The sequence below is a fragment of the Seriola lalandi genome, unplaced genomic scaffold (assembly GCF_002814215.2).
Source record: "Seriola lalandi dorsalis isolate HSWRI2012SDOR001 ecotype SW California unplaced genomic scaffold, Sedor1 jcf7180002054446, whole genome shotgun sequence".
Taxonomy (NCBI): Eukaryota; Metazoa; Chordata; class Actinopteri; order Carangiformes; family Carangidae; genus Seriola; species Seriola lalandi.
Window position 1 is genome coordinate 1 of NW_019524999.1, and position 141,360 is coordinate 141,360.

General features: G+C 40.5%; 6 protein-coding genes across 13 annotated transcripts; 2 read left to right on the forward strand and 4 right to left on the reverse strand.

Moving 5' to 3' along the window:
* Positions 1-4,891: 4,891 nt before the first annotated feature.
* Positions 4,892-8,445, reverse strand: LOC111658505 (deoxyribonuclease-2-alpha-like). 2 transcript variants are annotated; one of them, XM_023411053.2, is made up of 7 exons: positions 7,051-8,445; positions 6,671-6,768; positions 6,418-6,580; positions 6,251-6,332; positions 5,991-6,149; positions 5,695-5,886; positions 4,892-5,390 (listed from the first exon to the last, which is right to left on the reverse strand). In XM_023411053.2, the coding sequence occupies exons 1-7, from the start codon at positions 7,060-7,062 to the stop codon at positions 5,062-5,064; spliced, it is 1,035 nt and encodes a 344-aa protein (XP_023266821.1). In that variant the 5' UTR covers positions 7,063-8,445; the 3' UTR covers positions 4,892-5,061. The 2 variants fall into 2 exon arrangements, with proteins under 2 accessions (XP_023266821.1, XP_023266820.1); XM_023411052.2 differs by having other exon boundaries at positions 4,892-5,414.
* A 136-nt stretch (positions 8,446-8,581) lies between these two features.
* LOC111658493 (deoxyribonuclease-2-beta) lies at positions 8,582-13,626 on the reverse strand. The gene is made up of 6 exons (XM_023411033.2): positions 12,851-13,626; positions 12,422-12,596; positions 11,834-11,912; positions 11,007-11,168; positions 9,935-10,132; positions 8,582-9,314 (listed from the first exon to the last, which is right to left on the reverse strand). The coding sequence occupies exons 1-6, from the start codon at positions 13,105-13,107 to the stop codon at positions 8,980-8,982; spliced, it is 1,206 nt and encodes a 401-aa protein (XP_023266801.2). The 5' UTR covers positions 13,108-13,626; the 3' UTR covers positions 8,582-8,979.
* Positions 13,627-13,747: 121 nt separating this feature from the next.
* On the forward strand, positions 13,748-18,323 carry uox (urate oxidase). The gene is made up of 8 exons (XM_023411047.2): positions 13,748-13,906; positions 14,587-14,799; positions 16,015-16,131; positions 16,446-16,524; positions 17,122-17,308; positions 17,470-17,593; positions 17,837-17,920; positions 18,004-18,323. Exons 1-8 carry the CDS (start codon positions 13,886-13,888, stop codon positions 18,076-18,078), a joined length of 900 nt encoding a protein of 299 aa, XP_023266815.1. The 5' UTR covers positions 13,748-13,885; the 3' UTR covers positions 18,079-18,323.
* Positions 18,324-18,325: 2 nt separating this feature from the next.
* On the reverse strand, positions 18,326-21,074 carry samd13 (sterile alpha motif domain containing 13). 3 transcript variants are annotated; one of them, XM_023411049.2, is made up of 5 exons: positions 20,868-21,074; positions 20,366-20,487; positions 19,600-19,639; positions 19,370-19,481; positions 18,326-19,282 (listed from the first exon to the last, which is right to left on the reverse strand). In XM_023411049.2, exons 2-5 carry the CDS (start codon positions 20,391-20,393, stop codon positions 19,139-19,141), a joined length of 324 nt encoding a protein of 107 aa, XP_023266817.1. In that variant the 5' UTR covers positions 20,394-20,487; positions 20,868-21,074; the 3' UTR covers positions 18,326-19,138. The 3 variants fall into 3 exon arrangements, with proteins under 3 accessions (XP_023266817.1, XP_023266816.1, XP_023266818.1); XM_023411048.2 differs by having other exon boundaries at positions 19,600-19,642; positions 20,868-21,073; XM_023411050.2 differs by lacking the exon at positions 20,366-20,487 and having other exon boundaries at positions 19,600-19,642.
* Positions 21,075-21,202: 128 nt separating this feature from the next.
* prkacba (protein kinase, cAMP-dependent, catalytic, beta a) lies at positions 21,203-34,126 on the reverse strand. 2 transcript variants are annotated; one of them, XM_023411046.2, is made up of 10 exons: positions 33,804-34,126; positions 30,172-30,233; positions 29,695-29,823; positions 28,363-28,461; positions 27,939-28,021; positions 27,561-27,687; positions 27,118-27,213; positions 25,106-25,228; positions 24,705-24,869; positions 21,203-24,621 (listed from the first exon to the last, which is right to left on the reverse strand). In XM_023411046.2, the coding sequence occupies exons 1-10, from the start codon at positions 33,847-33,849 to the stop codon at positions 24,496-24,498; spliced, it is 1,056 nt and encodes a 351-aa protein (XP_023266814.1). In that variant the 5' UTR covers positions 33,850-34,126; the 3' UTR covers positions 21,203-24,495. The 2 variants fall into 2 exon arrangements, with proteins under 2 accessions (XP_023266814.1, XP_023266812.1); XM_023411044.2 differs by lacking the exon at positions 33,804-34,126 and adding an exon at positions 31,942-32,144.
* Positions 34,127-36,133: 2,007 nt separating this feature from the next.
* On the forward strand, positions 36,134-104,196 carry ttll7 (tubulin tyrosine ligase-like family, member 7). 4 transcript variants are annotated; one of them, XM_023411040.2, is made up of 23 exons: positions 36,134-36,336; positions 42,728-43,124; positions 43,584-43,715; positions 45,726-45,847; positions 48,898-48,965; positions 49,281-49,439; positions 53,509-53,725; positions 54,941-55,105; positions 58,229-58,387; positions 68,774-68,868; positions 70,781-70,928; positions 72,040-72,113; positions 75,066-75,201; positions 80,613-80,699; positions 83,192-83,420; positions 85,422-85,717; positions 87,033-87,167; positions 90,867-90,947; positions 93,051-93,211; positions 95,772-95,945; positions 97,437-97,543; positions 101,302-101,406; positions 102,291-102,380. In XM_023411040.2, the coding sequence occupies exons 2-22, from the start codon at positions 43,100-43,102 to the stop codon at positions 101,382-101,384; spliced, it is 2,853 nt and encodes a 950-aa protein (XP_023266808.1). In that variant the 5' UTR covers positions 36,134-36,336; positions 42,728-43,099; the 3' UTR covers positions 101,385-101,406; positions 102,291-102,380. The 4 variants fall into 4 exon arrangements, with proteins under 4 accessions (XP_023266808.1, XP_023266810.1, XP_023266809.1 ...); XM_087175310.1 differs by lacking the exon at positions 36,134-36,336 and adding an exon at positions 38,224-38,292; XM_023411042.2 differs by lacking the exon at positions 97,437-97,543.
* The last annotated feature ends 37,164 nt before the right edge of the window (positions 104,197-141,360 follow it).

Consider the following 141,360-nt stretch of genomic DNA (forward strand, 5'->3'; position numbering starts at 1 on the left):
TTTATGCCTTACTATACTATGATGTTTTTATGACTTTTTATGCCTTACTATACTATGACTTTTTATGCCTTACTATACTATGATGTTTTTATGACTTTTTATGACTTACTATACTATGCCGTTTTTATGACTTTTTATGCCTTACTATACTATGCCATTTTTATGACTTTTTATGCCTTACTATACTATGTCGTTTTTATGACTTTTTATGCCCTACTATACTATTACATTTTTCTGACTTTTTATGCCTTACTATAATATGCCGTTTTTATGACTTTTTATGCCTAACTATACTATGACTTTTTCATGACTTTTTATGCCTTACTATACTATGACTTTTTATGCCTTACTATACTATGTCTTTTTATGACTTTTCATGCCTTGCTATACTATGACTTTTTATGCCTTACTATACTATGTCGTTCTTATGACTTTCTATGTCTTACTATACTATGACTTTGTATACCTTACTTTACTATGTCATTTTTATGACTTTTTATGCCTTATTATACTATGACTTTTTATGCCTAACTATACTATGACTTTTTATGCCTTACTATACTATGTCGTTTTTAATTACTTTTTATGCCTTATTATACTATTACATTTTTATGACTTTTCATGCCTTACTATACAATGTCGTTCTTATGACTTTTTATGTCTTACTATACTATGACTTTTCATGCCTTACTATACAATGTCGTTTTTATGACTTTTTATGCCTTATTATACTATGACTTTTTATGCCTTACTATACTATGACTTTGTATGCCTTACTATACGATGTCGTTCTCATGACTTTTTATGTCTTACTATACTATGACTTTTCATGCCTTACTAGACAATGTCGTTCTTATGACTTTTTATATCTTACTATACTATGACTGTGTATGCCTTACTATACTATGTCGTTTTTATGACTTTTTATGCCTTATTATACAATGACTTTTTATGCCTTACTATACTATGACTTTTTATTACCTTTAATGCCTTCCTATACTCTATCATTTTTTGACTTTTTTTGCCTTACTATTCTATGTCATTTATTGACTTTTTTTGCCTTGCTATACTATTTCATTTTTTTTACTTTAATTGGCCTTACTATGTCGTTTTTTAAAACTTTTTTTTTCTTTAAAATACTATGCCTTTTTTATGACTTTTTATGCCTTAGTATAATATGACTTTTTATGCCTTACTATACTATGTCATTGTTATAACTTTTTATGCCTTACTATACTATGACTTTTAATGCCTTACTATACAATGTCGTTTTTAAGACTTTTTATGCCTTAGTATACTATGTTGTTTTTAGAACTTTTATTTGCCTCACTATACGATGCAGTTTTTATGACTTTTTACACCTCACCATACTGTGACATACTGTTTATATGCTTTATTATACTACTCATTTTTTTTTTATTTTTATGCCTTTGTTTTCATGACCTTTCATGCCTTTGACGTTTTTATGACTTTTTATGCATTACTATGCTATTATATTGTATGACTTTCTATGCCTTACTATATTTGCCTTTTTTTCTTCACTATATTCATTTTTAGGATTTTTATGCCTTAATATACTATGACATTTTTATGCATTGCAATGCTATGAAGTTTTTATACTTCTTCATGCCTCACTATACTCTGACAATTTTGTGCCTTAATATATTTTGAAGTGTTCATGCCTTACTTTACCATGTCGTTTTCATGACTTTTTATGCTTTACTATACTGTGACGTGTTTATGCCTTACTCTACTGTGTTGTTTTTATTACATTTTGTGTCCTACGGTTCAGTGTCATTTTCATGACCTGTTTACTCCTTACTATACTATGTCGTTTTTAAGACTTTTTATGCTTTAATATAATATGAAGTTTTTTTGCATTACTATACTATGTAACTTTTTTTGATTTTTTATGCCTTTCTATAATGTGTTGTTTTCATGACTTTTCATGCCTTAATAAACTATGATGATTTTATGCCTTCCTTTATTTTGTTGTTTGTATGACTTTCCATGCCTTACTATACCATGTCGTATTTATGACTCTTTATGCCTCAATATACTATGACGTTGTTATGCCTTTCTATACTATAGCTTTTTTAAGACTTTTTATGCCTTACTATACTACGTTGTTTGTAATCCTTTTCATGCCATCCTATACCATGTCATTTTTATGACTTTTTATGCCTTACTATAATGTGTTGTTTTCATGACTTTTCATGCCTTAATAAACTATGATGATTTTATGCCTTCCTTTATGTCTTTATGCCTTACTATACTATGATGTTTTTATGCCTTGCAATAGTAAGGCATAAAAACATCATTGTATAGATGTGTATAGATGATACTATTGTAAGGCATAAAAACATCATAGAATAGTAAGGCATAAAGACATAAAGATGTCATAAGGCATAAAAACGTTATAGCATAGTAAGATATAAAATGTCATAGTATATTAAGTCATGAAAAGTTATAGTTATAGTTAAGTTATAGTGAGGTATAAAACACAGAGAGGACCGCAGAACCTTCTCACTGTGAGGCAATAGGTCTAACCACTGCACCACCACTTTGACCCATAAATAAACCATCCTTTAGTAAAAATGTTTTAGTATAGTAAGGCATAGAAATGTCATAATATGGTTGGGCATAAAAAAAGTCACAGTATAATAAAGCCTAAAAAGTCATTGTACAGTAAAGCATAAAAATGTCATTGCATAATAAGGCACAAAAATGTCAAAGTATAGTAAGTCATAAAAATGTTATACTATAATAAGGTATAAAACATCAAAAACCTTCATAGTATAATAAGGCATAAAAACGTCAAAAAACATTGTAATATATTAAGACATAAAAAGTCACAGTATAATAAGGCATAAAAATGTCATAGCAGTCATGGTGACATTTTCCTTGGATTTTCCTACAGAAATTAAACTCATACAAATCAAACTGACATACCCACCATTTTATGTTTACTCCTGCTAGTAACCTGACTACTAGCCTACAGAAGACAGAAGCCAAGGTTAGTTTGCTAATTAACACTAGCTAAAATCACTAAATAACATCAGTTGACATTTTTCTATTCACTTTATGTGATATTCTCACATGACATGAGCCTTTCAGTCAATCAAATGCTAGCATGCCTAAATTGGTTGTCTTGAAGACGTAGCCTCTTGGAGGGCACATTGGAATGATTTAATATGACTTCACACATAATACGAATGATTTCACTCAAATGTTGGTAGGGACAATTCTGTCCTCCCAAAATATAGGTAGGGACATGTCCATATGTGAACCTACGCCCTTGCTTTTCAACCCTGGGGCCCTCTTGCAGATTACCAACCATGTAGGAACATACTTTTCAGCTTCCTGTGATTTCTCTGCAAATGAAACTTGAAATGTAGAGTTTCTACTTGTAATACTTTATTTTTACTTTTCCTTTAAGCAAAAGCTTGAGCACTTCCCCACTACAGTTACCAAAGCTACATCTATAGTGATTTGAATTTCCTAAATTTAATAATTACAAATTAGGAATTAGATATCTAGTTAGCATACTATGGTGTAAATTTGGCTAGATCTTGCCTGTACATTGCAGTTTTTAATGGTTTAAGTTGATTCATCATCGTGATATCTGATTCAAAATACTTTGTTAGTTGGACAAACGCTACTAAAAGAGTCTAAGATAGATTTATCAGAATGGGTATATTCATTTTTCAGGAAGAAAAACAGACCAAACATTAAAAGGAAACATTAATTATATTTATTTGCATTCACAGAATGAGCATGACATGCAGAAGATAATAAAAAAAAAGAAAAAAGGAAAAAAAGAGAAGCAGGTTTGGGACCAAAAGGTCTCTGGTTCAAATCTGGAGTGGTATGAAGAAATGTGGTCAGTGCACTTTCCACTCCCTCAACATCTGTGGGCCCCTTTTTTTGTGCACCAGGAAGTCAGCCACACTGCAAACGGTGTGGCTGTTTTTTTAGGAAAATTTCTTTTGCGCTTACCAGCTGCTCAGATCTTGACCTGGCATTTGCTCTTCCCTGTGTTGAGCACCTTGGGATTATCTAGACGCCCAAGTTCACATTGATTAGGCCATTTGATCATGGTTCTGAAAGCCTCTGCAATTCCAGGGTTTTCAATACATATGGCTCCTCCACCTCTCTTTATCTGACTCTGTTCCCTGTTCATATCAGCGATGCAGGTCCAGTCACCATAAGGTGTCACACACCACTTGGAGTGATCTACAGTGTCACTGAAGGACTGCATGTTTGGGAGCTGCACTTCCTGCTGCAGTTAAAAGGCAGAGGGCAACGCATCCTTCCCCAGCTCTTGACACACAGAGCCCTCCCCAGTTTATCTGCAATAAGGCCAGAATAAAGATCTACAAAAAAATGAGGGAGTGAACCAGAACATAAAACTATTAACCATGACAAAAGAGTTCCCCTCTGAAAATATACACAGTAGAGACAACATTTCCTAAATACATATTAACAAAATACAATCCAACACCACAAATTACTGCCTCAATCCTGTGGGTGGAATGGTAGTAGTCTATCGTAGCCTATCTGCCTCTCAAATATATGTTTGAAACTTCAAACACTCACCGTCCCCAAAACGTGTGTATTTTGCAAAGCTGTGGAACCGATGTCCTCTCAACCAGTCCACCTCCCTGTTTTTTGTCATTTTTGCAAGTCACTTTTGAGTCACACCCATGACAAAGGATCCCAATGCCCAAGAGCAGTGCTATCATTGTCATCTGAAATAATCACACATAATCAGAAAAGAATAATGATGAACCAGCAGTTCATTTTACCCAGGGGCTCCCTAAACAGTTTAATCTGTCCATGGCTGAAAAAGGATTAATCACTTGAAACAGAAAAAACACCTGGAGCAACATGGAATTTGTAATTTAATATTGATATAATCATTCAGCTGTGTTTATTTATTTTAATGCTTAAAACATGATTTAAAAAATAAAAACAATGCAGTGTTTAATTAATAAAACTACAACATGCACCAAAATATGTGTGAAAGCATGACAACACATTTCAATGAGGGTTGTGCCTTTAAAGCTCCTGTGTATGTGCCTTTTTACATGGTTCAGGCTGTGTGATCAATGTATAGAAAGCATTCCCAACTGCAACATCTTTGGTGCATATGGCTCCTCCACCTCTGCCCATCTGGCTCACTTCCCTGTTCATATCAGCAATGCAGGTCCAGCCACCATCGGGTGTCACACACCACTTGGAGTGATCTACAGTGTCATTGAAAGGCTTCATTTTGGGGAGCTGCACTTCCTTCACATTGTACACATAATGAGGGATGCTGCAGTTAGAGGGCATGGGGCGTTTCATCTTTCCCCAGCTCTTTACATACAGAGTCTTCCCCAGTTTATCTGCAATAAGGCCAGAATAAAGATCTACAATAGTGTGGAAAACAAAGCAGAACATAATACTATTAACCATGGAAATTAAGAGTAGCCCATGTACACACAGACAGTGGGGATACAATTTTAGAAATACATTTTATGCATAAATAAATAAAAAACACCTCAAATAAAACAAAAAGGCACTGATGCACATGATGTCATTTTCAATAGACAGCAGGTCAGACAGCCTTTTATAAATGTGTTTCTAATTTTGCTTTGTTTATGATCAACGTAGTACGAAATTTTAACTCCCACAACTTCAAACACTCACCGTCCCCAAAACGTTTGTATTTTGCAAAGCTGTGGAACTGATGTCCTCTCACTGAGGTCAGTGACGTCTCTCTAAACCAGGGTCCCTTCTTTGGGTAGCAGTTTCGCTGTGCAACACATCTCAGCTCATTTGGAAAGGTTTTTGGTATGTCAGAGTCATATGGATAAGTATGGATGTACATGAGCTGCAATCCTGAGAATTTAGATACAAGTTTTTTTAATTCCATTATCATTCTTTCAGGTAAATGAGAAAAACTTCAGTCAAAACAAGATGGCAATATCACTGGCATTATCTACCTATTTCCTTGAAGTCATCATAGGAATAAGTCATGCACATAAATGTTTGAGCATTAGCGTTTCCACTTTTTGGCCAGAAGTCTTTACTGCGATATGTTGGAAATTTTGGTGTACTGTGTGAGAGCCAAACTCCAGTTTGTCTGTCCAACATCACAACTCCTGTAGGAAGTAAAACAGTAGAAAGGAATAGAAACAGAGCTTTGTTACATTGTGAAGTATTTTTCTTTGAAAACAATAAAGTGTAATGTTTCTGTTCGCACCTTTACTGTGGCCAAATGATGCAGATGGAGCGTTTTGATTTGGAGGTTGATCACTATAGAGCATGTATCCAAAGCCTTCAATCTACAAAAAAACTGTGAAACTCTGATTTAGTGTGTCTACTGAAGACTGTCATGTCAGAGAGACATGTATCCTTTTATAAATTTACCTTTCTGTCATAGAAGTCAAAAAGAGGTTTCAGGGTGTTCGCCAGAGTGCCAGTTTTACTGCCGATGTTCTCTTTGCTGAGTTTCCATCCATTAGTGCTCTCATCCATGTACAGATACGACAAACCACGGCCTTTCACATTGGGCAACTTGTATAAAATATACCTAATGGGATAGAGATAAATATATTCTAGTACATATCCAACTGAGAATCTGTGAAAATATAAACTGCCACAATTCAAAATTTGCACCTACCAGTCAACCTCGTCTCCATTGTCATTCCTGCATTTCACATCTGAATCACACCCTTGAAAAAGGATCCCAACACTGAAGATGAATTGCATCACTGCTCTCTGAAACAATCAAACATGACAGAATCAAGCATATATATAAAATAAATATTAAAATAAAATATTTGTGAATAGATTAATGAATAGATGCTTCAAGAACATTATTTGACTTAAGGATCAATGTGGTGCAAACAGGATGGCAGGTTATCAGAGGGTTCTGCTTTTCTATTAAGCTACTTCCTGGACACATATCATACACAAAGCATACACAACTTCAACCAACACCCTAGTCAACTACTATTATTTGCAGCATAATTTTTAATATATGAATATTAAAATACTTACGTATGTAGCCATCTTTGTTCCTCTTCAGAGCAAACTGTATACCTGCTTTGTAAAGTTGCTCTCATCATATCTCTCTGTTAAATGAAACTGAAACCCACACACACTTTTATCTGCTTCCTGGTTTGTCACTCAAAAGGTTTACTTCACTGCAAATTATTCAATGATTTCTTGTCTGATGACATGGCTGTTTTAAGCAGTGGACAACAGAGGGGTTTATCTGCCTTTGGGCACAGTAGGAAGCAGTTTGACTCATTGTTTTAATAAATGCTGATGTGATATTGACAAGTGAGTTACTCTTCAAACAGAAAGCTTTTATTGTAACTTAATCATAAAGAAATGCTGCACCACAAAGAACTAAAACTATTCCTATACTGTTTTATTCTATTAAAGCATTTTCATTATTATTACTAAGAAAGAATAGTCATTATTAAAGTGAAATGTGGTTTGACAGGTTGCTTGACATTGTCAAAGTTCATACACTCAACCGGCATTTCCAGGGAATTACTACAGATAAAATCATGCCAGCCCACTACTGAAAGCAGCCAACTGGACGAATCGTAACTACAAGTATAACAATGAAAAGTCGTTGGCCTGCAAAACCTGTTTGTCGTCTTTGTCTCTGCTGGTAAACCAGTTCTGTAACACATTGTACTAAAAGATTGTATATGACACAAATTTTTTAACAATAACAATCGCTGTTTCCTAGTTTTCAACAGCATGAACCCTTTGAGGTACTCAGTTATCTACTTGTCTTGCTGTAATTTGATTATCTCAATCTGAAAGGGTGGGGCCTGGAGCTGTCTGTCTGTATGTTCTTCTTCCGTCAGCATGACACTGAAGTTGACAAATTAAAATCTCAATTTTGAGTCAAACAGTAAGTTATAAAAGCGGTTCTGACAGAGGAAGTTTAATCTCGCATCAGGATGTGCAGAATAAAAATTAAAAGCTGAGGGGTGGTTGGATATTAATGTGATTCCAGTTGCTACCATTGCAGTTTCTCTTGTTTGAGGAAATTTCTAGAATAGAAACTAGTGTCTTTAAACAAGACAGAATAAGACTGATGTCTTTAAAACTATCAAGAATACGAATCTAAAGAAATAGATTCTGAAATGATTTTAACCCAGAAGCAGATTTTTTGTTTTGTTTAAGGAAAACAAGAATTTATGCTACAACAGTCAGTAGTGTACTGAGCAGTGTAGGTACAGTATGTACTCTTTGTAATAATCCACAGAGAAAATGCCACACTTAACAATACTATACCAGTCTGTCCACTAGGTGACACCGTTTACCCAAAACACCAATTACTTCAGGTTTAAGCCCATTGCATCCTCCTCCAAAAGTAAAAACTGCCCGAACATAATGATGGCGAATGCAGAGACAGTCTCCAACCACATAAGATATAAGAAAACATTTGATAGTCACAGAGGGTGAAGAAATAAACTTTCCTATACTCAAACACAGGTAGGTTAAGTGTTGTGACGCAAGTGGATGAAGGCTTTCAGTAAATCTGAGTCAGTGATGACTGAAACACTTGTATCTTGCATCTTTATTATTTACATTAAATTATTTTAATCAATAGATTCTAAAGCTTTGACATTTGCAAATCAAAATCATACTTTGTTTTCTCCTCTGATATAGCAAAGTTTTTTGTGCAATTGTTGTGTGTCAAGATGCACATATTACAGATCTCCAGCTGAAGCATAAATAGAAGGAGAATTCACTGGGATATAAGTTTGACTCTCAACTAGGATCCAATTAGCTAAGCAGCTATTAAAGCCCTGTTTTTTTGTTTTTTTAATTGACGTCTAATTTGATTGCCTGAGGCCTCTAACAGGATCAACCTCCACATTTAGTCGCACAACTTTAAAACAGATTTAAATCTGAGTCGGAGACTGATACAGTCCTAGCCATCCTGTCCTCCTGTGTAGTTCAACAGTCAATATACCAGTCCACCACCTGTCTGAAAGTCTTGTAAATCAAGGGGTTTAAGGAGCAGATCAGCCCCCCACCACGCCACAGTTGGGCCCTCTCCCTGTTCAGGTCGCCCAGACAGGTCACCTGGTTCTCATAAGCCTGCGACACACACCATTTGGAGTGGTCGTGGTAGGACAGGAACAGGACTGATCCAGAAAGCCGAATCCTCTTGATGTTCATGGTGTGTTTGGGCAGGGAGCAGTTGGAGGGCAGCACGTGACCTTGTCTCTGCCATGTCTCCACCAGCAGGTCGGCATCAAGGACCTGAGCCACCCATCCTGTGTAGATATCTGAATGAACACCAGTGAGAGGGTCAAAAAAGATGGTTATAAATAAAATTTTAAAAACATATTTTTTATTTGGGAAAGTAAACTTGGTTATTAAAATGTGTTACAAAAGGTTTAATGTTTTATATAATGTGTTTTATATTGTCTCAAATTCTCAAAAACTAAAGAGAATTAAGACATGATAAGCTCATGAAATCATTTGCATGTGCAGTCTTTTTCAGATGTAAATATTAAATGCAAGTGCAAACTTTTTGGATGATTGAACATTTAAATATCAGGTGCTCAGAGCTGCGATGTGTGGACACAACTGTCCATATGATAAGAAGTACAAGTAGACATTGCCTCACTGTAGGGGGCCACAACAGTGAGTACTTTTGAAAAGTTTGGGTGGGGTGTGTTCATGCACATCACTGTTCTGATATGATAGTGTGTCTACACCTGATAATGAGTGACTGTGGCAGACAAGTTAAATGTGCAAACAAGACTGTAGATAGATGCTTTTGCAAAGTTGTGCAGAGTTTACAGCTGTGGTTTCTTCTGTGGCATAAATGTTGAAGTGACAATGGTGGTCGTGTAACTTATAACTAATATAAATGACTGACAGTACATGAGGCATACTTTACCATCCACAAAGCGTTCAGATTTGGCAAAACTGACAAACTTCTCCCCGTGGACTGAGAAAAGCTGCTCCACCCCCTTATCAGAGCCCAGTGGTGGTTTGGAGCCCTCACATAACTGGGCAAGCTGTGGCAGGTCGGCCGAGAACGCAGCAGGTACAGAGCAGTTATAGAAACGAGGGTAAAGGTAAACCATCTGCTTTGCTGGAAAAGAATGGGAATGCATCAAAAAGAGGAGGAGGAATAAGACATACTCTATGTTGGAAAAAATGTTTTGTTATTTATTTAAAGGGTTAAATGCAAAAAAAAAATTGAGACCGACTGATATTCTCCTTTTGCTGTGCGTTTGACGGCTGTTACTCGGATTTCTCCAAATGTGAATATATGTCTTTAGAGAGCTTCAAGCTATTAAAATATTTCTTTAGTTGGTAAAACTCAAAAGCCTTTCGATAATGTCAAAAACACAGGCTATCACAGTACAATACAAAACAAATGGCGTCAGCTGTCAAAACTCTAAATGAGTAAAATCTTGTTACCAGTGCAAAATCACTGTTGACAACATTATTCAACAGCTTTGCTCATAGTGTTTCTGTGTGTCTTGTTATCTGACAGTGTCCTCTGGAAACATGGGAAAAATACTTTAAAGAACCCCACCAGACATGTTTTATGACAAATGAAAACACTCTACTTTGAATAATAATTTGTGTCTTTTTCCACAAAAACATTACTTTTTTTTTTTAAATCCTAAAATTACATTTACTCCTTCTCCCTTATTCAAAAAATCAGCCATTTATAAATATGCAAATATTTTTCATTTCAAATGTAATTGTCTTAAAATCTCCTACTTCACTTTTATGTAACGTTAAAACATCATCGGACAAATCCTTTTCAGGTGTGTGTACATTATGAGTCATGAATGTCTGTATGTATATAAACTACTTATGAACTTACATAAACTCAAGTCACAATGTTAATGTTTTCTTGTTTTCAGCAAACAGAGAATTTTGTAAGTTGAAGTCTGGGATGTGTACAGAGCAGGAATGGGTCAGGCCCTGTTGCGTCATGAGCGTTTACTCACCAATATGGAGAAATTGTTCGTACTGGTAGGTCACACACAGAGCAGTCTGGCCATTGACTTTACCAGAGGAGGGGTAAAGGTAGCCTCTCTCAGGGAACGACGGGAAGTGGGGAATGGTGTGCGATAGCCAGAAACCTTGAGAGCGGTCAAAGAGCAGCACCCCTGCAGGATGCACACAAACAACTCTACACACAAAAGCACGTACAACAAACCCACACTTGCATGAAACCCATCAAAGTTGTGTCCAGAGTCAACAGCTGTTATCAAACAGATGCTCTTTGCCCATTACCTCCCCCTGAAAAAATGTATTGATCTGTTCTTTTTTGCAAAATCATAGGACTAAAAAGCCTGAAAATTACCCAGGAGATACATCTGAAAGTAATTAACACAGACACAAAAATATAGATAGGTCCCTGAATGCACCACACTGAAAAAAATATTTTCACAATGATACCTTCAGGCGCCCTCTCTTCAAAAAGAGATATCAGAGGTGGACAATTTAAAATAGATTTGGAGGAAATTGCATAATTTTGAAATTTGTTCACATTTTTCTCCAAATACTTAAAGTTTTCATACACACTAACACATATGATGTAAAATAACAGCTATGTAAAAGATATAGGACTTCATACAGTGTACTGTATATTCTGTTGTGTTTTACCGTAGGCTACATGTTGTGATATTTTCCAGTTATGAAGTTTAGGATCTTCAGGCTTTACCAGTGTTACCAGCCTTTTCATCCAGCCACAATCTGAATTCATCTTAATAAGATCAAAGCAAGATCCTCAAAATTTGTGAGCTGATCATTTTTTCAAAATCCACTGTACCTTTAGTGTGTCCGTATTCTTCCCTGTAATCCAGGATCGGTGGAGCATCATTGTAGAGTGCGTAGACTGAGCTGTTAGACTGAGGGAAAAACTTGTTTTATAGCCCACATATATTATATGTACATTTTTTGCAATGTGATTTTTCTTTAAAATTTCTGTTACTGTAATTTCTTAAAGGGATAGTTTGACATTTTGGGAAAAATTAATTTGCTTTATGCTGCTGAGTGCTAAATGACAGGATCAAAGTCTCTGTTCATCCAGAAGCTGGTTAGCTTAGCTTAACACAAAGACTGGACACAGGAGGAAACAACTAGCCTGGCTCTGTCTGAACGTAGGAAAATCCTGGCAGCAGTCTTAGCTGTTAAAAAACAACTTGTCATTTTTAGAGAAGAAGGATTGTGTTATTATATTGTTGGGGATGCTTGTGTGCAACTTCAGTTCACTTCCCCATAGAAAACAAAGGAGTGTCCACTCAGCAAACTGGCACCAACATACAGCAGAGCTGTGTTAAATCTGATTAATGCCGCAAGGGTCTCTGTCATCCTCTATAGAGATCAGTGTATGAAATCCATAGGGACATAACCTCACCTTGTAGGCCTTTCCCATGTAAAGCTGGTTCAGTGTGTTCCCTATGGCTCCTTGACTGATGTTAACTGTGAATTTACTCATCTGCCAGTTCTCTACTGAAGGGTCCAGGTACATGTAGTCCACCCCACTGCCGACCTCACCGATCTTATACTTGGGCAGCTTGTAAATGATAAACCTGCAGAGAATGGAGAGAGAATTTTTTTTTCTTCATATATACAAAAGAGGACATCTTGGGAATATTCAAAAAATTGTTTAACATAGTTTGTGTCAGTTTCATGCCTCAATGCATCAAAACATAGCCAGTACCAACAATATAGTTAGCTGCTGAAAGACACAAGACATTTCATCCACTGTAACTAAAAACGCAGTGGTATAACTAGCTTAAGCTTCATTGTCATCAGTGTATTTTCATGTATAAAATCAACTCACCAATCAACAGGCTCACCAGCTTCATTTCTACAGGAAATGCCAGTGCTACATGCTGTGCAACACAGAAACATGACAACAATCTGGAGGCATAAACTGAGGTGTGCGGCCATGCTGAAGGACCCCCGTAGCTGAGGTGAACACAGCATGGAACAAAGAAAGTGAATCTGAAATCTGTTGTCAGGTCGTGTGCCTTGCGATTCAGTAACTTTGAAAGTGGATACAGTACATCTGCCTGCACATGCAAAAGAGGAAGTCATAAGATGTAGTCACATGACAGGGGAATATTGAAGGGACTGTGAGGGTTTATAGGGGATATATTGAATTAAATGTTTTGATGACTGTTTGCGTAAGAACCTTGAGTCTTTATGTTGTACCTTTACTTATCTTGTGACAGTTTTTCATCTTCAAAGTGTTGTACCTGTTCACACCTGGGAGCTTCTCAGTACGCCACAGTCATCTTTTATTAGTGATGGAACTGCTGATTACTGAACTGAAAACCATCTGGTCGAAAAAATTATCTCACCATGTAACTATAAGAAAACTATTAAATGAAAGACTTTGATCTGACTTAGCATTTTATTTTTACACTGTCAATGGCAACAACTGAGGTGACGAATTTAATGAAAAGGATATTTTCGAAGCTAGTCACTGAAACTTGAGTTGTGCAGTTACCTTTTTAATCTGTAACCTATGTAATCTGTGTTTTCAAGTTACTTCAAGATTGGGAACCAGTAAGGTGAAGAAGGTATAGACCAGAATAAAACACAACAAAATGATCTGTATTGAGAAATGTAGGTTGGTTTTTCTCTGTGATCCTCAATGTGCATGTAATAGAGCATGATTTCCATGTCTGAAAGTAAAACACACAGGACAGGTAAAACAGGTTAAACTTCACCTAAAACTTCAAATAGCCTGAGTGCAAGGTAGCACCACCCTCTCTACAAAATCCTCCTCCATCAGTAGAGACACCCTTTTGCTGGAAACGGCACAGGGGCTGAGTTCAGTCAGACAGCGGGTGTATGAACAGAAGACACTATGGCAACTGCTTCAGAAAAGGTAACAGTCACTATCTTTTCTTTCCTTTTTACAGAACATAATCAACTTCGGGCCTCCTTAAATAATGATCCAACACTAGAGTTGGATAATTTTTGGGTTCAACGGCCATGCGGCGAACACCCTGACCCTGCAAATATTAGAATTGTAAACTACAAACGTCCAAATATTTCTGTCAATACAGATTTAATTTCATATTTCTTACTCTCTCATGCAGTGGATATTATATTTCTAATTAATTGCTACAACTGATTGTCTTGGAGAAATCAAATAATATACATTATTTTCATTTATCCTACACAAAAGCACATTGATAAATTAAAATGTGTTTTTTTCACTGTCTTAAGACCTGTTTTAGTCATGACTTACAGGGATGAATGTAGTGTGTTGACAGAAATCATGCCCAAGCAATTGGAGGAAAAGGTTTCCTCGTTAAATGAAATACTTGTAACAAACTCGAAAAAGCACACAGTTAACACAACACCCAAGACCAAACTTTAAAGGAAAGAAGAAGAAAATCCAACAACATATATACTGCAAATAAAGTAAATCTACAGTTAATATCAGAAAAATGTGTACTTATGCACAAAAGGGCCTGTTTACATCAGTGGTAAGTCCTGAACTGCAATAACAACAACAACAAAAACAACAACAACAATAATCTGTCCCTTGTGTGTGTGCAGAATGTGGAGTTTGTGCGAACAGGCTACGGCAAGAACACGGTGAAAGTGCTGGTCATCAGGAGACAGGGAAGCCACCACTCCATCATCGAGCTCAAAGCCGATGTGGAGCTTACACTCAAATCACGCAAGGATTATCTAACCGGAGACAACTCAGACATCATCCCCACCGACACCATCAAGAACACAGTCCATGCCTTGGCCAAGCTCAGGGGGGTAGGTCACCCACCTCTACTGACAGACACAACATGGAACATGGCAGTGCACCGCATCTTGTAACCTCAAGCAGGGATGTAGCTACAAACCACACACCCTATAAGGTGTGAATAAGGGGCAACCCGTCAAATTCCTTCTCATCACAATAGTTGAATTGTTCCATAGACAACAATTTCCGTCTGTAGGAAATTTTTCAAGAGAGATGAAAACTCAGGATTCATGGCAAGGTGCAAGGGTAACACTCGACTCTGCAAGTTGCTTCCAAAATCACAAATTTCTCAATCTGAGAGGATAAAAAAAGATTTTAGCAGGATTATGTTCATAACGTATGGAAATAAGGTCATGTAATATTTAATGTTACGAGGAGCCAAAGCACAGCGAAAGTAGAGAGGCCCCAACTGGTGTGATATGGTCATATTTTCAGTAAAACAGGTGTTTTTGAACAAACAGTACAGTAGTGAAATTCAGAATCCGTCCAGGCTAAGTCTTAATTCTTGCTACAGTCCATTACAGAGGTGGAAATAGGCACACTTGGTTAGTACTGTTTGTTGAAAGGTGTCATTATTATAGACACAACTTAAACTTGTGCAATTGAGGAGTTATTTAAATTTACTAAAAATCATTGAGTGATTTGTTTGTTTCACAAGACCTAAGAGAAGAAGGTTCTCTGTTGTCCAGCTTTAAATAACCAGGAGCAGCTACACACACGTCTGAGGTGAAGAGAGATTCAACAGCATTGATGGCAACATACAGTACTTACACATCTACTTATTGAGATTTTATTAAAGGTTCATTTTCTACAAACTGAATAAATTATATTTTTAAATTTCAAAAGGATCCTGATTTGTTTAAAGGAAAGTTAAAGTACAGATATATTACATTTAATGTCATAATCCCAGAACAGTTAATACAGCTTTAGTTTAGGGAAATAGAAAACAGCTTTTTCAGTCACTTAACAGGTCATGGAAATTGCCATTCTTTTTCCTCAAGTGACTGCTGTTTACTCACGGCTCAAACACACGCCGATCAGATAACATCAATGGTTAACATTTCCTGCTAAAGTGTTGTCCAGTCATGACCGTTGTTAAAGTCTGCAGCGCCTTTATGTTCCCATTAATATCTGACAACACTGCTTCTCATATTACAGAGTGTTCTTTAGGTTGCTTTATCTACAGCCTGTCACTCTTCTTTTTTATCCGATGCACATCTGTTCAGGTAAAGACCATCGAGCAGTTTTCCCTGGATATCTGTAGTCACTTCCTGACCTCTTTCAACCATGTGCTGAGGGCCAAGGTTTACATGGAGGAGGCTCCGTGGAAAAGGCTGGAGAAGGTAAAATACAAGATTCAGCGATCGGTCCTGAACAAAAGTGGATAGATTTTACTCGTCATAGCTGTGTAGAGTATCCCCTATTCTAACAAACAATCTGAAGAGTAACTTAAGCATCCTTTAAAATTGTGGATCAAATTCTCAACTTGGTGACATCACTGTTGGGTGTGGTTACAGGCGCGTCAGGGCACACTTATGACCACACTCATCAGCGAAGCACATCAAAAATTTTTATATCCGTCATCAAACGTTTTACCATTTGCCGTAAATGAGTGTGATTGTGTAATGGACTGAGATAAAGATTTGTTCTCTCTCAGAATGGGGTAGAACACGCTCATGCATTCATCTTCAACCCAGAGGCTTGTCGCTTCTGCGATGTTGAACAGAATCTCCATGGTAAGCACAATCACACACTCACACACATGCACACACACACGGTATTTTGGATTGAATATAAGGTATTGAAAATTTATTTTTTGCATTTACTTTCTCTGAGACAACTTAAAAATCTACTATAACCCTACTGGAGAGGAGTTCAAAACATTTACTTCCAAACTCCCTCTATGTAAACAAAACTCTTGGCTCAGCTGATTCCTTAGAAAATGTTGTTGTAATCAAGGCAGGTGTGGCTCAGGCAACAGCAGCAACAGGGCACACACCCAGCATCAAGGTATTCAGTAGCTCAGCAGATAGTAAACGTATGAATGCTGATGTGCGGATGCTGTGGTTTGATCTACATGTATGTCCAGTCTGAAGCCTTGATGCTTGTTGATTAAATCCTGTGGTGTGGTGCAAACAAGGGGAGACAAAGTTAAGGTTACACGCTTTGTCAGTGATGCTATGGATTCTAGTCTTGTGATGAGCTCCATTTCGTATTTTAGTGAGTCCAGTGTGTCCTGCTGTGACATATCTCTTCTGTGCTACATTGCAAACTGTCAAAATGCTTCATAATGTTTCCGATTGCTCCATACTCACTCACTGTTCCCCACACAGGCATCCCGGTGGTTCATACTGGGGTGAAGAACATGACGGTGCTGAAGACCACCCAGTCTGGTTTTGAGGGTTTCCTCCGAGACCGCTTCACTACTCTGCAAGAGACCAAGGACAGGTGTTTCTGCACCTCCGTCTATGCTAGGTGGCGCTACAACAAGGTTCAGGATGTCAACTTTGACGCTGCATGGTAATTTATGAAGGAGAACGCTGCACTCACTAAACATCTTAGTTTAGTATGCATGACAAAACAGAAGAAAAATCTCTCCTATTTCAAATGAGACTTATATCAAAAATGCTAAAAGTGAATTCTTTCTACATCCAATTCCCATCACATCACTGTCTCTGCAGGAAGTGCGTGAAGGAGACAATTATTGAGAAGTTTGCTGGTCCCTACGGTCGTGGAGAGTTCTCACCTTCTGTGCAGAAGACCCTTTATGACACACAACTTCTGGTCCTGGACAGAGTTCCTGAGGTATACCCACATTTACATCATGAGATCAATACACTCGCTATCACCTCACAAGCATTTGTGGTTACATAAACTATTACTAAATAACATTGACATATCAAAAGAATCTGTTCTTTTCTCTACATTCGTACTTGAGCGCATACAAACACATTATAAAAAATATTTCAAGTTCAATACTCTGCAAAACACAGTATATAACAGGCTTATTCAGAAAACTCAGGGTGTAACGTGAGTATTGTCTTTCAGGTGGATGAAATAGAGATCGTCATGCCCAACCAGCATTACTTCACCATAGACATGACAAAAATGGGCCTCACCAACAAAGATGAAGTGAGTTTGGATTACAATGAATCTTTCAAGTTGTTTAGACAAGGAAATATAGGATATTATTGTATTTTTCTTTTTCCTCACAGGTGCTCCTTCCCCTGGATAACCCCTCAGGGAACATCACAGGGACAGTACGCAGGAAACAGCAAGCGAAGCTGTGAAGGCACAGAGACGAATCCAGAAAACGCGGCTGCCGTGATCAACATATCAACATTAATAAGCTTGACAAGTCAATGTCACATCACATTGACTAACCATGAAAAAAAAATTACCTTTTAAATTGTTTTGTAAAGATCATAACTAATGATTTCCTAATCATGATTAAAGTGTTTGAGCTTGTAAGGCAAATATGTAAGTAAATAAAACTAAATAAACGCAAACCACTATCAATAAACTTATAAACTAATATTGTTCTTTGGTGAGAAAAGAGCACCATTTATTGAAAATCTTTGATTCAGATATTCAAACTCCAGTGTTATGTTGCACATATACATTGGTCATACACACTTCAAAACAGTTGTCTGTGCGACAATGCTGAAAGCACCACAGGTAGGAACATAATAAGAATATATACACATTAATATTTTCATATTTAGAGCCTCAATAATGTAGGTGTGCAGAAACAAAGAGGCTTATCAGTTGGCTGGGAAAACAAAATGCTTCATTGTTACATGCTAGGGACGACTCATGGACTCAGCTGCGCATTTTAGGGCATAAAAAATGATTTCAGGGGAAAATGAGATGCATCGGAATAATTTTCTGCACGTATCAAAGTGTTCAGGTACGACAGAACACACAGTTTTCAGCTATATATCATCTTATATACAAATACTTTTTTTTTTTAAACCAACATGGGTTAATTCACTTTGCAAACACGCATAAACACATGTTCACACACACACACACGCGCGCACAGACACACAAAATCATACCTGCAGAGTACCCCCCCCCCCAAAATTTTCATCCTTTTAAATAAAACACACAAAAAATAAAATAAAATACATATCTCAAGCAGCAGAAATAAGAATGGCTGAAAGGGTAAACAGCTGAGTGGACTCCATGTGCAACCCATTTAGGGGTCCATGCTTATAAAAACATACAGCATTCAAATCCGGTTAAGGTGCCAGTGTGGCCAGAGGAGTCTTTGTGAAGTGGCAGCTAACCTGGGGTCTCCTGACACAATGATTGTCACTGAGGTGGGTGTTCGGACGGCCTGTGGTGCTACGAGGCGTTGCTCTTCAGGTGTTGAGTCTGCAGCGGTTTCACATGATACTCGTAGATTTTCAGTGCAGGGCCGAGCTTTATCGACAGCCCTGTCAGGACGTCGTTACGTGTCATCAGGAGCAGGGACTTGCCATCGATTTCCTGTCAGGTGGAGAGAGAAATATTTGATTGACATCCTAGTTTGTTTTCATCATGTGATAGGAATGTTGAGCAGAGGAGCACGCCAACCTGATCCTGAAAAGCCGTGGCCTGCTCCTCAAACCCTGTTGCTTTGAAGTAATTGACGACATCGGTGACCCCCCAGTTGGCAGGGTCCGGCATCTGACCATTCTCTACTGGGCTGTGGGGTCAAAAGTGTATGGATTCAATTTGATGTGCATGCACACTGGACTGTAAAATCAGTTTAACACATTCCTTTAAATCTTTCAATAATCAGTGTTAATCAATGCAAACAATACCTTTTGGTGTCGACAGAACCATTTGCCTTGTCTTCCATGCCTGCTGTAACAAAAAAAAAAAATTAGCTGACCTGAATTATATTGCGTTTATATAGCGTTTCATCAGTTAGAAAATTCTGTCATTTAAAATCTATTGAAGATTATTTTCATAAGTGAATAATCTACTTATTGATTTTTCCTTCATCTATTAATCATTTAGTCTATAAAATGATTAAATGTGAAAAATGTCCAAGGTAACGTCTTCAAATTACTTTTAGTCTGTCCAGGAATCCAAACTTTTTCAGTTTACTATTAAATAAGACTCAGAGAACCTGCAAATACTTACATTTGAGAGGCTGGAACCATTTCAATTTTGGCATTTGTACTTTAAAAATAAAATCCAATGATTAATCGACGTGAATGTTGATTAATTCTCTGTCTACCGACCAACTGTTTCATCAACGATTTTTTTTTACACACAACCCTGTCATTTCGCCTCACATATTTTGTGTCTTTAAAAAAACGCCTGCATTTTTTACATTACATAGATTTTCGCCAAACAGTGTTTGGCCATAAAACAGACTCATGGAGCTACCAAAGGCATGAGAGGTTAGAGAGGCGAACAAAAACTTGTTTGTTTAAAAGCGGTTTCAGAGTAGGATATGTGGTTCATTTCAAAACGAAACCATAATTGGACAACTAGTGAGTACGAGGCCAGTGTTTTCACACATGCGGTTTCAAGTTAAGGCTCTAATTTAGCCTTTAATTAAAAATTTGTGACTCTTACAATCTGTAATGTTGCAGTAATTTTTCATCAGATGTCTTCTCCCGGGGAACTTAGTGTGTTGGTAGATCAAACACCATCATTGTTTCTCTCTTGAAGTCTCTTACACACACTGGTTGTCTTCACTGGAATAACAGTAACATAGAATTATTATTATTATTTTTTTTTTTTAAAGAGAGAGACCAAAACAGGGCAAAACAAAACTGCTGCTCTATCCGTCTCAGTAACAGACAGCGGGGAGAGCTGCAGCGTGTGGAGATGACGACCTAAAACTCGCGTTAGCTAGATTTATTTAATAATAAAAAAAACAAGAGTAACGCGAAATACAACATGAAATTACCTCAAATGCCACATACATAAATAAAATGTAAAGGAACACTTCAATACAGCACAATATGGAAATAACGTTACGCTAAATGAAGACAGCTAATATTTGATCGCTGCTTCTTCGTATTAAGCTAACAGGGGTAGATAGCTCGGTTTGCTAATACAAAATTTAAGTTACCTTATTTTAGATGATTCCTGCTTGACAGCAACAGTTCGTCCGAGCTGTACACGTGGCTTAGATAACAAAATGTTTTCTAATTACCGAGATATTTTACAAAGTAATAAACGGCGATATTCAATTGATAAAATCAAGATTTAATCAAGTAATGCCAACTAGCTCCTCTTCATCGGTTTAGCTTCCTTCGCCCACATGACGGCAGAGAATCATGGGAAAGGTAGTTCTTTACCGTTTAAACACCAGTGTTTGTAGTTCAGTGAGATTGACCATCCACTGAAGCCCATCGCTGAAATTTCTTCACATACAGCAGTGTTTATTACATTGAATACAAACAATTATCGTTTTTAATAAAAAGAATTTATTATAGTGACATGTCCTTTGTTACATAAAATCTGCTACAGCAAAGTCTATTCCCCTTGCAAACACAAGTAAATATGGGTGGGAAAAACGTGTCAGCCTTCTAAATGATGTGCAAAATATCCCACAAACTAAATACAGACACATTTCAGATTATTGATCCCATACTGGCATGTGTGACTAGCTACGGAGAACTCAAACTGATTTCCTTCAATAAGGACTGTGAAGTGGCTCAGGGAAAAGTGCCATCATTTACATCAAATATGACAAACATTATTACACACATGGGGGGGATAAATGACACATAAGAAGAGCTATGGATTTCCTACACACTTTCTGGGAAGATTTACACACAGGCAGTTTGGACTGAAACATGCTGAATTCCCAGGTGTAGCTTTCAAACTTTGTCCAAATACAAATTGGCCATTGATTCTGCAATTACATTCTGTTCAACCTTTAAAATAGGAAATTAAAGTTGGATCCTCTTTAAAGTTGATTTTCTAAATGAAGAAATAACAAAAAACGAAAAAGAAAAAAAAGAAAAGTAAGAAAAAAATAAGTTAAAATAAAAGGATATAATTATAAATAGGCTTGAGAGGCATCAGTGCGTATTAACTGTGGTAAATATGTTTTTCTATAAATCTTTTATTCTTATAAGGGTAAATGAAAAAAAAGTACAAATAAATTATCCAATATATTCACTGTTTATAACACTTTTGTGATTAAAACATTTGGAGTCTCCTTATATACTGAGAACTATGCACGTTTAAACATTTAAAATGTTATTTCATTAGACATGTCTAAATATAAATAAAAATAGCATAAGAAACAGTTGTGCCTTTTGAAATGAAATAAGGGCTAAATAAAATGTCACATCATGTGATCAATCTATGAAAAAAAATTTAAATTCAGGCCATAAATAGAACATATGTACCTCAAAAAAAATTTTTTTTAAAAAGTGTTAATTCCCCTTTTCACATTTGGTTGTCTTAAGATTGTTGAACTTGATTAAATTGCATTTTTCCTCATCAACAAGGACTTGAGCACCATGTTAAATAATGATCAAAACGTCCGAAGACCTAAGAGACTTTCAATTGAAAGACTGTCAATAACGCATTATTGTTTCAAACAAAGTGTAAAATGTAAAACTTTGAATTCCCCACAACCCTGTGTCCAACCTGCAGAAATGAACTCAATCTCTGACCCCTCTGTGGACGGCAGAGTCAAACCTCCTTCTTAAAGAATCAAAGGATCACAAACAGAGCTTTTCTAACATCTGGAAGTTCAACAAGTGGACACCTTGGTCTTGTAGGTACCTTTGATAAACAGATTTTTTTTTTTAAATACGACAATCTGTCACACTGGTGAGGAGTTTGCAGAGGCAGGGAGTACATTTCAGCAGCATGGACAGTCAATGTGTCAGAATTAATGGGAAATGAATGGTGCCCAGTATAGAAAAAACCCAGAAAAAAAGGAGACAAATTACATGTTGATTATATGTAGACAATAACTTAACAGGAGTGACTTACAGTGGAAAAAAAGTACTTCAAAAGTCAGACTCTTGATCTTATTCCCTTTTAAAATCTGAGACAAGACTACAGCATTTTTGTCCATTAACGTTCTCTAACTGACCTGACTCAGCCTGAGCAATTTTGCGAGGAAGAATGAGCAAATATTGCTCCATCACAGTGTGCAAATTTTTTTGAAAATGATGCTAAGAGACTACGAGTTATAACTGCAGTAGGCAGATGTTTCAACCAAGTAGGTGACCAAGATCAATGAATACTGCAAGGTTATGATATTTCCGTTTTTTGTTATTATTTTATAGTTAAAGTGTATTTCATGGTTTAGTTTTGTTTTAATTGGATTATGTAGAGGAATATGTCACCCAGATAAAAAGTACATATCTAATGTCCCAAGCTATCAAACTATTTAAATGTAACAACAACAAAAAAAAACAAAGAACAAAAAAGATGGGAACACTTTTAGGTCACTATTAGCTTGTTGTGACACTGCTGTACAAACATAACAAACATGCAAAAGTAAATATGAAAATAAAGCAAATATGGCAGTTACACAATGTCTTCCAAGTGCTCTGCTAAAGCACGATTAGCTGTTAAAAGCAAAATCGAAAAGCAACCCCAAATGGACAAAATATGTCCATGCGACCAACACTGCTTCGTTGCCACGATGACGTACCCACATGAAAATCTAACAACTGACCTTTCAACTATTGAAAAATGCCATGTCAATGTACTTCATATCTTTTTGGGCATACCAAAGACAGATGACCATACTCAAACTTCATCAGTTTCCATTCTTTTGAAACAGAGTTGTACCTGAAAAATATATCATTTCATTCCATTCATTTAATACCACACCTAGTCTGAGGTAAAAGGAAATGTCCTGTGACTGGATATGGATAAAACAATGCTACAACTGATCAACTAATACAGCACTGACAAGTTTCTGTTTCACAATAACACTTGTCACTGTTAATCAGTCTCTTCAAGAATCGAATGCCCGAGTGCTAAAACCTCAGAAACTTCAAGAAGTCATCAGTGTTTCTTTTCCTTCGCTGAACCACTTTCTTTGACTGAATTTTGGTCATGCTTTAACAAAACAGTGTTCAAATCGTATGTATCATATATGTATATTTCTATATGCACAAATACACGGTTGTAGGTCTTAAGGACACCAGAATGATGAGTAATGGTTAATGTTAAAGTGTTCATGATTAATGAGTAATAAACTGAACCCCAAAACACACTCAGGCATGTAACAGATGACAGACAACTGGTAAAACTATGTGTTAAAAATTTGAACCAAGAATCTCTTCTATTTTCCCAAAGCTTATATCACAAAATGTGCAATACCAGCTAATACAATCAATCACTCTTTGTGCCACTTGAAAATTGGAGTAATATTGGTTTTCACGTTGTTTTTCAAATAATTATTTGAATTGAAATAAGGAGGAGGGACGATACTCAAAAAGTGGCAAACGTAGAAAACAAACGACAAAAGACAAAAGATGAGGAAGTGGTCTAGTATTTCTGTGTTGCAGCACAAGGGGTGTCTGCATAATGTGCCTGTGTATAGGTTAGTGCTAACTGCACGCAGGATCATGGCAAGAAGGACCTCATTCAGCCGTGTGGAATGAAGGAATGAGACGTTTGTTTTGAACATGTGACGGCCTCAGTTCCACCTTAACCCCCAGGAGAGTGCAAATATCCCAAAACACTTGAGCCCTGATGGGACTCTTGCCCACTCACTAGAACTCAGCAAACTCCTTTGCACACTTTTCTGTTTGTGAGACACGAATGTCCTCCTCTTCATAGTCGTCAAAGTTGCTTGTATCTCCTGGTCCTCTGCACTTCGGTAAGAAAGGGGCTTCAACCTAAAGATGCAGTATGCAAAATAATTTTTTTGTGTCAGACAAAGGGGCTGCTTATTGTATACAACAACAAAATCGAGACCTACCTTTCTCTCGTAGACGGCAATCCAGTCTGTTGTGGAGAACCACTTGTGATTTTTTATGTCATTCACACCATTCTTCAGGTTTCCAAATCTCTTTGTCAGGTCTACCTGAAGCAGGTTTCTCAGCAAGTCCTTCAGGTCGGAGCTAAAGTGAGAGGGGAATCGTACCTACAAGATTGAAAAAAGAAACTCTAAATTATCAAAGAACAAATTGCTGAAAAATACTTGTGCTGCTTCACCTGATTTCTTTAATATGCTGGACTACAGTAAGTAAAGAGAAGTAAAGAACCACTGGAGATCCAGTGTTGAGTTGGTCCTTATGGCTGGAATTAAAGCTGAGAAATGGCCAAGCATTAACCTGGGAAAAATATTAACATTCCTTGCCCAAAGCTAACCCAGCGTACCTTGCCAGACACAATCTTTTCGTAGATCTGGATAGGCTGATCAGCAAAAAAGGGAGGATAACCAGCAGCCATCTCATAGATGAGAACTCCGAGTGCCCACCAGTCCACAGCTTTGTTGTAGCCCTGGAAGACAGGAATTATTTTAATTCTTTTTCTAAGGCTGTCTTCTCTTAAGCAGGAAAAACCTGGGTGACAATCGGCAATGACAGTCTGAAAGTCCTGGGACATACAGTCCAGACCATAAATATTTGGACAGTTACACATTCTCTATTTTTCACACTCCAATTTAAGACCTGAATCCAATTTAAAATAAAATAATGGATACTACATCAAAGTGCAAGATTCAGCTTTAATTTGAGTAGGTTTATTTCAACATAGAAAGAACTGTGTGGGAGATATAACTCTTTTAACACATAGTGCCCAAAGTTTAGGGGATCAAATTGATTTGGACATCATGTTTAATATTTTGTGCAAAATCTTTTGCAGTCACGGACTGTCAGAAGTATTCGACCCATAGACATCAGCAGAAGTATGCATCTTCCCTGGTGATGCTTTTCCAGGTCTTCACTGCAGCCACTTTCAGCCCTTGATTATTGTGGTGTCTCTCAGCTTTTAGCCTGGCCTGCATCAAGTGGAATGCAGCTCAGTCAGATTGAGATCAGGTGACTGACAGTCGAGGATATTCCACCACCACTCTGAAAAGCTTGTTTAGGAACATTGTCCTGCTGAATGATGAAATATCGTCCAATGAGTTTTGACGCATTAGGCTGAATCTGAGCACAGAATGCTCCTGTATACCTCTGTATTCATCCTGTTGCTTCCATCAGCTGTGAAATCATCAATAAATGCCAGTGTATCAGTTCTACTGGCAGTACTGGCAGCTACACATGCCCAGCCCATAAAAGAACCGCTACTGTTTTTGACAGATGAGGTGGGAGCTTTGAGTCATCAGATCATCTTTTTCTGTCCACACTTCCTCCTTTTCATCGTTTTCATAGTGGTTGATTTTTGTTTCATCAGTCTATAGAACTTTGTTCTTGCACTCTACCAGTTTCTCTTTATAGCGTTTGTGTTTCTGTTTTTGAGGCTTATCAGATGTCAGGTTGTGAAGTCCTCTCTTGATTGTTGTCAAGGAAACATATACGCCTACATCCTGGGGGACAGTTTTGACTTGCTGTGCTGTGGTTTCCCAGACTTGTGCTCCTTGGTCTACCAGGTTGTTTATCTATTTCTCTTTATTTCCTGTGCGTAATTGCTTTTGAAAAAAGTACCCAAAAGTACACAATCCAACTACCTTTGATGTCTCTCTGAAAGATGTTTGCTTTTTTTTTTTCATTATCTTCTTTACCTTTCTTTAGGTCATCTCTTTACTCCTCATACTGACAAGCAACTCTACCTCAACTCTCAATCAACTCTTGTCTAGTCTTCTCTTCATCAAACCTCCACATACTCAGTTAGACTGAAGACAGGTGACTGACAGCCAGTCAAAGACAATCCACAGTAGGGTGTCCAGTGGCGTACTGGTTGAGGCGCATAGCACAAAACCACAACGTCCACAGTTTGACTCCTGGCTCGGGGGACCTTTGTTTCATGTCATATCTCTTTCTCTCTGCCATTGTTTCCCTCTCTCTAGAATGTCAATTGTCAAATAAAGGTAAAATGCCAAGAAAATATTTTCCACAGTCTGAGAACATAAACGTATAACTTGTCTTGTCAACTCATTGTTTGATTTGTCTGTATGTTTAGTATCATTGTCCTGCAGTGCTGTAATAAAACTGGGGTTACTCTGCATTTAAAGGGCTACGATTCTTATCACTTTTCTCCAAATGTGAATGCGAGGACACTTAAATCTGAAAGTCAGCAGTTACACCTCATTGTCCTTGCTTCATTTGAAATCCAGTGAGTTGGACTACAAAGCCAAAACAATGAAAAACAAGTTTCTGTTCTAACACACTGGAACTGGACTGCAGCAAGATGGCTTGTATCAGCTATGTTCAGTATAAAGGGCTCACCTTGCTGAGGATGATCTCTGGAGCCAGGTACTCAGGAGTTCCACACAATGTCCAGGTCCTGCCTTTTACTCTTTTGGCAAAGCCAAAGTCTGTGACCTGAAGAAAGAACAATAGGAGATGTAAGTATGCAAGGAAAAAGTTAACATGTACTTCTTAACCATAGCTATTAAAAGCCTACATTTGGTTGGGTGTTTTTTTTTTTTTTTTTACCTTTACTCTTTATTAGCAGGCTAAATGAGTCTGTTTACTTGTGCGTTTTTTCCAGAACTTCCCCTCTATATATTAAAATCAAGTAGGTCCTCACATTCACCCCTGTCTTCTCATAGCATCTGATGAGTGCTTCCTTCTTACTAAAGGAGTACAATGAATAGTTTATACAGAATTTGAAAGATACCTTTCAGTCTATTTACTTTTCTGTTATAAACTTTATATAGATAGTGTACCTGGATATACCCATGTTGATCTATGAGCAGGTTTTCAGGCTTCAGGTCTCTGTAGATGAGGTCTAAGGAGTGAAGGTACTCAAAGGTGAGTACTATCTGAGCTGCATAAAATCTTGCATGGTGTTCACTGAAAGAGGGAAACGTAGATAGGCATACATTGATGAAATACATTGATGAAATACATGAACAAAAGCCCAAAAGCCTCCTTTCAGTGAAGGAGCAACCAACTTCCAACTTAAAATGATGTCGGTCTCAAGCTATTTCACCCATGGCGTTACCAGACCACCATAGTGAAAACTGATAATTCTTTGTCCAGCTATTTGTGGCTGACACAGCACTCCAGATAAACAATGAAATAGACTCCTATGTACCCCTTACCTGAACCTTCCAATACGTCTGAGGTGTGAGAACATCTCTCCGCCGGGCACATATTCCATCACCATGTAGAGGTTCGAGTTGTCCTGTTTAACAAAGCCAGACACCTTTCAGCAGGGTCATACCAACAGAATAAATGTGAACTAAAAAGTGCTCTTCAGGTTGAGAAATAAAACCCCCCGAATCAGACTGAAAGATGGTACATTATGGGTGTGTCAACTCTGTAGAGTTTATATTTGTACATATATCTTTTATAAACCCTGGATGGCTGGTTATTTTGAGATGTGCTGAAGCAACTGTAGCACTGTTACAGGTGAATAATAACAGTGTGAGGTTAATGAGGTTGGTGTTTTCTTGGTGAAACATAAACACACTGGTAATGTGGTAACCATGTAGCTGGTTGTTAGAGGTGGGTGCCAGTGTTTACCTTGAAAGCGTACTCCAATCTGACGAGGAAGGGGAAGGAGACGGCCTGTAGTATTCTCTTTTCATTTAGTGTGTGTTCTATTTGCTTCAATTTCACCACCTGAAAGAAAAGGGCAGAAGTAAAGTACTAAGTGTATGTTAAGCATATTATGTCCTTGTGTGTGTGTGTGTGTGTGTGTGTGTGTGTGTGTGTGTGTGTTTGTTATAATTTCCAAAATACAACATAAAGCAAAGCCACAAGTACCCATAAGGTTTTCCTGATTCGGCATGCCCAACTGTTAATGCACAGAGAGAGTTTTTCCATGGTTTAGTCCATAGACAGATTTTTAATAGCATCATTTTCTACATATTGAAATTGTGTTTCTCCTGCTCTTTAGTCAGTTACTAGCTTCCATTCATTTTAGTAAGGTGTGAAAATCAGCCTGCAGAGACTTAAAACTTGCTCAAGATAGATAATCCAGAGTGAACATCATGTTTTGTTAGAACTGTTACTGGATGAAAGTACAACTAATCTGAAATGTCTGCCTGTCAGGTGCATTCATGAGATGGTGGAAAGCTCAAGACATACAAGATGTGAGGGTCATCTGAACAGCATCAGCAGAGCAAAGTGAGAGGACTAACACTGAGCAACCACAGAGAGGAAAGTAATCACACAGTCACTCAATTAACGACTTCATAGCAACACAATGATATAACACCTGGCCATTATATTCACAGTGATGACCTACCTACTTTATGTCAAGCAACTTTCAAGTCTCTGCAAGTTAATTTACATGTTTTAGTGAAATGACTACATGGAGAACAATGACTACCTAGAAAGCAGTAAAAATGTAAAATACTTGAGGAGGGAAATGATCTAAAACTTGCAAAAACAGTGTGTAATCCTTGAAGAGCTCAGCATGGAAAGTGGTAAGAAACAAAAAGAGGCTGTGTGAGCAGCAATACACTGTAAGAAGGAAAGTCTTTCAGCAGTGCAGCTGAAACAGAAAGACAGGTCGGATATTTCTTAAACCATCTGTGTGAATTTCAAGGGAAAAGACTACTGCTACATGATTGAAACACTGAGGACACATTAACCTCCTCCTACGTCTTTCACATCAGTATTTAAAGATCGAAACTCATCATGACGCGTCTCCGAGGTTTTCAGTGATAACATGCTGGCAGCGTGTGAGAGGAAGCGTTCCATTTCCTTTTATGAGATACACAGCATTTACTTTATGAAGTTACAGCATTTGTCAAGCATGCAAGAGTTTGCATTACACAGACTACCTTAATTTATAACACTGGTTCTTATGAAATGGGTAAACTGTTTTCTTTGAAAGTATACACTTACTTTTTGTTTGTCCAAGATCTTCATGGCGTAGAACTGGTTTGTTCCTTTATGTTTGACAAGCATAACTCGCCCGAATGAGCCAGTGCCCAAAGTCTTAAACCTATCAAAGTCATCCAGGCCAGTTGTGCTCTAAGGAAACACATTATCAGTGGAAGTGAGACAACAAACTGATGACTGAAATGCTTCAACTCTGTCTGTAATTTAGGTGTACATGGAGCTTTTATATATGCCACTAGTGTAACATTTTGTCTTCCTGTAGTTCAGAGTTAAAACACAGAGCAGAGTAAATACCTCTTACAAACAATTATGCAATCTTCTAGCATTAAAGTCAACAAGATTTGAGCTAAAGGAAGTGGCTAGACGCTGCGCTATCATACAATTCATCTAATCATTTTTCAACATAAGAACAGTTGAGCCCTGAGTATTAAGAGAAATAAAAAGTTTTTATTCTATAAAGCACTAAAGAGAACAACGTACCTGTGGTGGACACTCCCATTTTCTTAAAAAATCTTCTTTGGCTTTAGCTAAGAACTCTTTCACTGCAAGAACAAGAGAGAAGTGTAATAAGAACAATTAGCATTTGGCAATTAGCATCAAACAAGGTCAGGTTACATATTCAGGGAAGTAACAAACTAGGGCTGTTAACGCGTTCAGGAAACTAAACAAAGGCAGTTCAAAGGTTCAGGGGAACAAATGCACTACAAGGTCAGGCAAATGTCACGCACTGTGACAGCAGGACTAAACTTGATAAAACGGCAAAAAATGCCTCCTAAACAAAACTCAAAACCACACACCTAAGCAGGAAGTTTTAATTAATAAAGTGATGCAAAGAGCTCTTGTGAACTTTACAGAACTGGCCAATTCAAGCTCAAGCTATTCTGCATCTCTTTCAGAGTAGGTGGGAGTAAAGGGGAGGCAGTAATAATAGGCAGAGAGAAAAGACAAAATGCAAAACATAACTTGGACTACAGTGCAGGCATTAGAAAGACAGTGCATTATGAAAGTCACAGCAGACATGAGATGTCCAAAGTCACAGAGTCATTGCAGGTGTCTAATGTCTAGTTGGTAGTACATTTTGGTATAATGTTACTGATTTAAATGCATACCTAGCATTGATGGACTGCTGTATATGTGAAATTTGTATGTTAACTGGCTAGGTTGTTTAACCTTGTAATATTTAGATACAATAGTACAAGCCTGGTAGGCCTGAGCTGCAGAATAAACATTCTCTCTGTGATTTAGGACGGCTCATGGAAAAATGAGCATACCAAAAGTCTCTACAGTTCACCAAGGGTTTGCAGGAACATTCACCCACATGGATGGAAATGATGGAGAAGAGAAAGAGAGGAAAAAACATTTATGAAGAGCTAAAAACAAGAACATTTGAGATTCAAGTGGATTAAACGCAACACACAACAAAATGACACTGAAGAAAACAACATAAGACACCCTACCTATACTGCTATACTTATACCCTTATAGGATTATTTTGGTTTGAAGACTTTATTTAAAACCAATAATCAAGGGTATTTATAAACTGTTGTTCATCAAAACATATTTTTGTTTCTTCTTTACAATTATGCAACAAATGGATAATTCTCTTCATAGGGGTTTGGTTCTGTACAGTAGCTAATGTTCACTATAGAGACTTAACGCTCTCTTTTTCTTACCAGTACTGGAGAAGGCTTTTCCTATCCTACTCTGAATACAGTATTGTCAAACTACAATCATCTGTCACAAAGAAGATAAAACAACAGTGATTGGAAAAGACATTGTAAAAAGCACATATAAAAACACATTTCATACTTGCAAAACAGTAGACAAAAATGACAGGACAGCGATATTAAAATGATGTAAGCAACTGAAGCGCCACAAATGGCCTGCACTAAAAAGTGCTATGCCTAAGCTGCTTTTACTTATGTCTAATAGCTGTGTGAAAATACAGCAATTGTGAACCTGATGAGGAAGGTAAAGAGAAACACTAAAAATAAAGGTCATGAAACTCGGCTGCTGCTTGCGGTTTTAAAACCTGACATGAAAAAAATACATCAAATTTAAAAATATATCACCCACAATAAAAGACCCGCACAATTTAGAATAATAGGCATCTTGGTTTGTTTTTTAAATTCTCCAAGTAAATTAGTTTTCCTGCAAATAAGAACTACAAATACAAGCCAAGACTCATCCCGCTCAGAGCTACAAATGGTGGCAGACACATTTCAAGTGTAAAAGCAACACTGCACTTACTCAATTTATCCCACATGATGGTGAACTCAGAGATATGAGGTATGTCACTCTCTTGTCCTCTCTGCTCTGGGCTACTCTTGCGACATTTTTGAAATAAACGGCTGGCGAAGGATTGCTCCTTTCCCTGAGCCATTTTGAGACAAATTTCTTGATGTGTGTGTGAAAAGGCTCCAAGACAAAGCAACCGTTTTCAGACTGAAGTGAAATGAGTGACACCAGCTTCCTGTATGCAGCCAAGTGCACTGCAATGCTTGGCTAACCACATACAAGTTAAGCTTCCTGTTGAAGTACTCTGCTTCAGTATCAGTGGCCAACTGTATGTCTACTTGTTATGAGCAGTCTCAATTGAAAGCAGTTATTGCTCTCCTATGCAAATAGTGATGTTGTTTTGAAAAAGGTATACAAAGTTGGCAAAGCACAGAAAAGGGCCAGCCTCTTAAAAGTTATGTCAAAAACACTGCACAGCTGTGCTGCATTCAGAGTGCAGACAAGGGAACTGCAGGCCTGTAACACCCACTGACTAACTGAGAGAGAAGTTATCTCCAGGTTATCGTGCTCTCTGGTGGTAAAGTTTAACAATGCAGTTCTTCAAAGAGCTTTCCCCTATGCTTAAAGTCACCCTCACAAAACTGACTCTTATGCTGCACACTACTGTTTTTTAAATGCTAGTGTACTATTAATTTGGATTTGTTTTGGAGTTGCACTTGGTATGGGCCACTGTGGCTAACAACATTAAATACCTAAAATGCAAACAAAAATCTAAATGACATCAACATTGTGTTAACAAGTCTCTGTAGCGTGTTGTTTGCATCATAGTGTTGTTGTACACAACCTCCCTGTAGACACTACAGGTGGCTCGTGTCACAGGTCTAAGAGACTGTATGGACTACTGCCAATCAGAAAGCAGGTCAAGATCAGTGCTCTTCAGACAGACCAATAGCCATGGTACAGTTTAGTGGATTAGCTTGGTCTATACTGTCAAAGGCACACTAAACACAACAGAGTGCCCTCTGGCTACTGCTTTCAAGTGATTAAGCACTTGAGATTGCAAAATTTGGTTAACAGGTGCAACATTACTAAGAGAGGAGCTACCTTTCCTTAATGTTATAGCATCAACACTAGAGGTTAAAGCCGCTGTAAGAAAGCAGTGATCAAGGCACAACATGTTGATTTACAGTAAACTTGTTGACAGCTGACTTGACACATCAGTGTTAACCTGGTCTGATAGAAACTGTTGCTAGCCAATTTGCAGGCCTTGTTTGGAAAACAACCAGTGGTTTATTACAACCACTAGCCTTGTTCAGCCACATCAAGCATCCTTTTTGTGAACTTATCTTAAACGTTATCAAGTACCTGTTGTTAACAATACTCAGGCCTTGTACTGCAGCTTTAGTAGAAACTAATGTTTGTTGCTGTTATCTGGCTCCAGGCAGCTGATATTAGCTTTTTAAAAATTAAACATAAAGCCTTGATAACTTCAGCTCAACGTTACAGCGTGAGACTACCATTAAGAGAGTCAAGGTTCTTTCTTTGAATTCACTGCTGTGGTAAACAGGATGGTGAGGACCACACTGCCATTTTGCTCATGTCATTTTCAATGATTAGCTGGCTGCATCATCTGAGGCATTGTTTCCAAGTGAGATAAGCAAACATAAATCATTACGAAGGAGCTAACACACCTTGTAAACTGCCCTATCAAAGATGGTTCTTCTCTGCAGCGCATATTACTGTACTGTCTGCTAGCACTGGACAACAACTGCTAAAGGCTGCTCTCCACTGACTTTATAATAAGCAATCGCACGCTGTACAACGGCTAACGATAGATGGCTGACGGGCTAGCTGGATGGTTTTCAGGTGCTTACCGCTTTCTTGCTCATTGCCTTTCTTGGCAGTTGCTGTGTTTCCCATCGTAGGAAGACAGGGCGATGCACAGCTGGCTAGGAGCGATGATGGTGGCGGTAGGCTAACAGGGTCCAACGTTAGCTAGCTAACAAATTTCAGCTTGTGCTAGCTGGTTGGCTAACAACAACATTAATGTCTTCTCTTTGAGGACAGAAACTCGACGTGCTCTGCTAACCGCCTTGTTGGTCTTTATTTACAATGTCCTTTGTCGTTCAAGTATGCCTCCGCTGGAATGAAAACATGATCCAGACTTTTCACCTCTGCCTGCTGTCGTTTTGTGCTGCGTTCACGTCATATGAGAATACCCGTAGAAACGACGTGTGAAATGCTGCGTTCATGTACTGGTCGGACCTTTTTATGTACAGTCTATGAATGGGATATGTTATATATTTACACATTATATATATTAGGTTACCTTTGTTAAATTGTTAGAAGTTTCACACTGTGACTCTTATTATTATTATTATTATTATTATTGTAATTATTATTGTTGTTTGTTATTGTTATTATTATTTTTTTTTAATTTTGTTTATCCACTAACAACTAACAAAGTGGTGTGGAGCTTTGAAGCATCATCACGTAGGCTCTTTTATATACAGTCTATGCTTAGGCCTATGAAAATTTTTCTTCTTTAATATAACAGATCAAACACTGCATTGTCAACCACAATGGACATGTCTAGTCATAAGAACTCTGATCCAAGAATGAGGTGCTGAAAATCCCATTTGTATGTTAGCGTGAATCGTGTTTTTCAAGCAGAGGGTCTCTATAGCCTATTTCCCAAGAGATATAAATGCAGCCTTTTGGCAGAATGCTTAAAAAAAAAAATCTTTGCGGACTGTGATGCTATCCTTTAAAGTCAAATAGGCTGGAAGACAGTGTAGGCCTACACACTTTTGTAGGCTGATTTGAAGTGATAAAAATAAGTGAGAGGTGAGGTGTGTTGAGAGCCATTAACAATCAATTCATAGGGAACTTTTCATTACTGTAGTTTCAGTTGGAGAAAAATGTACGGGGTATGTTCTCATTTCAATCGAGTGACCAAAGGTCCGCAGCAAGTCACTAACTTAAAATGCAACCAAACAACAAAAGATCTAATTCTTAATATTGTCTTTTTGAGAATTAATTGTGGTTTAAGTATTAAACATCTGTAAGCCTGTAGGGTGATATTGGCTCACAGTATAAAATGTCAAAAGTAAGTCAAGTCTTAAAATTCCTATGACAAAAAAAAAAAAAAAAAAACTTAGCGAAATCAATTTGTTTACTAATGTGTTAGAGGATACATTGTTCAGCGCATCCATGGAGCCAGCCCACCATCTATGCCTACTATTTGTGGTAGCCTTTGGGTATTACTTTTTTCTTCCAATGAACTGCTTTCCTGTGAAACAAGTTGCATTTGTTGGTACGAAATGGGCTTAAAGCTTAAGTCGTAGTTTTATCTTATAGTTTTACCTCAGCCAACCAACCTAGCTTCAAAAGCTTATGTTAGGTGGTCGTAGGTCGTGATGCCGAGTCACTTCAAACTTATCTTTGCGGTGAATAAATGACTTAGAAGAGTGGAAACAAATCTGGAAGACAATTAACTGATATCTGTATGGGTAACAAAAAAATTACAATTATTATTTCATCTTGTATTCAAGTGAAGATAACTGAAGTAAAAAAATGTCAAGAAACAAATTTAAACCAAGGCTTTGAACTGGTTTAAAGCCTTGGTTTCAGTTACTTAAGAGCCTGACAGAAAACTTTAGACTTATTGAAAACTTTACGCGTCACATAGATGGGCATAAACTGATATTTGGGTCAATATAATAGGTGTAGGAAAGCAAGCGTATTTGACACATTTTGAGGAAGATATCCAGGTTATTGCAGTGATTACTACTGTAGGAACTGATAATTGAACGTTAATGACCTCTGAGCGGGTCGCACCCATTAACAGCAGGGTTGTTTTTTTAGCACCATGGCCAGCGACACACAGTTGCTAGGTAGCTTCCTTGTGAATGTATCAACGAGTAGTGGAAGAAGAGCCGCACCGAAACCTACGTTAAACAATGAGTTAAAGGTGTAGGAAAGATAACTCGCAGCGGCGATAACACTTTTGTTTTGTCCTCACAGTTAGTTGATAGGTGAAAATAAAATTTGCTGACTTAACATGTACGTCCTACAGCACACTAAATGTCACGTTGGTACCAGATTGAGAATGCAAACTTCAGCACTTCGTTTAGGTTCCCCCTCTCACAGAGGAAATGGTTTTGCCCATGGACTGGCTCCAGCACTCGTAGCACACCAGAAGACTACAAGATACTGATTTTTTTTGTGTCTGTCAGTTTTCAGTTGTATCGCCTTTACACGCTATAAACACTGCTTTAGTCTTGAAAATACTCTCGGGACTGGACGGCCTCTCTAAAGAGACCCCAGTGTTTCTCTTATCGGCGGCAGTGTCGTTCGGATGAGACCAGAAAAAGAACTGCACCGCCAGTGCCTGGAATAAATAAGGTAACGTTTTAACGGGCTGCTCAGCTTTCGCCTCTCCATCCTTTGCTCGGTAGCGCGGCTAAGCTAACTGTAGAGTAGTGCAGGGTCATTATGTTTCCTTTGAATTATGAGACGGTATCTCATTCAAGATTTTTCTTTTTCATTTTGCAGCAACGTGAAACAAAAACACCCTTATTCACTGAGCAGTTAAACGTTAACGTTGCCGTGACGTTATATTAAATGGAAGCAAGTTAACTGGGTAACAGCACTACCGGATTGTTTCCCTGTTTGATCATTCCACCTGACCTGTACAAGTGGCTAGCGACCCAACGTTAGCTTCAGCTTGCTAGCAACTAATTCATAGCAATATTACACCTGATTACGCTTTGTGACATTTAAGGTGTGAGCGCAACCAATTTCCTTGAAAACCCTAATATCCAAGATATTATACGCGGGATTTAAGAAATCCAGTTTGTGCTAATCCCGAAATACAGACAGTATATCCAAAGGGGGGTGGCCTACAATCCTTCAAGTGATCTGGAAGATACCATATTGACTGCTATTCTTTGACAGGCTTAGGTCCCCTCGCTGCTCTTAGTAGCATAGCTTCTTGGCTCAGGCTAGCTTTGCAAGAACCCTGAAGAAATCTGACTACATATGCAGGGCTATTGCTCACGTTTGGCATGGGTGCTCAGAACCTGGTGGATTTGTGGAGCCATTTGATTTACTCTGGCCTGTTTGTAGTCCAGTGTGCCACTTACAGACCACATGCTGATAGAACACCCTGGAGATGACCATTCCCAACAGAACAGATGGATTACATAATAATAATAACAACAACAACAACATAACATAACATAACATATGAGATCTGCATGGCATCCTGCCTAAGGCTCTTAAGAGGGATATGATATGTATAATTTTTTATTTTGATGCTTGCTACAGAGGGCATCCTGAAGTTTTGGGATTAATATGGGATATTCATTTCAATATTGCACCTACAGTATGTAAGTAATTAGGCTTGGTTGCTCTTTGACATCTCTAAAGCCAGACAACACCATAAATGAAGGTAGGTTTGGTCTGCTTGTTCACTTCAAACACTGGATTTCTACATTGTTAATCAGGTTTACCTTTTAAAATTACATACATACATACAACAACGTTTTTTTTGGACAAAATACTGAATGGGGAATTTAACCTCTGACTGCAAACCCAGTTACAAGAGTAGTCTTGCTTTTCGTAAAAAGTTCACGTATCATGTATGGTTTGTTTTTTTCCAGCTGATTAATTAACCTAATAGATTTTGCTTGACAGGGGCTTTTCCTTTATTCCTTTGACCTCTCATGTATCTACAGACCCCTTGCTTAATTTTTCAGCTGAAACCCAGTCTTATCTGGCGATTATCAGACAGGATTAGGTAAGAACCAGAGCAAAGTGTCTGGTTAACAGTTGAACTCATATTCATAAGCATTGATCATACACCTCCACACATACAAAACTTACTTTAAAACAACAGTGCAGTGCTTTTGAACAAATCTATGTGCACACTGTAGCAACGATAGATTGTTTGCTCCACTTTGTAAGTAAATAAGGTCAGGGAAGATTGTAGTTAATATAAATGTTTAATAGCATTCATACAGCAGTGGCTGTATTTTGCATTTGACCATTTTGCCCACATCACTGTAGATTCTCTTGATAAAGTGAAGCTTAACATTCAGCTGTTTGTTGGTGTATTTCAGTACCCTGTGGGCTGACAGCTCCCACACTTGTTCCTCCTCATATTTGGAAGAAGGCATGAAGCCAGAGTTGGGTCACTGGTTTGAGCTAATTTTAGTTCCACTGGCAATTCTAAACCAACTGCTTTCCTGTGAGAGTAGTCTGCAAACTCAGCTATCATTTTTCCTGGGAGGACAGTGTGGTGGTAGTGGCCAAACAGAAAATGATAGAAGTAGAAATAGTTATTACAAAAGGGATCTTGTAAGTATACTGTATGTTTTAGATCTTGAAGATGTACAGAATGACTTTGCCATTTTGCCTTTCAAGTGTAAGAAAATGTCCAGTGAAAAGGGTTTATACAATTTATATGACAGACGGTCCATTTTCAACTTGAAAATTCTTTTGTTTACATTTGCTTTTCAGTCAAGGATGTGTAATAGTACAACATGTCTCCATTCTTAGCCAATGTCTCTGCCCTTTTGAATGGTGATACATACCCTGAGGTCTCGGTACTGCCGTAATGGCAAGATTGGGGCACAGTGCACTGTACAGAAAAGACCTTGTGTCTGCAAATCCTCCTCTTTCACACAGGGCTAAGTGGTGTTTCCCCAAGCCTCTCTATTGATTCTGTGTTTGATGACTGCTTTCAAGATGTAGTTTCATGTAAGGCAGGGAGAACATAAAACAAACCCCTTGGGGATGTACCGCTGGTTGTTGAAGGGACTTGTGTAATAGGTGTGACACCTCAGAGTCTGCTGCTTTGGTTCAGCTTGTCATTTGAACACTTATTGTAGAGCTGTTTTTTTGTACTGTCTTTGTGGAGTTGCTTTTGATATAAAAAAGGATACTGTATTTTTATAGTGCCAATGACAGTGGTGGTAATATGTGTGTGAAGATGAATTTCTTGGTTGGGTTTTACACTTGAGCCACTTTGATCCTGATATTGCTCCAGTAAATGTTTGTGATGTAGCCTAAATGCTGTAGACAAAATAAACAAACAGACAATACTGATATTATATATACAGCATATATACTGTATATACACCAGTCAGCCACAACATAAAAAACAGTAACTGGTTGTAATGTTGTGGCTAATGGTTGTATATTCCTGAAAGAGAACCATGACATGCAGAAATGTAACACAAGGTGACACACATGTTACCAACTTTCACAGGACAATAAGGGAAAGAGTGTGCATAACAATGCTCTGAAAGACAGATGTGCGTTTGTCATGCACTTAGGGCCAGTGAAACAGAGAGTGATGCAGATGAGCAGCATGTAGAGCTGACTCTCTACAATGAAGCCTTTCTGTGTGGCAGAGGGGAAGTGCATGAGCTCAGCATCCATAGGAGCTCTGCCCATTCAGCTCTACTATGGTGGCCCTCTGGCTCACTCTATTGGAGAAAAAGTGTCATTGCATCAGAGGATTACTAATAGATACTCTACTTTGTGGAAGGGATTTAGTTAAGATTTTGTTGTTAATACTTTTCTGACGGATTAGTGGTGATGATGTTTTCTATTGCTTAGTAAAATATGATGGTGAGGAATGTTTAAAAACACCCTGAACCCATTTGGTGGATGTTCTCATGTTGAAAATCTTTTAGTAGAAATTTGAGTAGGCAGAAGGTTGATACAAACTGCGAGAAATAAAAAAAACATCCAAGGAAAGCAGCTTAAAGATGCTTCAGCGAAGTGCAGTACTTCTTATAGGCAAATATAGTGATTTTGATTTGTACTGAAACATTTTTACTTTATTTGACAGGAAATATTACAGGGATTTTAAATATAGGAGAGGTATGACATGAAGATGGTTGCTGAGCTGAATTAAAACCTGTGATGTCACAACGGGATGCCCTGCTTTAGGCCCCTGTCAGTCAGTGATACAGTTACTTTTATCTGGTATCTGGTTACATTGAAATCCCACTTCTATCATGTGAATCCAGGTAAAACTAGGCCCTCTTGTGGCTGATAACCACCATTACCACTAAGACAAATGAAAACATGAGAGACTTTTTTGCTGGGTCATCCATCAGTGTGCTACCAAAGTGCCTCAACTGTGACCTTTTGTGGCTGCCAGGCAAACAAGCCTGGACAGAAAATCAGTGTTGATATTTTGCTCTAAGAAATGTAAATAAAGAAATCTAATCACACTGTCTGGAGATATTTGAAAACTGAATTTATGTTTGCGATTGGGCTTTTTTGAATTATCATGGTAGCATGACTGAAAAGTTTAGACTCGTAATGCAGAACATTAGCTCTTTGAAGCTGTAGCAATGAGGTTTACATTCATAATTATAGATATTGAGATAAATAGCATTAGTAAAACATAACTTTTGAATGTCTGCTGTAGCTGAAAACAATTAAGATGCTGGTATGCAGTGTTGATCAATCACAAAAAGAGCAATAGTATAATTGTTCTTTGAATTATGAAGATTAATAACTCTGTAATATTATGCAGAACAATTAGGATTAACACCACAGCCCTTGTCAGGGAATTGTGTGTATTTTTCTTAGAGAGATTACTTGCATTAGAGAATGCATGTGTGTGTGAGTGTTTGTAGGTGTTTAGTTGCATCACATGTACCTGTCAGATCACCTCCTGCTCCTGAGGGTTTACATGACACAACGGTCTGGTGCACCTATAGAGACTGTTTTCTGCCTCCTGTACAGAGAGCCAGTACACCAATGGGAGATGGGGGCAGGTTGTCAACAGCACAGCTTGCCTCACTTTATCACTGTGACTCTTTGTTGTTGCTCTCCCCCCCTCTGCTGATCTCATTCCAGTCTCTGTCCTCCGCAGGATCAATGTGCTTACCACAGGCAGACTAAGAGGCTGACAGTGAACACTATTGAGTGATCAAGTAATGTGATTGGATTGTTTCCCTGTTCTGATTTGTCCAGAGATGTTGATTGAATCAATACAGTTGCTTTTCAAGTCAGGTTGTGTGCATATCTTCCAATGTGTATGCATGTATATGTGCACCTTCAGGTGTATTGGTGTGTGTGTTTTTGTGTGTGTGTGTGTGCGCGTAGAAAGGAAATAGGCTTTTCAGTATATTCTCACCACTAGAGGCTACTGTTGATCTCTTTATGAAATGCAAAAGAAGCATCATGAAACAGTGTACTGTAGATGTAGCCTAAAAACTTTACCTATGATTTATGATTTATTTGCATCTGTTTAGCTCCACTTCTTTGACTGTTATTATTTTTCCTCCGCAAAATCATAACACCATGATTAGAATTTCTGATTTTTTTCCCCTTTCAACCATAGGAAGAGGTTGAGCTGAAAACTGTCTTGCTTGCATGGAATATAATACAGAATTCATCACAGTTAAGCCCCCTGAGTTTTGAATATGCAGCATTTACCATTTGCCAGCAAAGAGGAAACTTTGAAAACACTATTCTATTTGTATATAGGAAGTTTTAAAACTCGTGTAAGGCAGTGGTTCCCAGACGTTTTGGCTTGTGACCGCCTGAAAAAGAAGCTTTGCTTTGTTGCGACAGCTCATTGGATATGCTTGGTTGGATATGTTTATGGGTTTGGCCAGGCCAACCAAAGAGGGATATTTTCCCTAATATGACTTGAAAAGATAAAACTAGCCAGTAATTCACAAGAAAAAAAGAAAAGATTAAAGTAAAATAGATAAAAAATACTTAATTTTGTGTCGCAGAAAGATGTTTATCTCCTGTTAATCATCTCACAACGGTTGAGATTTATCTTGTGACCGCTTGATTGAGGACAGGTTCTGACCCTTCAGTCCATTAGTATGGATTATTGTGACTAAAATTTAGCAGCTACATGCACTATTTGACTTGTGAGGATCATGAGCAGCTGGAATCGTTTCAACTGCTCTGTAAGGTGGGGAAGCAATTTATGCCTTGGCAGTCCATCAATGGGCAGAGTCACACAGTTTTACACCTGTGGGCAGTTAGGAGTCTTCAGTCCACCTGAAAGCTGCTTTGTCTTTGAAAATGGGAGGAATCTAAAGCACCTGGACATGAAAATCCACAGTGACAAAAAGAGAACATGCAATGCCCACACAAAGCAGACAGGGACTCAAATAGTAATTTCTTGCTGTGAGGCAGCACTGCTAACCACTGAGTCACTATGCTGTCCCAGCCAACAAATTTTTATGAGACAGGACATCGCAGCATTGGTTGATTACCTCCAAAAATGGTTTGATGACACACACACGCAGACCTCAGCCAAACAATAACAGAATTTGGCTGGTGACTGGTGTTAATTTCCCACACTGTTCATAGCTTGGAGCATCCTTTTAACAAACCACTGTAAAGATGCCATCTGTTTGAATGAAGTGACCTCCCAGCCATACAATGAAACCCAGCTGGCATAAGCATGAGACACAATGAGATGCTGCAGACCCTTTACTTGACAACCACATTAATATTTCACAATGGTTCCATGGAATAGCAATTAGCCCACTGGACATCACACACCTTTAGATTATTTCACTAGTAGCACTGCAGTGTCAGAGCTGTACAGATTTTTCCCTGAACTGTTATGGTCAGTGTCAGAGTGACTGATGTAGACTGTGATAGGCCTGTATGCTGCTGTTGCTGCTGTTGTCCAATGCACTTCAGTCCAGCAAGAAAATCCACACTAATCCACACTGAGCAGTCAGCCCACTGCTACTGTTCTGCAACTGTAAAAGATCTTTTTCCTTCTCCTCCACAGGCATTCGTATCCATCCCCCTGTCCACCCCCTCCCTCCCTTTCTCCTCTTGGGGCTGTAAATAAGCTGGGGCTGTGGAGACCCTTGAGAGTCCCTCCCCCCTCCCACTCTTCCCCACCACTGCTTTCCCTCTTCAAACTCCCCTGCCCACCCAGACTCTGCTGCTGCTCTTTATGCTGCTGAAAGGCGCCAGGGAGATGCTCAGATGATCCATTGGGCCATCCTGAACCACATTGTCCATACAGCCCAAGGCAAGGAAGACTAACTAGTGCGAGTGTGAAAGCCCTTGGAGGGTGCTGTGAGTATCCCGTGAAGCCTGCCCACCAAGCCTGGCAGAAAGCTTGGCTTGCCCCTTCACTACTCCAGCCCCTGAGATGCCCTCCCCTCCCAATGATGGAGGTGAGTAAGAGAAGTCCAACTCCCAACTCTCTGTGATGGATAGTTATTCTGTTAGATGGTTCGGTTGGTTGGCATATTTTTGTATATGCACTGTGGCACTCAGAAGCACACATACACCTGGCCACCTGCTCATACATGTACCTGCCTCTTCATCTGTACTATTCTCCCATACATAGAGCACACACACACACACACACACACACACACACACACACACACACACACACACACACACATATATATATACAGGTAATGATAAATGGATCATGATGCATGTAGCTATACCAAACAAGACGCTTAACTAATTTATGCTCTAGCCCCATAAACAAACCCCACTAAATCCCTTGCAGGAGTGAGAGAAATATTGGAAGACTCCAGCAACCCCTGCCCCCCTCCCCAGTGTCTGGAGCACAAGCTGTGACTGTATCTAGTTTTGTTGTCTGCTGTCTCCTCCCCCAGAGGATCAAGGAGCGTCCCCCGTGAACGGGCCATCTGTGGGCTCCTACCGGAGCAGTGGGAAGAGGAAGGTGCACACCAAAAAGAAAAAAGGCACCATCACCGCCAATGTCGCCGGCACCAAATATGAGATTGGTATGGTAATCTAGTTCTGATGGTGTTTAAATGCTGTTGAAATTACAGTAACAACTGCATTACATAGAAATGTTCAATAGACACAAATAAAAACAGGTTTGGGAAGGCGCGAAAACAGGCATACACTACAAAAATGTCAGTCTACAGACAAAATAGATCACAGAGTTCATAATAACTGGGAATCCACTGTAGGATGAAAAGAGGCTTTCTGTGAGATGGGTGATGAAACCTTCTCATTGATGTACATTCTCCTTGTATTGATGTTTTTTGTTGAAAAACAAGGGAGTAGCCTGAGGCAGTTTAGCAGCAATGTAAATGGTTGTAGTTTCAGTTGCAGTATTGGTATAAGTTCACTTATTCTTTTTTCAGGATACTACTTACATGTGGCAAGCTCTATTAACATTAACGAACACATAGTAAACGATAATTGGTCTTGCCTGGTAAGCTACATTTATGTCAGATCTAGCGACAGTGTGTATAACACAAAGCCTCACATTTCAAGCTTCTGAATTCATATTTTGATTTTCTGAATGAAATGATGAGTGAGCAGAACTGGCAGTTTATATTGCTTTATTTCAGAAGCAGTTCTCTGTATGGCTCAATCAGTCCTTCAAAACACCACAAAACCAATCACAATGCTGTCTCAGCAATAAAATTAAATTTTCTGTGGCGGATTGTTTGAAGGAGGCTGTTGTTATGTAATGTCTTAAATTAAACTTACTAGAGCTGCAGTCCAGTAAAACAGTTCACACAGAGACAACTCGGCCTTGCATACATACATAAATCTTTATTGAAGTAATTTAACTTGGCAGTGAGTTTGTTTTTTTTTTTTTTGTTTTTTTTTTTTGAGAAGGGCCAAAAGAGCATAGTAAGCACTCCTCACATGCGCTCTATATTGTGTGGCAGCAGAGCTCTCAGGGGTGAACTGCAACCTATGAAACTAAGGAGTCAGCAGCAGTGAGTAGAAGTTAGGGGCTGCCGGGATCCTGTAGGTAGATGGGAGTCTAGCTGTGAGTCAGTTTGCTAGCTGTGACGAGACCCTCACAGTGGCCATTCAGAGGGTACTGCAGGGCTATTTTGAAGGAAAATTAACACTAAGGGCCAGATGGATGGCTCATTTTTGCTGTTACTTTTTTTGCACCTGTCTTTTTTTGTTTCAGAATTTATAGTATTACAGGTAAGGTTAAAGGTCAGGGAATATGGTGTTGGAAATTTGCTTTGCACCCACTGAGAAGAGAATGTAAACTCTGGCCCTAAGGGTATTTGTTCAGTTAGATGAGGATTGATTATTGCTTTGTACTCAAAGCCCCTACTGGTAACTGCAAGCATAGCCCTGCTGTGATGTAAACCCTCCCTGTTCCAGTTAGCAAAACAGTGTTAGCCTCTATTGACGTTTTAACAGATGGATGAAGTTACATCGGAACCATCCCTTTCCCATTCAAGTGCCATCATGCAACATTAGGCAAGCCTTCTCCAGGTTTGTGAAGGCTTTCAAGAAAATTAATTAATACCGTGTTTCGTTAGGGCATATGAATTTTTCATTACTCACTGAATAATAAATAGTTGTTGGATTAATGTCAAAATGGGCTTGCCACCTATCTCTCATATATGGGGTTTCCAGTGGGATTTGAATGCATTACAGACAATTAATTTATCTTTTTGAAGAGAGGCATTACGATTGGCTGCTCTGCAGCCATTCCATGAATGGTAAATATTGCTGTGAGCTTTTTCATCTATAATCTCCTGGACTCATTTCTCTCTTAATGTATGCAAAAACAAAATTTAAGCATAGGGAAAATGTTTGAGTGAAACACTGATCTACAAAGTAGAAATATTTGATTTGTGGGTCTAGCTCAGATGTTCTTATTCTGCATCTATATCAGTAAATTGCTTTGTCATTATGAATATGGCTCTTTTTTTCCCCCAAAGTTAAGTGGATAAAGTTCATTTAAATGATTGTGTTGCTCATTCTATTAATGGAATACAATGTAATAAGTGTTTTTCCCCCAGTTCGTATAGTCATCAATGAGATGGACTTCATCAAGACCCGGGATGAGGACGAGACTGCCAACCTCATCTGGAATGACTCGGCTGTGCAGCACGAGAAAATCGCTGAGCTCAGGAATTATCAGGTATACTGCATTGCTACCATGTCAAGTCAGCAAACCTTGGTAACCTAGAGGTTGGAGAATAGAGCGTATGACCGAAAGGGTGTCGAATCCAATTGCTTCATTGAACATGAAAGTCTGGATTTTTACAGTGTGCTCCAGTAAATCTGCTCAGAGACAAACAGCCAAAGATTATGATACTGATCAGCTCTTATGCGAGCTCCCAGTAGATGTATGTAAGTTTGGGAATTAAAAGTTTTGAGGGACATGTCCGAAAAACATCAGCTGACCTTAAATTAAAAACATAACATAACATGCCTCTAATAAAGTATAGGTAACATCAGATAGAATTTTCCCCAGGATTCCATATAAGAGAAAAGATGAAAGAGAGGAAATAGGGCAGTGCACCAGAAGAAAGGGATATAAAAGATTAAATAGACATCTACTTTAACCCTCATGTGCTGAGAAAATTTTATCAAAATTCTTTTCTGATAAAGTAAACCAAATCCCTTCCTTTAGATATTTTTCTGCAGAATTATTAGGCACAAAGCATTCCTAGATGTTTTTTATATTCTTGCAGAGAGAACAAACCACTAAGCCTCTGTGGTGCTAGGCCTTTTCCCAAGCCTCTAAAGAGTTTTCACTATAATATGATAAGATTTGAACTGTAACAAAAGGTTTATTCACAGTTATTGTCAAAAACCAAATTGTATTGAAAGAAAGCGATTACACCTTAAATCTATCCCTGTTAGCAGATATCATATCCCTTTCAGGCTCATTTGGTCAAAGAATACAGTCATTTTATTTGCTAGCACATCCATTGCTAATGTGGCATACACATTACATGTGAGGACAACAAGGCCTCCTGTATACTGCTGGTTAACCTCAGCAGGGAATACATGCCACATGCCTACAAATAGGTTTTTCAATGAAAAAAGTAATCTTTTTGTAATCAACACTTATATACAGTTTGTGAAAATTTTTAAAGTGGTCATACTGAAGCCTATTAAAACAACATGATGTGTAGAGTTCCCTGTGCCATGAAAAAACAAGTGATGACACTCGCTTATTGTAACAAAAAAACCTTTTTAAACCTCTATCAAACTATATAAACAGTTACAATACAACAGTTAAAATACAATAAGGAGTTTCTGATTTGCATTTACTTAGTCAAGTAAAGTCTAGTCAGTTTTATTTAAATTTTTATTTATTTATATAGCCAAAATCACAAATCTCAAACTGCTTTTAAAAAACTTCATCATTACTCAATTATATATAACTAAATGTCATGAATGTGCAAAATACCATGTTGCATAGTGTGTTCATAAGTATTCAGAAGTGTGGATCAAAACTAGTGAAGGTAATTTGTATAATCCTTACTCACAGTTAGTCTTTGATAGAGTAAGTGAAAACAGTATACAGAGATTATCATATGTGCACACAGTTTATGGAAATGGGGTGGTGTCCATCAAAACCGTGGATCAGGTTGCTGAACCTGATGAACCTGATCATTTTCTGATTTGACTGGGACATAATCAGTGTTGGCACACCACCCTGCCTTACGTTACATTTACATTTACATATACTTGTTCCCAGTAGAAGTAAAATACTAGGTGAAGAGAAATATAAGTAAAAAATTGATGAGAGCAGTTGGAAAGGAGATTGTGTAAAGAGAAATTTGGGACAGATGGAGCGGGGGGGAAGCAAAGAAGATTGATTTGAAATATAGTAAATGTCAGAATAAAACAAAATAGAATAGAAAAGAAAGGAAAAAAGTGAAGATGGACAGACGGCTCTGAATCTGCCAATCTGCTTTTCCTCAGACCGTGGGAGGTAAGAGAGAGAATAGCAAATAGGAGAGAGGGGTGGACAGAGTGAGAGGGAGAGGGAACAACAGAGCCTACACAGAGACAGATGGGAAGATTGACAGGTAGACTGACAAGTTGTGAGCAGCAGGGGGTGGTGGGGCAGGTTTCAAATGTCACTATCAACTGATGTTGATGAGGCAGGCCTAAACAACAAGGGTTGCTCTGAGTTCTGTGTACTAGTCTGAGAGTGATCTTACCTCTGTTTGACCTCCTTGTCCTGCTGAGTGAATTTGGCTGCTCTCCCTCTGCTGCAAGCGTTGGCCATCCATCTTCACGAGTGCTTATTTGATTAGACTGGACACTAATGATCGATTAAATCACAGACTAGTCAGAAAGAGTATGGCTTGTTAGGATAGGGGCAGCAAGAGTTCAGCTAAGTAGATTGAATATTACAAATACTGTAACAGCTTAACGTGTAGCAATGTCGCTAATGTTTCACATAGAACTGGTGATTTGCTGTCAATTGTTTTTACTTGCTCCCTCGCGCTACTGTGGTGTTTCATGAGATAATTTCTCAGAAGAAAAGTAGAAGTCCCTCAACAATTGGTTTTGATTTCCCCTCACAAGCCACGTCGTCTCGCGGCATTGGCATAATTGTGCAATTCTTCTGAATCCCTAATTACGTCTGTCTCATTTGGATAATAATCACAGACTCCTTTTACACTGTTCGTTCTTGTTTTTTTCCTCTCTGCTCTCTCTCTCCCTCTGTTAATTTTTTCCTTTTTTCCTTTTAGTGATGTACTGTGAGAGTTTGCTGTCAAGTTTCAGTTCATACGAGCCTAATTAACGCCCCTGTTCAGGCTCATTTGGTCAAAGAATACAGAAAATCCAGAGTTTTTCCTTTACCCCCCACCCCCCTTTCGACGCATTCAAAGCAATTCATTCAACTGTCACTGCAGGAGCTTGCGATGCAGAACCAATTACCTCGGCCCCTCGGAGTTGAGATTGATCTTTTTTTTTCCCCTTCGCCTCTTCCCTCCCCAACCTTTAATGTATAAAAAAAATATGGTAAACTAAATAAGGGTTGAGAAAGGTCTCAGCGTCACCTTTTTGTTTTGAGTCCGTAATTGGGCATAAATGTCAGGACATTGTAAGCTCACTTCAGGTTGCTGCCTTTAATGTGCTCATTTTTATGAAGGGGTGGGGGTGGAATTGAGTGGCGTAATGGCCCTAACAACATTATTATGTCTGCCTGTCCCTCTGCAGAGAATTAACCATTTCCCTGGCATGGGCGAAATCTGCCGGAAAGACTGCCTAGCAAGAAACATGTCCAAGTAAGTTTTCTGTCTCTTTCAACACAGAAAATGAGTGTACTTTGATTCATTTGCAGATGTGCAGAAGCAAAAGTATTTCAAAGCTCAGTGTTTAGCCAGCTGGCACTCTAATAACTTACAACTGGGTATTTGTAGAATCCCACCATTACAAGCCATATTAAAGTAAAAAAAGACACCAGTGTAAAAGCACAGCATGTTCTTGTCTTAAAAAAAATGCAAATTCTTATTTTAAAACATGCCAGACAGAGACATAGAATTTTGAATAAGAAATACAATCACCATACTCCCACACACCCCCTATCTTTGTCTCTGCAGAATGATCAAGTGCCAGCCTCAAGAGTACAGCTTCATACCCAAAACCTGGATCTTCCCTGCCGAATACACTCAGTTCCAGAACTACGTCAAAGAGCTACGCCGTAAACGCAAGCAGAAGACCTTTATCGTCAAACCTGCCAACGGAGCCATGGGTCACGGGTAGGTCACAGGCTAGCAAGTGACCCAAAGCAATCTAACACATTGACTATAAGACTGACAGGGCGGACCGGGGCAGGTGGGAGCGGGAGATAGTAACTGAAGGAAAGGACAGAAAGTAAGAGAGTGAGTGAGAGAAGGAGGAAATTAGCAGTAGAACAAATAGAGGACAAGCACAATAAAACAAGGCATTAAGGGGTTTGTGACCCTGACATGGGTGTCTATGGAACTACCATTATGACTGGGACCAGATTGAGTATTTGAGCTGAGAGGGTGTGGTGGAAGTCATTGTTGGCCTCATTGTCCTCGATGGTCACACTCTCCATAAATCAGAGGTTATCGCTGCCAGTGGAGGACACACGCACGCACGCACGCACGCACGCACGCACGCACGCACACACACACACACACAAACACAAACACATACACACACACACACACATACGATCTCTGGCAGTTACTGTAGTTCCTCCCCTGAAGGTCTCTGCATGTGATTATTGGATTCCTTTATGAGGCCCCATCAGCAGAGACCAGTCAGACTAAAATGGATCAAGATGGCTGCTCCAGGGTATGCTGTCTCTCAATAGCATCTCTTTATCAAAAGATGAGCAGGCTGTGGTACCTGAATGCATATTTACTTTCAGTTCCATAGAGTAAAAGCTTATCTGAGGTTGTGATGTCACATTTCTATTGGTATGTTGAAACAGTTGAAATTGTGAAGTGTTTAGAAAATCAGCACCAAATCCTTGATTGCATGCATGTTTTATTTAGTTTATTAGGTACACGTGTATATTCTAAATCACAGTAATCGCCTATAGTATTCTTAATCCTATAGTGAACAGTGCTTTATTAGGCATTACTGTCCCCATAATGTTTGTCAAACAAACATTGTGTGGACAAAACATTACAAAACAAAATTCTTCAGGGAGTTGAAATGACTCCCCTCTGACACAACGTCAACACAACTGAACATCATAAGCCTGGATGAGTGTGCGGTTGGTATTGAATTTAAAGCTCCTTTGCTTTGAGAAGAGCCATTTGAGCTTGTTTGGTCATCTAGTTAAAAAGCTCCCTGGTTTCTGGAGGTGCTCCAGGTGCCGCTGACTGGGAGGAGACCTCAGGCCAGAGCGACAACACCTTTGGGGGTTTACATCTCCTTCCCAGGGGGAGCTGATGGAAATCAGTAAGCTCCCTGGGGAAAGAGACATTTGGAGTTCTCTGACCAGGATAAGTAACTCAAATAATGAAAGATCAAACAGTTCAGTTAATATTTGAGAGGTGATCAACAACACAAGCAATGTCTCTAAAATAACCACTGTAACTGATTCTTACATTTTATTTATGAGCCAAACCAACTCATATGACACTCAAAACAGAATTATAATCAGTTACTGTTTGACCCATATGGAGGTCAAGACTGCAGAGACAAGACTGAAATAAAATTAAAATGCCCAGTGGTGTCAAGCTCAACAATTCAAGTGTAGTTGGTTTTACAAATAATTCTGTTTCATAAGATAAAATGTAAACTAAAAGACAGGCCAAAAACAGGGTCCTATGAAAAAAAAAAGTTTTTCCCTTGCACATTGCACGTTGCTCTCTTGAGCACTTCAGAATACGTTGAAACGGCTCAGATTGCAAAACATTTATTAAGTATTCTTTTTGACTTCTTATTCTTTGAAAATGTGATCCCCGATGTGCATGTATGAAGAAATACTTTGGAGTGCATTCATCACTGGCACCAATAGGTGGGGATATTGAAGTACAAATGGCTCATTGTGCTTCACCTCTCCCTCTCATTCTCTTTGAATTTGTCCTTTCTGGTATAATGTGAGCATTACTTATAACTCCATGCTGCACTAAGCCCTTATTTATTAAAGAATAAAAGGCAGCAAAGGCTGAATTATTGCAATACATTAAGAATATGAAAGATGATGAGTTTAGCTCGACCACTCAACGGCAGGCGGCTCACAAGATTAGATTTTTCTCTATTTTTTTGCATGGTGTGACGCGGCAGGAAATTAAGTTATATCTACCCCCTGTAATTTATTTTTCCGTCGGCCAACTAAATGAAGTTATTGTTTGTGTCTGAAGCACAGCTTGTTATAAGGGAAACAAAATAAAAGTGCGTGTGGGGCTTAAAAAGGCGAGATCCCCTCCGGTGCCAAATTAAATAGGCAGGGGAGAGTGGGCCGTGATTATCTGACACCCCAGCTCATCAATCATGTCGTCTTCTCCTCAGCTACTCCTCCTCGACTAACTAACACTGTTAACCCTGTCCTCATCATTCAGCTTGCTGTCTGCCAGTTAGGAGGGCCCCTCACATCGTTGGCCAGGCTCCCATCAAATTCTCCCTGTTCTTTTCTGTTCAAGAGCGGTGATAAGCAGGCCAATGGAGCGCTCGTCTATAATACAGCACTCTTTTAGTTGGCGGGAGCAAGTGGTGATTGATAAACTCCAAGTAACACTAACATTACACTAAGCGAGATCTACAAGCTGGGGGAGGTTTTATTAAACCTCTGAAAGGAGGACTGCTGAACTACGATTTTATTTCATCATAACCGCAGAGACAATACCTGATCCCAGTCTAGACTCACACATCTCTCTGGTTTGTGATAAATAAACCTTCTTTAGAAGCAAATCAACAATGTTCCAGTGTTTTTGCTGTAGAGTTTACTGAGCAGGTGAATTCTTTGGTTAAATTACAACAACACAGACGTCACTGCTCCCAAGATACTGTGCGTTCTGGCTGTGATTACTGAAGCCACAGAGCAGAACAATGTTTGCCCTCTGGTGGCTTGGTGCCACAATATCTCAATACCTCAAACTGTACTTTTTTAACAATCAAGTCTTTACATCTTGGCCAAATATTGTGTTGGTGTGTGTGGTGTGCCTGCCTGCATGTGTGTAATGGGGCCTTTCAGGCCGTGCATGTAACCAATTTAGCCTGAGTCCGCCTTAACTATGAGTGATGGTGATATAGGTCAGTCACATTGCTTGTACATAGAGGGAGATTGTTTAAAAACAACCCCTCACCCTCCCTGCACACATGCCAAATATTGCCCCTCACCCTCACATGCACAGCTACATGGATGCACACAAACTAACACAACTCATTTGTGAGTCCAGCTAGCAATGGTCTGCATACTATAAGGCCTGAGTGCCAGTGACATGAGACCAAAGCAAATGAATTAGAGTGGAGGTTGAAACGGAGCACAGTGTCTGCTCCTATTAACCTGCCCACAGCTTAAAGTCCCTGCTACAGCATTTGATGCACTGTGTCATTCAGACAGTGGAGTTTTGCTTCAGAAAACCACAATGTTCTCCAGATGCTCAGACAAACCAGCATTTGTGTTGTACTTGTCTGTTTTTTGTACATTTCTTTTTCAGCTGTTTTATTGAGAAGGCCAGGCAATGAACAGGGTAGCAAAATATTTGGAACTTTCAATACCCCACAGAGCCAAACAGCTTGTCCTGCTCAAACTAGACCTGAGGCATGCTGAGTGCGCTCATTTACATATGTTTTCAGTGAAGGTTCTATAGCAGTAGAAGGTCACAGGACTACCACCAGGGCACCAATGGCTCAGACACATTCACTCTTAAGAGCTGAATATCTTTAATGTAAATGTAAAAATCTTTCCATGCACAGTAAGTACATATCTTCTCCCTCTGACTGCATCTGTTACTCCTGTAGATTACTATGTTTGATATCAATTATTTTGAAACAGTAGCAGGGCAAGGTTAATCTTGGATGTGAAGATTGAAAGTATCAACAGAACAGAAGGATGTGGCACCCCAGAAATATGTCTTTTCCTGAACTTTTCCAGATGACTTTGAAATGAAATATTGTGTTGAAACCCATAAAATCTGTATACTGTTTGGCTCAATTTTTTTTTTGCTTCAGCACATATATAAGACAGTGCCAATGTCATCAGTCATGTTCATTGTCCCTGCTATGCTGCCATCTATCATTTTTTTAATTATCTTTTTTGTCTTTACTATGCAATATTTTATTATGCTGCTGACGACACCCCAATTTCCCCCCCGAGGATTAATAAAGTTTCTGTCTATCCAGGATCTCGCTTATCCGTAACTGTGAGAAGTTGCCAGCCCAGGAGCACTTTATCGTTCAGGAGTACCTGGACAAGCCCTTCCTGATGGAGGGCTACAAGTTTGACCTGCGCATCTACATCCTCGTCACTTCCTGCGACCCACTTCGCATTTTTCTCTACAACGATGGCCTGGTTCGCATGGGCACAGAGAAGTACCACGCACCCAGTGAGGCCAACCTGGTGAGCCTCAAACTATAATAGCTAATAATGCTATTAATAACGATCGTTATTTGTGTAGCATTTTATACTAAAGTTATAGATACACAAACTTTGAAACACACACATGGTAATGTATATTGTGTATCAGCAATAACTTACTGATAACAGTACATCTGTGCACAAATGAGTTGTACACAATGTGCCCACAACTGTTCATGGATTTATAGAAAGTACATTCAGTACCTAGTGTGTGGCCAATCATGTGAGTCAGAAATGCACTACAGAGATAGCAGATAGCAGAAGTAGAGTCACAGAACAATGTATCTGCCATGCAACTCGACGTAATCAAATTAGACACACAAACACACAGGAGGACAGAGGTTAGGAAACGCAGTGCACACACTCAAATACACGGTCAACAATGCCGACAGCTGTAAGGCTCTCACACACACACACACACACACACACACACACATAGACAGAATGTGCAGGCATACTGTATGCACACAGCTAAGCGTAAATGTCCACATGCCAGATGTCTCTTGTAATATCAAGCCGCTCATATTTGCCTTGAGGTTCTGCACCTGCTGAAGCACAGTCTGTTGCTGATGATGGGATGTATACACACACTCACACACACACACACACACACACACACACACACACACACACACACACACACACACACACACACACACAGCTTCCTATCAAGCATGATGCTTATCTAAAGTATGAACACACAAACACATAGACACGCTGGACTCCTCCTGTGGCACAAGTGTGTATTGTCTTACCCAGTTTGTGACACATGATGGAGTGAGTCATGCCATTGAGATGGATGTTCAATCCCACAGAGAGTGGCTTCCAGACAGCCATCGGGGGCTGCAGTGGCCTGCAGTCACAGCGTTATTACCTTGTAGGCTAAGGACAAGGATGTATTGTCTTCAACTGTGGGGTTTTATGTTTAAATAGAGGGATACAACATGGTTATACAATGGCTGGTTATAGTCAACCACTCAATGACACATTGTAGCCATACAGACTATGATTGTAGTACACATTCGGCAGGTAAAATCATGCCTATTTCTCTCAAATCTGTGTTGCTATGCAAGAGATGCCCCATGAAATTGTTTTACTGCTTTCAAATTAAATAAATCTAGAAATAGACAGATGTCAACATGCATATGTAAATGTCTAACGTACAAAGGCCCTCCTAACTCCCTATTGTCTCCACAGAGCCAGCTCTACATGCATCTGACCAACTACTCAGTCAACAAACACAATGAGAACTTCGAGCGAGACGAGACAGTGGACAAAGGCAGCAAGAGGTCCATCAGTTGGTTCACCGAGTTCCTCCGCATCAATGACTACGATGTGGCCAAGTTCTGGGGAGACGTCTCTGTACGTGGGTAGTCTACCCAAACACACACAACCACAGACACACAGTTACACTCAGACATATTGTGTTGGACGTGTCCTTCTACAAAAAGAAGGATGTGCGGTATGATAAAAAAACACACCACAAGTGCAAACATCACATGCATACATCCGTAAGTGTAATCTGTAAGCGTACACTCATATATACACATGCTGTTCCTACCTGAACCAACACATGTTGCACACAATACACAAGTGGACCAGCAAAGGGTTGATATGATTTGTTATGACAGTAATTCAGTGAGCTTCAGAGCTTTGTTTAACTCCAGGAAAAGCTTAGTTATAACATGATTCCTAGAGGGTGAACTCTCCCTATCTGGCATTCACTCAGCTCGTCCAAACACCTTTACTGTGTTTGTTCATTTTCTTTCATCAGTGACTGTTGGGGGATGTCTTTGTGTTACTACTACTTTAGTTACTACTTACTTTTCTATCAGGATTTCAGCCCTGGTTCTGTGTCTGTTCTTTGCTGCTCTTTGCTATTTCTTATTCTTCTTGACCTTGACTCCTTGTCTTTCTGTTCAAAGTCATTTGGCCTATAAGGTCTCTCAGTGCTTGCTCTCTGTTTTACCATCTGCTTTCAAGCTGCCAGCATTCAACCTCAAATTCAATTCCCATTGGTTATCATCCTCTCTGCGAGGCGATCTTTTATTCCTTCTCTCCATCAACTTTTACTTTTCTTTGTGTTCATGTTGAAGCAAGTGGCGTCTTAGACTATAGTAGGTATTGCAGTGCTTTGCCTGTTTGGCAAAGTTCCTGTTGTGGTAACATTTCTTCTTCTTTATTCTCGTCTTCTTTATTCTCTTGTCTAACCTCTCTGTGTGCTCCATTCTGTCGAAGCACTAAAGTTTCTTTTTTATCTATTCCACTTTCTTTTCTTCACTTCCGTTTCTTTCTCTCTCATCTATGTTTTCAGTTGCATACCAGAGTGTCACCCTCTGACTCAGCCAGACCGTCGTCCTCTTCTCTTGGTTTCTGTATGCTTTTCTTCAGAAGTTGCTCCACTTTGTTGTTAGCATTGTCCGTTCCCACTCACATACTGCGCTTTGTTTCAACTCTGTATTTATGCTCTCTGCTCACTCTCCTCTCTCCTTTTCTATTCATCTCTCCTCTTACATTTTATTCCTGTACAGGCCTAGCAGGCTGCCCTGACTCTTTCCACCAACAGTCACGGTCAGAGAGACGGTCAGAGAGTTTGTTTGCCAAAAGATTGTCTGTGGGGGTTAAGAATATCGGGTATATGTTTTGTTTTTTTTTTCATACGAAACACTGGCATCTCTTTCATATTGAGGCACTATTGATGTGCTGTATGGGGCAGAGTGTCCAAGGTTTGATCAGCGAAGCCGTAGCTTTTTATGTGGGTGTAATTTTGAGAGCAGTGTCTGACTACAAATGCTACTATTATTATATTTTATATATTATATTATATCTACTATTATATTTGCTAATAACCACACACAAACACATTCTGCACCAATTGTATTTTAGATCGTTGGGGTCTTGCCAAATTCCAAATTCTAATCCCATGCATAATTTCGACATGTTTTCTTTGAAGAAAAACAGAAGACATTCTGTATTTAATTAGTACAAAAAAATAGTTACACTTTGTGCGCTCAGATGGTAACATTTCAGTGACAATAATACTCCTTTTTAACACATAGGTCTGTTTATTTGTGGTGAACACTGTCAAATGATAACTGCTACCTTTTTCAGGACACTTGGAAAAATAAAAATTCCCAAGTTTCGGGGATGTCCGAAAAAAATTATTGTACATATGTTTTTCTTGACAGAATTATAAACAGAGAGGCATTATATGCAGTATTCTTTATATTTTCTATGTACTTTGTATTCTTGTTTGATTATACATATGTGTTTTTTCAGTGTTAAAATGCTGTTAATTGAACCAAAAAACCCACAGGAGAAGATCTCACTAATTACCAGGATATCCTGGTATCTCAAGTACACTTATATAGAAAGAGATGTGATTCTATCAAAACAGAAATAAAACAAATGAATTATTTATGTGCCCAAAATAGCTAAAATAATTCACAAATGTTTGCAGATGAGATAAAAAATAATTAAACTGGCTTATTTAAGCTCAAAGCTAACAAAACACAGGCACACATGCACACACATGCACAGTGCTAGGCCGTGGCCAATGCTGGGGGCTCAGGAAAAAGAGTGAGGTGATGGAAGAGGGACAAAGACACACACACACACCAGCCAGGGCAGGGACTTCAGGCATAAACGGCGGTAGTGGGAGCAGGTGTTTGTACTGGGCAGCCTGTGGGTCAGACGGGTGGATGGATAGATGGATGGAGGTGTGTAAGCGACAGACAGATAGAAAAGGGGGGATGCAGCTTATCAGGCCAGGGCCAGGCCACCGTAGCCCTCTCCTGTACCCAGCAGTAAGACTGGACTGGGCAAACTGTGGGCCAGCAGCACTGTGTGGGGCCTGACTGGTGAGGGGAAGCTTTGTCCAGTGTGTGTGTGTGTGTGTGTGTGTGTGTCAGGAGTGAGCATGTTTACCCCACTTACACAGTGGGAGTAGGTAGCCAGGTAGCAGCCAGCAAACATACGTGCAAACACACACATGCCCACAGATTGGGAGCTGCACAGATGGACCTCCACCAACACTGGTGAAAGAGTGTGTGGAGGTGAAATTCAAAAGGCTCTGTGTCTGTAACATTTTGTGTTTCTCCTCAGATTTTAAACTGACAGGGTGTCTTAAGACACAGGAGAATTAAGGATTAATTAATTACAATTAAGGATTGTTGCTCTACCTCTGTGGAGCACGTCTGTAGGTTACAGGTCTTGTGTTTGTCATGATTTCTTTATTCAGTTTAATCCTAAATCTAAAGGTGCAAGCATTTGTTTACAGTTGCAACCAGAAATTAAAGCATAACTCTTAATTGTACCATTAACAGTTTAAGAAGACCTTTAATCAGCCACTATAAAAAATGCAGCCTGTGGCTTTTTAAGATGAATGTAATGGACTAAATACAAAAGTGAAATTTTGTGTTCTCTGTTTGTCGGTTCAGCTTGCTGATTCTACCTCTCTTTATGCTGGTGTGTGTGTCCTGCCAGGAGCTGGTGGTAAAGACACTGATAGTGGCTGAACCCCATGTGCTGCACGCCTACCGCATGTGTCGCCCCGGTCAGCCACCAGGGAGCGACAGCGTCTGCTTTGAGGTCCTGGGCTTTGACATCATCCTGGACCGCAAACTCAAACCTTGGCTACTGGAGGTATAACTCTGCATGCATGTGTGTGTTTATGTGTGTGAAACGGCATAATTGTGTTTCTCATCCTTTTCGAGTAATTTCTACCTGTTGTTGCTGGCAAAAACTGCACTTTCAAATTTATTTTTTGAAATACAAAAATGAAGTGTAATTACCACATCATTTAAAGGCAGAGTTTTATTTATTAATTTGGGATTTTAAATACATTTTTATTAACTTTCAAATTTTATTTTTATGAAGTATATCAGTGTAAATTATAATAATATTTTCAAATTTAAAACACATTGAAAAATGACAGTAGAATTTTTATTTGAGGGTGTATGTGTTAATTTGTCAGTCAGAAAGAGGAGGGAGTCTGTGGAGTCTCACCTGTCTATGCCGCTACTAAAGTGACAGCGGCTCCTAAACTGAAATAATGTGGCATCAGCAGGAGAGAGGGAGACGTCGCCACACACTGACAGAAAGCATAAACACACACTGATTGTGCTTACACACTCTTGTCCCTGGTGCACAGAAACACACACAAACACCCATGTAGTCTCAAGTATGTATTTGTCCACCTCCGAACACAAGGAGAGACACATTCCCATGTTAAATGACAGCAACATACACAACCACATACATGCTCACAAAATTACATGCATGTGTGCACTCATACATGCCCACGCATACATACAGAAATCCAAGCATACACAACAGCATATAAGACAAGACAAATACCCCTCCTCCACATACAAAGGCACGCACACACACAGACGCAGGGTACGAAAATATAGGTCAGGACGGCAGGTTTACTAGCAAGACATCCGCCTCTCATTCTCTCTGTGTCAGTCTCTCAGGTGTCAGTCATTCAGGAGATGGATTCGAGTCCAGAATCCACTCCAGGATTTCGGTCTCACCGTTCTGATGTCAGCCAGTCAGTTAAAGTGTGACCTAAATCCTTTAACCCAAAGTGGCTGTGCGCCTCTACCCCCCCTTTCCCACAAATTGACTCAAGGATGGGAATGCCTCTGGGATAATTGTTTGTTTTTCCCCATCATGCCAGCCCAAAATAAATCTTGCGATTTCCAAAAGCCTCTGATTTGGAGAAAAAAAAAAGAGTGACATTTGATAGTCGATTGGTGTTTTCAGAAGAGTCATCATGGAATTAAGGTGATATAATTACCCTACCTGACTCTTTTTGTGTGGTTGAACAGTTGAACTTGCATGACAAAAGGATGTACAAGAGAGAGCAAAAGTGGTGTTCCTTTTGACTGCTGGTGCACTGTGACAGTATGTGTGCACTTTGTGTGTGTGTGTGTGTGTGTGTAAATGTGTATGAGACATGGCAAACAGCCGTGAATGCAGTTGTTCCACTCCAGTAGTAATGATCCCCCCTGTGCTACTAGCAGCTCTCTATAACTCTCATCAATTAACATCCAACGCACACACACACACACACAGCCGTGCTTCTCTTTCACGCAACATTTACAGCAACAATCATTTATTTCCAAAATTCAACTGATTAGTCAGGGGATAGTTGCAAGCATAGAGACCCCTTCTGAAATCCTCACTACGTACGCTGTCAAGCCTGAAAATAACTTTATTACCACTTTTTAGCGTGTCAAAGTTCATTCCTATTCAGCTGGGACGCAAGGCGCAGCCGGGCCCATCGGCTGGTTGCCACAAACTGTACCCTATGGCAAGCCCTCAGGTCCAAATTAAATTTTTCAGCAGATCACTTTGCAACATTTTGGGGGTAAATTGAATCTATTTCACCACATTTCACCATTTTTTATTTTTCATTTCTGTCACCCCCCTGAGTACCAAAACAGTAAAAATTGTGTCAGGAATTGAAACACAGTCTAGGTCTTACAGGTTTGTTTTGAATTTGTGGACTTCACCTCTCAGGTTTCCTTATTGGTGTCACTGTGAATTATGTGTGCCACGCCTCGTTGGGGCTTTACCCAGACTGCTGTTCCGACAACGTCTTCATCTCTTACTCTTTAAAACGTCAAAGTTGGTTGTTGGACATGCAAACTCGCAGCCAGGAAATGAAAGTTCAACCTGTGTAAACTCAAAGCCAGTCAGGTACCTGAAAGCTCGATGGTATCATATATAAGAAACTGTCAAATGACATTAGTCCTGCCCTTTGTTTTTGTATTTTTGTCTCTGTGTGTAGCAGGCTGGGGAGGAAAAAAGAACATGATTGCCTCTCACATCCTCCAATTACAACTCCAGAAAATAGCCACTGTTTTTTTTTTTTTTTTTTTTTTTTTTTGTGGACAAGGTATTCAAAATTGCGCAACTCCAAACTCCTGTGATTAGAGGACATGTTTGCCTCTGTCTTGCCATTGCAAGAAAACCTCTGGGGAAGATGCAATACACTGGCTCTTTGTAAGCAATAGAGCACAAGGAGAAATTATTGCAAAAATACTGATAACGGATACAAAAACTCAAGAGGAGCCCACAGAACAGCACTTGTCGCTGGGGTGAAAACAGAGAAGGCAAGAGTGATGCTTCTCAAACCAAGGCCAGGCATCAAACAGGCACATTCTGCTCAGAGTAAGTGTTGAAAACGGAGAAGAAAAGGTAGAAAGAGAGAGACAGGCTTTTGTGTGATCCTTATCTTAATTCGGCTGGGTTTTCAACACAAGTTTTACCTCCTATTGACATTCAAAACATCAGCACGACATTGGTGCAAACACACATACACATACACATGCACGCACACACTCACACACACTTGCTCAAATGGCGTAACCGGAGACGTTCACTTTCATTAAACCAGCCCAGACAGCATCTGTGTCTCGTATAGGAGAGGCGTTTCATTGAGCCGTGATCTTCACTCCACACAGACACACACTCAAGTGCACACACAGTCACACAGTACACCAGCACACGTTCACACACTCTGCTTAGACTGTGGTTTGTATTGTCAGTTCCAAGGCTTTTTCTTTGAGGGCTTCATTGAGTGTTTTCTTTATCTTTTGAAGGCAAAATAAAAGCAAAATAAAAATGCAAAGGAAAACATGGCTGCTACAGAAATGGACATATATTCAGTTTAGTTGAAGAACTGCCTCATGACAAAGATAGATTTATTCTAAATTCCTCTAACACGGGGTGCTGTCTTAAAATTGGGGTGCGTGGGTCCAAATCAGTGTGAGTCATTTACTCAATGGTAAAATATAGCAATGGTACAGCATTATCCCCCCCCCCCCCCCAGTTTATCCAGGGCCCATGTGGTGTAAGCCAGCATGACAAATTATGTCAAATGGAGTGAGGAAAATGGAAAAAAATATTACTAAATGTTTGGTGAGTGATGGTCAAGGACAACAGGAATATAATATACAGTACATATATACATTTCTACTTTAGATGCTCCATCCTTTCTATCTGAAACAGAACCCGACAAAGATCGTTCTCATGAGGTCCTGATGGGTGTCCTCGTAGCCCGACACAAAGATAGGTGGATTGAAGCCCAGTCTCATTATAGTCTCTGGCTCTCTTCTTTTTTTATTTTTTAATTTCGCTTTTTTTTTTTCAGTTGTTCCCCCACACGCAGCAGAAAACAAAGCTCCAGCTGGTCAACTCTAACTAAGAAGAAACAAGTGTTTGTAGTGAGCACGAATAATTAGAAACCTGCCTGGTCCGCGCAAAGCTCTCTCTAGTGCCGGGCTCCAGGCAGCTCAAAGGCTGGTCGGCCTGCTTGTTAGGACCACAGTCAGCGTGTGAGAATGCGCACGTGAGTGTGTGTGTGTGTGTGTGTGTGTGTGTGTGTGTGTGTGTGTGAATGAGTGTGAGTTAGTGTGTCTGAATCTGAATTTGATTTGTACTGTGTCATTGTGTGTGGCGTTTGGTACTCTATGTGTGTTTGCCCGCACTATTAACACACATGCACTATGAGAGCTACTGCATGCAACTGATGCTGTTTCTGGGTTTCGTGTGATTTTGTGGTCTTTGTCCCTCTGGGAATAGTCCGCTGTGGTGTTTGTGTGGTTGGCCATTCTGATCTGCCTACCATCAAACTCCAGCCCACAGCCCATCTTTTTATGCAGTCAGAGAGCCAGGGGGGAGCCTGCATAGAACACACAAACACAGCAATTCAGTGAGCAGTAGAAATAAAGAGAACTAGAGAAATAAAGAGACGGGGAAGAGACCTTGTTTGCCAACTTTCATGGTGTTTCACATGTCATTGTTGAGTATCAAGATTCCATCACACTGGAGCTTAGGCAACTTCATTACTGGTGGCTACAACTTAACTACCATCACCTCATCCATCTCTTTCCTTCTTTCTACCCCTCCTGCCCCCCTTCAGGACGGGTTGTGCAGAGTGATTGGCAGCTAATGAGGCGGGCATGGTTAGGTCAACCGTGGCACGGGTTTGGTTGTGTCTCAGTGTGTTTGTGTGTGTGTGAATGGGCATTCCGACAACAGACCAACAGGCTGCAGCTGGACCGCTCCCCCAAAGGCGATGATTCTCAAACCCTCCCCTTCCTCCTTTCGCCCCTTCCTGCAACTTTCCTCTCTTTCAGTCCCCAATTGTTTCAAGATGAGTTTGGTTTGACTGTCCATCCCTCAGAGCCAACATAATCCAGACTTCCTTTCTGTTTTGAGTGCAAGTGTGTGTGTGTGTGTGTGTGTGTGTGTGTGTGTTTGTGCATGTTTGTGTCGGGGGTGTGTTTGTGTGGAGTAATCTGCGCTGGCAAGAGCAAACAGACACCACAATACACACATAAACATAGGAACGAAAATGTGGATTTTTTTTTTTTACTCTCTCATATCCCTAACACAAACAAACATAATGCAAATGAATCACAAATTCTGAAAGTAATGTTAATTTCCTGTGTGGAATAAATAGTGGCTCACACTTATGTAACCTCTCAATTGATATTCTATTTGATCTGTGTAGAATGAGATGAAAATGTTATGTCCTTATAGTTCTTCATAAAAGTCTAAAGAGTAGCCATTTAAAGCATAGCTGATTTCCCAAGGAGTTTTGGAAGAAGGATTTAGAGGTTATCCTGCCTTTCAGATATTTCCTCAGGATATTTGAGTGTTTTCTAACCCCTACAACAGCCGACTCAAACATTATTGTGTATTCAGGGTGATTAAAGGGGAATTTACTTGCTACCTGTGCTCTCCAAATAATTTTCATCCTCTCATGATTGAGTTTTCTAGGGTGAAAAATGATAGAGGAGAATACATACAGTTTGATATACTCAATTATCTTTCAGAGTCTCTCTTGCCCCCTTCCACCTTTCATTCTCCTTTTGCCTTTGATTAATCTTTGGTACTTAGTGGGATTCATTCGTATTTAAATGTCCATGGATATCGTCCCCAGCTCTGAGGGGGGCGTCTTTCTCCTTGTGAACCCTAGGTGGCAGTGGTTACCTACAAGCTACTCTTTGGCTTATAAGAGGTTTATTAAAGAATAATTAGAATGATGTATGGGACTGTCTATCTCTATCCACATCCATTTTCCCCCAACATGACTATTTCATGGAATAAGTATCAAATTAGGAGCGCATGGGCCTCGTATGTGGGGCAGTTGAAAACACACCCCAACATTTAGTCATTTATCATCAGGGATGTATGGCAGTACCAGTGACTGTGTGTGTGTGTGTGTGTGTGTGTGTGTGTGTGTGTGTGCGTGTGTGTGTGTGCGTGTGTGTGTGCGTGTGTGTGCGTGTTTGTGTGCACCCATGTGATTGAGAGGGAAGATATATATTGCATGTTTATGATTGACATATGGAACTGTAGTGTATGGTTGAGGTTATAAGCGACTGACAAAGAAGATATATATGCTTGCATATTTATGACTTGTTGTTTGTAAGTACTAAAGTGGGAATTAGGTGTGTGTGCAGCTATAATACTACGCTATGCGGCTACAATGTACACCCCCACCTTTATTGTGCACCTTAAGGGCACCTTTTGCTTTTTGTGGCTGTGTGTGATTGTATCTCTGTATGTCTTCAAAAGAAAAAAAAGAAAAGAAAAAAAAAACAACACTCCGTGCACCATGCCGGCCAGTCAGTCAGGCGGGTCAGGTTGACTGGTGGCTGAGCTAAGCTTTGGCCCACTTACTCCCAGGACCTTTACCAGCAGCTCAGCATGCTCAGCTAGAGTTTCCCGGTGTCCAACTGGACCACTAAAAACGCCACAAAAAGAACAAAACAGTGATTGATAAGACGGCTGAAACAAGAGAACGACTTAACGGGGCGGCCAGCTGTCTGTCTTTCTGACGCACTGCTACTCATGCTCTACCTCTCTCTCCCTCTCTGCCTCCCTTTCTCATTTCACCATTGTGCGGCAACAAACACTCCATTCTGACAGCGGATGAACTGTGCCGATACCCTCGAGTGTGCGGGGCAGAATGGGGGGCTTGTCAAAGCAGTGGTTGTTTACACTCTGCCAGGAATAATAAGAGGGGGTCGTTTTTCTGAACCGATTAATCACGAGCAGCCGCTGCACTTGTTTGACGAGTATTCCAGACGCAGAATAGATGTCGATGGGGGGAAGCAATTTGTTGTGGAAAGAAAGCAGCTGACGGCCATAGACATAGGCCATAGACGCAAACTGTTTAATGCCCACTACTTTTTCAACAATGAGTGAGTCATGTAATCATTGTAAGGATATTTTTTACTGAGTTTATTCCTAATTGAAATGATAACAATGAATTGGAGAGTTGGAATTTGTGCAACTGTCGTACCATAATGTGGAGTGAGACTGAGTTTATTCTCAATATAGGTGTGCAGAATGGCCTGTGTTATTTTCTTTATGGCCATTACTTACTTACTAACTATCCCTGAGCAATATACTTAGTTCTCACCTGTTCTGGGGGGCAACACATTATGAGACACTGACCCTCAAGAGAATTTTCCAATTGGAAAATTAATAAACTTTATCAAATCAAGTAAGCCATGAAAAATTTGCTGCTTGAACTTCTGGCTCTCTGTTTGTACTTAAGGAGCTGCAGTAAAGCTCAGTAGACAGACTTGTGGTTCACAGACAATTCAAACCAAATGGATAGGCCCCCCCACCACCACAAGCTTTATTTCACAAGTGCCTCTGCAAACAATGGCAAGTGACTTTTGCGTCGCAGTCACACACGTCCAGGTGCAGAAAATAAAAGTGTTACATCTCCTGTATACAGAACGTTAATGGTTTACAGCTCACCCTCTGATCTTTGCATGTTTAATTGGATGATCAGATGAGGATAAACCTGTCCTGTGAGAAATTACAGACGGACATGTTCTTTTTCTACACGCTCAATCTGCTGTTTGACCGACTGATATTTGGGCTACATTAATGTGATGCTGATGCTGAACTGAATCAAAGCAAGAGTAAAAAGGAGTTTCTAATCTTTTCATCTGACGCTTTTATTGAATGCGTCTTGGAGCAACCGAGGGCTCCTTTAAGACCCTGCCAGAGTCACTTAAGGAAATCAGAGTGGGGGTTTGGGGAGCCTGCAGGGGTTCATTAGGACCAGACTGGTCCAACTTCCTTTGCCAGAGAGGAAAAGGAGAACACAGAAACACGGGGGAGAGAAATGAATAAGAGAGGTAATGACCAGAGAGTGAGGGCTAGCAAGCGGAGGGGGGGAATGAGTGACCAGACAGAAAACGGGGTGAAAGACAGCAAGAAACAGAGTGGGAAGAGAAACTAACCAGGAGAAGTGCGACAGGCAGAGAGTTGAAGGAGAGAGACGAAAGCTTGAGGGAGAGCAAAGAGAGACAGCGAGTGCTGCAATGCCAGTCTTCCCCCGTGACAGCTTGACACCACAAATCAAACTAAGAAATGAAGACAAGTAACGAGACAACCAACGCCAGGATCACTGCCAGTCTGGCTGTTACCTATAGGCTATGGCGCTCTAAAGCCATACTCTTTTCATTGTGGCTGTCATATTGGGGAGTGCTCTAAATGAAAACAGACCTTTTCCCTCCTTTACTTTTGTAGTGTTTTTTTTTTTTTTTCTTAGGTAAGGTACTGTAGGTCGAAGTGGAGCTCTGTCCTTCTCAGCACACAGAGGGATGTATTGTAGACTTCATTCTATTGAGTGAAAGAGTTGGACAGGGTCTCTGTTCCTTTTTTTCTTCTTCTCATGCAAGAAGACATTCATCACCTACCCCCGTCCCTCTGATAAATGGTTGCTGTGTAGAAAAACGCACATGTGGGTGCACGCACACACACTTAGAATGGCACGTCCGTACAAACCGACTTCGTGCTGGTGTGGATTTAGTGGCTTACATTTGGTATTTGTGGATCTATCTTTTGAACTATAGTCGAAATGACGGCCCAACAGGCTGACAGAAGGTTATACAGATACTTCAGGTTTACACGGATAGCGACTATTCGTGGTAGGTTTTCTTCAGCTTGTGTGCTTTTATTCACCTATGCCGTACCTCGTATAGGTACATGTATTTAATTTTGTTAAATTCACATGCTTTGCAGGTGTTTGGCATTTGGGTGTGTTGCTGAAGGACAATTTGGGAATAGCTTTTGACATCGGGAGTAGCTTTATGGAGTCACTTAAGCCAGATTTTCTTTTTTTACTGCTGGCTTATGATCCAAATAAACTGCTCTTTTTTGGGCTACCTGCCCCACTGCTGGCAACATAGTCAACGATGTGGCTCTCTCAGTTACAGTGAGCCTGGTTGTGATGTAAATATCATCATACAGCACTGTTCCCAAATCTGCCACACAGCAGTAAGCACCATTGTGTCAGGATTAGTAATGGCTACTTCAGAAGAAGGGGAGAGAAAGAGGGTTGGAGTTGCTGAGGGTTACCACCGCAACCCTTGAGATGCTTTGCACATCTCTGTAAAGGAGCTTTCGGGTTTTGTTGCTCATTTTCAGCCAAAAATCTTGATTCTTGGTTCCAAAATGGCCTGATGTTGCACACCAATCGGCTCTCTCATTGGCCTCTCTCAGCAGTCTTTACCCACAATCCTGATTGGCAGATAGAGCGTGGATCTATAATGCACTCTAAAGCCTTTGATTGGCTCAGTGTTGTTCCGTTACTGAAATCACAGTTTGTGATTGGCTGTCGTGCTGCTTTGATGTGTTCAACTGTATCCAACTGCTTTTTTCTAAAGGAAGATAGGAACAAGACGAATAATGTTTCTGTCACAAATACTCACTCTGACTGCAGATTAATGTTACTTGGAAGAATGAATTTCCAGCCTCACGTCCAGAACTATTACTGTAGCAGTGATTTTCATCCATAAAACAGATATTTTCTGGTATGTGGCTTTTGTCAGGGTTCATAAAGCAATTCATGTAGAAATTTCTGATTCAGTGATTCGGTGTACTCCTTTAAAGTCGGGATTCCCTTCCTGTGATGACAGAATTCACTGAGGATTCTCATATGTGCTTACTTATACTCATCCAACAATATGCCATTATTAAAGCTTTTACTATTCAAGCTATTACAAAAAAAATGGTATCAAAATTATGTGTTCCCACATAAAAAAGAAAAGTAGTTTGAGCATTTGAACTTAGGAGGTGACCTGACTTATCTCAACAATTAAGGTTTCGGTGGGAATCTGGTGCATTGTCATTTGAAGTCACTGCATAGGAAGACATCATTCCAGTCACAGTTGCCAGTTCATTCACTCTCACACTGCACTCTCCATTTGCTGGCCCTGTTGTCTCACACAATCTCTTTCTCACCTTGGGAGAGAGACAGAGGGAACCTGACAAAGAGTACAGGCGAAGAATTGATTTGTTGTGTCAGGTATAAAAACTAATATCTGAATACTACTTGAAATGGTTCTGTTAAGAAAGGTAAGCTGTTCTTGAATTTTTCCCTGGGTGATTTTGGCTTTTGTACCTCAAATCACTGGTTGCTTATTCTGTTCTTGCTCATTTGACTCTGTCTGAGCGCTCTTGATAGTACATGATGGCACTGAGCTGAGTGGTGGTAATTTGCCGATGCTCAAAAAGAGATTATTGCTCGTATGAATGGGTGTTGCATTGTCAGGTTGTGTTGGGCATACTTCTGTTACAGTCATGGACTGCTTGCTGTGGTTGGCTGGAAAGTCAGGGTCACATATCTGGTGACAGTTTAACCTGCACAGTCTGCATGCATTCATACACAGATACATAGACTCCTCTTCATGCACAAGCATACACACATCAGTGTCAGATTTATGCCCAGGCAAAGGGTAAGAATTCCAAAATGTCCTTCAAAATAAAATTAAAAAAACATATCCATCTTACTCCCATCGTTTCTCCCTCTTGCGGGAACAGATCACTTTTTTCCAAAGATGCCCTAAATCCACTCCTGTAATTGCATTGCATTTCTCTCTGCTGAACTGAGAAGAAAGAAAAAAAAATAAGATGAAGTAGAAACTGCCCCCCCCCCCGCAGAATATTCTTTGAATGTTTCTCTCCTCTCCTCTCTGGCAGATCAATCGAGCTCCGAGCTTTGGGACCGATCAGAAGATTGATTACGACGTGAAGAAAGGGGTGCTGCTCAATGCTCTAAAGCTCCTCAACATTAGGTACTGTTCTCTACAGCGGTCATTCACACACATGCACGTCCATGCAGATAGACACACAGAAATTGCATGAGTGCAGTCAACCCTTATGTGAAACTTTATTCTACAGGGCTCTGAATGTTTAAACATTTCAGTCAATTCTTTCAGATTTATTTATTTGGCAACCTTGAAAACTGGAATTACTTTGATGCACAGCACAATTCACTCTCTATCTTGTTTGGTTTCAGACTGATGACACAGTAGTATCATTAGTTTGAAGCTTACAGGAGGTTTGAGCTATGGACAAACAAAAAAAACTGCTGTCCTTGTAAATTTGTGTGTTGGTGTTGTTTTAGTGGATACAAAGGCAGATAATAGCCAAGGTACAAAGCTATGCCTTGATTGTGTGCTTTGTGCACCCTTCAATCAGACATGCTGTGTGTATATATATATATATATGTGTGTGTTTGAATTTCTTTTTACCTGTAAGTTATGCTATCTGTGGTTTGAGTCATTTGTTTACCCTGCTGTGTATATTTATATAAGCTTCCTGTGTTGCTGTTTTACTTTGCTGTACGGGCGTATTTGTTTGCCTGTTTGAGTTACACATACTTTCATTCTTGCTGTATAATGTATGTACGTGTGTGTGTGTGTGTGTGCTTGCTGGCATGCTTTTCTGTCCCCTGGCTACAGTGAGTCTGTCCACTGATTGATCATCATACACCAGACCTCTGGATCTCTGCTCTCTTTTTCTCTTTCTCTCTCTGTGCTTGTCCTCCTCTTACTGCTCTAAATATAGTCTCAACTCTACTAGTTACACACAAACACACACACACACACACACACACACACACACACACCCACACACACACACACACACACACACACAATGGATGAATTACACGCAGCACCATAGATCTAGTTTGGCCAAGTGTGGCGCAGCCATCCCACATAAAAACTCACTCCATCGTCCTGCCCAGCTTCAGTCGGCACAAACAAATCTCTTATCAAAATGATTTGTTTCGTGGCTGATGTTTGCTGTGTTCCCACAGATTAAAAGGGGATATTTGATTATTTCATGACAAATAAATCGTAGGAGGCCTTGAAAGGCGGCGGAGAGCTTTTTCCACTGGACAAACTGCTTATGTTCATGCTGGAGTGAATGAGGGCTTTGTTCTACCTCGCTCACTTTTTCCTTATATAGTAATGGCTTTGCTTCCCATAAGGGAGGGGTTGGTGGTGTGTAGAGGTAGGGACGGCTCACAACTCTGTTCGCCACACCAACTGTATCAACGGGGGATCAATTCAGACCCGGCTGGGCATGGACATTGATAAACCTCAGCCCCCAACAGCACTCAATATCCAATTTAAAGGGCCAGCGATTGACTAAAATGAATTGCCCTTTCTCCAGACCGCAATGGCCCACTTGTTCAGAATTAGCTGTCTGGTACTGTTCATCTTGGGGTTGTCGGTTTGTTTGTGTCTCAACTCCATCTTTATCTTTGTATTCTTGAATGCTTTGTGAGGGATTTCCTTTTTTTTTTTTTTTTTAACCACCACAATGATGTAATGATCAAACGGCAAATTCAGGTCAGTCCATCAGTTAGGTATGAGACCTACACGCTGTCAAATTTCATCATAGTTTACTGCTTTCCTGTGGATAATGTCTGTTCCTCACTGAGCAGTAATTAGTGTTACAATATTTGACTAAATCTACTTGCATGCAGAAAAAAAAGTGACAGAAAACAAAGGCATGAAGTATAATTAAAAAAAACAAAAAAAAAACAGGAAAGTTGTCAAATCTCCAGTGGGAAGATTCAGAAAATCTGATTTAATATTTTTGGTCTTAGGTGGTCTACTTTTAATGGAGTCTGAACCCTTTCCTTTTATTTTAACTGTGAATTATGTTGACTCTACTTACTTTATGTTGACCCAGGGCCAGCGATAAGAAACGCAACCTGGCCCAGCAAAAGGCAGAGGCTCAGAGACGGCTCTACGGACACGGCTCAACGAAGAAACTCTCAGCTGCTTCCTCCGACTGGGAGAAACAACGTCACACACTGGAGAGAAGGAGAGAAGAGCTGGTAATGCACAGAAAAATGAATAATAAAATGTAATTAAGCTATGAGTTTGATTTAAACCTTATTAGAAGCTTGGAAAAGATTTGCTGCTTCACATTTATACAGCTACACATATCTGGGATCTGCCAAATAAAACCATAATTCTCTCTGCTGGCTACTGACCAACTGCAGTGGAGCATCTGGGAGGCTAAGCACCTGTAAAAGGTGGTGCACCTTGACTGTGGTCTAGGGAGTTGAGAGTGATATTCTTTCATTTCTCCACCCAGATTTTCAAAACCAGAGGACTGAAACAATGATCATGAGTCATGAGATACCTTTTGAGCTTTTTAGACTACACAGAAATTAACACAAAAGGTGAACAGTGGCTTGATATTATAGTATCAGAGACATTTAGTAAACGCATCAATCAGTTAGTAAAAAAAAAAAAAAAAAAAATGTTCAAATTATTTCCACAGAACTGAAACAAAACAAGCTAAAACGAGAAGAAAAACCTGAGCGGAAACTTCAGTACTTATCACTCTATGTCAAAAGAGTCAGAGTTTTCTGAGACAAGCATACCATTTAATTATTTTCTCTTTGAAATGAAGGAGTCGGGGAAGCTTTTCTCATCTATATGGGGAAAAGTGGCAGCTACTAGTGCTTTACGCCTCCCACCCTCTTTGATTAGCCTTTTGATCAGCCACAGCAGTAATCAGTGGGAATAAGGAAAGATGGCGCAGAGGCACTATTTTAAAAAGGGCACTACCTCATCTCTGAGTGCTGTTATGGCTGAAGTGCGAGACCTGGTTCAGGTCTATTGAAGGCACATATCATTCAATTCTCAAAGATACTGCAGTGCCAGTAGTGGAGTTATGCCCTCCTTTCTGCCTTATGCCAAATTGGCCAACTGAGCGGCACAATTATACCTTTGTAACATATTAATAAAACAGTAGATGGAAAAAATTATAAGTCACTGATGGGTTAGACTGCTTTTTACATCTCTTTCTCCCTCATTGCCTCCTTGTTTTTAAGACTTTAAGACTCTTTCTCTCACTCTGTTTCTAATATAAGATAAGGTAGGAGTGGCAATGACTTTCACCTGAAATATTTTCCTATGGTTTTCTCTTATTTCTAGAAAGAGCGACTGGCACAGGTCCGCAAGCAGATCTCCAGGGAGGAGCATGAAAAGCAACATCTGGGGAACTACAGGTAAGGAAGTGCTTTCCCTCTAGAAATTCTACTCACTATACTTGTGCCAGCTTTTCTTACATTTATAGGGTCATCTGCAGAGTGCCAGGCTCTCGGGAGAATAAATGAGAATAATAATATTGCTGCAGACAACAAACAGAGACCATCCAATGTTTTGGGGACAGAAGAATTAAGACACTCAATATGCATAACCTTTTCAGCATTTCAGAAATTCAAATGAGCAAGTATGCTTTGTTTGACATCTGCAAGCCATCCTCCATCTCCTTTTTCCCTCAACACCTCTGTTCTTTTCTCCTCTAACTCTAAATTTTGGAAGACATCAAGTGTGTCAATTTTTAATAGTTACCTCACAGATGGAGCAGATCTACCTTACAGCATGAGTCAGCAACACCAAGTTCTGATTTTCCGCTTGTCCCTTGTAAATTGTTAATGTTCCTTCAGTCCCTCAGTTTCTCCATTTCTCTTCCTGCCTCTGTCTCTCTATCCACCATATAAACACATGCACATCTCCAGGTCTGGATTTTACTTTCTGTCAATCTCTTGCGGATACACAAGCATATACACACAAAAACACACAGACAGACCTTGTTGCTTTCTCCCCAAGTCTAAGTGACTTCTTGACTCATCACTTGACTGAATGGGTAGTCAGAATACTAATCCCAGGCTGCATGAAGTGCTGTCACCTCCTTCCTCTTTTCCGACAGGCAGCCAGACAGTCAATCAGACAGGCTGAGGTCTGTCTGGAGCACCCCTAATAAAGACCTCTTAGCATTCAAATGGTGTCCCGGCGCAGCACTGGAGTCTGATTAACACACTGCTTCTCATTAGATGAGTTCGGGTAATGAACTTACTTACATTCGGCTATTAGATGAACCTTGCATCAGGTACAGACAAGCCAGGACTCTGTGGCATCAGAAGGAAACCCAGCTAGTTTGATGCCATTGGTGCTGCTCATTTAACATTATTGAAGCCGTTTGAATCAAAAGTATTGAGAGACACTTTTGACCAAAACAAAGAAAGTTTTAAACAGATGTGAATGGAGTATGAATATTAATTTTGCCTCTAGATCAGTTGGAAACATATGGGTGAAAATAATATATAATTAATACATATTGCAGGGTTACCCTCAAATAAAATGTCCTTATGTTCTGAGATGGACCATGCCAAGAAGAGGGAGCAATTAACACCCACTATTAAAGTGTTGACCTTATGCTTTTCAGTCAAGTGATTTATGTTGCTTTTTGAGGATTGAGAGGTTCTGGCTCTTTTCATAGATTATCATTTCAATTCAGTTCATCCAGCAGTTATGAAGAGACTTTTTCCACATGTTTTGTATGTCAAGATGAAGAAAATAATGTCAACCACCTAACTTAAAAATAGTAAAAAAAAAAAAAAAAAAAAAAAAGTATGGTAGTTACAAAATCAGGATGGTGCCAAGGGAAGGAGCTAAAGTTCAAACCAGGTCTCTCAACATTCAGTAGCTGCTTGATTTGAACTGCAGTAACTAAAGTGATTCATAGAATTGGGTCAACTTCTCAACAATATGGAAATCGTGTACCCAGAACAGCCTCCCTGCATAAAATTGTTAAATGGCAGATGGGTGTAGTATAAGTTTCAAGGGTGAAATTGTGTAATGTTAAACTTTACTTGGCATTGCACCTGCAGTAAAATCCACAACTCAGATGCTGATATGTGTGAATAGCTTAGTAGTCAATATTTACTAAAATCTGCCTGTCTTCTTGCCATGGTAGAAAATTTCCTGCTGCTGCATAAACATTACATCCAACTTTCTCTCTTTGTGTTTTTTTAAAAGTGCCAGTGCCCTTTTATAACTTCCTGTTGATTTAAAAAAACAACTCCTCCTGAGGAGTTTGGCTCTAAATATGTCTGTGCAGAAACAAAATTATTTCCCTGCTTTTACACTCCACACTGACCAACGCTTATTTTGATTATAACACTGTCGTTGTTTTGATTTGATGGCTTAAGCAATGACTTGGTGCAAGTTTGGAGATGTATTATGGGGATAACCAGGCAGAGGTTTTTACATTTTCCCTAATCCCCTAAGGCCTAAAATAAACACTGAGCACTGTTAGTTTAGTCTTGAGGGCACAAAACTATGTGGAACGTGTGAACAGGCACATTAGAAAAGAGTGCGACAACCGGGAAAGTAAGTGCATATCTCAGGGAGGATGTTATGTGTGTGGAAAACAGATGTGCATTAACGCATTACGCCATGTGAAAAGATAGACGGAAGTTTGTACACTTTTTTAAATCACAGTCTCCATTAAAAGTTGTTTCTTTCTGTCTTTTCTCCTTGCTCTGTCTTCCTTCATTCTTTCCCCCTGACCCCGCCACTCACCTTTGTTTTCTCTACATCACTTCACACCTTCAATTGAAACACTTATAATTCTCTCTGTCTGTGCGTTTCCCCTCCTGCTTGCTCTTTCTTCTGTCCATCCCACCATTCTCACCTGCTGTGCCTTGACCTCTCTTTGCACCTCACTCCATCCATTCCTTCTTCTTCTTTCATCAATTTCGTCCTCTTTCCATCTTTGCATCCATGTTCTCTTTCTTTTCTCGCTCATTTTCTTTATCTCTCTATCTCCTTCCTGACCCTCTTTCTCTCCTCTTTTCTTACCGTTCTTTTTTCTGTCTTCTCTCCGTCACTGCTCCCTGCCTCCCAATTCTATCACCACTCCCTCTCTCAACTCTTTTCCCTCTGGCTCAAACCCAATCCCTCTTTTCTCTCTCTTTCTCTCTATTCTTTCACTCTCACTCTTTCTTTGTGACTGTTACCCCAAACCCTATTTTCTCCTCCTTGTTTTCTCTTTCACTTATCACCTCCTTTCTCTCTGCATTGATGACCCTCATTCTTTGCCTTTTCTCTTTCCCTCTTTCTACACTCCTCCCTCACTCTCCTTGCTTTTCTCTTTGTGTCTTCGCGGCCTACAGACGTATTTACCCCCCAGACGACAAGCTGCTGTTGGAGAAGTATGAAAGCCTGCTCTCGGCCGCCTTTCAGACCTTCCTCGCTGGGCGAGCTGCCTCACTTCAAAAGGAAATGAATAATCCTCTGAAACGAATGAAGGCACGTACAGACTGTCACGCACACACAGACACACACACATACATCATAGAAACCTGCAGAGACCCTTACACAAACATATACACACAATATACAGACACTTGTGGACAAGAACATGCCAAAGAAAAGAAACACACATGCATTTCTATTAAGATTCTGCCCACAGACACAAAAAAGGATGTGCAAATAATGCGGAAAGTGTGCCACAGTCCTTGTATTTGTTAGAACTTCTGACAGAATGTCCTTCTTCTGCTCACTATCTGTCTCGCTTTCCCACTGTCATTCAGTCCGTCTCTCCACAGATACATGAGCTTTTAAAAACAAAACAGACGCCGCACAACAATGTCATTTTTGTTTCTTTACAGCTCAGTGAAGTCCTTTAGTGAGCACTGTTTCCCTGGTCCTCTTTCTGTATCTTCTTGTCTATATTTTTTTCTTTCTGTCAGTTAGTTGTGAATGACTGCTGCCCACACGTTTGAATTTGCATTCTTACATGTACCTATTTTTTATTTCATTGGTTTTTTGAGAACGATTCAGGGTACATGTTTGAAGTGTGTGAATGCATACACACATGCACTCAAAAGGTTTGTACAGTGGTAGTAGTAACTGTAGGTCTTTGACGGGAAAGGTATGAACCATACAACTTAACAGGAGAGTGTGGGAGAGCAGGGATAGAGAGGATGTGCAAAATTCACAAAGTAAAAGACGATGAGACGCTAATAGAGATAGTTGTTTTGTCACTTCGGTTTTTTGTAAAATATGTTTTTATAGTATTGTGACAGGGAGGGAGAGGGAATTTTCACATTTTCATGCGGGTGTATTCAGAAAGAACAAATCAATAAAAAAGAAGACACAGAGGAAAGCATTATCGGATATTTAAACACATGAAGGAAAGAGGCATTGATGAGTAGCAAAGATGCAGATGAAACAAAGAAAAAAACTCAAGTTATTTTGGCAATGAATAGTAATAGTGAATACTGAATATAGATGTTTTTGAGAGTAGTACTGACATTACAAATTCATATCAAACACTTGGAGCAGATGTTATATGCAGCTTTCGTAGAAACAAACCTACATCAACAGCCTCTAGCCCTTACAGTTTGTTTTTCAGAAAGTTATTGTGTGTCCTTTCAAAAGTGCAGCGAATTTTTACAGAGATGTCAATCAAAGAGTCGAAAACACCAGGCTTAGGTTAGTTTAATTTAGTCAACACACCGAGATTTGGATCTCGTTCAAAGCAGGAAGGGAGAGAGATAATAGGAACAAAGGAAGCTGTAGAGTTCGCTATCTAATAACATGATCATGAATGACAACTGGACTGTCCTTATTATTAAGGGACCGAGATCCTAATCTTGGCCATTTATGATAAAGAAGGGATGTACCTGAATTTGAATGTGATATTCATCAGAACACAAATAATGCATTTTATGCAACTATTTTTCTCCCCTTTTCTAAAAATTACACATAGATTTTCAAGCCAATCTGCTTTCAGGAATAAGACATGATTTAAGTTGCTTTTCTTGAAGGACTTCAGATGCATTTGTTTGTGCTCTTCAGCCTTAGCTTCTGTTTAGTCACTCCCATTGTTGCTGACTGCACACAATGATTGTGGAAACACAAATTCACCTTGTTTATAACCTGCTTGATTTGCAGTGTACCTATTTGAATAGTGGAATTACTTTGTTCAAGTTGCCTGTTCAAGTATCAGTAGTTGTTTTGCTGGATTTGCTGCACAAAAATATAAACTGCGCAAGTTGTATCTACTTTTAGCAAAGATATTAGCAAACCAGTGAACTCCAGATTACTTATGGGCATTGATAGAACTCTTTGATTGAATGGAAAATTCTTTACAAAAATGCAGCCATCTCTAATCTTAACCCTAACATAACCATCTTAAGCCTTGCAACTAAACTTAACCATGTTAAGGTTTGCACCTAAACATAACAAAGATCTTGTGATATACCAAAGCCTCTAGTTTTGTACATCAGTTAAAGTGCTTGGGCTCATAATCCATAATTCATCATTTGATGTGCATTCCCTGCTTGGTTCTTTTTGCTGTTGCAAGGGGCCAGAGTTTATTTGCTATTGTGCCATCAACATATCAGTGAAGTCTGACAGACATTGTACCCGCAAGACTCATGTTTGCTGTCTTTGTGGGTTTCTCAGGGCCATGAATTGAAAAATGTCATGGATCAAAGAAAAAGAAAATATGTGTTGTAAACCTTGTGATAACATGCTGATGCACTGTAAAGCACCTTTGATGGCTTCAGTCGCTGCGAAGACAACGCAGCCACAGGTTACACTGGTTTCTACAGGGTTTGCATCACCTTTCTCCTCACTGACATAACAGTTAGGTTGACAGGTGTGCATCACATTGTTAGTTCTGTTGTTAGCTATCTGTTTATCCCTTCTCGCTCATCTGATATCCCACCCGATCCTCCATTTTTTCTCATATAGAAATGAAAAATAAAAGTGTAGTTGGGCGGGTGCATGTTCAGTTGGCTTTCAGTGCTCTGTCAATGAAATAGAATAGCACAAGTACACTCACTACAAATGCTGTCTGGGAGCACCTCGCAGTCAGTGCAAATCCTTTCAAAGTGTTCTGCAAGTGCTTCAAATGTACATTAAACAGAGGAATATTAGGAATCTGTTAGGCACCTTTGTTTTTACTTTTTACAAATTTTCACCTTAGACCGCACTCTTTTTAAAAGTAATTTTCTGGTTTATTCAGCTGGATTTTATGTTTCCCAGATAAAAAATAAATTTTTTTTCCAGCTGCAAGAAATTTCCAGTTTACTGGGGTAATAGAAAGTTAAGTAAAAAGAAAACCCAGCGTGCTGCTGCTGATGTTAAACAACAGGCAGACTTAAAAACACAGTGTAACTGATGCAGAGCTCCTGAAACCAGGAGCCCTTAGAATCATTCAACTGCAGAGCAGGGCAATACACTGCAGTTGAACCAGCCCCTTCAATCAAACCAGCGCCACCTACAGTTAAAAAAAAGTAACTAGAACAAATAAAATTGGAACATATTTCCTGCTGAACAGTGGGAGCAGAAGTAAGGCTCAGCAATTAATTGAAATATTATCAAAATCTCAATATGGTTAAGTGCAATATCCAAATGGCAGGAGCTGCAATTTTGTGATAAAAGGTCAAATGTGTCACAACATACCATAAATGAATCATTGTGGTGCTACAGAGATGGAAAAAAAAAAATCACATAATTTTTCTGAAGTAAAAATTTAATTCCAAAACCATTCACTAAAATCATGACTCAAATCAAAAATCGCAATACCAGTCAAAATAATTGTAATATAATTTTTTTTCATATTGTTCAGCCCTAATCGTAAGCATCATTGTCTATTCACTCTACCAGGAATGAGCCCAGTTTTACCCACTGAAGTTTTCTGCTGGCTCAGGGGCATTTTTTTTATTTATTTATTTTTACCGTGGAGGTAATAAATTCCTAAACAGTGGAAGGTGTCTTCTGACTACATTACCACAGAAATGCACAAGACAGCATCATCTGTCAAACGGCCAAGAAATATGGAGTAAGAGTCAGTAGAAGCTGCCAACAATAGAAAAAAAATTACATTTTTGACAAAAATGGATAAAAAACCCAAAAAAGCTTCCACAGAAGACTTCTGGACAGGACTACACAGACAAGACTCTTGGTCCTTTAGCGCCAAGAAAGTACAAGTTTGAATAATATACTTTATGAGCTGACATTTACAGAGATCATTGGTGATGCTGTAAAAGGCAGCTATATATGATGGCAAACACAGAGGGAATAAAATGTTTAATTTGTAAAGTGATCATTTCAGAAAAAGATAATCTGCCTACTATCTATGGAGCTGCATCATAAGATGTAGATGCACTGTGTGTTTAATCACTTTCAGTTAAGAGAAAGTAAATAGCTTTCAGATCATCTGTGATTACTGTAGGTGTCAAGTTCAGTTTTCTCCCATGCTTTAAAACATGTCAGAAGATCCATGTAATCTGCTTTGGCGCAGTTTAACAAGTTAATGGGCCTCCACTGGTTTTTAAGCCTCTGTGGGAGGAGAAAGTTTCACCTTGCAACAGATATTAAGAAGGCAGATTTTTACTGCAGTAAAAATGCAGTACTGCAATAATACTGTTGTCAAGGTAAATAAACATAACATTTTCTAATTTTCATTGTTAGTTCCTCAGAACTGCTTATGAAATTAATTTAGTGCATAATATGTTACAGCACCCTAACCCATCTTCATGAATGGCTGGGCACAATATAGTATTTTTTCCTTCTTCTTCTTCTTCTCTCGAGTCCTCTTTAGACATAGCTGCAGCAATCTTTCACACGAATACTGCAGTAATGGCTGGCATACTCATTTTCAACACATAGTCAATGTTACTTAATTTTGTTATTATGAAATACTTAAATATTCACATGATCTGATGCTCATAACTTACTCATTCACTCAGTAAATGTTTGCTCTCCTTATAATATTTTGATGGAAAATTTACACATTTATATAAGCTCAACTGTCTGATCCGGCTGCAACAAGGCAAATTTCATCCCCACAAAGTTCAGTCTTACACAGACGCAATTTCACACCAACAGCCACAAAAATGCTTGGACGGTCACATAAGCACACAGTAAAATGAGGCACAGTATATATACTGTACAAAAAGACACGTGGCAGAAAAATATTATTTAGAAAAAAAAACAAAAACTCATAAAAAATGTGTCGGGGCCCATGAATGCATACTTTAATACTGAAGAACAAATGCCACTGTACACATATGCATGGGCACACACACACACACACACACACACACACACACACACACACACACACACACACACACACACAGAGCGCCAGGGGCACACTGACCTTTTCATGGACCCCAGAAAGCAGCTTGATGGCTAATCGGAGAAAAAACAATCACTTTTCATCTGTGTTTGAGCGGCAAGCGGGAGCTTTTTATATCCCAGCCGTGAAGCAACATTAATCACCTTTGCCTGCATTTTAGCTACAGCCAAATGGCCAAGGCCCCAGCATATTGGCGATGGCCGTGACGCTGCCTTTTCCAAATTCAGCCTCTATGAGCGCTGCCAAAGAGCATTGCATGTTCAGCCAGGGTGTTTTTTCTAACTGCCAGATAAGGCACATAGGCTTGTGAAGTTAAACTTTTTCATCCCTCCTTTTTTTTTTTTTAATAACTGAAGTTACTTGGGTTCTCACACCTCATTTTCACTTCAAAGTAATTAGACATAAGAAGCATCAAATCATTTTAATCATTCTTTACCAGTGTATCATCTAACTACCCTGTTACTCTTAGCTTTCTACTGTACTTTCCTTATGTAACCAAAATCAACACCTTTGGCATATCTTCTCATCTGCTTAGTTTTTTTCTATATGTGTTGGTGTGTAGGAGGAAGACATCTTGGATCTGTTGGAGCAATGTGAACTGGACGACGAGAAGCTGATGGGCAAATCCTCCAGGCAACGAGGCCCTAAGGTAGGTGAGAGCGAGAGAGAGAGGTGGGGAGATGCAGAAACAAGAGGAGGGAGAGAGGAGGGAGAATAGGGACCAAATGCCTCATGGGACCTGAGAAAAAGTGCAAAGAAGAGTGTCAGGGAGAGAGGGAGAAAGAGAGAGGGAGGCAGGTAGGCAGATGCCTGAAGCTAACGCCCACAGAAAGCACATAGGACGTGATTCAGAAAAATAAAGGAGGGAGGGAGGGGTGGCGGGTAAAGCAAGAAAGAAAGAAAGAGTCCTGAAGAAAAGACCCAACTCCCCTAGGGGACAGCTGTCAGGCTGTCTCCCTCACTCTCCCCATGCTATCTCTCTTTCTGTCTATCTCCCTCTCTTTCTCTCTGTCACATACACCTATACGCCCCCTCAATTTCCCACGACAGCACATTACTCCCTCCATCACCTTGCTTCACTCCCCTCCCTTCAACTCTCCATCCCTTTTCTCTCCCTGCACATCTACATCCATCCCTCACTCGAGGGCTAAATTGGCTGGAACACTCAGAGAGTCTGTTAGGGACTCGACGGGGCAGTTCAGCGCTGCATTAGAGAGGCCTTAGCTGGAATGAGGACTTGTTCAGACACAATCACTGTTGTCCAAATTAATTTGGGCCCAGTCAATTTCAATGTTGCCGAGTGTGCAGAGAGAGACATTGAGAGTGGCGGAAAGAAAGAGCTGTGACGGATAGATTCACTCCTCTGAGTATAGCGCTCACAAGCCATCTGGTGAAACTGAACCATCGAGTGTGTGAAAGCTAGAAGAGGCAAAGAGATTAGAGGCAGGATTTTGAGGGAAGGAAAGGGGCGCTAAGGTTTGTTATCACTGAGGAAATGTTCAGAGGGAGAGCATGAGAAGTAAGGAGCAAGGAAGGAAGGAAGGGAAAAGGCGTAAGAGCCAAAGAGTGAGAGTTAGCAAGTACCTTGAGGTTTTCTTTCCCTTTTTCCTTGTTTCTTTTACTGTCCTGCCTCTCTAATTATGATATACACCTTCTCAAATTTGTTCCTTGTGGTGTTTCCCAGTCACTCTTACCCTCTTTCCTCCAACTTCCTCTCTTCACATACATCAAAATTTCTCTTTCAGTCTCATCTTCTCAGTGTTTGGCCTTCTCTCTTTGTCTTGCTCTTCCTCTTACTGTTTATCCACTTTCCGTTCCTTTCTCCTTTTCTCCACTCGTATGTTCAGGGTCCTTTTCTCACTCTCTCTCTGTTCATTTCCGTTTCTCTCTGCGTATTCAATGCCCCCTCTCTGTTTCTCTCCGCTCCCATTCTCAGATTCACCTTGTCCTCCTCTTCATTTCTCTCCCCATCAATCTGATGTTCCCATCTTCGCTTTTATTCTCCTCTTCTGTGTTTAATCTCTCTCTGTCTCTACCCTTCTCTATCATTCATCCACACAGCTACCCGTTGCTGACTGTATAAGCCCTGTGATCACTTCCTGTCCATTAATTTGGGTGGCCTGACAGCACTGCCCGAGCTAACCATTGAATAACAGATGTATTAATGTTTTATTAATGCTATCAGTGTGTCCCCTTCCAGGATGTGAAACAGACACTCGACTTAATGAACTTCAAACTAAAGAAAATGCGTTTGTGTTGTAGGGTTGAAGATGATTTCATGCACACAAAAGATGATTATAAATTGTATCATAAAGACAAGCTGCAAGCAGAGTTTCAGAATATAAGCATTATAGTTAGAGTTAAGCATTTTCTTATTAGTGGAAATATAGCAGAAGGAAACATGGAACATCACTGAAGTCTTCACAAGTTCCAACTGTCCATGTACACAGTAATTTTCTCTTTCATTTCCACAAACTCACAGATATGTGAAACATTTGGTATCAAAGAATAGAAAAAAAACAAACACACGTTTTACTTTGAATATAACCTTTACATATCCAATCAGGTCAAATTTGTTCAAGGTATGAAGCTGCTTATGTTCCTATTTATAGTGACAGCCAGGCTTATAAAGGAGTGCATGTGTAATTGTGTATCTGTGCATAATGAGCCTGCAAGCAAACATACACACATGTGGGCACATGGGCTAGCCGTGTCACCACCAGGTCTCCCTGTGACAGATGGTAGTGGGCTGAGGGTGAGGCGAGGCTGAGGGAGGCTGACAAAATCTCAACGTCTTCATGTTTAAGTGTGTGTGTGTGTGTGTGTGTGTGTGTGTGTGTATTCTTTTACTTATGTCCTTGTGAGAGGCTGTTTGAATTTTAGATGTTTGGAATGAGGGCATTTTTCCAATCTGATGTCATTTTGGATGGTTTAGAGTTAGGAAGAGGACACAGTCATTGGAAGGTCCCATGATGATAAAATTAGGATGTTTGTGTGTCTCTTGTCATGTCTGTTTCATTCATTATACATACACAAATCTATCTATATATGGCTCTATTTGTTCCCATTCTGCTGTACATGTATGCTCTATTCATACATATGCATTTGCCTTGCGTACCTGTATCCGTCTGTCCCTTCCAGCCCTTGACCGCCATGCCAGAGTGCAGCCAGACACCAAGACGCCAACGACCAGACTACCTGGCTGACTTCACCAGTGGCAGCAGCGCTGAAAACTCCTGTTCCTCCTCAGATGAAGAGGAGGAGGAGAGGAGGAAAGCAGGAGGAGGAGGAAGAGGTGGAGAGAAGAGGGAGAAGAAAGTTTCCTACGACCTTGGGGAGAGCAAGGAGAAGAACTTGGCTGAGCGCTCAGGTAAAGCGGCAGGATGTATAAAAGTGTCTAAAAATGTCTTTATTAGGAAGCCAGAGTGTGGGGGTTTGACAGGGACCTTGTTTCCTATGATCTTTCTTTTCTTGTTTACTTTGTTTTTGTTCGCTTGTTCTCTCCTCATTTTGTCTTGTTCTCTCTTCATCCTGCCCTGTTTGTTGGTGTCTTTCTTTTTTAGCTGGAACCCCCCATCTGATCATAGTGGCTGGCTTAATTGCTTCAGATATATAAACGTGGATCGTCAGACACCTACATATATACATATTTTTACACATTTTCTGTTTTAGCCTTTCCAAATCCATCTCCATTTTATTTGACTATGATAGAGAATAAAGTGCAGGCAGGGGAGATAGCAAACATTAATGTATATAATGATGCAATGAGGGAATTTGAATTGATCCAGTGGTGCTGCAAGCACATGGCATCCACTCCAGCCTGGTATACTTTTCACACTTACTCAGTTTGAAAAATATATTCATAGTTGTGCAGAACACATTTCCATATACAGTACATGAACATACACACACAGTTTTTTTTTTTTTTTTTTTACATACAAATGCTGAGAGTTTTGCTTTGATCAGTACCCGCCCTGCACACACATACAGTACACACTCTGCCGCAGCAGCACAGGGCCAGCAGAGCAGAGGAAATACTACAGATGTTCAGCAGCCCACCAGCATTTATGCACCTAATTGATGTGATAAAATGGTACCAGATCCTTGGATTTTAATTAAAGTGTAAGCAGTGTTATCTTAGCCTGTGACTCATAGTATGTGGCTCTTTGAGTTCTTAAGCAACGGAGCTTCCCAGCTTCACAGCTGTAGACCCACACTCATGCACAAAATGTTGAAGCAGTGAAAAGCACTTAAGGAATAAAAAGTGTCCTGAACAGTGCAGATCCAGTGAATGGAAGGTGAAAGAAGAAGTTTAGATGAAGAGGAGAAGGAACTCGATTGAAAAAAAAAAAAAAAAAAAGGCCTTCTGCGTTGTTTACCTTGAAAACACCTTGAGTTTAATGCTGAAATATCCCCTGTTTTATAGGGAGAGTGATAAGTCTCAAACATTCCCACAAATTCTCATAAGTCGCATACATCAACTCACTATCAGCTCTTTGAAGTCAGAAGGAGGACACTTTTCACAGTAGTCTTATGTGCTGACCTTGGAAAGAAAAAAAAAATCTCTATTTGCATTGTGGGCCGCCGGTTTTACTGCTCAATAGAGAGGACCCTTGCATTAGCTCATTCTATTTGTCACCAAATAAGGGACAAAGCCATGAAAGAGCCCATAAGTATCTATGAATGTGTGCGTGCGTGTGTGTGTGCGTGTGTGTGTGTATGCAGAGAGAGACAGCAACTCTGCCAAGCCCTACTCCATACCAAGCCACCAAAGGGCTGCTAGTACTAAGCCCCGTAATGCTCTCATTTGGCAATAGCCAAACCTCGCAAGGCTCAGCAACCACACACACACACAAACACACAGAGACAGACACATACGGTATAATCACTCGTGTGCACACTTGATGTTAGACAGACACACTGCACGAATAAAAACACACACTAATACACTGGCTGGAGGAGTTTCAAGGGTGATGGAGAGTGTCAGTGTGGGTTTTCAGCTTCATTTTCTGCATGTTTGCGTGTCCGTGTGTGCATGTGTGTGTATGTGTGTGCACATGTGTGCCTGAGACTGACAGAGAGAGCTGCCCTTTAATCCATCCCGAAACCAGACAGGACTACTGTTTAGTTTCTGGCTTTGACTACACATGCTGTGGTCGTTAATAACACACACACACACTAGGCCAGTGTGTGGCTAAGGGAGTTTTAATGCCACACTTCATCTCCACAGCCACCCGGCAACAGATGGAAAGCAGAGAGCAAAGCTTGACAGTGACTGGGGCACTGAGACAGGATCAGGGATGAGGAGAAATCAAAGTGTCACAGCGAGTCAGTTTTCCTCCCAACTCCCTCTCTGCTGTTTTCTCTACAGGCCGTATGCACTGGAAACCTCCAATCAAGTCACTCAAAACCAGCCCTGCCCCCTCTGCTTCACCGACACTTTCTGGACCAATCAGGCGCTCCATCTCCTGTCCTCGATCCATCTCCTCCCTCTCATCACCAAGTGAGGTGCGAGCGTTGTCTACAAAGCCTTCCCCTACAGTTCCCATCGCCACTCCTCTTGTCAGGCCGAGCTCCGCCACACTGCGCTCTCACTCGCTGAGCCGCAGTGGCTCCGCCCACCGTGTGCCTCACAGCAATAGCCTGGGGACCATCCACTCCAACATAGTAAGACATTCCACACACACACACACACACACACACACACTTCAGAATGTGTGAGATGAGTTGTCAGTCACAGAAGTATACAAAATTTGTTTTCAGATAGTCAAACTGTCATTTTGCTCAATGTGGCAACCCTCTGCTGGTCTTCTACTCCAAGTAGGATTAAAAGAAAAAAAAAAGACATTCAAGAATCACTTTCCAATTCTGTTTCACCAAAGACTGACGTAGAAATTTACTTGTTCTGCCATCGTAGCTTTTACCCTCCCCCTTTGCTTTACTCCTCCACTGGCATTTATTGTATCCTGACCCACTAAGACTCTCTTAAGCAGCTCCTTCCATACTGTATAGGCCTACTGTAGCGCACGACAGTAATCTTCTATTATGCTGCCATCTGTTGCTTTCCGCCTGCCTCCTCCATTCCCTCTACTTCTTTACAAGTATGCTGGTTACCTGTGGATACACTGGAACAAAATAAATGGGGCAGAATACCTTTTAGCATTTAACAGGACTAAGTGAAAAATATTTATACTGAAAAAAGATATAGAGTGTAGCAGCCGTATGTTTGCATCCTGACATGTATATACAAAATGACAGGAGAACTTGCTTGTTTTTTTCCCCCCTAATTTTTACCGTCTTGCAATCTGAGTTCCCTGTGGGAATCACACATGTGGAGATAAGTGCACGCTTGAACGGGAAAATCTCAAATTGGATATAGTTTCACCACTGAGTGCGTTGCTGTAGCAGTCATAAAATTGTATTTTGAGGAGGGTATTTTTATACATAGCATGTTGCATTCTGCTCTATGTAAAGAAATAATGATCTGTGACTATAATAGTTGTTACTGTTGCAGAATCATAAATTACTCAGCACTCAGGGCATAACATACATATTGTAAAATACCTGTGAAATTCAAAGGAAACCCGATAATTAGAAATATTTAAGACTAATATACATAATACAGTAACATAACATAATAACATTACACCCTGTCCACACTATTTTGTCATGTTAAACCCCGTGGGTGAATGCAAGATAATATGCATAGATAAAAGTGATAAATTTCCTCTGACACAAAAAAGCCTTTACTGTTTGTGGAAAGTACCACTAATTGCTTCTTTTAATTAATTTAAACCTTAATAAAATAAATTCCATTTCTGCTAGGTCTGTCATTAGCATGCTGTTTGTGTCTATTTGAGCTTGGTATAGCTGTGAGCCGACACTATAGTGTTAAATGAAACATTCTGTTTAATATTGATGTGTATCTGTAAATCTGTAATTGTTTCTTGAGCTGTGTGCTTGTACCTGTGTGTGCATTTAGGGTGATCCGCTGATAAACCTGAGGAGTAAAGAGCAGGAGGCAGAGCTGGTGCGTCAGACTCTGGCCGCGCTCACTGCCATGAAGATCAGGCTTCCCGGCAAAACTGAAGAAGAGGCCGAGGCTGTGCTGGATGAGGTGGATGCAGGTTTTTTTTTTTTTAATTTTTCATTGTATTGGTGTATGCATTTCCTTATACAATAATCTGATGTGTATTTCTCTCTGTATCAAAATGATTCAGAGGCAGAAACAGAGTGTAAAAAATGTTTAAAATTATCATAAGAAAAATAATAAAATAAACAAAGATAGAAAAGTGGGAGTGAACATGGAGTACAAGTGTTGAGCAGAAATCCACACCCACTATATTCCCAGTGTCCCCTCTGCAGCCAGGTGCAGTCATTCTGCAGCCTAACTAAAAGTGACCTCCTCTCCTCCCTCCACAATAGCCTGTACGCTTTGGCCTGGCTCCCATTGTCTTTCAAACGACCCCAGTGACAACCTGTCGGTCAGTTTGCAGCCCCGCGCTATTCCCCACTGCTCCTTTGTATTAATCAGTGCCTCTTCTATTTCTGGTCAGATCTCTGTGTCCTTGCATTTGGTGTGTGTTTGTGTTTTGTACACACCTTTTTCTTTTTTCTTTTTTTATATCAGTGTACAAAAAACTGTCTCATATGGCTAATCAGTAATATACCAGTATTGAATTGAATGATGTTAATTATGAATGTACTGTACTGCCACTATTTCTACATAATGCCTGTTGAAATAGTAAGCATCCCCATAATAGTTTTAGTAACTAGCCAGTGTTGGCAGCTATGGATTAACACTCTTAGCAATCACAACTTTGTATTATTTCCTTGCTGGCCATATAAAAACAGCAGTTTAAGTTTAATACATCTTATCTAGGTGATAAATTAAAAATTTTTGTTTTTAAAAGTTACAATAGAAAAGGCTGAAAGGAAAAGAAAAAGACAAGACTTAAGAAGTGTGCCAAAGAGAGGAAGAGGCTCACTTTGAATTCACACCAGAAGTGCAAAAGTACCATGAGAGTATCCAACTGCCCCGTCTACACTGACTCTTAACTCTGTTACAGTCATCGCTGTCCTCAGAACCAGCTGTCTGTTCAGCACCACACCGCCTGTGGTGCTGAAAGGACAGCAGGCGGCCAAACTGTCTTCACTTGGCTGACTGATGACAAAAAATACCACCAAAATGTTCAATGGATAAAATTTGTTTTCAGTACGCTGCATGTGAAGTGTACTGGAAGAAGTATACCAGAGTGGCTTATTTTATTTTTCGATGTCACATTCGGGCCAAAGTGCAAGGTCAACAGGACTTCTCTCACTTGGCCTCTTAAGTTTAAAAAATCTAAAAGCGTAGACAGCCGGGTGCCTGGAAGCCCTGCAGGGCAACACCAACACCAACAGCAGCAACTAGATCGACAGCGCAGGCACCATCTTACAGTGAGCGTGTGGTGGGGGCAGGCTGAGCAGGTCAGAGTGCAACTATGGCACCACCACACAGGAGCTGCACCCCTGTCGAAATTAAAATGACTTTTGGTCTTCTCACACAGTTTTTATTGTAGGCCTGGTCACATATCTCGCCATTATTAACAACCTGAAAACACACTTTGCAGAGAATACTGAGTATTGCAGTTGTTGGAAACAGAACTTGACTTTAAAACAAAATTACCCTTTATTTGCCTTTTAGCAGCTTTTATAAATGAGCTTGATAACCCTCTAATCTTTTTATTAATGAAGTTTTTTGCTCATTTCCTTTATGTGGAGTCCTTGGGTTATGTGACAGGCTCTTCAAATCAAATTTATGAATATTATTATAAGGGTTTTGCCTGCATAAACAGAACAACCATTTAAGATTGGCATAACATACCGATTAATGGTCTAATAATGAATAAATACATCTTAACAAAATTAAGGTGTAGTTGTTATGATTAAGGTGAAGTTAGGGCAAGTTCACAGAGTAATTAATGCAAGCCCATACAATTTCTTCACAAGAACACCGATAACAAAATTTGTGTGTGTGCGTGAAATCTGGGTGTGTCGGGGTTGTGAGAGACAATTACCACCACACCTGTACTGTTAACAGACCCTAATGAGAGCACCATGGAAACGCAGACAAGCGGCTGCACCTGTGCTGTTCACTTTTTGCCTCAGGAGACAAGGAGCGTTCACTTGGCATGAAAACAATCTTTGGCATTTTATGGTTTCCATGATTTAAAGTTGAGGTCTAATTGGGCTAATGATGTGTTTGTATCTGAGTAATTGCCTCTTTTATCTTTCACTCAAAACCTGCTTTTTTTGTTGCAGCGAAAACCATTGAAAGGTGAAATGTATTGAGTGTGTTTTGCTGTGTTTTAATTGAGGGTAATTTGTGTACGTATGAAACAAATGTGACAAATGAGCGTGGAGCGTAGCAGACAAGGTTCATAAGGTTCTTATTGAGAGAGAAAGCTAAACAAGTCAATAAGCAACTTTCTGGAAAGTGAACAAAAGTGTTTACTGTATACCTTAGCCCTGTGTCTGTGAATCCTTGTGGATTGTTTTTTGTGTGTGTGCATGCATGCATGCGTTTGTGAGTACACATAAAGTTTACACTGAAGCTTCCCAATGGGAGCACTGTTTGCAGGGGATCTAGCATGCTACGTGAGAGGTTTATGTGCACCAGTGGGGAGATGTAGACTAAGTCAACAGAGCAACAATAACAGCGCCTGTAGGTACACAGTGGTGTTGGCACTAGGAGCAAGTGCATGGGAATATCCAGCACAGCTTTTGAGCATAACAACACATGCCCTAAGGATTTTTGACGCACCCGCTAAACATAGGGTTTCTCTGCTAAGGAACGAGAGATCATGAATTGATTTTACAATTATCTCTCAGTTGTGCTGCATTTAAATTCACCAATTACACAGTAAAGTTTTCAGACAAACACACGTTGGTTTCACGTTTGAAAATGACCTCAAGTCACGTTTTCCATAAAAGGCACTTACACCTACTAAGAGCTCATTAATATTTCTGTAAAGTTTTGTACTCAGCTCACATGTAAATAAAACTGCATGTTTTATCAGTAGAAGTATCATCCAAACCAAGCAGGAGCTAGAAATTTGTCTGATGCAAAAACCGCAGCTCTATTCTCCTTGCGTCCTGAAGACAGAATAACAATGTAGTGATGTGCTGCTGTACACACTCCCTCCTCTCTTACATTGTATTGCCTGTGTTACATCCTATTACATGTCAGATTTCAAATATCGCACGAGCATTGCAGTTCTATCTGTAAAAAATCATGCCATGTTTTAACACCAAACTTTTCCATATAGGAGTTGCGTGTGAAAGCCAAAAACCTATTACATTTACAGAAAGGTGAACCCAGCAATGTTACAGATTCCATGTCTGGGTTGAAGTGTGAAAGAGAATCTCTGTGTGACTGTGGGAATGAGCTCTACATTTAGTTCATATGTCCTTTCTCTATTTCTGACGCATTGTTATACTTTTTAAATACTAAGAGAAAGTATTTCAGGTTTAACTGTGCTATGTTATGGCGTTCAGAGTAGTATGATGTTACAGTTAAAGAGATGTATTCATCTTTTCTTGCTGGTATCTGTCTAACCTGACCTGTTGCTTTTATTGTTGATGCACATTCAATTCTTGTAAGAATTGTGCTGTAACCCTGTATTTTTTACAGAGGATTGTTGGGAAACAACAGATGTAATGAAATGTATTTGCCGTGTAGGCAGTTTTCAAATATTTTTTACTACTTCTAAAAGAACGCTGGTCTGTATTAATGCAAGTTTTCTGCATGTTCACTCTGACTTTTCTTCCTCAGATCCTCGACAACTGGAAATATCATAAACCAAAGGTGGCGTCCTATTGGCTAGTGAAGCTGGACTCAACCAAACAACGGAAGGTGAGTCATGCTGTTAATTTGGCCTGTCCCAGTAGAGAACTGGAGGATGGTTTGGCTACACATCTTTGGTAGCTACCAATGCTTGGCAGAATATCTATCCAAAGTATTCACCTCTTGATCAACTTCAAAACACATTCAGGGACACTGCGATATTTAAAAACTGTTTGATATTTACAAGAATCTGGACTGAAAGTCACCGCTTCCAAAGTGGTCAAGATAATAACCCCAACACTTTTGAAATAGAAAAGTTGCTGTAGTTTATTGGTTTGAGGAGCAGCTGTAGGGGAAGGGCTGGTGGAGATGTGGCCTTGAACTAGAGAGGCTAACATGTCCTCAAATGTGCAGATAGAAAGTTGGGGAAATCTGGCAGGTATCTCTGTGTAAAATTACAATACAAAGAGTGCCTGCACACTGGAATCAGAGTTCCCCTCTTTATTAAGCAATATTTCGACCAACTACAGGTCTTCCATGGACAAATACCAATGGAAGGTGGAAAGGTTGGGTATATACAGCAAAATGACCAGAGGTATTTCAGTGTGCCTGAGAAAGACAAAGAGTGAGTGTATGTCAAAGACAAAACCCAAGCTTGATTTAATTATTAACACTTGAATAACAATTAATAACAGTGAAGCTCGCAATCACTAATGTCGGCTATAATACTTCATTTTTGGATATATTAGCCGTGAAAGTCTTAAAAATGGGCTACATTTATTATTTGACACCTGTATAAACTTCTCTCTTCTGCCCTCGCTCCCACACAGTTTGTCCTTCTGTATAAAATGGGCATTGTTAAAGCTGGTAAATATCACAAAATGTCACTGCTCCCACCTTTTCCTTTGGATGCTCTTGAACAACTTTTAAAAACACAAAAATAAATCCCAAATCAAATATCATAGAAAGATAAAAAATAAGACATGCATGAAGATCATTACCATGTCAGACAGTGGTGGAGAGGTAGAGACACCAAATAGGATGTAAACAAAACAGAAGAGGGGACAAGACGTGAAATGGCATCCAGTAGATGTGTCAGTAATGATGTGATCTCTCAGCCACTGCTTTCTGCACAACTGTGCTCGGCTGTGTTGTGGGCTGTGGCGGTGTGAGCTGATGTTTTATTTGGAGTGGAGCAGCCTAATGAGCAGCAGGCAGAGGTCAGGAATGTAGCGCCCACCGCTCTGCCATCTGATTACCATACCAAAACATATCTGTGTGTGTGTTTACTCATCTATCAGTTTGTCTGAGTGTGTATATGTGTCTTGCTTGCCTCATATTGCTGTAGGGAAATCTTGCCTCTTCGCATCGCAAAACACACATGCACGCACACACAGTCAGACGGGCACGTCAGTAATGAGGAGAGAGGAATCAAAGTCAAAAGAGCCACAGTGCTGCACTCTGAGCGGGGTGAAGAGAGAAAGAAAAAAGGTTGGAAAAGAAGGAAGTGAGGTGGGGATGGGGGTGGGAAAACAAAGAAGGGAAGATGGAAGGATGGCGCAGGTGTTCTCAGACCGCCCAGGAACTTCTGGCATCTTCTCTCCAAGACTGACATTGGTGCAGCAATTAGTCCTCTACCAAAGTCTCCACTGCCTGCCCTAGCACTTTTTGTCCTGCTCGACTAAAGCCTCTGTCACACACTCACGCACACACACTCACGCGCACGCACACACACACACACACAGAAACATATAGGCTATATGTCTGCACATGCTTTAACATGAATGCACAGATGTACCTGCTCCAAAATCTTGCTATGTCTTAAGGTCTGATTAAAGTAGTTTTCAGGATATGTTTGCACATATGTGTTTGTGTGCTTGTGTGTGTCTGTGTGTTTTTAACTGTTTTTATTCATAAATGCAAGCTTGCTTTCAGTTACTGAGTGAATCCTTTAGCCTCTGTGATTGCTAATTTTAAGATAAAAAAAAAAAAAAAAAAAAAAAAAAACAGAAGGAAATTACAGTTAGAACAAATGCCAGCTCACGGATATCAATTAGAAATACTGTCACCTTTTGTCTTGTAGCATTAATTTCCCTCATTATCACATGCTTGATTTAAACATCTCTCGCTCTTTTCTTCCCCCCTCTCCCTTTTATTTTCTCTATTACTAAGGTGTTGGACATTGTACGTACCAATATACGCTCGGCACTACAGCGGATCTGGAGAGAGCCGGACGTAGAGAGCCTCCACCTCTACCGGCTCTTTAACCGCGTCTTCAACCGGCTGCTCTGGAGTCATGGCCAGGGCCTGTGGAACTGCTTCTCCAACACTGGGTAGGCCAGTTTGAGCAGGGCTGTGTAACTGACCTGCCTACTTTCTTAGCTGCCCATAATATGTGATGTGAGAGTGATTGTCAGATTGTTGTTTTGGAAAGTTAGAACATTATCAGACACACCCACCTCCAATTTCAGTGTCAGAAAGGTGTGGGGTGAAGGGGTCTCAGATGCTGTTTAATGATCTGACAAGCCTGTTTATTCATGTACATGTGCTATAATGGACAATGAACAAATGGGCATAGTTGCTATAAATTCCAATTCATTTTATAATGCATTTTTCAATGGATGATACCAGCTGTACGGTCACAACACCTCTACCTACAAAGAACTGTCAAATTCAGAAAAATTGCAAAAAAAATGTAATCATAATCAGCATTCAAGTACTTGAATTAAAAAAAAAAAAAAGGAAGATCTATAATGTTTGATTTTTACTGTAATCAATGACCAAACCAAGACCATTGTCCTGAGTATCACAAAGACCTCCCCTGATGAACTTGAGTTGTTTGAAACTTATACTTCAGAATCAGCACAAACAAATGATCACAGTGCAGACCAATTACCACTCTATTCATTGCATACTGCCACTCCTCCATCTCCATAAATACAAGTTCTCGCACCACCAATCTCCCCATGTCCTTAAGCCCAGTGTTCGTCAGTGTACCAGTTTCAGTGACAGCTGGGACAATTTCCCATTTTTATTCAGTATGACTGGGGAAGCAGTGCCATCTGAATGACAGAGAATGAGTGACAGACCAACCAGACCCTGCTGCACTTTCCTGAAAGCTCTTGGTGATGAAAGAAACGTGTTAGTTTGTGGAGACAAGGTGCAAATTAAGGTCACAAATCTGTGCTGTTAATCAGGGCTTTTTCACAGGTGAGAGCAAGAAAAAGAGAGGGGTGGGAGAAGAGCAGGAAGAAGGTGAATGAAGGCCTTTTAGTTCTTTTACTTTGGTTTGTTATCTGATACTTTCAAGTTTTCCTGTGGCTCCTTTTTTATTTATTTATTTTTACTTGCTTTTTTGATCTGACAGAAAGTGGCTTCCTAGAAGATGAGTCACTGCAGTGACAGCCTACTTGATCATGTCCCTATAGAAACCCGGCAAGACACCGGACAGACAAACACACACACACAAAACTGGACTGTTTCCCATCAGTGGTTCACATTCTCTTTCTTACACACATTTTTTTTAACGCGCACGCGCACACGCACACACACACACACAGAAACATCCTCAGATGCATCAAGATGGTTTCCATATATTTATTTCCTTAAAGACATATTAGCACCCTCGATCAAACCTACACATGCGCACACACACACACGTATATATATAACCCTGACATGCAGACAGCTGCTAGTGGCTTTATCGTCTGTGATAAAGGTGTGACCTTCTCGCGTCTCCGTCTCTCCATATTCTTTACAGTTCAGTTGTTCAGTGGCCGTGTTTCCCTTGACACAGAGGGCTCAGAGTGTGTAACTAAAGTAGCTGCCCACAGCTTTCCATTTTCCTCCTCCCTTCTTTCTTGGCAGTTGTAATTGAGGGAGAGTGAGGAAGGGAGTGAGCCAGTGACATAGATGAAGGGGATGATAGGCAGAAGGAGAGAAGGGACTCTGTGACAGAGAAAAAACTGAGAGGTGAGGGACTGAAAATGAGACATCATAAAAACGGTAAAGAAAAGATGGGGTGGAGGGGTAAAGAGCTGGGGGGGATTAGCCTAACCTAGCCTCAGCTACCCCCAGCATGCTGCACCCCATGCAGCCTTTGTCTGATCACAGCCTGCCCTGGATGATCCAGCTAGCTTGCTAGCCTATTGTCCGGCCCCTCCCTACAGCAGGCCACGGCCCCAACATGGATGAACCCAACAGGGGGCCCCGATGTCACGCGGCGAAAGCGAAGCAGTGCACGTCAAAAAGCACACTCCAAATCCAAGTGCAGCCCCCCCCCCACTCCCCTCTGTCTCTTGTTTGATATTTTATCTAAGGGACTTAACAACAATCAAACAGCCTAGCAGCTATTGTGGGCAATGAATTCAACAGGCTTTGAAAACGACTTAGAGGAAGAGAATGGAAACACACACAGTTCTGAACCCTTTCAGAGGAAGCACCCCCACCTCCCAAGGAGTGAAAGGGGGTAGACATCAAACGTACCCCCCAGGGTTGTGTGTCTCAGTTGTTGAAGCTCTCTCACAGTCAGGGGTATGTCCCGGGCTGTAAAGGGGGTTAACTGTACTTGGATTTGTTTCATCCTTCCTTTCCGTGTGTCTGTATGTCTTCCTGTATGTCTGTGTGTGGGAGAGTGTGCACGTAAATGTTTATGCACACATCTACAGCTGGAGGCCACACATTAGATTGTATGTGACTTAATGCGGGTGTACATCATACAGTATACTTGTTTATACCGATGACTGCATGGTTATGCTAATCCACAATTGCTAACTTTATTTGACTCTTTCTTTGTGTGTGTGTGTGTGTGTGTGTGTGCGTGTGTGCGTGCGTGCGTGCGTGCGTGCGTGCGTGCGTGTGTGTGCTGTGATTTGCCTTCTCTCTGCTCTCCAGTTCATCGTGGGAGACCATCTTCAGTAAGAGCAGCGAGGTGGTTTCACCCCAGGAGCTGCAGTGCTGCCGCCGGCTGGTCCAGCTGTGCCGAGACTGCCTTTTAGTCGTCTACAAGTTTGTCTCCGAGTCCCGTGGCTCTTTGACCGGACTCAGCCCCGAATGGGATGACACCAGGTGAGAAGGACACTCAACTCTCTAATATCTTCCCACTGAGTTCTTTATTTTTGAAAGATTCCTGCTGCAATAGACAGTTCATTATATAGTAGGGTGGCTGGATAAGATTCAAGGATATGATGGGATTCAAGAATTGGTAGGTCCTAGGTTCAAATGGTACTCAGTCAGTATCTTTGTACAAGATGTTGAGCGTTTGCTCTGCAAAGAGAATTAATCTGAATGCCTGAAAAGCAAATGTTAACTGTTGTTAAAGAATCCCAGCGAGTGACAGCCGTGGATTTTGAGCAGAAAATATCATGGGAAGTCTTCAGACGCATACTGCAAGTAGATTATTTCACAGTTTGTTTACAGATTACTTTAGTGCATCATGTATATGGTCAAAATAGTATCAAAGTGTGTATATATATATATATATATATATATATATATATAAAAAAGACAAAAAACACAACATATCAGGGGCAGAAAATGCCCCCTGGACACTGAAACTGTGTTAAGATCAACAGGAGGCATCCTTTATGGTAGGAACATTTACAATACTTTTATCGTCCACCTGATTGATATTTAGGTCCAGATAGAAACTTATTAAAGCTGATTTTGTTAAACCACAGAGATGCCGACTAATAAACTTTAACTCTCTTTAGAAAGCACTGAAAAAATTGAGTAAATAAATGAATAGGCACACTTTCACATACAGTCAAGAAAACTTTGATTTGAAATTTCAACAGCTATCATCATTAAACCTCTCAGGAAACACCACCTCTCTCTCTCCTCCGTGGAGCCTTAAAGCAATCATCTTCATCACATAACCCCGATAAAACAAACAAACAAAAAATCAGCCTCTTTCTATTTTTAAGGTTGATCCCTGCAGGAGACAGCAGCTCAGGTTTGGAGAGAGTGAACTTTTAAAGCACATATGCTTTGGGCTGGCAGACAGGGAGGGAGGAGGGTGAAGAGAAGGAGAGAGGGAGTGTGCTGTTAACAGGAAATAATGGCCCACAGATTAGCGTTCAGGTTAGCCTGGGGCCCCCCGAGGCCTGCTTAATTCAATTAGAGCCCAGATGAGCCTGTGCAGCAAATGACCTTACGCGAGAGAGAGCTCCTTTTTTCCTGGGGCCTCGCTTTACATGATTCATAACTCTTGTGCATATTTTAACAGGCTATCACTTTGCACCTAGAGTATAAAAAACCTCAGCTGTTCCAAAAAAACTGTGTGGGGTTTGTGTATAGTTGTAGCGCTTCTTATGTTTTGACTAATCTGACGTTGTTGCTATGGACTATTTTATCTGCAGCCAATTTGTTTTGAGGATAGATTCACGAATAAAAATGTAAAGATATAACTGTAATTGGGTTTAATAACTCGAGCATGCACAAAATTATGTACACTGGTGTATCCATATTTTTGCAGTAGGTATCTTTGAGAGTCCATTTAAGCATGCATTGGTCTGTCTCTCCTTATTTCTTCTGTCTATATATGTCTGTGTAAAAAAGCTTACCATTTGCTGCTGGACCAGCCTCTACCCATGGCTCCACCCCTGCTGCTGTCGCTGCCGCTTCTTCTTCCTCCTCTTCCTCCGTCTCTTCGCCCCTCGACGCAGGTCTCTGCTTGGTTTAGTTCTGCTAAACCCCCCCATCTTCCAGCACCGTCCCTACTCACCGCTTTCTGCTGCTCCTACCACCTCACAGGTGTAACAAAAAGCCTGGTCCCCACCTGCCCGATGATGGTTGCTTAGGCTGCACAACCAACAGTCTAAGCATGCCCTCCTCTCCTTTCCCTCACTAACATTCAAATAAGTGATATTTGGACCGAGAATGGAATATATTTCAAATTAAGAGATTATTCGTACCACAAAACTGTAAACAGTATTTTAAAAGGAAGGAGAAGGAAGCGTATTGAGACTGTTTGGAGCACTGCTTGTCAACACTGCAACCATCCGTCCAGCTTGCTGTACATCACCAGCCAATCACCCCGCTGCCACATTCTAAACTATGCTTTTCACCCAATGCTTTTATCAAGAGCATCTTTACCCTGAGTGCATTTTCAGAACGAACGGCCTCAGTGGGAACTGAGCGCCTCACCTGCACCGCATCAGTGCCATGATCAACCTAAGCACCGCTCGCTTCTTGTCACAAAAAGACAGAAAATGGTTGGCTTGCACTGTGCGGTTTGCAGTTTCACAACACTAGCAGTTCACATCTCTCCATCAGGCATGCAGGGAAAGTCGCAACCCGCCGCTACTTCAGATAGCCGAGAAGCAATTAGGATTATTTTCTCATTGATGCATAAGCTTTATTTGAGAGGGTAAACTGTGTGTGTATGAGAGTGTGTGCGCGTGCATGCACATGTCATGTGACTGTTACACAACAAACATCCGTCTCTCCTCGGTGACTTGCACTCAGCTAACCTCGATCTATATTTCCTGAGCTGTGTTCAAATCAAACTGGAATGTAAACTGTAACTTTTAAACAGTTTTTCAGTTGTCCTTAATGGCATCTCTCCCTAACACTTCTAGTGTAGGGGATGGGATCAAAATCCAAACCTCATTGTCTAGGTAAAACAAAAGAGGGAATTTTGTAGTAAAAGCACTGTACCTAAAAAAAAATAAAAAATCCTCCTGATTCGTCTGCATCAAACTGCTGAACTCACGTTAGCTTCAGCTGAAGCTTATGATGACATTTCAGTATATATGGGTATGTGAGTATTGATGTAAGACAGACTTGAAAAAAATGTGCACCTGTCCTTTAATGCAAATGTTAAAATAAATAATGTAATCATAAAAAATAATTAGGTTTCCTTTATTAAGTCAAGACCACAACTTCACTGAATTAAACTGAATGTCAGACAACAACTCTATAGAAATATAAGGTCAGGAATTGAATCCTGATAACTGAGTTGTTTTAATCCAAAGATGAGAACTATGAAATAAGAAATATAAAAATCCAGTAGCTACTGACAAACCATGATTACGAACACTGAGTGTGAGTCACGCCTGTATACCACGTATGACTATTTCTCAAAGGCTATAATAGACAGATATTTTTCAGAAAATGACAAGGAGATTGAGCAGTTTTAAAATTTCACCATTTCCACTCAGCTTTTGCAATTGAATGTGATTATACACAAAGAATGTTTGGATGGAAGCCCAGTTTTGGCAGACCCCTACGGTCTGTCTACTTCAACTATTTCTCACATTGAAATCATGGATCGTATATGCAGGAATCCAACATCTAAACACAGTCTCTTGTCCATACACAGTACACACACACATACATAACACATACACTCCTCGCACAGCTCTTGGCAGCCTTTGGCACACGTCAAAGTGGGTCTGTTAGTGGAGGTCTTTGGGGTCTCCATTGATGACCACACCTGCCCGCTCTTGTTCAAGCATCCTTCCTGTGTAGAGAGCCCTGATCAGGTGTGTCAACAGCCTCATGGGTCTTAGAAAAGTCCTTCAGTCTGTGTGGGCAGATGAGAGGAAGTCGCCAAATAGCTCCACTAATGACTTTCTTGTTAAGCCTGGAATTACTGTCACTACGCAAAGACAATTTCACCATGATGACAAAAGTTTCAGATTTTATTAACTTTCATCTGTCTGAAAAGTGTGGCAGTAATTAGGGTTAATTGGGGTGTTGAGCTGAATGTGGGCTGCAGATAACCTTCAAGCCTCTTTGTACCTCTTGGTTTATGATTGCGTCAGCTATCATGGCAGTCTTCCCCTCCATCCTTACTCATGCCATTTTGTTTCGTCTGGCCTCCTCCTAATTCGCTGCGGCAGTTGCATCTCGATGGAGGACTTAGGAGTGGTGTGGATGGCCTGTCAGTAGGAACAGTGGTAGATTGTAGCTTTGCATGTAAGCAGGAGAGTATCTTTCTGTCTCCCTGTCAACTGATGGATTCAAGCAAAGCACAAGTGCATGAAGAAACCTCCCCCTGGCTTTCAAGCAGGCACGTTGTTGCCAAGACCGTCTTTATGATCAAAAGGAGGACGAACCTGGAAGATGCAGAATGAGGCTCCAATTAAATATAGCCTGCAGAGACAGCGGCCGCATGGACGTGAGAAGCCCCCACACCCCACTCCTTGCCACTACTACCACCATGGTTCTTTCTATCAGCAGAATATTCTCAAAGTGAATAACAGAGGAGCCCTGAAGAACACACACTCGGCCCCCAATGAATGTTCAATATTTGATTTTCTTTCTCTTTTTTTTCTCTCTTTTTTTTTTTTACTACTATTCCCACGCCTGGGCTTGAGGTTTTCTGAGAAAAACCTTATGGAAATGGAGGAGAAATCATACCACAAATCCATGAACAGGATCCCAACGGATCTACAGTGAGTCTCATAGTAGAGAGAGATGGAATATAAGGTGCTGAGTGAGGAGAATACAAAACATAAGAAATAAGGCAAAAATGAATCAGAGGGTGACAGAAAATCATAAAATGTCCTTTCTAAATTTGCACTTTGCTACCTAACAGAAGCAAATGTGAAAGGCTGAAAGCAGAGCACATCCTATCCTCTTCTCTTCTCTTCTCTGGGGTTTGAGTGAAGGAATTTAAGAGGAAGTGCTGGACTGAGCCCTCATTCCCCGAGTCCAGTCACAGTGGAAGAAGATGTGCTGGAGGGATACCTACGGCCCACTTGAAGCTGTTTCAAGGACACTCGTTGGACTGAATGAAGTTAATTTGAATCTTTCCAACTCTCCTGGGTTTGGGACTACGTTGAAGTGGACGCCCTCAGCGACACGTTTTTTTTTTGTTTTTTTTTCCCCACTTTCCAGTCGACTTTAAGAGGAAACTGCTCAGCTAATTTGTCCAAGAGCTATTTTACAAAGAAAGAGAGCTGTCAGAGAAAAAGTGTGTTATCTCTGCACCAGCTATAAAGAAGATATTATTTCTTCATTCTGTAATCCTCTGCCCCAGTGGCTCTCTTTTGATTAGATTGTCACATCTTAAACGCTTCCACAGGTAGTATTTCTTTTGACCACTGTACTTGTTTAACTAAAAGGAGTATTAGATGTAGTTTTTATTAGCTAAAGATCCTCGCTGCGGCTGTGGCATTAAGGTCACATGATGTATAATATCACAATATTAAAAGTGCGTTGCAAAAGCCCATAAAACTAAGTTATTCTTCCAACTGATCAGTGTGGAAGAATTCAAACTACTCCTGTCTCATTGTCTTCTGAACAGTACCCCAACATTTGCATAACCTCCAGTTAACATTGTCCAGGATTTGATCATCTCATCTGACATTGCTCTGACAACCATATCTGACTCATTTCCAGTAACTAAGGAAGATGGGAGCAGGGTTCAGCCCCTCCTGACTCTATCTCAACCTGACGCTGGTCTCATTCTCAGGTACTGGAACGCTGTTAGCAGGAGCTGCCTCACTGCTCTGTCTCGGTGGAAGGTGTCATAGAAAAGTCTTAGAAAGGTTCTGACGTCTATGCCTCGGAATGATAGGTGAGGATTTTTTGTTCATGATACCAAAAATTTAAGGGTCAAAGTTGAGAATTCAGTTGTCCTGAAAGAAAAAGAAAGAAAGACAAAACTCTTCTGCTTCTGTCGGTATGAGGTCCATAATTTATTACTCTATGAGCAGATACATAAATACTGCATATAACCTAATTAAACAGGACAGTAACTGATAGCACTATGTGTATGGAATTTTAGATTTGGCACATTACACAATAACAGCTGCAACAATTAATTATCAGAAATGATGGAAGACTAATTATTGTGATAATTGAATAATTCTGTAATTTTTTTTTTTTTTTAGCTTAAATAGCAAACATTTGCTGTTTCCAGCTTTTTGAATATAGGGATATGATGCTTTTCTTTGTCACACATGACAGTAAACTCAATATATTTGGGTTTTGGACGAGATGCCAGGCTTTTTAAAAAATTTTTATTTATTTATTTATTTATTTTTATACGATTTTCTGGCATTTTTTAAATTGATGAATTGAAAAAATAACTGACAGATTAATCAATGATGAAAATGATTGTTAGTTGCAGCCCGACACAAAATACGCCTGGTCAATATGAATCTCATAATTTAAGCCTCCAATTTTTAAATTTTTTTTCCTTTCTTTTTTCTCGTTTTCAAGGGGAAGGTGATGTCATAATATGTTGAAATCATCAGGCCTTTATTAAAGTTGACATGTGCAAATGGAGATGGCCATAAACGGTAGAATCAATATATGAAAAGTGGATGATATTTGGTCTCAGTCCCAAGCACTAATGCGTCCTGACCTCTAAATTTTGACCTTTGCATATCTAATCCTCTCATTATGTTCATCCTTTCCCCTAATCCCTCCGTCCCTCGCTCTTGTCCGTCTGTCCAGGTATCTGCTGCCAGTGACCTCCCAGTTCATCATGAAGTGGCCTTCGTCCAGCTTTGGCCGCATCTCCTCGGCCATGCCACGCTCCCGCAGCCTTTTTGCCGCCAGGATGGGCCACTTCTGAGGTCACCGTGGCAACCCTGGCTTCTGACACCTCGCCTTTTGACCTCAGCCTCCCTCCCCCTGACTCTCACCCAGCCAAACTCCAATCTCAGCAATCCCGGTATGGAACTGAATTTGGGGCAGCTCTGGACACAGGATGGAGCCGCACCTTTGGCCAAATCCACTCGTGGAAGATCAACAAAGAAAGGCTGGATGACTCGGGATTGCTAAAGGGCCTTGTTCAATTTAGATTAGTTTGGCCCTGCTCAGACCAGCAGACCACCGGTACCCCGGAACCCTCCCTTTAGCCCCAGTAACACCAGACAATGGGTTTATCCCTCTTTCTCATTGTAATTGCTGTATTATACCTACTCACTGTACAGTTACAAGTCATGGTACTGTAAAAGGAAAGAATAACAAATACTAAACAATGCAAGGATTATTTATTTATGTACTTATTTATTTTGTAAGGTATTCCATGAATGCAGAGAATGCTGATGCAAAATGCAGATATGGAATGATATCAATAAAGCTATCCCTTGTTTGAGAAAGTGGATGTAAAAAACAAAAACAAAAACAAACAAACAAACAACAAAAAGCTTATTTTTGCTGGCTGTAATCACTTCTTTTATTTCCTTATTTTGAATTTAATTTATTTCATAATTTATATCAGAGGCTTTATGTTTATAAATGTTTTAACAGTCACTTTATGTTCTAGTTTTTGCAGTTCAGAGTAACAGTAGAGAGGTGGTGCCCAGAGAACTCAAAATGTTTAACTTTTGAATGCTAATGCTTCATGTTATACCTGTGTGATATTAAGTGCAACACTATTGTTAAGCAACACAATGTTTAGAATGTCAATGTAGTAAAGCCAAGCCTCTTTGCCTCTTAGAGAACGAGCTGACTTTGATGCCACAGTGTAAAGGAGCCAAACTTAAGTCTCAGAGAGCACCCAGTTCCTAATATATGCACTTTGCAGATTGTCACAGAAAGAGAAAGTGGGTGCACATTATAGTAGTGTTTGCATGCTTAGATTTTAGTCCCTCATCGAGATGTAGTGGTTAGACAGAGGAGCTGCGTTTGGAATATACTTGAAGTTCTGTGTTGTCATTAATTATTGTGTCTTTGTATCGGCTGCTCTCAGGAGAAGACACTTCACGTTTCGATTTGTCGTCTCGAGTCCGGATGTGTTAAGGATAATACGGATGTGTTGCATTGCTTAGAGATTGTGCAGCACGTTGAATGACTCAGCTCATCAGGCCAAATCTACTTTACAGCAGAGATTTGGCTGGGATGAGCGGCTGCAGCCTTTTTCCCCACTGCACTGTCGGTTCAAGTGCCAGGGAAATCATGGATGTGCCAATAATAAGCACATCTATTTCATGTGTTCATTTGGGTTTTATTTAAGGTCAATATGTCATGAAACTACTGTAAGACCTCAGTTAAATACAGTATTAAATGTTGGTAGAGAGAAACGCAGTGTTGTATGTTTAGTAGTTTACTTGGCTCTGTGTACTACCACATCAGATGATACATTGACTAAACTTTCAAAGATGGTAGTTTGTCAACAGACTGTACAATAAAGTACAGTGTACATTTTATAACATCAGTCTTGACTAATAAGTGTAGCAGCAATGCTGTGCTAAATCTGCTCTAATTGAATTTTTCCCACACTGAACATCAATTCACAATGCCAAATATTTTTTATTTTGCCTGATTTTATTTGTGTTATTTAAGAGTAGTACTTTTTCATCCGAGGTATGAGATTTTTAATTTTACATAGCAATAAAATGTTTAAACAAACACATTTCGTCTTTTTGTCGTTTGTTTTCTTAAATTAGAAATCAGTGGTCCCTTGTCTTTTTTGTTTTACACAGCAAACTGTTTTCAAATTGACAATTCCTTTGCAAATTGCTCTGTTTATTGTCTGGATACACAATGACTGCCTTGATACTGAGTGAAAAATAAACACAAAAAGAGAGGGACAGAGGAAAGAGAAATAGAGGGTTATATTGTGGTACTTAAAAGAAAAAATACAAATTTCTTTTAAAATTAAGTGGACAGCTGAAACGGCAGACAGACAGAAAACAAAGGCAGAGAAAGAGGGACATACAAAAAAAGGTCTCCAACTGGAACTGAACCAGGGACTTTGTGATTATTTGACATTTGCCCTAAACCACTGGAGCTGAAGTAACTTGATTTTATGAAGAATCAGTTAATTAATTTTATTATACTACTTACAATTATTGTTATTTGTTGTCATTGTTATATGACAGAAATTGATCAGCACAGGGTAGAACAAACACTGTCCAGATAATTGATAATTTTTTGCTTAATTACTGTATATACAGTACACAGAAATTACTGTATTTCTGTGTGTTTTTCACTGCAGAAATGCAAATACACTTTTATCGGGAACTTCTTTTTCTTGTATTATTACTGTTTAAACAATTAATTACCTGAGACAGTATGAGTGGAGGTAGGAGATGTGAAAGAAATAAATAGGGAAAATCAAGCAGAATTATTTAAACATTCAATTTAAGTGCTGTCGAACTGCAATGGGTTTTAAAACTTCCTGTCCACCTGATATCCATTACTTGAGCAGCTCTAAAGCTATCTGGGTCAAGCTCGGAGTGATATCACATTTCACAGCAGAGGCCCCTGTGGACAGGTGAAACTCCTGACCTGTCACTCGCCTTAGAAATGAGAGTGTGTACCCGGCAGCCCTGTCTTGTTCCATCTTGACCCGAAAGGCGCCCTGCACAGATGTGTACACACAACAAGAACAGAGGCAGTTTTATTTAGACCTGTAACGGCAGCATTGCGTTCGGGTTCTTGTGACCTCTCCACCCCTCTTTCCTCCTTCCATCCCTCTCTCAGTCCCTCTTTCTGTCAGCAGAAAAGGTGCAGGGCGTGACCTTGAGGCTCTCTGGCCTCCGCCTTGGCTCCGGCCCCTGCAACCAGACGAGAGCAGAGGCTGACAGTCTGGCGCTGCGACCCCGGCGTGCTGTCCAAAAATATCTCCCCCAGCAACGGGGCTGCGCTGTTCTGTCCTGACCTTTCCAATTGTCACTCCCCACGCCCCCTCATCCCACCGATTGCTCTATCTCTTTCTCCCCTACCTGTACGTGATCCAGGCAGCTTTGCAGCCAGTGTCCAGCCTTTTTTCTTTCTTTAACCAACACCCAGATGACCCAGTTTCAGGGCCCTAAGCCGACCTCTCTGGCTTGGAGAGTAAAAAACCAACTGGGAGCTGTGTGAAAGGTGGATGGTTCAGATGAGATAAGGAAGCAGACAGACACGCGCACACACACACACACACACACACACACACACACACACACACACACACACACAAACACACACACACACACACGCTCTTGTGCAAAACACAGATGGCCGAGCTTCAAAAATCTGCCCCTTTTTTTTTTTTTTGCACTTAATCCACTATTTCAAATGACACGGAGGGAAAAGAGCAGTGTGATTTGTTCTGTAATTATGACTGCCTGAGTGAGGTGTCCAGAGGCAGGGCTGCCCTCCTTTTCCTTTCTACTGAAGCTTTAAAAGTGGAGCCTGTAGTGGTTTGTGTGCTTTCAAATGACAAAAGTGACCTTTCTTATCAGGTAAACATTGCCTGAGTACAGCCTGTGTATGAAAAGGTGTGTGTGTGTGTGTATGTGTGCGGATTATGTATCTCTCCTACCCACTGTGTGTGTAATAGCAGCATGGACTGTGTGGTATGTGTGTGTGTAGCATGTTCACATATGCTCACTGCTGTGTTTTATTAGTTTTTCAGGCCTCACACCTGCCTCTGCGTCCTGACATTTGTGTGTTTTATGTGTAGTCTCAAAAGGGACACAGTCAATGACACCCGCTGCAAAACATTATCTGTGGTGCCTCGTTTACAACATGTTTGGTCTCAGCAGGGGTCCTGCCTGTAACTGACACATAAACCAACAGATAAACACTGAGGCTGGATGGTCTTCAGTCAGCTTGTCCCAGTGGCTCAGGTTATTTACTGTACATGTGTTTCTGTTCCTCTGCGACACATCTGCAGTTTCTCAGCAAAGTCTTTCATTTCATACGTTTCATTGATGCGTAAAAATTTCACGTGGAGAGTAAAATGGTTCAAATACACAATGCCATACATGGTGGCCATATTTGATTTGAATTATATTCATAGGACACTGCAAGGTTTTCCCCCAGGAACCTGGTGAGCTGTTCGCCTTGACTTTTCCACATTCAAGCCAAGCTCTGATTTATTACCAGCAAGTGGTGCAAGTATATGTGATCAATCAATGAATGTCACCTGCTGAGCTGCATCAGAGAGATCCCGACACATCTCATCAATGTAGTTACTAAATGATGGACTAAACAGTCGGCTCATACCGTAAATGCGCGACGTAAAGTTTAATATAAGTGAGGCGCTCTTTATTAGGTGGAGGCACATCCACTGTAATACACTGCGGTGATGTTACTATGATAATGTTACTTAGGGACAGAGCTTTAATCAAAGCAGTAGTTTTCTTTACAGTCCCTGACAAAAGTCTTGTCGCTTGTGTACAAGTTGACCTTAAGTACTTTGTCTTTTGTTTTGGTGCCAAACGAAACTGCTGAAAAGCATTCTAACGTTCACAGCTTGGTAAAGCCCACTGAGTCAGTTTTTGCAAAGACAAAAGTCTTGTCGCTTTGTCATATGATGCACCCAATCCTAGATTACAGCCTCACCTGTGATCACTAATTGATCAGTCAATTAGTGGGTGTGTACAAAAAGAACCCCAGCACACCAGACCTTCACATCAACTGCAATTTGACCTCTGACAACATGCCTAAGATTCACCCTGAGACCAAAGCGTTGATTATCAAGAGGCTGAAGACCAGATCCACTGCTGAGGTGGCTGACACCTCAAGTACAAAGACTAAGAAAAAGATTTGAAGAGACTGGAGATGTTTTTGACAAGCCCAGGTCCGACAGACCCCGCAAGACAACTGCTCGGGAGGAACGTTTGTTGGGTTGAAAATCCAAGGCCAGCCCCTTTTCCACTGCAGCAGAGCTCCACCAGGCCTGGTCACCTCAAGTACCCGTGTCAACCACGACAGTTTGCAGAATTCTGTCTGGAAATGGCCTCCATGGTCGAATCAGTGCCCAAAACCAGCACTAAACAAAAGGCAATTAAAAAAACGTGTGGCATTTGCCAAGGCCCACAGCCTGCTAAAAGGATGGACGCTGGAATAGTGGCAGAAGGTGGATTTCTCAGATGAATCTTCGGTTGAATTACATCACAGCCGCCGCAAATATTGCAGGAGACCTACTGGAGCCCGCATGGATCCGAGATTCACCCAGAAAACAGTTAAATTTGGTGGCGGAAAAATCATGGTCTGGGGTTACATCCAGTATGGGGGTGTGCGAGAGATTTGCAGGGTGGAAGGCAATATCAATAGCCTAAAATATCAGGAAGTATTAGCTACCTCTTACATTCCCAACCATAAAAGGGGTCAAATTTTGCAGCAGGATGGTGCTCCATCGCATACTTCCATCTCTACATCAAAGTTCCTCAAGGCGAAGAAGATCAAGGTGCTCCAGGACTTTCCAGCCCAGTCACCAGACATGAACATCATTGAGCATGTCTGGGGTAAAATGAAAGAGGAAGCATGGAAGATGAAACCAAAGAATCTTAATGAACTCTGGGAGGCATGTAAGACTGCTTTCTTTGCTATCCCCGATGACTTCATCAATAAATTGTATGAATCATTGTCGAACCGCATGGATGCAGTCCTTCAAGCTCATGGAAGTCATACAAGATATTAAATATGGATCTCACAGAACCACTACTTAATTCACTGATGTTATGCAACATATCTTTGTATTTGAAGTAAATTATTTGTTCAATTTTCACATTACTCTCTGTAGGCGACAAAACTTTTGTCTTGCCAAAATCTGACCTTTCTGTGTTCATTAAATGATCAATCTTTCTTCAATGAAGCAAATTTATTTTAGTATATTAAACATAATTTTGGAGGATTTTAGCTTTCATATGAGCCATTTCTAAAACCAATGGATTAATTAAAAGTCAGGTTATAAGCTGTTGTTTCTACAAAATGGATAAGTGACAAGACTTTTGTCAGGGACTGTAGTCCCGTTTCTGAAGTGCTGAAACTATTCATTGATTAGTTGATGTAATTTTAATTTTAGTAATGGATACAACTGTTTAAGAAAGTCAAGAAAAATCAAGCAAAAAAACAAAATTCTTACTAGTTCAATTTACTGAATTGTGACAATTTACTTTTTATGGTTTTTGATTTTTTATCATTATAAATTTAATATCTTTGTGTTTGCGCCACTGTTGAACGACCAGTGGTTCCCACAGTGGGTGGTGGTGGGTGCACATGGTGCTGTGGTTTAAAATCGTTTGGTAACCACTGTGTTAGATATCACCTCGGAAAAGTTTTAATGTCCAGTTTTATTGGCCATTTATAACTTTAAAAAAAAATATTTATTGACTAAACAATTAATAGCCTCTAACGCTGCTCATTCTTCAAATACTCTTACTTAGAGCCGAAAGGACTGAATTGATTTTATGCATTAGTTGATTGACTACCATGAATTGATAACTGTTTTAATAGTCAATTAATTCTTTTGGTCATTTTTTAATCAAATATTTCCAGCTTCACAAACTCTTTGTCATATATGAATGAAGCTGTATATCTTGGGGTTTTGCATAAAAAAAGGTTTTAATATTAAATTTTATAGACAAAATAATTCATCAATATCGTCAATAGAAATTATTTTAAACACTGACCAAAGACAAGTTAAAAACAATCTGAAAGATTCATAGATTCTTGGTGGATAAAAAATTACAAATATTAGAATTACAAAACATTTTGTGGTCGAAGAAGGTGAATGAAAGATTTCCCGACATAAATCTCAAGTTTTTGCTTTGCGTGCTAACACACACACACACACACACACACACACACACGACACACACACACACACACACACACACACACACACACACAGCTGATTCAAGGTGATTCGTGTTTATTTATGCAGAGGTCATCAGGTTTTTTCTTCAACAAGCACAAAAGGCAACATAAATCAACAAACTAACTTGGACATGTTGCATCTTGTGTAATGGAAAAGGATAATCTATCATTATTTTGTTTCATGGCCAAACACACATGCATACACACACAGCACCAAACCAATCGTTGTGTATCAGTTTCTATACCCTTGGTTTGCCCTGTTTGAATTTTAATGGTAAGCCGTTGTTGGGCTGGTGTGCCTGAGTGTGAGTCCTCCAGTGTTTTCTCCTTTGATCCACCCATCAGCTATCTCGCTTTTTGCTTTTACTCTATTTATCAGGGGAAGGATTGTGCTGAGCATGCATGCTTTTCCAGCTCTGCGTTCTCACACATTCACATATTAACACAGGCGAGCCGTGCAGTGACCAGTGGCTGCTGTTGGCCGCAGAGAGGTCACATGACATCTCGTGGTGGCAGCTTGAAGAGGGCAGCGAGTTACTTGTTGACCTTTCCTGCCAGATTTTTCTCACACACACACACACACACACACACACACACACTCTCTCTCTCTCTCTCTCTCACACATTCATTTAAGCCAGTGGCCTTCTACATATAAACCCACTCCACTAACCTTTATGGACCCATCGACCCCGGCTGGGCGTACTTCTCCGCAGAGCCGCTGAATCAAACTGCACTGCACCACTTCCAAATGTTAACCTTGGTTTCAACACTCAAGGAGTCTACTGTACTTTGTTCCAGCCACAGGGGGTTATAGATGAGCACAGTTCTGCATATGGCCATCATTCACAGCCCCGGGCTCCCCCTGAGTGTGTGTCTTGAGTGTGTGTAACAAATGGAGCCGAGCAGTAAAGGTATTAATGTGACGGAACGCGCCCTGTGGTGGAAGTACAGCAGGAAGTCACTTTCTCTCCCATCTGGCACCCTAACAAGATGGAGAGAAGCAGGCAGGTGTGAGCGTTGGTCTGCACCTACGCTGGCTGGATTAGCACTTCTGATGGGAGAGAAGAGAGGAGGGCGATCCTCGGCGTAGGCTGTCACCCCCCCCCCACCCGTCTCTCCATCTCCTCGCCCCCTCTGTGATCATTGCTCTCTGCCCCTCACTCTGCAGTGAGTGTGAGAGGGGAGACTCAAAATGAGAATAAATGAGGTGTGGGGAAGGCGTGTGGGCAGTGTGCCTGTTTGCGTGCACGTGCATGTGTGTGTGTCTGTGTGCATGCATGTACCTGCCTTCTACTGTAGTGTGTTCAGATCTCTTGCTCTGCTGCAGTGTCTAGCTGTGGAGCCAAAAGACCGTCCGGGGACTCTTCATCCACTTGCTGCTGAGCGCCCCAGGGGATGGATTGAGCCTTGCAGGCTGGAATATTATCAATACAGCCCCTCCAGGCAGCCTGGGAGACAGGAGACACAGCCACTGACTCACTCTGCCTATTAGTCTACTGCTGAGCATCGGTGTTAGGGGGAACAGCTGGTTTGACTGGGGGCTCTGCCAACCAGTCCTCGTCCTCACCTACTCAAAGTCTTTCCCAGTCTCTCGTTTTCCCTGTGTTTGTTTCCCGCTCCTTCAACCTCCGTCATCAATTTACTGTCTCTCCCCTGTTCTTGCTCCTTCTCTCACAGATCTCTCAATAATCTTGACATCATTATTTCCCTCTGTTCTGGTTCATTCCCCTGCCTTTGACGGAGCAAAAGTACGCCTACACTCTCAACGTGCTGCCCACTCCTGTAATTACACATGCCCTGCTCTTTTTAAGAGCTTTGTTTCATGGGGAATGCTTTTTTTTTTTAATGCCCAGTCTCATGTCAGTGTCACTCCTCTGTATTTTAAATCTCCATCTCCGTTTCGTTCCAGAGGTGTTTGATATTCTATTTGTGCAATGAGGAGGCTGACCTTGTATTTGCATTTCTGAAAACTGCAAATCGTGGAAACCGACCACGTGCGAACGAAGGAACTCAACATGAGATTTGTATGGAGAGCGGTTTGCTGTGATTTCCTTGTCTTTTTAATACACTTATTGTGATTACATTACACTGTCTTTTGCAAAATCTTCTACTGTTATGTCAAAAAGAAAGAAAGACAAAGTGTAATTTGGCTGCAAAAGGATGACCACATATATTTCAACAGGAATTAATATATAAAATATGGACCCAATGAAGATTTGAGGGTAACAGATGCATCATTCGCTGAGAAACTGTCTAATGTTCAACCTTTGGTCATTTTTCTAGCTTCCCCTCTCATTGCTGCCAACTACTCAAATGCCAAATCATTCCCAATCTCCACTTTAACCTTGATGATTCACAGGGACAGATCTCTGGCCAATGTGCTCGCAGCTCCTGCACGCAGGGAACTGGAGAAACCCTCGACAAAAACCACAGCTCAGTCTCTGGAGCCAGCAGCCATTTTGAAAACCCCCTCAGATGGTTTAAACAGCCATAACTGTGACCTCATCGTTTTCAAAATAGGAGGAATTTAAAAAACGGTGACCCTGCCAACCTCTTAAAGCTGCAACATTTTCCCCTCCTATGTCTGCAATCCCCTTTTTCCTTTCTGACTCCACTTCACGTGTCTGTCCCTCTTTGTTACAGCTCCCCAGTTCCATTTTGTTCCAGCCATTATCCTGCAACAATAAGCCGGACACAGGTCACTGGTGTTAATGACCTCTCTGCGTTGATCCTTTGGGTGTCCAGCTCCACTCTAGTAAAGTGAAGACAAACATGTCTGGTCTGGTAAATATCCCAGAGTGCCTCACAAAAAGAGTTTTTCTCCCACATCTCACGATTGCCAGAGTTCAATCCAGAACTCTCAAGGTCACCACTCAGGATCCCTCAAACCTCTGTTTCCTTTCAGCAACAGCAAAACCCATGTCACAGCTGCTCAACATACTTTTGAAGTTAAGATGGTACATCAAAGTAGCTTATGAAAATGGATGACTAAAAAACAAACTTTCTTTCAAATGTGAGGCTGACGTTAATTAGCCTAGGTACTCAATGGGAGCAAATTGTCCTAGAGTATCTGCAGCTTTTCAGCAACTGAACAAGCTCAGTTTTCAATAATTAGTGGAGCATTCTCACAGCCTCTGAAACTGGAAAATAATTGGCTTCTGAGTCTGCTGGTATGTCTGCATCTCTCAGCTTGTACGGCTTCTAGCTTGAACCTGATGTCACACCGACGCTAACTGACATTATCACCACAAAACAGCATGCACATTGAACGCCGAAAAGTTCAACACAATTACATAAAGCCTTGGAGAAATCATCCATATATAGCAGTGTTATGTCAATCACACATTAAATTTTGTTTCGTTTTAGTTGCTTGGTGACTTTCTTTTCATTTTGTGTCCGGTGGTGGAAAGTAACTTTATAGAGTAACTGAGGGTCTGTACTTTAGTACATTTACAGTACGAGGTATTTGCACTTTCCATGTATTTCAATTTCATGTGACTTTATACTTCTGCTCCACTGCATTTCTCTCAAATATATTGTACTTTTTAATTTTCTACAAATCATTTGACAGCTATAATTACTAAATACTTTTCAGATTAATTAATGGTAATTAAACACAATTTATATGATCAATGTATAAAATATGCAGCATTGTTATAGATTAAAAATACTCAGGAGCTCACATAATATAGAGCATTGCTGCTTGGCCATAAGTACATTTAATATAATGGCCCAACAACATAATGATATAGCACTGATAATGAGCACTTGTTGTTGATGCTTCTGACATACAGACTGTCTGTCTGTTGAAAGAAAGATTGTGATGTCAGTTATATTTACTTGTAAAATGCTTAGAGAAAAATAGAAGCGACCCAATATCTTTCTTATTTTGTCTCTCACACAGCTCACAGCCTTTGTCTGGGATCCACAATAGTTTCAACTATTTTATTTTCTCAAAAAGTGACCAGGGCCTTTATTTTCCTCAACTGCAGAAAGTAGCAGACATTTATGTGAGGTAGGACTTTATTTCTGATTTTTATGTATAATCAGTCGTACTGGTATTTTAGTATGAAGCCTCGTTTTCAATTGCCCGTGTTTGCCGTGTTACAGTTACTGCAACACGTGTTAATACAAACTCAACAACTCCTGTAATCGTTTCAAACGCCAGCAACTGGAAATGAGACAATACAGTTACTGCAGCACAGCAATAAAACCCCTGTAAAGAAATAAATGGTTTCTGTCCACTGAAGCACTAGAGGGCTTTTAATTTGAAATACTTACAGGAAGTGTTGAGTTTGTATTAACACATGATATAGTAACTTTAATAGGAGCAGATCAAAATGAGGCTTCGTACTAATATACTGCTATGATGAACTGTACCTATCAAACAGAGGGAATTAGAAACAAAGGCCTGTTACCTTCTGAACTTGAGGTAAATAAAGTGCTTTTGCCTTTGGGGAAACTTATGTCACTAAGTTGTTCGGCTGACCAATGGTCACTCAGCCAGTCCCTCCTGTTGATTATAGGGCTGGCCCCGTTGCAGTCCAGCCAAAAAATGTAGTTGGACCCCACTGATACAGACATTCACAGACACAAATGAAACTGCTCTAAATAATAACTAATCTTTAATGATATTTTACTCAAAGAAAATTAAAATAGGAACTGTGTTTTCATCTCTGCTTTTAAGTGTGCTCAATACAGCTGTCAGTATAATTACTTTTGAGCTGGTTTTTTAACAACATCAACACCCAACAACACTGGAGTGGAGTAACTCTTCTAATTACAGATGTAATGGACACTGTGTATTTTTCAGCCTTCAAATGAACTGTTACACAAACTGAAACTTATAATTAAACTGATGAATTAAAAGCAACAGTTTTGGTACAAGCTGAATGTTTCACACCAGTAATTTACTGAAACTACTCGTTAGTGACAGCTAGTGCATATGCAACCTGTAAGAAAGTATTAAAGTCGGGAAATATTAAATATTTTTTCCTATTGTCAACAAATCCCATGAACTAACTAGCAAGCACTGCCTGTGAAGCCTGAGATAAATTATTCCTCTGTGCCATTGTCTTTGTCATGTCAAGTCCTCCTTTTGACACCCTCCTTTACACTTGTTTTAAAATATAAACACAATATACTTAAATACTAACCATGTAGCTGTAGAAATGTTTTCAGGGACAACGGAGGTGAGGAGGTGTTTAAATCTACTAGGCAATTCAGGAAATCACATGGACAGGATGATGTGTAAGAGTGTCAGAACAAATCTAGCCTGGGTCATTTTAGGAGAGCCTCCATCAGCTGTAGGTGTGCGAGTCTATCACTGAAGAATGAATGACTGGATTAATAACCTTTTTCTGTTCTCCTTTTGTTATCGAGGAATATATGCTCTTGGACCACAGGCTCTGCAGCTCCAGGAAGCAATAGTCCCGGTTTGTCGAGTTGGCTGCACCAGAGACACTTAAGGCACATCTCTTCTGCACTGCAGAATTTCAAATGCAAATGAGTGTGACGAGAGAGAAAAAAAAGCATGCAAGGGGAAACATTTTGACTTGATTTTAAAATGAGCATTCCTTTGCTTTACAGTAATTTCAAAGGCTTTGCACAGATTTAAATGTTATAGATCATCTGAGATTTTCAGGGGCTTCAAACCTCCGTGATGGTGGAAAGCAAAAAAAAAAAAAAAAGAGCTGCCTTGAACCTTGAACCATGCTCTTCAAATCTATGCAGTGATGGATAATTAATTCCAATCCCCCTCATTCTTTTTATCCTTGGGAATGATCAAATGCACTCAGTAGTTTCACTATTTAAGTTGGAAAAGAAAAGACTCAGAGAAAGACACAGACAAATAGTTGGCTTTATCTGACAGACAGACCGAGAGACAGATGGGGAGAAAAAGATTTTTTTGGGGAAGTAAACCTGCCAATACACAAGTAATAAGCACAACTAGTACCCCAATACTGATGCCAGCGCCAGACTCTGAGCGTAAAAACCCACTTTGGTGTGTCATGTTTAAAAATCAAGTTGTCAGTCACAAGCCTGTGTATATCTCCATCTTTGAGCTCAAATCACCCAAATCCGGAGACGAATCACTCTAAGCCGGGCACCGGATAACTTCTAACGACCTCACAGAGCTCCAACGGGCCAAATGTTAGCTGCTGCCATGGCAACGTCCCACTGCGCTGCATCCGCTTTCCTCGAGGTGACAGAATTTTCCACCGGCTAGAGGACCACTGCCACGTGTCATGTTGTGAGTGTGTCTGTGTGTTGACATGTAGCATCATGTACTGAGCATGTTGCTGACCTTCCACAGTGTCAGTCAAGCTGGGAAACACGAAGGGAGTAGGAGGAAGAGATAGGAAAAAAAGATGGTTTGAAAAGCTGTAGTTAGTCATTAGAGGTCATTGAGAAGGTACACCAAAATGTTTCTCAATGACAAACAAAATCTCTAAAAATTACTGGGTTTAAGTTACATTTTTGCTGTTTTTTTGGTCTGGTGTGTTTTTTCTTTTACATCTGTCTCTTATTGCGCCATAAGATGTGTTTACGATATGTTGTTATTGAGCAGCTGGTTCCAAAGGTACAGTATTATTCCTGCTGTTTAAATTTCCATTCCATGGATATCTTTGTATATTGTAGAGATACTATAAGTTTATATCATAATGTCACAATCCTGACTTTGCTCTTCTCTGATTGGTTAGAGGGGCGAGGCTTGATCAAAAAACATTGCTGCCAAGCTGTTCAATGAGTCTTTTCACAGCACCTCTCCACATTAAGATATGTTCTGCAACATATTTCAACTAAAGAATATCAGAAAAAAGGAACTGTAAGGTTTATTGTTGGACATTTCATACTTAAATGCCTCATGGGAATTGTAGTTTCTTCTCAGTTAATACTGTAGTAACTTATCTCTGTATCATTTTTTACACACATATTTTACTTTTGCCTTATAGCATCTGTTTATTAGACATTAGAGTAATGACAGGAAATGAGGAAGAGTGAGATGCAGAACAACATGCAACAAGGAACCTCAGATGGACGTGAAAACTTTTTGAAAGTGAAAAAATTTATGGTTGGTGCCTTGACCCCAGGGGGCCCCCCCTACTTTGATCATCCAGTGCCTCAAATGCCTGTCACCTAACTGCCTCCTGTATCTGGTATACGAACAAGACTTACTTCCAGAACCCTGAAGTCTGAGTCTGAAATAAATGGGGAAGGTACAGCAAGTGTATTTATATAGATCATTTCATATACGGAGGCAATTCAAGTGCTTTACATAAAAATATATAAAGAGAAAATCACATTTACCGCTGCATTAAATTGTAGGAAAATCCTACATTTTGTCTGTTTTAATGTCAAACGTTTTAGTTTTTTTTTTTCCCAGTTAAATCCCTCACTACTCGTCAGACAAAACTTAAAACCCCCACATAAACCTCTAAGCGCTCCAACAGGGTGAGAGCATGTGACTACTCTCTTGCCTGTGGCTTCATATGAGATGTGAATGTGTGTCTCGACGTGAGATTGTGTGGGTATGTGTACTAAATTTGCATTTACGTGAGTGTGTGTGCTGTGTCACTGTATTTCTGTGTGCGTTTCAGTTAGGATAACGTGCCCTCACAGAGCAACTCAAAGTGGATGAGCCCAAGGGGCCCGGTGGGGTTGGTAAAAATAGCCCCGAGGCTGATTAGGAGCGAGTCGGCCAGGGGATTTTAAAAACCTGCTCATTACCGCACCTGTAAGGCCTCTTTAAGTAGCCCTTCTGCAGAGCCCAGCTGCTCACATCTGCCAAGAGCTGTTCGCCATGCCCGTAAACTCCTCTCACGCATTCCTCCAGGGGCAGGAAATCACAATGCAAGACGACGACAATGGTGGGTAAAAACTCTGGCCTCAATACATCCCCCAACACAAAAAAGTAACTTTATCTATGCTAAAGTGGCATGCTGCTTGAATTTTTATTAAGACCCTCATTTTGCTGTTACCATTCTCCATATGGAACAGGAAAGTTTTCCATTTAACCTCCAAATTAAAAGCTAGGTTGATCAAATTCTAAGCCTCCGTTTTCCTCCATCCCTCGTGTGGAGGCCATAAACGGTGTAAAGCTGAGGAAAGTTTTATAGCCAGCTCCATTCCCCACACACCTAAATGAAAAACTGACACAGTCAGAAAAAAGAAATGACTTACTACTCCTCTAAAACAATAACACAAACAGCTCAACCATGGTTGATTAAAGTTGTCCTCCATAAAGGGTATACGAACTCCCTGAGAGCGGTGCTCGGCGCCGTTATTGAACCAGCAATCTGTGGGGTCTGAAGAGGCTACGCCCCTCTGTCAAAGTACTGCTATGAAGTCTGAGCCTGCCCTGACCCCGGTTGACTCCCATCAGCCCTCCTGCTGGGACAGTAAAACAAACTAACCCCCCACAGACAGGCTGTTTAGAAATGTGCTGTACTGAAGCCTGTCCCTGGATGCCTCTTGGTGGGAGAGACAGAGGAAAAGACAGATACAGTAAGAAAACAAGACAGACACTATGATGTCTGTGGCTAAATGAAAAACAGTTTTTATCAGTGATCTAATCAAAAACCTCTTGTTAAGGTAAATATCAAAAATGTTTTCATACAACTGCAATGTGATGCCAGATAAGAAAAGAAAACGAAAACAACAACAACAACAACAACAACAACAACAGCCACAGAGCGGCATGTTTCTTTAGCCCACTTTGTATCAGCAATTCAACAGGGATTTCAATTTTGATGTTTGGATGTTGGTTGATGTCGTCTGTGTGAGTGAAATAGCTGGATATTTGGTTCCTGGCATGAGTTTTGGCAAACAGCTGGGCTTGGATTCAGTTCAGGATGTGGTGGACTATCTGACGCTGCTGCCATGCTTTCTGCTGTTTGACGGGGAATTTTTTTTATTTTTTTTCCAAGTCATTTTAATTTTCTTTTAATTATTCCAATCCATGTGCTACATGTGTGTATTTATACACTTCCTGAAAGTATGGCTGAAGAAGCATTTGAGCTTGCAGAACGGGCTTGGTGAAAATTCAACATATATTAAATATTTAATTAGTGTCAAAATGCTTTTGTGACTATTGTGACAAGTAGGATCATTTATTTGGTTTAATTATTTGGTTTTAATGTCTAAATAAAGAGGGGATGTGAACTGTAATTTTAGTTCTGTTAAGGTAGTGAGAGTTATAGGTATACTTACTGCATGTGCGAAATCAACACATACGCACTTCTTTTCTATATGGTTTCACATGTTCACAAAGCTGTATTCATCCTGTGAAGGTCACCTGAGCCTGGCCGCTCTCATCCAACACCCAGATTTGCATTCACACTTCCACACATTCACGACTGAAACCTGCCCAGTACAATTACAGTCATCTTGTGTTCGCCAGCGACTAACCTTCATATGTACACTCACATATGTAAGGGTACACACATGCACCTGCTTGCATACAAAAGTCAAACACAATCTTTCCATCCTTCAATCTGCCAACCATCCTTTAATCTTTTGTATCCTCTCTCTCTCCTTCACACATGCATCCAGCCGCAGCTGTAGGTTTTCACCTAATCCCGCTGTCCTCTCATGTTATAACAGCTCTGAACCCGAGCCCTCAGAGAGAGGGGGCTCGCCCACACCGTGTTTTCACAGGCCTCAGCATCTGGACCTGCAGACGTCACTCCTACAGTGTCCTGTGTGGGATCAAGGATGCACTGGAGGATAAAAAAAAAACAAAAAAAGTCGACATATATATGACTTGTTCAAAACAATATATTTCTCAAGAAGTGGATGATCAAATGATAATGTAATAAGACGTGAAGAATGCTTCGAGCTTTGCGAGGCAGCTCGTAAGACCTTCAATAGAGTTTTAGAAATCACACCTTTGTTTTTCTTTCTGAACAATAGTTTGTTTTTGTGTTCAGCTCCAAAAGTGTACACTGAGGGTGTAAAAAACAGGAAGTGTACTTTGAAGAAGTTTGTCCCCTTTCTCTAGCTTTTTCTTCCATAGTTTATTTTTCCTTTTATCTCTTTTCATTCATTTCATTGCCTCTTCCAGCTAGCTCTCTTTCCCTCCTGGATCACAGCCCTCCTGACCTGCTTTGTCCAGAGCACACAAACATATTTCCTGTGATGTCTGCCAGCTGCCTGGCTTAGCTTGGCTCACCCCGGCTCAGCCGAGGCTCCAGTTTTTCTGTTGACCACTGCTGAACCACCGGCACCGCTAAAACAATCAGATGGTCCCCAGCCTTTTCCAGGCATTTCCTGGGTCACCTGAGCAGCGAGCAGCCCTCCCTTTCCTACATCCTACTGCTCCCTGCCCCTCACTGGCTCTTCCTGTCTGGTTTTGGAAGGTCCTGAGAGGGGTCTGAGTGGCCTGGTGCGCAAGTGGGAGCCATACTGCGGATATTTATTATTTCATTTAAGTCCTCCCTTTGCTCTGGAGAGTAGAGGGACCACTGATGTCGAACAGAGGTTGAAGGATAGTTCACAAGGTGAACCATGTGAACTGTTGAACCCTGGGTGTGTGTTTTTATATTTTGTGTGTGTGTGTGTGTGTGCTCTTAAAAAGGCCCCCTGAAGAGTTTAGCAACTATGAGTTTATGTGACATGATAAATTCAGAGGAACGAGAGGCCACACACAAACACAGACACACACAGTCACAGCTGTGCAATTTGGGAGAGGGATGTGTACTGCCTTTTAAGTAATTGCATCATTTATTTTATGTTGTTTGGCAATAGTTACATGCTGAAACACCATTACACTCACTAGGTCCCCATAAGCCCCACAATGTTATTAAAAGGAAATTCAGGTTTCATTTAACCGGTGTTTTATGTCCGTAGTTTTTCGCCATCATTCTTATCAGTATTAATAAGTTTGTACTTACAAAGTTAATAGCGGCAATCCGGGAACATGACAGACTTGTTAAAAAAAAGAACGACAAGGCCAACCCCCAAGTTAGCAAAACTTAGCTAAAAAGTAAAATGATTTGCTGTAAAAAAAAAAAAAAAAAAAAAAAAAAAAAAAAAAAAATCCATCACAGTTAAGGCAGGAAATATAATAATGATATATGAGGGGTGATTGATAGGTTTGTGGCCTGAGGTAGAAGGAGATGAGTTATACAGCTCTTGTTACTTACACGCACATGCGGTTCAACTCTTTAAGTGATTATGCAGAAAGTTTGAAGTTAATAACTTTTGTTTGCAAGTTGCAGGACAGGGAACATCTTCCACGCTCTCTCTGCTGCGTTTGAATTCAGCAGCCCGCTTCTACACATGCTGTAAGAAGGGCCACCCTCTCTTAGCGTTGCCACCATGTCGTTGTGTCCCTCCTTGGGTGTCCTTGAGAGTGAGGTAGCAAGTGCATGAAGGCCGACGCTGTCCGTTCTCAGACAGTGCTCACTTGTAATTTTCAATTCCCTGAAACAGAAATACCACAACAGTTATCAAGTTCAAAGTTTCTGCATAATCACTCAAAGAGTTGAACCGCGCGCGCATGGGATGAGAGCTGTATAACTCATCTCCTTCCACCTTAGGCCATGAACTTATCAATCACTCCTCGTATATAAATGTTTTTTTGAGTCTACAGAGTGAAGGTTTCTATGGGTCACAGAGGTTGGCAGAGGAGCTGATGCACACATCCCTGCAAATCTCAACAATGTGTTGTGCAGCTGTGTGTGTGTGTAAAGTACACTGACTGGTTGACCCAACGTTCTGTGAGGTGGACAGTATGAAGTTAAGAAAAACACGCTCACATTTGTACAAGCAGCAAAGAAACGGCCACATAAATGCCGTAGGAAAACACCCACACACATTTGCTTGCATGCAGCCCAGAGAAGCTTGTTCCAGCCTTTACACGCTCAACTTAGAGCCTCCATATTTGTGCAAGTGCACACAGTTTGCAATCAGAGATTACAACAATCTTTTGCATTTTTTTGCAAGTGCTCATGGTTGTGCCTCCAAATAACCTCTAGAGATGATAGCCACAGCAACAAAAAGTAAGGCCAACATGTGTTGAACCAAAAGTTACACTTTTCTCCTCCTTTAATCTCAGCTCATATTTAAATCCCTTTAACAAGCAGTTAACAAGCTCATCAGTGGGTCAGTCGTTACAAACTCATGCTGTGCTGCTAAACATTCAAACCAGAGATTCCTAAGATAATAAATTGTCTCCTTGAATTTTCGGGAAATTTGTATTAAATGATGCAGCAGTCATCTAGAAATTTTGCATTTGCTGTAACAGTTCAGCCATAAAAAAACAAACTGTATATAAGCGCCTATATACAAATAATATATAATTTTGTGAATGTCTTGGTGAAGAAAGGTTTATCTTTAGCGTAATCTGTCTACACACCCCATTGTGTGTAGGTCTGTGTGTGGGTACACACTTATTTTCATTATGTGTGTATGTGTGTGTTCAGAGTAAACTGAGGTTTAACCTGTTAGGGGAAACTTCAATGCAGTCTGGCCAATATCAGCTCCTTCCCCAAAGCCAAATGGAGGCTGGCTGGGGAGAGCTGGAGCACGACAAACCAAAGCAGCCCAGAGTCCTAACATCATTATAGGGCTGAGAGAGGCAATAAAGCCAAGTCTTGGGAGATTACCTCTGCTGCAGCCAGCGTACAAACCCATCGCTTTCTGTTTTGTGTGTGTGTGAACTTTTTGTCCGGTCTTGTACAACAGCATGATAGATGATTTAGTCTTGCGGCTGCATGTGAACTCATCCTGGTTTTCATCACCTGGAGAACCCATTGATACATTTATATGTCAGTGCTTATTGCGTGTGTGTGCTACAACCTCGGGACAAAAGAGAGGAGTTTTTACCAGAGTGACTACGGGCTTTAATTTCAGATTGTAACGTGTCAGCGTGGATGTAAACTGCCTCAGAACCAAGATGTAACCGATGAGGGTATCACTTAGTGGAACAAGACAGGGATGGATCCCATATGCAACCAGTTGCTCCTGGGGAGGAATGAGATTAATGATTTTTCGAACATGATGAATGGCTGAGATCGGTGATGACAGCCCTTGAGTGACAGGATACAGGTGTAGACTCAGCCAATTCCCTAAACTCTTAAACTCAAATTCTGTAGTCACTCTGTTCCTTTCTTCTTCTGAGGAAACAAGTGCAACAGCCGCTCTTGTCTGCCACCGTCTCTTCTAGTCAGCCAGCCGCGACGGCGTGCCCCGCCTGATGTTATTAGGCAATGTGTGACCTCTGACCCAACGTAATAAACACGGTTAGCCACGTCTATGAAGTCTGGCTTTCGGTAGTCACCAGCTGAATCCCTTGGACTTTGCTGCTTGTTTGCTGCACTCAGTCTTAGCCAAGCAGAGAAACAGTTAAGCTGTCACACACAAGAGAGGACAAGTAGCAGCCTTTTGTGCAACACAGTACCAGTTGGCCTGATTGTTGAGAAGAAAAAGGAAAATCAAAGGGCTGCGAAAACAGCTGCAGATGGGGTTAGGGTTACAAAACAAAGATGATGAGGACCAGGCCAGACTGTGGTCATTTGTGGGAGACTGACTGTCGAAGTTTTACAGCCATTACAGAGCGGCTGCTATTCAACTTTTGACAAGACGTCACCTTTCACTAACTTTTGCCATCGACGCTGCTTCTGATCTGGAGTGGCATCAAACCTGAAGCGATGACTGAGAACAAACTGAAACCTTATTAATGCACCCTGTCATTTCATTTATCGCTGTTCCTTAATACAAACATTTCTACCGTTTTCACTTCCTCTTTTGCCACTGACTGAAACATTTATTAACGGTCAGTCTTGAAGATTAATTGACTGTTTAATTTATTGCTTGGTTTATTCATTTATGCAGAAATTAATTTTGCGGAGGGCTGGAACAAATGATTGTCTTTAGGTTACTTGTTTTATCCGACCATCAGTCCAAGTCCCAAAGATTCTCAGTTTAATAGCAAAAAAAAATTCAGTTCTCATAACTAAGAAGCTGCAACTAGGAAATATTCAGCATTCGTATTTGAAAATTGTCTTTTATCGATAAATCACTTATCAAAACAGCTGCATTTCAATTTTCCCCTGATCAACTAATCGATTAGCTGACTAATCGTTTTTATTTTATTGCCATTCATGTGAAATTTATTTAATTTCACCTCAGGTTTTTTACTCCCTTTTCATGGTTCTGGAAATCATTCTGTAATATATTTAAAAATGGTATTTATTAAACAATTATTTCAAAGCTTAGCCTCGTTATTTTAAGTTAACTTTAATGTTATGCAGAACCCTGAAGTTGTAAAACCTTGAAAAACTGTCAATGTACTGTTCATTGTATCTAAAAATATGGGGAACACTGGGAATACAGCATGTACTAAAATTGGAGTACAAATACTATAGCTGTGTCCAATATCCTGTTGGTGGTTGAGGGTTATTGAGAGTTACTGAGTGACTAATTATTATATTTATTTATTAATGAAAAACACTCACTCACACTGCTTTGGACTGGTTTGTGGCGTACATGTGGTCTATGCTCCCACAGATTCACTCAGTCAGGAAGAGCGGGGGGTCAGAGAGAGCAGAGAAAAGTCTGTGGGCTGAGATCGACAGATGAAGGGATCAGGTAAAAGTGTAAAAGCTGTTCTCCTCTCATGAGTTGACCTACAATGGTCCTCTACACATGCTGCACTTTTTCCTCTGAGTCAAAATAAAAGGCAGCAGCAGGGGGCTCACAGGCCTGAATCACGCCACTCTGTAAACGGACCTGACAACCTCTGATATCGCATCCTCTTTTTCATTTTCCCCGGAAGGTCCTCTCTTTTCTCCCTACTCTCCTTGAGTTCTTCTTTCTGAGGCCCTGCAGCGAGCGTGCAGAGGCTGCTCAGGAGAACCTCTGTCAGAGGGTTTCTGTCCAGCAACCACATATGCTGGATGCTCACACTAACAACCAGTCTGGAGGATTGCACTGCCAACACTAAAAGACAAGTTAAAAGCAGAAACTATGTATATGGTCCAACGCTACAAGAAAGGTATATACCATCTCTGCAATTAGCCTAGTTGTCAATTCTTTCCTCGTTCTTTCTCTGTTCTTCTTTTCTTTCTATCTGTGTTCTGCATTTGTAATGGCCAGTGGACAGTGAGTAATATGGCAGGGAATTACATAGAAATGTTCATTTCTCATACATGAGGATAAACTTGTGGAAAGTAGGACGCTGGTGATCAGAAATGCCCCCACCCACAGAAAGAAGAAGGAAAAAAAAAAAAAAAAAAAAAGGTAGCAGTCACCTTGGATACAGCGAATCATACCCTCAAATTTGCTTTTGCGATCACACAAACATGTACTGACACAGACACACAAACGCACACCTGCAAACACAAACACAATCAACATAAAGACTTGCTCTAGCTAAAATGTACTTTGCTTCGCTCTTCTGCGCGCACACACGCACACAAACACGTACACACACCCACTGGGAGGCTTTACAGAGTGCCCGCCTCAATGTCCAACCTCACTATTGCGCAGAGCTCATGAAATCTGGCTGTCATGCGCCCGCTTGACAAGTATCCTTGACAAAGCAAATCCCAATCTATATGCAGCATGGCAGGCGGGGACCTTGTCAAATGCTAATGCCAGGGACACTTTAGAGGTTGTTGCCCTCTGTGGCTATTTTTATAAACAGTATATCTCCCTGGTATTCCTGTTTGTGGAGCAGTACTGGAGCGAGCCAGCTGGTGGCGGTGTCTGCACTTGCTTCATCAATCACTCCCTTTCGCTTTCTCTCCCTCTGCCCTCTCTTCTTGTTATTCATTAAAGCGCCTCGGAATAATAAGTCCCCAAGAAACTGGGAACATGTGATGAAGTCGTAGTTAATAATGTATACGCCACCCTCTCCCTCCCACCCTCCATCTTTTTCTCCCCACTTCTCCCACTGCCTCTCTTCCTTAATTCTCTCCCCATTCAGCCTCCTTCCACAACACAACTGCGTGCACCACCACACTCAATGCGCCCGTGCCCTTGCGGTGAATGGGGGTAAACATGCATTAACATATTTATATCTTGAGCCCCCCCATCCGAAAAAATTGTGACAACAACGCTGATGTAAATGGGCTCATTTGAAAGCCTTGAGAACACAACTCCTTTCACACTTCAACGCCACTCTTTAATTATGCCGTCTTAATGTGTCGGTGAGCCCTAACGTGCCCAAACTCTGCTCCAGGAATGGCCACTTGGACGTTTTGGCTGCTGTGGTTGTCATAGAGAAGGGTCACACTCTGAAAATGAGCTCCTACACTCACTGTTGCACAGACTCTCGTGGTGTGTGTGTGTGTGTCTTGGGAGAGAGATTTAGGTGCTGTGATCTGTCTGAGAGGCCCTGCTGCACTTCCTTATGATGCTCTCAGTGATGTAGCAAGCAGTAGGTTTGTGTGCTCCATCTCATGTAGAACACTGCACACTTTGAGCCTCATGCAGATCACATCCGAGCTCCACAAGCAACTTCAAACAGAGAAAACGAACACAGGCAGAAAATGTGTTTAAGCCATCAAGGAGATTTCATTTTTTTCTTCTCCCCCTCTTTTTCGTCTCTCAATTTTCTCTGCAAGAAATCAAACCTGAATCCAGAATATATCCAGGTTTTAATCAGCATTTAGGCCCCATGGCTTACAGGTGCAGACTCAGGGATTGTCTTCTTTGTCTGGGTCAGAATCCACATTTATTTTGTGGATCTCATTTATAATGTTACTCATTTGCTCAGTGCTTAGAGGTTGTGGCTTTTTCCCCATGAGCACGCCTTAAGGGAGATGCACTTTCAACGGCACAAATGGGAATGATGGGGACGTCATTGTTCTGCATTGGGGGCTCAATTATTGAAGCGCAAGAATCAATACCGTAGCTCCGGAGTATTTTTATAAGGAGCTGAGTAATGCATACTGCTCATGACACTGTCACAGGAAATGGAGGATAATACTGTGTACACTGTGGAAAAGGCAGGCTCAGGAGAATACAAATCGATTTAATTCAATTTGGGTCAGCCTGTCTTATTTCAAGGTGGGTTTTTTTCACTTATGGGCAAGAAAAGAGAATCTGGACAAAGTCTCTCTTACACACTCGCCTGCTTCCCCCCCTTTTTTCTCCTCTTCTTCCCCTTCTTCTTTTATTTGTCCTGGAAAGAAATGACTTGGGTTACGGGATAAATTATTTATTTCAAAAATTTACTGTATCCTTCATGCTTCTCTCTCATTCCCTCTCTGTCTTTCTCTCCCTCATAAGCTCCAGATGCAAATGTGACTGTGTCTCTTCCCTATAAATAGCAGTCGCCAGAGGGTTTCTTCCAGGAGTCAGCCACAGTTTTTCTACGGTACCAAAATAACCAGGGGAGGGAAGCGTGTGAGAGCAACACTGTGGCAATACAGCCATTCTCACATTCAGCCAGAATACTCTATCAGCATAGAGATAAGTATGGAGAGGAGAATGAAGAGAGAAAAAAAAGTTTTGAGTGATTCGTCAGCACGACCTGGAGCAGGCTCCTGATAGGATGCCTGCCTGATGGTGCTCTGTCTTGATTGGCTGCTGCAACGTGCCCCAGTTTGGTGCGTATCTTTCCCTCATGGTTGGAGACTTGAGTTTAATGAATCTCACAACTGTCCATGGTGTTGATAATAAGAACTTCAAAATTAGCCTTTAAATGACAGTCTTGTGTATTTAAATGTTATAGAGTGTGTAGTTATTGGCGCTGTGATGATGAGATAAAGAGCCTCTAAAAGACAGGCAATTTTAGAAAATTGAGACTATTTTTTTCCAGTTGAGATTGCTCTTTAAATTAAATTTGCTTTATTTCCATTTCTACTGTGATAACGTATTTTTCTCTGAAAGTGTGTCGACCGTTGCCTCAGTGTTCAGTGTTTTGTGTCTGCTGAGTGTCTCTGTCATGCATTCGCTGCAGCATTATTGAATCTATTTCAGTAGGTTTTCAGGTATACGGAGCAGGTCGGGCTGTTAATGTCCCTGTAGCAGCAACTACATGGCTGAATACGTAATGTCAAGGTGTCATGATTCGGATGGTGAACCACCAACAGTAACCGCATCAGTGTGACCGAGAAAGAAATATAGAATATATGATGCTTTATTTCTTCTGGCTACATTTTTCTTGAACTTAAAATGGGAGAATTTAAATCGACTATCTAATATTATCTGTATTTTGACAGTATTATTAACACTGTAATAGTTTAAAGTGGTGATTGTGCTCTGGTGTGTATCACGTCATTGGCATATTTGCTGATATACATCAAACTATACCAGCACAAAAAGAAATTAAAAACATAACAAACGGCCACAATAGCTCACAAGTAGCAATAACGGCAAATGATGAAAGTAAAATTTTAAATGTTAAATGCACAACCAAAGAGTGAAGAGATGCTCAATAAAAGATGTAGTGAAAAAAAAGGTTAATTTGATAAAAGAAAAACAATCATTGAGCATTTCATTTAGAAGCTTCAATTATTGTAGCTATCCTTTTCTTTGTAAAATGTTTCTGAATAGCACATATCACGCCTCATTACTACAATAAAATAATTTCCTAATTTCCCAAATGTAATGACAGTAGCTCATTGAAATAATTTATCTATCTTTTATTATCTTTTTCATTCTTCTTTACTAAAATGTACTGACTGTTCTTAAAACATCAAATATTTATTAAAAATTTTGATTGCAATTGTATTACTATCAAAAAATTCATTATTAGTGTTAATGTACAATCAAAACTGTGTTTTTATTTTTTTATTTTTTTTATAATAAAAGAAAATGACTTATTAGCTACAATAAATCAGTTTGGCCACCTCACACTTTTTTTTTTTTTTTTTTTTAAAAACAACAACAATCCAAATAGTGTGTTTTGTGTGTGAATAATAGCTGCCATCCAGAAGGAAGTCACTTGTACTGTCACTACAAATGTTCATAATAATTAAACTTCTAATCTTTGATGAGACTTGGAAAAAATTAAACTCAACAGCACTCGAGTGAGAATATAAAAAGGAGATTCATTTGGTTCTTTGCCTGAAGGTTGGAAGGATGGCGATGTTGACTTTTTGATTTAAAAACTCATGTGGAGGCTGTGGAGGATCTGAGTGAATGTGGCACAAACTCTCTCAGTGCGTAGACTCTCTTTCTGATCCCTTTCACTTTGATTTTAGTGGCACAACACAAGCAAACACTGACAAATATCATGCAGGTACACAGATACACACACAGTCCCTGTCTCTCTGTCCTCATTAGGGAGGCTGCATTGTTTCACAGCTGATTGTGAGGACTGCACAAAGTGATCCTGATGAAGTCTTTATTTTCCATCCCAGCTCACTAATCAATTTCATATCCCCCCCCCCCCCCCCCCCCCCCCTTCTGTCTCTTCCTGCGTCTCTTTCTCTCTGTCTCTCTCCCTAAAAGCCTGACACAGAGCCAGGAGTGAGACAAACACCCATGGAAATCATTTCAATAAAGACTGCCATCATATATCTGTGGTGCTAACACTGTGATAGCAGGATTCATAGCAATTTAATTAGCTAAAAGGAATAGGGTGATGGAAACGTCTCAGCCTGATAATATTCGCTTTACTCGCCAAGCTTTGTGTCAAAAAACCAATGACAAATGTGTGAGAAAACCCTGTTTTTCAAATGAAACACAAGTTATTTATGAAAATATTCATGTGGTTCTAGTTTTGGGGACCTCGCAGGCATGTGATTGCATGAGTTTATTCATACATTCAAATCTGGGAGTGCTAGAAAAAGACTAGGTAGGGTCACTTACATGGAATACAACTGAATGAATGAGGATAAAAAGTGTGAAAAAAAAAAAAATCAAATGCACACAAAGCCATTTTACTCGTGTTACCAGAGTGAAGCCATGCACAGCCTAAACATTGATTATACAGCACAATCTAAATAAATGGCTGCCCCTTGTTACTTAATGTATTCATTCAAACCAACCTGAATTGCATTCCCTGTGAATGATATCACTGTTGATGAAAATGCATGAACACTTGTTCACAGGCCCAACCTTTCAGAGACTGCTGTGGCTCTTCCCTGAAGAGACTGTACTCTTGAATAGTTTAAATCTCCCTCTCTCCCTCTCCCCCCTCCCCGTCTCTCCCCTTGTCGACTATTCCCACAACATGACACAGGCATGAGACCCGTGTCGCCGAGGAGTCAAGCTGCCTCAGTCCCGCGACAGCGGTCTCTAATCCAGTGGTGTTTTCAAAGCAAGATGAAGGGGCAATGGAGTGCACACAAGTGCAGATTTTAGTGGAGCAGCTAAGCTATGGTAAAATATTTGGACCCAACAGAGCACGGATTTAGGAACAGCACGCTCCACTCCACTAGACGCCATTTTTATGGTGTGTGAATATATGGATGACACTGCCTTTTCTCAAATTGGGTGTGTGCTTATTTTAAATATTTCGCCTGTTAGGGGGAATGTAACGAAAATCTACACAATGAGATACAATTGTGACACTGAAAGAAACTAAAACTATTGACACACCAAGAACAAAACCTACAGGATTTGTTAATAAAAATATATACATCTAATGATTAAAATAAAAATATACTTGCACTGTAAATGCAGCATTGTTGCAATAAATGATACAGAATAATACAAATACAGCTTGTTCCATAGCCACATAATCATATTGTATAATAAAATATTCAGTATAATATTTTAATAATATTTAAAAAATATTATAATGTATTTGCTATTTTTATTGTTATGTTTTTATTTTAAAATACTAAAGTGAACCGTGAACTACATAATAAAAATGATGATAATGATAATTTTTGTTTCCGTAATATCTTACCTGTTTTCTCTTCATTCCATGGGGAAACTAAACTAAATGGATCTAGATCCATTTTGCCCACAGAGGCTGCTGCGTGCTCGCCGCCTGCCATTTGCAGGCCTCTGAAGCTCCATTAGTTGGCTTGGTGAGCTCCAGCTATGGAGCCTCATGGGACAGCAAATAACAGCTCCGCTGAAGGCTCTTTGTGAGATGACCAATTGTACATTTGTGGGAGAAAGCCCACCGCCAAAAAAGAATTCCATTGTGATTGTCCACATTCATCGAAACTGAGGCTTATTCTTTCCCATTTTTGACTTCCGTGCCATATTTGCAAGTGATGAAAATGAGACTGTGAACACCAAAGGATATTTCTGTTGAGGGGTGGGCGATATTTATCTCTTTGGGTCTGTTTACCTTTTTTCACCAGCAGGAATATTAACAGGAATCCAACATTTAGTGCTGCAGTAATCCCAGTGATTAAGACCTGCTGACAGTTGAAGGTAAAGTTTATTGTTACTCTGGGACCCAGGGTGCGCTGCCATATTAAAAACTGGCTCTGCATGCAGAGCTGGCCGTGAAAGCAGACACAAGAGACGAGGCGAGATCAAAGGGCTGCCCATTGAGGATCTCACCACTACAGTGGTACAATTCAGCCGGGAATTTTGTGTGTTTATGTGTGTATGTGCTGTGTGAGCAGATCTGTACTGTAGACTCTACTGAAGATATAAAAGCATACTCAGTAATATAGACGCAAATAAAAAAGGCAGACCAAATATAACCTTCTATTAGTCATATTCAGACATCATAATCCAGGATATATATATAAAAAAAAAAGAAAAAAATCTTAAAAAAGATCATGATGATCATGACCTAGAAGATCTTCATGGTTTTTAGGCCTATAATAATTTACCGTTCGTTCACTATGACTTTGTCATGTTAAATCTGTAAGTAAACTAGTAAACTTACTAAATAAATTGATAGGTAAATGTACTTTGGTTTGGTCCATATTCCAAAGTGTACTGTACAGAACAAATACGATCAAAATAAATACACTAGACCTTGACAAACATTTATGAAAAACCCCACAAAGAAACAAAATCAAGCAAGAGAAGAAATAAGAAACGACTGGTTTCAGGGCACAAAAACAACACCCACACTGCAGTACACTACCATTCCTAATCCACGAACATTTAAAAAAAAGCACTGCATCCACTTTTTTGGCTTTCCCACCCAATGTCCAATCAGATGCTCAGGTTGGAAGATGAAAATGCCACTTTTCCTGCAGGCAGCCCCAGGCATGTCATTAGGAGAGGAATTTGATGCCCTGAACAAGCACTTGGAACTATCAAGTGCAGCGAAAGTGAAAACTCATCAGTTTTTCTCCAAATTTTGCCATGTCCTTGACTCAAGTGTTAAAGAGAGAGAGAGAGAGAGAGAGAGAGGGGAGAGAGAGAGATAGAGAGGGCCTATAGGATTAGGCCTTTAGGTGTCACTGTACTTTCAAGAATCCACCCTGCCCCCTCACACAAACACATGCACTCACACACTGTAACAAAATGGTGTCACGTTGGGGCATCTATTGTTCAAGAACGCTGGGTTTGGCTTTCAATCTGTTGTGGCGACACAGAGAGGGCCCTGTGCTCCACTGAGTTCCCTTCTCCAGGGACGGATGATTAATGGCCGAAGCAACAACTTTGGAGTTGTTCACAAAATCAAATTTCTCACTGAGACGTCAATCCAAACCCCAACTTTGACTGCCATCGAGTTTTGTTGTCCCCGTTGAGCAAATCTAACTCCTTTTTATTTGCTCAAACCTTCAGTCTTTTTTTTCTTAAAAAAAAAAAAAAAAAAAAGTAAATGTTCTGCATTCCCACAACTGCAGGAAAACTGCAAGGATGCTGAACATATCGAGCAATGACTACGTTTATAAGGTGTAATTGCAACAAATTATACCCGCGTTTACATGTAATATACCTTGTAATTCCATTCTCGCAGAGTAAAATGCCTTTTTGAAAAAGCAGAGGGAAGTAGGAAAAAACAAGAGATGAAAAGAGGCTTTTTAAAGTCTCAACATTACACATTCAACACTGCAAGAACAAAGCAGTGCCATAAATACATCCATATGCTCTCTGTTTGTGGCTACGCATATTTCTATTCAAGGAAAAACATGCGGTTTTATGCTGAAAGACTTACTATTCAGAAAATAACCTTTGTAGATGAGAAGATTTGAAACAGTTTTTTTTCCCCTCCCTTCATCCCTCCTCCTCCCTTTTTCTGTGCTTCCTCTCTCTCCCTTTCTCTCCCAGCATGATTTTACTGCTGTATCACCCCATATAGAGATCTGATGTCTATGCTGCATTCAAGACTAATCAGCCCTAGCATTGTTGTGTTATTAATATTCAGACAAAAAACCATAATGCCTGCCAAAAAACACGACAGGCATAATCACAAGGCCTGAGCCACAGCAACGACAAACACAAGCCCAATGACTACAAATACCAACTGTAAACACATGGTAATAAACACAACACAGACAGTTTTGAGTCACTTATCTGGGTGGGGTGGCGGGCGGCTTATTTAAACGAGGTTTCTCAAAAATATTTGTACCTATTTGTTGGGGCTGCTCATGTTGAAGAAATGTCACCTCAGGAGGCTGCTGTTGTCGTCCTTCTCTATTCGGGGTTCATACAGGCCACGCTTTGTGTGGCTGAGAGCGACCGGTGAAGGCTGCAAATGGAGCTAAAGCACCCGTGGGCTGCTCACTGGGAAACATTAAAAATATAACGTGAAGGTTATCAGTTCTGGGCAGGATGGACATGCGCTGTCTGACATACTTGATAAACAAGCACGTCTCACACGAACTGCAGCTGGCTATTCCCTGAATGGAAATTACATGAATGAACATTTTTGCCCTTACACCCCCCCCCACCCCCCCAAAACACCCCTTGACTTTTTACGCCTCCAACCTGCTTTTTGCATCACCATTGCAATGTTTTTCTTTATCAAAGAAAAAGCGAAAAAGCCAATGTTGTTTGGGGAAAAAAAGGCTCTGCCTGCTGAGCTGAAGAGAACACTTCTGACAAGATTCGGGTAAGGTGAGGACACCGAGCTCTGCCCTGCTCTGCTTGGGATTTTGCTACAAGCCCTCAAAAACATTCAGTAAAGATGGTAAGGCAGCAAGCACAAATGGCAGTTTTCTCCCTTTTTGCCTCCTCTCTCTCTCTCTTTCTCTCTCCCTCTATTCTTTCCCACTGTTTTTTTTTCTCTTTCTACTTTATTGCTGCTGTTGGAAATTAGCTGGAAGACAAAGAAGCCATGTGTTGCTACATGGCATGCTTACTGTACCAGTGTGATTGGGATTTCCGGTGCACGACCTTCCAGGCATGGCTGCACAGGTAATTAAAACTCATTTGGATTCTTTCTACATCTCTGCTGACAGGGCTGTTTGGGGCGAGACTTTAGGAGACAAAGGTAGCTTGGCACAGTTTTGCTGGGTACGGGGCCGAGGTGACTCCAACTGAGCATGTGCGGGGGAGAGAGAAGAAAGGAAGTGAGAAAGAATGTGGATGTTCAATGAGGTGAGTAAGTGTGTATGTGTGAATAGAGTAGTCAGGAGGGTTTAGGGGGCAGTGTGTTTAAGCAGAGATAGGCAGTAGTCTGTACAGCGGGCTTTGTGACCTACATTGAGGTGGGAAAGAGTGATAAACAGAGAAAAAAAGTAAGGGCAAGCAGAGGAGAGAGGGGAAGGGGTTGGGGAATGAAACAGAGAGAAAGGAGTATGTGATAAAGAGGTGAGAGATAGAGGTTAAAGAAAGAATAAAAGATGGAAAGAGGTAGGAAGGGGGAGAGAAGAAATCCTAAAGAAATAAAAAGGAAGCAGGCGAAAAAGAGTTGGGTTTCAAATCCAGCGCTCCCGACAGCGGCATGCCAGATGACCTTGGGCATGTCACGCTGCCATCTGTTCTCCCTGTCTGGCCTGTCAACATACCTCTAACTCCAGTTAAAACATGACATTCCAGCTTCCTTATACACCGAGGGGCAGCCATCGTCACCCTGAGCGAGCAAGATAGAGAGACACAGGAAGAGAGATAGAGAGAGAGAGAGAGAGAGAGAGAGAGAGAGAGAGAGAGAGAGAACGAAAGAGGGAGGGAGTGAGTGACGGAGAATCCGGGGAGGAATCATGAGACGGAGGCAGGGGAGAGAGAGATACAGTACAGGAAAGAAAGGGAGTGACCTTTTTGCCAACAGCCCATCTTTATGAGCTGATATTGTTATCAATGTATTACTCCCTGGATAGCCACTAGAGCTACAATAACGCCATTGAACCGGCAGTCCATCATCATAGGACAAAGAGGGGTGCTAACACTGGCATCCTATGGGGCATTGGGTTGCAACTGATTGCACTCATAAATGAGCATGGCTCTCATAAAATCATGTGGTAACTGCTTAGCGGTGCACAGGGTGATGGCTTTTGTTATCAACAGCTCGAGCGGCGCGCAGGCTGCCTGTTTGCTGTAGCGTCCGGGTGGCCGACACGTGCTTTCAGATGCGAGGTTAATCATGCATCCGGTGAAATGTGTTATTGCGACAGGGACGATGGGAGGAAGAGGGAAGCAGTTAAATTATTTTTCCAATTTTTGTTTGCGTATATTTCATTGTTTATTTCAATATGAGATTTTTCTAGAAGCAGCAAACAATTTTCCCCCCTCTTTTTTTTTTTTTTTTTTTTTTTTAAATCAAGATTTATTCTGGCAGCTGGAAAAGGACAGATCTCTGATGGGTTTCGATCTTAGCACAGCAGCAGGCTCCTGAGGCAGCGGGCCACGTAACTATCCCTGGACACATGTTTATCATTTTTTATATGTGCCAATAAATGCTCTTTAATTGTTAATGACTTGGGCTGGGCACGTGCATGGTAAAACCTTATGGTTGCTACCAGAACATGAAACGCTGTGTAGCAAATTTAGAAATAAACAAAAATAAATATTAAGGAATATCCAGGGAAGACTGATGTTTCTGCTCTGCCTTTGGATAACTCTTCTTGCATAAAGATGAGCATTCACGACAATCCCCCATAGCTCAACAGTGGTTCATGTTCCCAAATATTGATTGAGCTGTCCTGTGCCAGAAGTATGAGAATGTTCAAACAGAGTTGCATTCCTGTCTGAGATATTAAAAACCTGCACCAATAGGTTTCTAAAGTTCATCATTCTCATCACTGGAGGGCCACAGATTACTAGTCTGTTTTAATGAGCTGCTATCGGCTGGCTTCCCATGCCCTTAAGCAAAGGTTTCGTGGGCTGTAAAGTGAAGATGGAGGGATTTGGATCTTTATGACAGTTAATCATCACCTTGGTCTAAAAAAGTGTGTCTCAAGCAGAAAGTTCCCTGACCTGAAATATATTTTGAATTTGTCAAGAGACTGAGAGGAACTCAGGGATCAAGCTTCTTAATGTATTGATGGTATTAGTCCTAAATCTGTTAAATTAAGCCCCCAGACGTCGCTTATGGCAGGTTTTGGGTAAGTGGCACTGGCCCATTAACTTCACAGGGAGGGAGGATGTATTCAAAGCAACCTGCTAAATGACCACAATGCGATGAATATGCAGTATGTTTGGACTGCTACCTTTCTTTGGGGATTCAAAAGGTGAAACAGAAAGAGGAAATGAGCAGAGAAGAGACAGACAGAAGCCAGCTATTTGGGTCAAGGAAAAACCTGGAAAAAATAAGAAAAATCAGTTAAATAATCCCTTCTACCACAAGCTACTTAAATCATTATTGAGCTCTTTTCGGGGCAACGTTTTACTTCCACCCTTAATGTATTCACTTTCAGTTCCTGAGCAAAGCATCCCTGTTCACTTACTGCTGCCAAGTGAGGTGAGGTGACGTGCTGACGTTAAAGAACAACTTAACAGAAAGCATCGTGGGTCTGTGCCAATAACCAGAGAGATAATGACATCTGTGAGGAAATTCCGTACCAATTATGAATGGAATAATTACATTTTAAGTTGCAGAGTGAAAAATATAGTCTCTGTAGCTTTCACATTTCCCCTCACATAACCTCATGCCCTGCCAAACAACAGCATACTTTCCTCGCAGTCCTGACACTCTGGGGATCAGGGGAGGTAATTCTACAAAGACCATGCCTCGCGCTCTCCTCCTCATCCTTCACTGACTGATACGTAAGGGAAGTGGGACCCTGACCCACTCCTGACTTGGGGAAATTGCTGTGACCTCTCTGTGTTTTTGGGAGGAAGCCAGACCTGGCACACAGACGTCGGGTGCTGTGGCAGTCTCTACTGACCCCAAGGACCTTTAGTTGGCCAACCCCCTTCGGCCATTTATTCACACACATGTAGCTCCTGCTGGATGGATTGGGTTACCCCTTGGAAGCGATGACTGCCTCTGTTTTGCATCCTTTCCCCATTTTCATCCTGGGAGCCGAGGAATGCCCCAGTCATTAACACCAGCAGCCTGCCTGTAGCGGCAACTAAAAGGTCTGCATTCATAAGAGCCATCCTGGAAACCAGATGTGCTTGTGCTGTGAGAATATGTGTGTATATGTGCACGTGTGTATGCAGCAGTGAAATTTTAAGTTTTCAGGAGCAGTGGATCAGGCCATGTGTGTGCCTGAGCCCCCAGGGCCTGAGTGGTGCACAGGTCACCCAAGGAAAAGTGGAGGTGGGGTGGGAGGATCACACACTCCTACACACTCTTGGGAAAACAGCTATGTGCATTTAACATTTCACTAATATGATCCTCCCAAAAAGGGTCGCAGACTTGATGACCTTGCCTTTTTTTGCTTTGAATTTTTCAAATATATATTAGAGAAAAATACAAATTAAATAAACAAAATATTTCTCAGCTTTCCCACGAGGTATCTAGACTTTCAGATGTTTTCAGTTTTATTTGCCAAAGTTTAGAGATGTCACCCACTGAGAAAACCACTAGAAAATAGTTTCTAATGAAAACTGTTGACAGAAGCAAGTAACAAGGACATTGTTTCAGCAAAGAACACATTATTGATGAGATTTTCCAGTGTAATCATTCAATAGGGTTTGGGCAGAGAGCTAAGCAGCAAATATGTCAAAACTGCAGCTAATAAAATGAAGACTGCCTGCATTGCTTGATAGTGGGAAAATATGTTGTGATGTGATTTTGGTGAACTAGCCGTTTTTTAACTTGTTGCACATCCACAAACATCCATGCCTATATTCTTACTGACTGTGAATTAAAAATCTAAACATTGGCAGCCTTTGGTCTATCAGACCTTTCCAATTGGTTTCCCCAAGGTCTGTTATATTTATAATTTTCAACCGATATGATTCCTCTAAATTTAGTCTGTGGGAGTCACCAAGGTAATCTTCATTAACTGAATATCATACCTGGGAAATACTGCTGAATATAAGTTATTAAACACACCGTAAGATGTTGTGAAATAGTCAACAGCTCTAATTAGGGAGTTTTAATTCTTGTATTTAATTCACTTTTCCCACACAAATCCAAGACTGACGATATCAAACACTGCCAACTAATCTTTGCCACCCACAGAAAAACAACACCACTGCCAGAGCTTAAACAAAATGAAAATACACTGACTATGTTTCAGAGTCAATTATTTTCTTCCAGTGAGAACCCTGCTAACACTGGGCAGAACTATCCCATTTTGAAGTGGCAATCCATTTTGGCTAAGTGATGTCATGCAGCCTGTCACGTTAGTCTGTGTGAGGCAGTGGGCCTATTCCTCATCTCAGCGGCCGCTCGCTCATGGTGGGGACAAACGACATTTCTTTCTCATTTGGAAGGAAATAACGGGGCCAGAAACTGCGCTGGCAGCCAAACAGAAACTGCGCCCAGAGCTACACTCAACCAAGGACGCCAGCCAGTCTTTGTTTCTTCCCCCCCTCCTTTTTTTTTTTTTTTTTTTTCCTTTCTCAGTAACACTAAAAAAAGCTGTGTAGACATGCTCTGATATTACTGGGGCTATTTCACTTTTTAAGTTGATCTCAGTAGTTTCAAGCTGCCCATGTGTTCGCGGCACCTGGGTAGTCAGTTCCACTGAACACCACAAAAACAGTAGTAGTGACTCTTGTTGGGGAATAGTAAGCCCCTTAGCCCATTTAGGTCGGTACAGTCACATATCTATTCCCTCTTTTCCAATTTTCATGACCTGCATATGGGAATCCTTATGCCAGAGACAGCTTCATTATTAGCGTGCCTTGCACAGAGCTCAATGGCAGGATATTGCATAGAGAAGCACATAACAGCTGAGCAATTTGAGTTGGGCAGCTGGGCATGCAGGTATTGTAATTTTAATTCCCATCTCAATTCCCACATCCCTGTACAGTGGGCTGTTGTTCTTTTCAGAAGAGTTCGAGGTAACATTTCTTTTCTCTAACGCTCTGTGTGCTGAAACTGCGAGGGACCAGGACAAGCAGGCAATTTGATTTCACATGGCATTTTGCTCAAATTAAAAACAATTATAAACTGTTGATTTCCACTTTTTCTTGCATACCTTCTATGAAACTGTCAAACACACATGGACTGTGAGACTTAAAAAAAACTAAACAAATACCTGCTGAGCATTTTTCTGCGGTGGCAATGTACACAAAAAATAATTACCCGCCAACCAAGCCACCGCTGAATGGTAGAATTTACCAAAGTACTCTCACACTATAATCTAAGAAGTCCACAGCCAGCATTACCAAAAATTGTGAGCTTTTTTTTTTTTTTTTATCCTGAGTATCATTCAAATACATGATAGCTTCTGCTTCCATCATCACATTTGTGGAGTAAAATGCCTCCCTGTTATCCGCCATCTAAATGGCCATTAGCTGGACTAACCCAATTAGCGGAACAAGATCTAACACAGCCTTCCATTGTCCTTCCATCACAGGAAACAGTAGAGGTTCACTGCATTCTGATCAAATGTATGGTGATTAATGGCCGCGCTCTCACTATGTTGACAGGCTGTAACAGCTTCAAAATTCAGCCCCACATCGGAGCTACACATATTTGTCTGTATAACTGACACTTGAAGGAATAAATTGGGCAATAGCTCCATCACCAACCTGACTACCTATATCCAAAAAATTTTTCCCAAATGAACAATAGGAGCGAGATGCTGTCAGGACCACGTTCGCTCCTTGACATTGCCACATCTGTGCATCGGGAATAATGACCAGGCTAAAAATGTTAGAAACTCAGCAGCAAATTGCTTAAAGGTCGTTTTAATTATACGGATGGGCTGTCGAGCAGTCACGCTTGACAGGAAACAGAAACAAATGATGTAATGGCTGAATGAGGAAATCCCACCTGCCGATGGCTTGGTGGGCACCATCACGGTAAACTCCTGGGCGAGATGGTAAAGTATGGAAAACCTATGAGAGATATATTTGGCCCAAATTTTCTGACCTACATCCATAAGAAAGCCCCCCCGCCCTCACACTTGCTCTGAAAACAGGGAAAGGAAAATGGCAAGAGTTCTTACAGAAATGTTAAAATCTGAGGCAAGTGGGTGAAATGGATTAAATGGAGTACAGGAGAGCACGTCTGTGTATGTGGGTCATTTTCTTGGCCTCAGACATGTTTTATTTACTGTTCTCTCCCACAACACGTGTGCACTGTGGCCACAATGCTATGTGAAACAAACAGGTGAGAATATGAGCTTATGAGCATGATCGAAAAGCTTAAATACATTAAAAGAAATATAGTGGTCATGTTATGTGCATCTTCTTCAAGGACAGCGGGCTGAACTGCATTAAAACATGTGGAGGTATAGTAAATGTCAAAAGGAGAAACCAATCGAGTTCACTGTGGTGCAGAGCAGGGGGAAAAACAGGCTGAAATAAAAGGAAAACAGAACAAGACCAAAATAGAAAACACAGGAAGAGTGAGAGAAACATGAACAGAATAGAGAGAAAAAGCTCTGTCTGCCTGTGAGGTGTACTGAAATTATCCCCATTTGAAAAAAAAAGAAAAGTTCGAGGCATTTATCGAGCCATAAATCTCTGGCACAGGAATTAAAAAAAGTAAAAAAGAAATAACAAACACCAAACGTCATGCTGCTTTGAATGTCTGCCGTCTTTCCCCCACACCGCAGGAGTTCAAAAGAATAATAACTTTGCCCTCACTCATCACCACCAAGAGGAGCGTTAGGGCAGCTCGTAATATTGTTTTTTTTTTCCTTTTTTTTTTTAATTAGTAACTCTAATCTGATCATTAAGGGCAGCAAAAACCAGCATAGCTATAGTACAACTGTGAACCAGGCTAGTAATTGAAGTGATGGCGGCGGCGTAGTTAGTAAAAGTCACATCTGTCTGATAACACGTTCTGCCATCTCTAGCAGATTACGTGCTGTGACCAGAAGGCAAAGGGGACAATAATTGAGTAATGTTGTGTGAGAGGGAAAATAAAACTGACAATGAGAGTGAATGAAAACATTCAGGATCAATATGTTGTGTTCTATGTATATGTTTTAGTGTAGCTGCAGGAGCAGAAAGCTTGAAAATACAGGCCAATATTTAGGGTGTAAAGGTTAAAGCCTCTGATGTCGGCTCGCTGTAACAAATCCTGCATCCTACAAGGTAAAGAAATGCCAGCCAGGGAAAAGTTTAAAGAGACAGTGAGAGCAATGGCTAGAAGGGAAGAGGATGGAGGATGGATAGAAGTAAAGCGGTCGAGTGGTACTGTAAGGCCGCTGATGGAGAACAGATGGAAGGAGCAGGGGGTTGTGATTAGTGCTACACGGGGACCGGGCCTCTGCGGTGCTTAGTGTCTAGTGGTGGTTGGCCCTGAGGTGGCGTCCTCAGCGCCTCATTCCCCTCCCATGGTACCACCGTCACTGGCCAGAGAATCCCACCATGCCTGCCTGTTCTTCCATGCACTCAGTGCTGCGCAACACCGAGACCATTTCTCAGCATTCTTGTTCTGGCATAAACAAGACGTCCCGTTGGCATCAAAGCGTCCCTGAAGGAATTACACGGTTGGTCTCATCGTTTACATCTCCTCCATGCTGGATGAGTCTGAAATTTACCCGGAGATCGTGTTTATTATGTTGCTGCGCGTTTGTCACATTATTACAGCAGATTTTGCCTTTGTTTTTATTTTTATTTATTTTATCATTGTTATCATTACAATTCTTTTACTTTCCACACCCGATGCATTGCCTGCCCCCCCCCACCCCCCACC

Coding starts and splice junctions, on each gene's coding strand:
- LOC111658505 (XM_023411052.2), bottom strand. Junction 6,150..6,250: donor ATCATTTGGCCACAGTAAAG/GTGCGAACAGAA, acceptor TACTTCCTACAG/GAGTTGTGATGTTGGACAGA. Junction 5,887..5,990: donor TGATGACTTCAAGGAAATAG/GTAGATAATGCC, acceptor CTAAATTCTCAG/GATTGCAGCTCATGTACATC.
- LOC111658493 (XM_023411033.2), bottom strand. CDS start 13,107: ATGACTTCCTCTTTTGCATGTGCAGGCAGATGTACTGTATCCACTTTC. Junction 12,597..12,850: donor GCTGGTGAGCCTGTTGATTG/GTGAGTTGATTT, acceptor CATTCTCTGCAG/GTTTATCATTTACAAGCTGC. Junction 10,133..11,006: donor CGAACAATTTCTCCATATTG/GTGAGTAAACGC, acceptor ATTCTTTTCCAG/CAAAGCAGATGGTTTACCTT.
- uox (XM_023411047.2), top strand. CDS start 13,886: ATGGCAACTGCTTCAGAAAAG. Junction 16,525..17,121: donor TGTTGAACAGAATCTCCATG/GTAAGCACAATC, acceptor TTCCCCACACAG/GCATCCCGGTGGTTCATACT. Junction 17,594..17,836: donor TCCTGGACAGAGTTCCTGAG/GTATACCCACAT, acceptor ATTGTCTTTCAG/GTGGATGAAATAGAGATCGT.
- samd13 (XM_023411048.2), bottom strand. CDS start 20,393: ATGAAAAATTACTGCAACATTACAGATT. Junction 19,482..19,599: donor GGTTCTGTCGACACCAAAAG/GTATTGTTTGCA, acceptor TTGACCCCACAG/CCCAGTAGAGAATGGTCAGA. Junction 19,283..19,369: donor CCACGGCTTTTCAGGATCAG/GTTGGCGTGCTC, acceptor TCCACCTGACAG/GAAATCGATGGCAAGTCCCT.
- prkacba (XM_023411044.2), bottom strand. CDS start 32,074: ATGGCTCAGGGAAAGGAGCAATCCTTCGCCAGCCGTTTATTTCAAAAA. Junction 29,824..30,171: donor AATGGGAGTGTCCACCACAG/GTACGTTGTTCT, acceptor GTGTTTCCTTAG/AGCACAACTGGCCTGGATGA. Junction 27,688..27,938: donor AGACGTATTGGAAGGTTCAG/GTAAGGGGTACA, acceptor TCCCTCTTTCAG/TGAACACCATGCAAGATTTT.
- ttll7 (XM_023411040.2), top strand. CDS start 43,100: ATGCCCTCCCCTCCCAATGATGGAG. Junction 43,716..45,725: donor CGGCACCAAATATGAGATTG/GTATGGTAATCT, acceptor TTTTTCCCCCAG/TTCGTATAGTCATCAATGAG. Junction 87,168..90,866: donor CCGAGGCTGTGCTGGATGAG/GTGGATGCAGGT, acceptor TTTCTTCCTCAG/ATCCTCGACAACTGGAAATA.